At 38.6% G+C, this 144179-nt stretch overlaps 1 protein-coding gene and 1 long non-coding RNA gene across 6 annotated transcripts; one reads left to right on the top strand and one right to left on the bottom strand.

The window, feature by feature from the left end:
- Positions 1 to 29282: 29282 nt before the first annotated feature.
- On the bottom strand, positions 29283 to 37597 carry LOC140656991 (uncharacterized). Its single transcript, XR_012044185.1, has 3 exons — positions 37460 to 37597; positions 36157 to 36250; positions 29283 to 29373 (listed from the first exon to the last, which is right to left on the bottom strand). It is a non-coding gene; the product is annotated as an uncharacterized lncRNA (long non-coding RNA).
- ADAMTS18 (ADAM metallopeptidase with thrombospondin type 1 motif 18) lies at positions 37191 to 117308 on the top strand. 5 transcript variants are annotated; one of them, XM_072873381.1, is made up of 24 exons: positions 37191 to 37527; positions 37684 to 37762; positions 39637 to 39953; positions 66081 to 66363; positions 69575 to 69721; positions 70087 to 70286; positions 71031 to 71114; positions 71982 to 72141; positions 72768 to 72873; positions 76233 to 76370; positions 77842 to 77995; positions 79025 to 79120; positions 80064 to 80212; positions 85858 to 86030; positions 88016 to 88146; positions 88283 to 88406; positions 89642 to 89886; positions 100511 to 100652; positions 101997 to 102123; positions 106687 to 106891; positions 109224 to 109415; positions 109792 to 110004; positions 111439 to 111586; positions 115313 to 117308. In XM_072873381.1, the coding sequence occupies exons 1-24, from the start codon at positions 37426 to 37428 to the stop codon at positions 115426 to 115428; spliced, it is 3831 nt and encodes a 1276-aa protein (XP_072729482.1). In that variant the 5' UTR covers positions 37191 to 37425; the 3' UTR covers positions 115429 to 117308. The 5 variants fall into 5 exon arrangements, with proteins under 5 accessions (XP_072729482.1, XP_072729483.1, XP_072729484.1 ...); XM_072873382.1 differs by having other exon boundaries at positions 37191 to 37531; XM_072873383.1 differs by lacking the exon at positions 69575 to 69721.
- Positions 117309 to 144179: the final 26871 nt, after the last annotated feature.

The following is a 144179-nucleotide window of genomic DNA, read 5'->3' as shown; positions in this document are numbered from 1 at the left end:
CACCATTTACCTAATGTGCTACCTCCCGATTAATATAATTCCCATCTGCCATGCCTATACCTGTTTGTTTCTCCAGGGAATCAAAGGAAGCCACTGAAAAGCTAGAACAAGCACTGTAATTGTCCCACTTGCCTTTCACAATCTCCTAGTTTTCATAGGTCATTACCTGTGAATATCTTTCACAGATATTTTGGTACATCTCTTATCTTTATATGATGGAAATATGGGGTATTGAAATTCCTTCCCAGACACTTCACTACTAGTGTCCATTGTTGTTGGACTTTACCAGTTCCAAAGAAGGAAAACCAAAAAAGCTCACATTACCTGTGTAGTCCAGAAACAACACAAACTTAGACACTTTTGTGACCAGGACCCCAGCCAATTCCTCCAAGTAAGCCATAAGGAAGGATATCATCATCATCATCAACATCATCATGCTCTACCCAAGAACACACCATCTGTTTCCTCAGATTCATACTCTGTAATCTAATGATCAAGATCAATGTACATTATAATTTTGCTATAGCGTCTGAACAGCTGAGTGAGTGACATAATGCATTCCTGCCAAACCCCTTTCCTGATGTTGGACCATTTTGTTTTGTAGTACCTTTTATTATCTTGACTGCTGTTTTCTGCTTATGATAGGGAATTGACAAAGTCAATTCACTAAAGAAATATTAGGAAAGTCCAGTTCCAACAGACTGGCAAGCTGCATTAAAGTTGTATAAAGCCGTTTTTTACTCAGTAGCTAAAGAGCAGTATTACTTGCTGGGTAAAGTTTGTACTTTTTCATTGATTGCTCTGCCAGAGAATGGTGCTGTTGTGTTTCATAACTGGAGCTCTGCAAATAGTATAAACTTCATTTTGTGAAAATGTACACAAACAGTAGTTTTTTCCATAGTCCATTCCTCTCAAAATGTTCCTGCAATCATCTTTCATCTACCCACTTGTTTCAACCCAGTGCCCCTCTCATCTATCACACTCAGCATAAGCTGTGTGTCCTGATGGGTCTTTCCAAACTGTTGCCCCTCTATTTCTGAAGGCTCACCAGTGATGTGACACCAGTGCCCATCTTATGTATACCTTCACACACTCCTTCTTTAGGTATTTGTTAAACTTTAAACACCTTTGTGCTGTCCCTTGGGATTCTTCTTCCCCATGGGAGGAGCATCGCAAAAACTTCCCATGGCAGGTTGGAAGCAGAGAACTTCACAATCTCCTAATAGTATGGAATCTACCTTATTACCTGATGCTGCTGTACAGTGACCAGTGCAGACAGCGTCGTTCTGTACCTCCCGTGCTAAACTACTGCTTTGTTCATATGTTGTCGCTCCGTGGGAGTCAGAGGCTAGAAGGATGTTAAGGCCTGCCATGGTTATGCCTTGCAACCTCCCCGTAAACCCTATGATTTAAGCCAGCTACTTGATCAAAAAGAAATGCAATTCTTGAACTTTCTCTCTTCTACCTGACCATCCTTGTTCATAATTCAGGCTAGAAGCACTGGTTGACGGCAAACTGTTCAGACCATACAGGCATATTTTCTTTCCTCAGCTCAGGTGAAACACTCTGAAACCACCTGAAGTCAGTAGCACAGAAGCCATAGTGCAAACCTTTGGGTTGCACAGGAGTCTAATGGCTGTTTACAGAAACAGAGAGTGTCTCCAAGATCTGTATAATTTCAGATCAGAACTGCTTTTATTAGTAAGTGCTGGATTGCCAGACAAAAAAAAGGTGATTCACTTGGATGGTGGGGAGAACTACAGCTCTCCTGTAATGAATTCATTATTAACACAGCAAGAGACAGAACCAGGCAGTTTCAAATTCACAAATCATCTGTCTTTTTACTAATATCTGTGGTTTTTGGCACCCCAAGAGCAGGCCCCGTTCCCCTGGAGAGACTCTTTCATAATGCTCAATAATGCATCTGTTATTATGAGAAGGATGTTGAGAGTTTTGAACACAGCAGCTCAGCTGAAGCAGCTGTTGCTTCAGAAACAGCAAAAGCAGAAAAAAGGACATTTAAAATTTTTAAATATATGCTCCCATGTGGTCTATTTCTCAGCCCAAAAAGGGGCCTTTGCATTGCAGCTGCCACCTGTCTGCAATGGGGGAAGCTTTATAAAGGGTTTTCCTGGAGCTGCACTTGGCTGCCCGTTTCAGGCCACAGCCAAAGCCAACTGTTAAAAACCATTGTAAAGAGTGAATTCAGCTATTCCTCCCTGCTTAGATTTCTCATGACCCTGATCTTCCACAGGGGCTGGCAGTTAGAGTGAGTGACATGGTAAATCTTGGCCAGTGAAAAGCCTAGCAATCTGCAGACACAAATATAATCACCTGGCTGATGATAGGTATTTTGATTCAAAGTGCCACAGGAAACAGCAATTACGATTTCACAGAAAAATGAAGTGTTGGTAACCACAGCAGAGGTCTGTATATCAGCCAGGTAATGGTCCTCACCCTGCGAAGGGAACTGTTGTAGGCTTCCACCAGTTTTCTCACAGGGTGAGAAGGTCCACCTGATTGAATATGATAGCAACACTGAGGCTAGTTAACAAGTTTCTTGAAAGGATGCCAGGAGAGAATCCTATGGATAAGCTGTGTATAACTTTCAAAGACTGTACTTTATTGTATACAACCTAACTGCCATATTATATGCCTACCCCTGCTTTTTCTGAATGGCAGATATTTACTCTAGTTTGGATTCTGCCTCCCCCTTCAACCCACTTTCTCATATTAAGTAACACTACAGTCCTTAGTGAATACAGCTAACTCAGCTGTGACTTTTAAGGAGCAGTGAAAATCAGTTCTGTAGGAAGTCTTGTTTTTAAAGCTGTTTCATATAAGATTTTATATCTAACTTCTTTAAGTATGGAGTGGAAAAACTGAACCATAATTCATGCAGTAGTTCCCTTTCTCTGTGTTTTGAAAGTGTAAATCAAAGGTAAGATTTATACAAATAAAAACCAGCAAGTGCCCGTTAACACAGAGAGTGTTGGAATTCTGGATTTGCCACACTGATGTGCAGAGGCCAATGGGAGTCATATATATTTTAATGCATTTCTAGCCATTTCTAGAATTCAAGAGCAAGTATCCTGTCCCTATTGCATATTATTTTGTTTATCTTCCTTGACTTCTCCAATTAACACACATGGCCATGCTTGAAGTTATGGCTTTTACAGACCCATGTGGCTTTATACTGACACAAATTGCAGCTCAAAAGAAAAGTAAGGGAAAGGAAAATTTATAGTTCAGCCCAATACTGTATGCCAGAATCTAAAAACAGTTTAAGACAGCTTCTTAAATAATCATACTTTAAACAGCACACTCAAGTTCTTAGGCCAGAAATGTTAGGCATTTTTGTACTTCCCCAAACTCTGTGGAAATAAATTAGTTTTTAAAAAAGAATCAGGCAATTATTGGACAATTTTCATTCAGTCTCAGAGCTGCCAGTTCTCACGATATTGGGATTTTTAAAAATAATTCCAGCTCCTAGAGCATGAATTACAATAAATTCCTAGTTCTTATTTTATTTTTTAAAGGTAACTTCCTTCTCCTTCTAACTGTGGGAAGAAAAAAGTAAATGTGAACCCTTAAGGCTAAAAAAGTTGAAAGCAAATTTCATAGTACTATTCTAAAACTATGATGGTTAAAGTTAACTCCTTCATTTTGGGGACCGAACTCATGATGCTACACCTGTGCCAATACTGCTGTCTAATTTAAGATAATAGGTACTCTTCTGGAATCAACACTGCTAAATAGAATACTGTAATATTCATGTTGTATACACAGGTAATACCCAAACTTAAGTGTTTTTACTGCAGATTCTAATGACATATATGAGAAGAAAATTGAACCTATATAATACTTTATGAACTACATATTATTTCTTGTGATTGCCCTCAAAATAGCATTTTTAAAAATCATCTAAACAGGTCAGATAATTCTTGTTCCAGAACATAAATTACAAGAAAAAAATATCTATGATGGTTTAAGACCTACTGCCCATTGAAAGGGTTTGAGTTATATTTCTGGTCAAACATCCTGTGTCAGTACAAACAAATTGTACAGCATTAAAGTACATACATCCAGTTTTTGTATCTCAGATGAGATAAAGGAGTATAATTATATTAGCAGTAGGAATCATAGAGAGACCTAGTGTACATTATTTCACTACCATTAATAGTTTACATTAGGTAAGCAAATTTTGGGCATTATTAACTACCAAAAAAATGTATTAGCTGTGAAAGAAATGTATATTTGGAATTTTTCTGGAGTCAGTGGAGTTGCACAGGCTGCATTCCAGGCAGATTGGTAGCATCTAGTTTCCAGAACAAATTGATGTCTGAAAGATCATGTAGATAGCTGATAACCAGGTGTATCATTTGGTTATATTCATGCTTAGGTGTGTCACAACCACACTGACATTGCAGAAAAGTGTTGGAGAGAGTTTATTTTAATAATGCAGAGAAAAATAATCCAAGGTTTGGGGCCAGTTCTTGAGCACTGGTGGTAGGATTGCTCTTTGTGTGTTCTGTCTCTGGCATAGAGTTAGGTGATGTGTTTCTCTGCACAGCTCCTTGCTCCTATTGCAGACTAACCACCTGCTCATTGGTGGACACAGGAGAAGCCAGCTGGCTGCTGGGGCAGTGCATGCTGTCTGAATAGCTAATCCCAATCTTTTCTGAACAAAATGTTATGGGCCAGGTGGAAGTATGTCTATGACTTGTCTATGACTGGCTTGTGAAACAGCTGGAATTGCTACACTATTTTCTTTTTACTGACGTACCATATATTAACTATCTCATTTTGTCAGGAAGTAGACTGTACTTGTGATACTACAAAAACATGAAGAAGCAGTAAAGCATGAAGTACAAATCTGTGCATAGGAGAATTAGGTTATTCTGCAAAACTGAAACACTGACTGATAGTGACTGATGGCAATGTTGGTACACCAATTTCTTAACTTACACAGTCCTTGACATGGAGAAGATAGTGGGGATAAGTAAGATCCCATAATTGCTGGGGAAGTGTTGAAATTTTCAGCTGTTTATTCTTCTTTATTAGTCTCAACTCTTTCCACTGTTGGATAATCCACTGTTTCTTTTTCTTCCTAATCGCTTCTAATATTAATCTATGTTAATACCATGTATTTATGTATCTGAAACATGGATTCTAAGGTGTTCTGTAGCTCTGGCTCTCCACTTCCTCTGCTTGTCATTATATTTATTTTTACACATGTGTATGTATACATATATATACATACAGACAGACATATAAATATGAATACATAAATATGTAAGTCTGTATATATATGTATGTATAAATATGTATGTATGTATGTATGTATGCATTTAATTGCTGTGTGGTTAAGTCAAAAGTACCTGGATACATACTTATATAGTTTTTGCCTTTTGTGTACACATCTTTCTTTAAAAAGGGAATATATTGAGACCAATATTTGTGTATGCACAAACACTAAGAATTGCACAAAATGAGGTAGCATCATTTTAAAAATAAACTGTAGAAAAGTCAGTCTGCTGCCCTAAATATTTTCGTATAACATATAAATATATTTGTGTAAAAAATTAATTTTCCATTGCTGCAGAGATTTATGCATAGGCTTAAGTCAGTACACTGTGGATAATCTCATTATGATCAGTGGATTGCTACTAGGATTTAGTTAAATATGAACCTAAGTCTTTGGAGAATTAGGTATATATATTAATTAAATTATAAAGAACAGACATTTATTTGGATGGTTGTGCATCACACTGAGAACTTTGATCACACTGTGGCAAACAACTTTGATCCTTTTTCTATGTGGCATTTAAATCCATTGGAAAATGGCCTTATAGTCAAAACCCTGATGTAACTCTAATGTATTGTATAATTGTTCATTTTAGTTAAAACTGAGGGTTGGGAGGGTTGTTTTGTTTTGCTTTTTGCCTAAAGGGTTGTCTAGGACTTAATCAGACTTGCTGGTTTATTTCCATATCAAAGTTAAGTAGTAAATATTTTCTTAACAGATGTCTGCATCAAAAACTTCCATTTGGATACCAGCCCTCAATACAAAGTCTTATTACAGAATAAGAACAGCTCCTGTACTGCAATTATAATTTTCATTGTTCTCAGACAGGAACCCACCAGTGCCCCACTTACGAATGTTCTTACATATTTCCTCCAAGGAATAATTGCAAAACAATCAGAGCACATCTAGATGGGGCTCAGAGTTGAAAACTTATAAATCACTCTTGTTAACAGTTTCCATCAGTGGTTGATTTATGATATGGCCTAGTGCTATAATGACACAGGGATCATAATTTGTAATCATCCATACAGTAGAACTGAGACTCAACATTATGGAAAAGCAAAAAAGCACTTTCAAATGAGTTGATTAAATGTGCTGAAGGAGAATATACATAGACGATCCCTCAAATATTGCAGAATAGGGTTTTACAAGCCAACATGTGGAAGAACTGTTTGTGTTCCAGTAAAAACTGAAGATGAGGTTAAAATTAAGTTACAAATTATTAATAGTTTTGGTTTTACAGTGGTCATTTTGGTAATGAGTACAGGATCTAGCAGAACTGTGATACTCTTGGATAGTTTATTTTACTCATTTACAGCCTTACTACACTATTGCATATACAATACACTGGAGTACAGCAGTGGTTTTAGGAGGCTATCTAAACTAGGCTTCCAGATTAATTCCTTTTTAGAAGTGTTTTTCCTCTCTTAAAACAAACATATAGAGCAAAGCAGCATCCCCTGAAGAGAAGAAAAACCATGGAGTCAGTCACTTCAGTTGGAGACTACAATGGCCAGTTAAGTAATTTATTTCATGCTCCTGAATAGAAGCTGATTTCATTCTCTGTGAATGGAGATTGATTCAATATAATTATCCTCTCTAGAGCTTTAAATAAACCAGCTTTAAATATTTTAAATGATGTGGCTTTTATCACTTCCTTTGGACAATATTTTCATTGTCTAATAGATCTCACTCTGAATTTTCTTCTGATATCCTGCCTAAATTACTTAACCACATATCATTCTCTCTTATTCTACTTAGTTAAAATTCCTTATAACAAGCCCTGTCAATTACTGTTGCCAGGAGCTGCTGCTTCAAATGTTTCAGGAGAGATCATATAGCTAAAATCTTTCATCAAAGAAGGCATTCTCATAGGTATTAAAGCATTTGGCATTAAAAAATGTATATATTTCACAGATCATCTCAGTTTCTAAGCCTATAAAATAATCCTTAATTCAATTATAAGGACCCTATCATTTATAATTGATGCAAAATTGAAGATCAATGTAATGATAAGGAAGATATGCTCCTCTGGTAGCACTGTGGATTGGGATGGCCAGTGGGAAAACCTGCTGGGTATTGAAGCATTTGTCACCACATGCCATGATTTGTCTACAAGCACTGTTCATCTCCTGCAGCTGTGGGCAGAAACAGGTCTCTGTTTTGGCAGTCATCAAGATTCATGATTGCTCTGTCTGATGGCCGTGGGATGTTAGAAAAGCAATCCTGCTTTCTTGATGAAAAGGGTGAATGAGCCAGCAAGCCTGACTGATGGAGAAAGGAGGGAGCTAGGAAACTGCAGGGTTAGATTCAGGCACTTTCCAAGCATTAGGGTCTTGACTGCATTGGCCAGGTTAAGACTTGGGAATATCAGATACAAGTGCAGAGAAGAAAACGCTGATGACAGCTCATTGAAAATGGTTACACTAGCTTTTACACTGGAGTAATCATGTTCAGGTTTGCTGATTAACTTACAGCTGCTTGACCAAAAACCCCGATGTGCATATTCACCCTTATTATGCCCATGCCATTGATAGATCTCTTCTTACATGGGCTCTCATTAGACAGACCACATTCTGAATCCCTTTAACTTAAACAACCATATAATTTGCATTTTTGTCAAGTTCAGTTTACAGTAAATGTTGGAATCTCCTCATTCTCTTGAATCTTTACCTTGTGCATCTTACCATGCTATAAGGGAGTTGGCCTAATATTTTGCTTCTGTTCTCAGCAAGGAAGATACTGTGCAGCCCCAACCTGGGTGCCAGTCAGAAAGTTGTATAAGACAGAGTAAGCAGGTGTTGCTCACTTGCATTAGATCTTCAAGTTTACTCCCCTGTAAATCCTTACTGCCACATGGCTTACAGCGTTATTCCTGTTGAAGGGTTTGTTTTGCTGAAACCCTACATGCAAAGCAATATGTTGGCATGTACAGATGCAGTGAATGTAGTAAATGTTGGGCAATGTAGCAGGACTTTTTTGGTGCTATATGTTTGGCAGAACTAATGACTGTAGTATCCAGGCAGACCCTCAAGTTAGGTCTGCTCCCAGCTAAACTAATCTTTCTTATCTCATGCTTCAGCAGTTGTGGGTTGACTGCGAGAGATGCATTTAGAAGCTTGTCACATAATCATATGGGATGGTAAAAGAATTCCTGACATACTTTCCTTCCCATGGGATGGCAAGATCTGCAGTAGAAAACGTTTTCAAGTGGGTTTCAGCCATGCTTTCTACAAACTCTTCTTTTAAGGCTTCCTGCAAAGAAAAAGAAAAAAAAATTGTCCAAATGCAAGATGATTTTTATTTCTGTCCTCTCTCAAACTAGTAGGATATTTGCAAAGGAGAGATGTAAATTACCTGAGATAAACACGAGTTTTAAGACTAAGTCCTGCCAGGTGCTGTCCTGCCAAGTGCTGAAGTGATGAAAGGTGCACATAGCAGAACCATGAGTGTGGTCTATGAAAAGAATCTAATTTGAGACATTCTCTATAGATATAGAACATGCTGAACTAAATCGCTCAGCTACATGTTTATAAGCAGAGTTGCATTTATTCCTTTCTTTTATTCTGCTCTGACAATTCCTGTAATGCCTTACTATTGAATACTTCCTTGTGAATACTTTACTGCTAAACAAAATCAGTTGCACATCCTGTTCAAGAGATTATCTTGAGGGCATGTGGCTAAAATGGTTAAATTACTCAGTTTAGAAATTACTGATTTTCCAAGGATTGAGCAGTTACATAGTGTCGTAGGACAGGAGACATATGGCTGATGAGATTACGTGAGGAAATACACTTTTAGTACAATGTTTAAGGAGCCAAGACAGTGGAGCAGCCCATTTATTTCTGGACAATTTCACCAACTCACTCATCAATAAGAATTAGTTCATGTCCACCCTTTTTCAATCCATTAAACATAATAGATATAAGAATGTAAATAGCCCCAAATAACACGAAATAATAAAAATAATATTTTGAAGATACTTGCTAGCTGCTGAGAAAATAAGAGAGCACACTAATAGTTCAAGGAGTACTTTTTGCTGCTACTGCAGACAGGCCTTTTCACATCCCAACCTTACATTCCCATTGATAAAATGAGCTCTCTCTTTTTATAGTATGTACCACTGCTGCAAGTCATATGATTTCTGTGTCACATGTCCCTTGAAACTCAAATTCCTTCATTTTCAAGCCTCACATCTATTTTCTGAGTCTTACAGTATTTGAACTAAACTGCTGAATTAGTGTTTGCTTTGAAAAAAGCTTTTGTAATAGCGTGAACGAAGAGTCTTCAGTGTTAAAAGAATAACAGAAAGTGTAACAGATTGTATTTCTACCTTCCATAGCAGGCAAAACTGTGAAGTTCAAAAGTCAGAGGACAGAGAGAGCTCCACGTATTGTCTTTTAAAAAAGAACCTGATTATCTTGTGTTTTTCTCATGGTGGCTTTAACAGCTGGGGTTGGCAGAGGCATAAGAATGGGGATTGCATACCTTACAGTACCGGCACTTTGTTACATTTCTTCACTGGGGAGGTGCTAGTATAACAGTATTATTTTAACCATAGCAGCTACACATGGAAGCTTGGCTGATGCCAGAATACTGTGAAGTGTAAAAACGGGTCAAAGTACTTCTCTTCCATTATCTATATTCCCAGGGTGGAGGCGAAGAGGAGAGCATAAACAAATGAACATTTGTGCTCAGCAATATAGAGTTAGCGTAGTCTCAGAGAAGACAATGAGAGGCAGAGAAGGAGTCTGACCACATGCTGTGCTGCTGTCCTAACCAACAGTCAAGGCAGCTGGGGCAGGGAATACACAAAGCCTCTTTCTTAAATTGTTTGAGGTCTTTTTCATTGTAATACACCCCAATAAGCTGTCCTAGACCTTGTGCTACTGTCCAACAGAATAGACTAACTCTGTATTAGCTATTCAAACCAGATAGCCAGAGTAAGCAGTTTAGAATAGAAAAAAGACTGCTAAAAGAAACATCAAAATGATACAGTCCTCATGCAAAATACGCTGACTTTGTGGGCCAAGTGTAAGATCCTGTAACAATAAATAGAACACACAACAGAATTGTAAATAACTGACTGAAAGGACAAAGCTGACTACAAATAAAATCACAACAATAAAAGGGAGACTACTATAATTCTTCCTCCTGGCTTTTTTTCCACCTACTCTGCCACATGGAAGGAAAATTAATGTATGCACGCCCTCTACGTTGCTCCAGCACTGCACTTCCATACACAAAGCAGCTGAAATGCAGATCGTATATATTTTACTTCTGCTGGCAGCTTCTCACATCCCATCAAAGGCTAATAGGCATTTTGGATGCTTCACCTCATTTGTTATCTTCCTGATGGCATTATCATTCCAGTCAGAAAGGCAGTGAATTCAGCCACCTCTGAGATCACCCATCACTTACAACCATGCTAGCAGGGAAAGCACATCCAGAATTATGGTCCCCCTGCAAGTTCTTCCTCCTGTTGCTGTCACCACAGCCATATACACTTCTAGAGACTGTGTGTACCATATTTTTGTTTAAAGAGTTAAATGAAAATTCACAGGCAGCTATTTTTCTTTCCCAGTCCTTGCTGTAAGGGTGGCCTTAGTACACTGGGAAGGGAAGTGCTCACCCTGTTATTTTACATGCTGCGCACACAGTCTGTGTTAAGTAGGCTTCAGCTGACAGCATGAAAACACTTGGATTTACACATCACTAATGCTCCACTACAGTATATGGGCCTCTTCCTCTGATAGCTTCTGCAGAACAGTGCCCTGGAAGAGCACAATATGACCACTCACAGACTAAAGCTGCCCACTGGAGGTTTGCCATGCCAAGCTTCAGGCTGTTCTTTTTCAGCACTGGCATCCATCCTAACTGCGCAACAGGCTTTAAAATAGTGTAGAAATTGATACCAGTCTTCCTAAGATGCCATACCCATGAGATTATTTATTAAAAGATTTATATCTTGTTAATGATCTCAGAACCACCCACAGGTTGTTTTGCTTCAGAATCTGTACTTGTAAATTGATGATTAGGAAGTAACACAAGGGATTTGTTCCAGTGAAGCACTTTAATTAATACAGGAATTTCAGGGGAAGACACTCTTATCTCTGTCTCCTTAAGGGGAGAGTGAATCTTCATCCCAACATCAGTAAACTTGAAAACATAAGCACTCTTTGGTCCCTATGTATTATTTTTGCAAGTGTAGGTAGTCCAGGTAGTTTGTTACTGGAATTTTGTGCTCCTTGTCCTCAAAGGTGGAGGTCAGCCTCAAAGATTTGGATAAAATAGAACTCAAGGGCAAAAAAAGTGTCTAAGCAAAGAAAAACGTTTGTGAGAGTGAGACTCTATAGTGGACCAGCTAGGTGTCATGCTGCTTTTACATGGTACACTCACTGTGGGGAAGGGAACTGTTAATTATGTCTCGAGGCTTATTAGAGAAGACTAGGAGATCACTGCTCTGCAGATCTTGCTGTAAGATAACAACATGATCATTAGGCACCCTTCACAGCCTAAAACAGCAAGGAGGGGTACAGCAAGTAGGCAAATTCAGGTCAAAGAAGTCAATGATACAAGCAAAGTCCTAGATCAATGGAGACTAATAAAAGATCATTCTCTGGTGAGCTAAAGGGGACTCCTGTGCATTTTGCATGGTAGACATTTATGAGAAATTAATCTCCTTGGGTGCTGCAGTGAATTTTATTACTGAGGCTATAGCTGGACCTCGCCACAGGTATGTGACATAGCATGCTGTAAGGCCATGTTTTTCCAAACTATTCAGATTAAGAACCTGGCAGGATCACACAAGGACTGCCTTTGAAGACTTTGGCAAGGCAGTAAATGTGTGCCGAATGCTCTTCCCAGATATAAATCTAATGAGAACTGTACCTATCTTCAGGTGCTTAGTTTACACAGACTAAAATAAGCTTTTAGCCCTGAGAAGTTGCTAAATAACTGACAGCTCAAAGAGATCTCTGAGGAGACATGTCATGGCTACAGTAAAAGGGACAGAGGATTCAAGTATAAAGACAAATCAGTGCTTGTGTAGTGAAATATGTGTCTGGTGAACTATAGGTTTGGCAGACACTTCTATGTAGTTAGTAAAAGTAAGTGATTTAAACCAAGGTTTTGGAGGTGGTAATGCTGTGTTCCTCATTTTCTGGGGATCCAACATGAGACATCTAAGCTAATGTTTCTGGTTTGCAGATGTGGCAAGATCTCTATTGCATTGACATCTGTTCTGAGTGGAAATGTGCTATACATTGTAATTGCTTTAAAAAGTCAAGCCCTATGCTTCTTAAACCAGGCAACCAAAACAAGATAGCACATTTGGCAATTATGGAAGACTCATGAGTCTGATGAGGTGCAGCAGGGAATGCAGGAGGGGAAGAAAATAAAATACTCGATAGCAGTGGTAAGCATTGCCTGTTCCTGTACATATGGCTGTACATGAGGCATATGGCTGTATAATGAGAGTCTGTACCATAATACATATATGCATGCATGCCAAATTAAGACTGCATAGGCAATTGCAGAGGAAACCTTAATTCTGGTACTTCCTGGTTGTTGAATACTTACTTCACGAGCTTAATGTCCTTTGTATATAGGTTTTGGGAGACTTGACATCATTAATTTGCACTGCAGAACTCCCTGAAGGTAGGAGCTTGTTACATTAGGCACTGTGCAAACCTATAAAAAGGGATGGTCCCAGACGAAAGAGTTTATAATTTAAATATAACAAAGTACAGGATGAGTGGATATAAAAAGCATGTGAGAAGTACTGAAAGAAAAATATGTCTCTAAGATATATTACAGTGATCTCTCCTGTCCCATATCAAACCTAAAATGCAGCAATCAATTAATAGTGGTAGAAGGTGTTCATACATTGTTCAGCCCCAGTTTTGTACTGACAATGAACAAGTTAAAGATCCTTTAATCATCAGAAGACAACATCCCTTTCTACAGTCATATTTTCTTTAATAAAAACTATTTGTATCATATTAAAAAAAACAAATCACCTCCTACTAGTTCACTGGAAGCAGGCAGTAACGTACCATAGGGTGCCTACTACAGGAGGGCTCTGAGCCTGGAGCCACCCGAAAATTCAACAGAACTGTCCTACTAACAGCTTTGAAATCAAAGATTCTTGAGACCTTCTTAAATTTCCCTATGAAATCCTGTCGTGCTTTTCCTGACCAACCAAAACAACAAAGTACAAGTCCGTACAAGTCAAAGAGCTGCAGGAAAACCTGGTGCAAATTGAAAAACAAAAATTCCAATGTTGGTGGGCTTCAGAGCTGGACTATTGTGAACTCTGTGAAAATCTAACAAAGCAACCCCCTAACGTTCATATAGGACGTGTAAACAGACAGCCAAGTCTGCAGCAATTGGACTGGGTTTCTTCTGTGGGGCGGTTATTGCTTTAGCCAGACCACATGCACGACAAAGTAAAACATACCTTTGTCTTTCCTCGGCCTTACTTCTTTCAGAATTAAGTGCAATGTGAAGCTCAGCTTCGGGGAGGTGATGGACAGAACTACATGCAGGCTGCTTTCTCATGCATATTCACCTTTGTTAGCAACAGAGGAAGTAAAAATTCATAAAGATTTGTATTAATCCTTTTTCCCTAATCCTTCTCACCCCAGCTTTATGTCTCTTCAGCAAAAGGTCAGTCTTTTAAAGCATGATTTAAAATGTGCACCTGTAAAAAGAGAAGAGCAAAACCACACAGATCCTGGATGTTAAAAATATACTCATCTGTAAACCATGCATTCCTCTTGTGTCAAATATATACTTCCTTGCTGTGGTCTGGTTATCTTGTACTGTTTTGTGAGGTATCTTTACATGGAAAGAGCTGTTATAAATGACACCTCAGAGGAACAAATGAAGGAACTAAGATCCTGATCACGTTCTACAAGACAACTAATGAGATGGAGCCTTAATGAAGATCCTTAAAAAGAGAGCCATACTTAAAGGGTATGGCTTGGGAGGGGGCAGGTTGAATATCTCCAGATTCTCATGGATCTACTGGAGGAGATCCACATGCTTTGCTGCTGCTTCCCTGATGGCACAGAATAACTGAGGCCTCATGCAATATTCTCCTGCTACTCTCAAAACTCCACTTTTAAGCAGTTCCGCAGTCTCGTGCCATTCTGAAGAAAAGTCCTGTTTTAATAACTATTTATTTAATAAATAAATATTATGCTTATAAATATTTATTTAATAGCATAATAGCATCTCATGGTGACCTGTGAAAGCTCAGGCCTGCAGCAGACTTGCCACAAGGCACAGGTTAGACAATTTGTACACTGTAAACATTAGAAAACTTAGTACACTTAGAAATTAGTACACTTACTTAGTAAACTTAGTACACTTAGTAAACTTAGAAATTAGTACACTGTGAACATGAAAATGGAGGTACGTTAAGGAAGGGTGTTACACTGCTTTCTTTCACCATCTTCCTCTGTAGGAACGTTCCCTTATGCTGAAAGCCCTGGTTGTTCCGTAAGATAAAACAGCTGGCAAATGTGTGTGGAAAAGTAACACACTGCTACTGAAGCTTCTGCAAACACTGGAGATGGGGGAAGTAGACCTCCCCCTGCACCTCTGTCTGGCATAGGCAGGAGATCAGTAAAGACAAAGTTGTTGCTTGCAGGCAAGCTGTGTTGCAGTGAACCAACCTGTATGCTTTGTACTAAGATTCATTAGGTTTACTGACATTGTGTAATATTCTTAGTGTGGCAGTAAAACACTCCAGTTTTCCAACTTTGCATCCACTGAGGCTTTTAAAAATCCTGTGAATTTATCTCTAGTCATTTACAGGGACATTTTATGGAGGAAGAGACATCATTATAGATTTCTTTACCTCAAACAACAGGGAAGCAGGGTACCCACTGGCAAAAAACAAAGCCAGAAACAAGAGAAAAATTCTCTAGGGGACCAGGAAAATATAGTTCTGCCTAGAGATAATATTTTTTCTTTAAAGCTTTTATTGTCTAGATTTTCCGACTGAGGCTTCTGCTGTGTGAGAATGGGCTGTGTATTGTGTATGTTTGGTTTTTTGCTGTTGTTTTCCCAGGGATGTTTGGCGTCCTAAAGGAATATACAAACTACAGATGGTGCCCAAAGCAAGGAAATGTGGAATGTAGCTTGCAGTGCGACACAAATGGAGCGCCTGAAAACCTCCTTGTCTGCTCGTTCAGGCCAGGGGAGCAATGCAGAGTAGAAAGACTCTTTGCTCCTATTATGTTATATCAAACTGTTTGCTGAAAGACTGTTCATTTTCCTTTTCTTTCTCTCCGTCGCCCACCCAAAAAATCTAAACAGTTAAAAGCCCAGTTTGAGTAGTGGAATGTGTGGTACATTCTTGTCCTGCCTGATGGGACAATGTCTGTGCCATGGGGGATTGCTGAGGTAATTTTTTATTGACCCTGAGTAATTCTGGGAGCTTATTGTATAAAATTCCAGTGAACTGTATTGTGTCAAAACTATGCTTAATTTAATATCTAATTTAATTAACTTTTGTATTCCCTGTGCTGAAGAATGAACGTGGAAAGACACCTCCCAGGTTATAGCCAATGCATTTCGTGTGTTACACTTGCTCTCCAGTGGCTTAAGCTCTTTTTAAATTATTATTGTGCATTTGGATTTAAGAGTTTTTACATACAATTAGAGCTCACTTTTAAGCAGCAAAAGCAAATTAAAAAAAAATAGTGGTTTCTCATATTGTTAAAGAAAATTAAGAGTTACTGTATCATCTTGGGGATTTTTTTATTTTTGACTTTTTTTTTACTTTGGCTTTCATTTGTCAAAAAAAAGTGTATCGTCTAAATGAAGACATCATAATTCTAGTAAATAAAGAGGGACTAGTTCTTGCGTCTGCAATCCCATAGTGAGGCACCTACCATCTCTTCTGTGCTAAGTTCATTTACACTATGGCTGCAACAAAACAAACAAACAAACAAACAGCTGATTGGAACATAAATGCCTTATCTTGTAAAAAATATTGAGATTGTGTAGAAAGAAACACTTTGGATCAAGATGGAAACAGGCTGTTAATTATTTTGAAGAAACTAAATTCTGAAAAATACATTGAGTTTTCTCTAAAAGTTGTTTCAAAATTTTAAATAAAATCAAATCTTTCTAAGGTGAGGCATATCCAAATGGAACATTCAGACACTTTCAAACTCAATTGTTTCTATTTCATTAAAGAATTTGTTGGAATGGACAAAATAGTCACCTAGGTGTCATCACAAACCCTCTTTCAGAACCCTTCGTCCTAAAACCATGTAGCCTATACCATTACGTAAGATGCCAGCTTATTTTTTCTTCATCAGCTGCAGGGGCCGTGGGTCATGGCTAAAAAAGGTTGAACAGGGCATGTGATGTGATCCAAGCATAAATATTTTTTAAAATCTATATATTAAACTTTAGAAAAATTTGAAGCTGTATAATATTGCTTGTATATGATTTAACACCTATGTGATAGCAATGCAATGAAAGAGGAACCGAGTGATTTAAATGCAGTCAGAACGTGAGGTTGCTGATGTAGCAATGACATTCACATATCTTGAAGATGTACAACTTCTGGAATACAAGTAATCAAATTTGCTAGATAATTTAATTCAGATGTTTTGTGGTTACTGGAAAACAAACGAAGACCACAAACTGAGAGAGAGGCCTAAATATCCTCTAATGATTTATTAGGAAAACTTTCAGCCTACATAAGTGGTCCTATAAAATTGACTTAATAACTGAGATACGGAACACAGTAAAACCAGACATTTTTGTCTTAGAGTTCAGTGTAACCATATCCTACAGCAACATTCTGAAAACTCAAGCAGATGTTCTTTAAATAAATTGTTTCATGAAACATGCTGCTCTTTTCTTTTGAGAGGAAATGTCCTTTTGGTTGGGCTGTAACGGAGATACTTTACTGACTTCAATGGATGTCAGAAAGAAAACTATAACCATATTGATTAAAGCAGACATTTTTAGTTCAAAAGCAATAATAATAAGAGATCTGAAGACCTTAGTGAGATGAAAATTTATTCCTTCGTAAAGCTCCATAGCTTGCAGTAACTGCAAGAACAGTAAAATGTTTGTTCTTTCTTCGGGGCGATGCGATGCACTGATCCCAAACCACGTCAGCATGCCATGACACCCAGCTGCAAGGTGGGTCAGAGAAACACTGGAGTGCATGCTCTGAGTGTTCCTCCCGTTGCTAACACGGAGTGGGTTCTCTGGCAGACAGTTCTATAGACTTGTTTTGGTACCACAGATGGAAAGAGGGAGACTTGATTCTCTGAATATTAGCAGGGTACCAGGTTACAGCAAGGGAATATGTATGAGCCTAATCTAACAAGTGTGTGAGTAAATGGAAAAGACCCCTGCTGATTTCAGTGGCCTCTGGTAATTTACTAAAGGATCAATGACCTTTAAAACTGAGTAAAGGCAACAGAAGTCTGTGGCCTGGGTGAAGGGAATAATGTAATATTGACAACAGTTCCCTTAGTAAGGCAGCTTTTCTTTCCATGCCAGTTAAGGACAACTCTATTTTACAGTAAGAACTTCAGGAATAAACTGTTAAAATATTTTATATGCTTGTAGGTTGCAACAATAGATCCACTCAACACCATTCCTTGCCTCCAGTGTTTTTTGGAAATTCTTTGTGGGCAGGTGAATTTCAGGCCACATCAGCCAGCTGGGTAGGAAGTCAATTTTCAAAAGCCTTTTTTCTTTTTTTACTCAAAAAAGTGAAATTTTCAAAACCTTGTATGCAAAACCTGAAGCTGCAAAGTAGCCTGGGCAAAGCTCTTGGAGTTTAATGGGGATTTTGATTTAAGAAATTAATCAGCTCTGCAGATCCTTAAAGATTGTAGCATGCTGAGATGAACAACTAATTATTTAAGCAACCGCATCTCTCTCAACTGATTTGTTTGCTACCCTAATGTTCAACTCTCTTGAGAAAGACTCTTCTGTGACATGTCCTTTGGGAATGGACTGTCTTCTGGGTATATGCACATGGCAGTATTGTGATCATACAGTGGAAGAGATGGTAATATTAATCCGTATTAGTAAAGGATCCTCCGCTAGGCTGGAAATATGGGCAATACTCAATTTACTCATCAAAAGATGACATTCACAGTTATTATTAAGCAGACCATAAATATGAATAATTCGGTGTCAGGTTCTCTGTAAAACAGAGGTGATATTTATCACTAAGAAAACTCATTGTGTTGATCTGTGTAAGAAAGTGACAGATAGAGCTATGTTATCAGAAATTTATTTTCCCTGTACAATAACAGTAACTTAATTAGTACTTCAAACATACAGGACTACATATCTCTTTTCAGTATGTGCTACTGTGTATAATAGCTATCTGCACATGTCCCCAGATACACCTCTATATCCTCTTCACATATTAATCCTTTAAGTTGGAGTCTGTGTGGCAAGCACCAGCGTAACAGCCCTATAAGAGGGACAGTGCATTATTTTGGCCTGGCAGAGAAAAGGTATTCATGGCACCAGCAATCAGCAGTGTGGTTGGACTGGAGAGGAGACCACACATAGGGTGTGTGAACACACAGATTAATTGGCCTTAAAATACTGTGTATGGGGCACAAAGAGGCTGTGGTTAAAATTCCCAGTGTGTTGGTTCACATAATGTCTCTGAGTGGGAACATGTGGCTGTAGTGTTCAAGAAGTTTTGCCTGCACATTCTTTTTATTATTCTGGTGTATAATCTCCAGTTTGCTTATGCTTGATATGATTTCCCTCTATATCTCTAGTTGGAGTGAATAAGCTAAAACTCTTTGCCATTTAGCAAAATAACAGTGATTTATTTATTGTCATTCATTTCTGCCTCAGGGATACTCTATAATTGATAACTGATAGGTTTACTTTTCAGCTCTAGGAAACCTGTTCAGTGATGTCTCTGAGCCACACGTCTGTGATGTAGGAGCATAAACATGGCATGAATATAAAAATAGAGAATTTCACTGGAAACAACTGTTATCGTAGGTGTAAAATGATGTAAGTAAATTGCCATCAGGCACTAAGACAAAGCTGCTGGACATATGGCAAGAATCAAGCATCTATCAAACTCTGAATTCTTATAATGAAGGCACTTCATAAAAGTATTGGTATTTGTTTTTTACTTGAGAGATGAATAGAAATTACTTGCTTGAGTTCATCAGCAATGCTTGTTATAAATGATGTACCAAACACCTGCATCTGTGCTCATTTTTGTAGTCATATATATTTTAGTGGAGCTATTCATAAATGGGGCCTTTTCTAGAAGAAAAAAATTCCACAGAGCTTTTTTTTTTTTAAAGTAGATGCAGTAATTCAAGTGAAGAGAATTTCAAAGACACCCCCAATTCTTGTATGTAATATGATTGATAAATGGTAAATTTGTATTTGATCTTTTGAAAACAACTTATGAGAAGTTCAGAAAGCTCAGAAGTCCCTGAAATTCTTTCCTCTAGAAACAATTCAGACTGTTTGGGGGAGTAGTTTATTTAATCATCAGCATCAGACATCTCTTTTATGTGTTTGGCAAATTTTTACCATTTTTTTTTCATTTTGATTTGATTAATTAGACCACAATGAAGACATTGGAATAAAATGGACTGGTTACTTCTTCCTTTGTTTGAAAAATAAACATTTGGTTTGAGATCACATTTTTCCACTTGAGTGCATGAGAATATACTTTCATGGGGCTTGATTTTTGAAGATTTATTTGCAAAATGTCAAACGTTTCTGTTTAGCTTTATTTGCAGTTATGAGTTCTTTTTTATTAATCTATATTATTTGAACCATGTTCATATTCTTTGGAATATACTGTTTAGCAACTTTCAACTACTGAGCCCTCTGTTAATAGGACGATGAGAAACTTGTCAAATTCATGAGGAAAAAAGAAAGAAAAAACATACCAATTTTTTCCCAGCAATTTTAGATCTTTCCACCTCATGACACACAGCTTGTACAATCATTAAAGAGTTCTGTGACATAACCACGTGAAATTATGAAATTATATGGGGTGAGAGTATTACAAAGTGATGACAGCTGATTCCTAATTTCGTCATTCATTATATTTCTTGTCTTTATGAACAGCTTGAGATAAGCTGATTTTTGTGGTTGGTATATTCATAGTTAACATGTTGCTATATTTCTTGACACATATGTACTCTGCAAAACATTTTAACCAGTGGAACGGCCTGTCTGAACGAAATAAAATAAGGATAATTTAGGACATGCTGAACCCGTGTAGAAATCCCCCTTCCCCCTCTTCTGCATCTGCATGAGGAATGAGCCATGAGTCAAACCAGGAAAACAAGTTTGACAATGCTCCATTTGCAGGCCCACTGAATAAAATGGCGAAAGATGGAGTGAAATAAGGAGAAAACCCAGCTACAAACAAAAGTTTAAACTGTTTACCTGTTTGGCTAGTCTGTGAGTCAGGCTAATTTAACACTGTGATTTAAAAAGCCAGAGAGGAAGAAAAGGAAAAGCCTCACCAGTGTCCTTTGACATGACATTTGCACTGCACATTGAAGTAACAACTTTAGTATTTGTTGGTAATCAAAGTAAGGGATAGTTCTCCAAAGGGTCATTTCAAAATGCTATCTGCTTGCTAGATTACACCTTATTATTGAATGATAACCTATGATCAAATACTGAAATAACAGTTGAGAATGGGCCTGAAGTCAGTTCTCCATTGTTAGTGTGTTCTTCTATTTTAAGATTTTTTATGTATTTTGTGGTATGTAGCAAGTGTTTCCACATTAACATTTAAATACTTAACTTTCTGTCTCTGTAGTTTAATCTTATTCTTATATCCTTCAGCCTTTCATGACATTACAGTTATCTGATAAATGCACAGTTCTCTATTTCCTTTGATGTAGTGAATTATTATACAGTATGAACTAGATTATCCATAGATTATCTTCCATGCAACACAAATCATGAGATTCTCGAGAGCCTGGGCACACACTCTACATCAAGCTGCAAGGTCTAGTTTAGTACTTGCTCCAAGATTATGGAAGTGAATTTTCCTTGGCTGGTTTTAGGAAGCATCTCTAGCCACAGGCACCTGAAGGCAGCATATGAGCTAGAATCTTCACAACAAGCATTTAATTTGTTTTCTCTGGAGAGTGTTTTTATCATCTAAAAGCAAAAATTGTCCCTGCTCTATGAATAGTCAGTCAGTACTAAAAGGAAGTTCCAAATTCCAAAATTTTGCTTTTTAGGTCCAAGATTTGATGCTTATTATCAACTTTAGTGATGGTAAGGAGAAGGTAATGTCCCAAGTTGCTTGAAATCGTGTGGTCATTTAAGGATATTACCTTTCATCTAAAAAAAGAAGTTTCCATCTTGTAGTTGTAAAAGGAAGGCTAAAGTCTACGAAAAAGTAAAGCAAATAACCTGTGCAGAACTGACTTCTGCTTCATAAACCCTCATGCAAACATGAGTACATAACATTTTAATGACTTGTACATTTCTCTCATGATTTTTAAGACAGCTCTCATACATCTGATCTGATGTGAAATGCTAGAGTTAGGACTGGAATGGTGCCTTGGCCTTCTCTGCATTCTGGTAACATGGATATCTGGATTGTGAGAGGTGGTCTAAATTTGTTATTAAGTAGCCCCAGGATTAAATACAAGTGAAACATACTTGCATCTATACTCAAGACTACAAAATCCAAACAGTGTGAAAATTAATGTTTTCTAAAACATCTCAAAAACAAATATTCTATAATAAAGGAACAAAAAAAAAGGGGAAGATATTTTATCAGCCAGAAGTCTAAATGAAGAGGGGTTTTGTCTGAAGATTTATGAACCCTGTAATTCTGCATGTGGCTCCTGTTACTTGTTTCCTCATAGGGCATCATCAAACTCTGTGATATTCACAGGGGTTGCAGTGAAAATAGTTTTGCAGCAAATAGCAATACCTCCACTGCACTCTTCAGTCTCCTGTTTGGGGAAAATATTCTGTCTGCATTGTGCATAATTGTTCAGGTTTCTTTAATGGATACCTCCAGTGGACTGATCTTCTGTTCTTGTGCTGGACAAGTGTTTAGAAGCTTATGGTCCATGTCCCGTTCCTAATAACTTTTTCCACTCCACAGAGAGTCGGATGGTGCCCTTAGGAAATGTGTGATTCAGTCATTCCAATTCTCTTTTAATTATTAATTTCTGCTCTTCATTTATATTTCATTGAACTGCAGAAAATCTCCAGTCATCACAGTGCCACTTCCATCTCTTAACAGCCTGAAATATTTATTAAACTCATTAAGCTCCAGTCTCAGTAGCTAATTACAACAAACGTATGTTTATGGAAACAAATCTAGCCATGAAGATTAAATTTAAATGAGTGCTAAAAACTCCTTGCGTTTGGAGATTTTTGTTTTTCCTCTTTTTAATTTGTCATGCTGATTTGTAAAGCTTCCTAGTTATTCTGGTAACATTAGCACTGTTGATAATAACAGACACTGTTTGTCTTGGAGAAGTGCCAGTATTCTAAGTATATATCTAATTTGTCCAGACAGTTTTAAAGTCTCTTGAATTTAAATTATAAGTTTAACCTGAAGAGTTACAACAGCTAATTACAGATTAAAATTTGGAATGAGAATTTTTTAAACAAAATGAACTACCAGAATTCTTTGAAGTTAAGGGCACTGAACAAATTCTACCCCTTTTGTATAATGAATGTCACCAACTCATGTATTCAAGCAGGGCTCTCAGAGGATTGAGTATGTGGACTTGATGCTATTTAAAGGTTTCAAAAGACCTTGTGTAGCTGATTTTGAGGCCACTGCTAGACCTAAACCTGTGCGTGTATATTTACTGGGGTAGAAGAGCACTTTGCCATTGCTGCAGGCTGTTCTGGAATGCTGCCCAAGTTAGACCTCCTCCGAAACATCCTCTGGAGGACCATCTTCCTCTCCAGGAACTATAGATAGGCTCCTGGGATGAGCTCTTTAGGCTGTGATAGGTGGCATTCTAGAGTAGTCTTCAATCTGTCACTGTCTTCCACAACAAAATCCTCAGTAACATATTTTTTCAGCAAAGTCTTCCAGTGAAGATAGAAAAGTGTGTTTAGGCTGCCATAGCAAAAGTGTTAGCTACTTAAAACCTAACTCTTACTCGCTAAGAGTAATTGCCTTCATTTCTACTTACGAGCCTTTCTGGAAGCTGTCCCCAGAAGTATCCATGTACCTAGACAGTGACTCCCCAAGAACCATTGTTCACTCCCCAAGAACCAATTCTACATACATAGGCTGTACAAAGCTTTCTGTGAGAGCACTCTCCTCTCTCCTTCAACAGCAAGGGAGCAAGCTCTTTCCCTCAAGAAATTCTGGCCATAGGATTTTCTGGGTATTACAGTTTGTTTATGGGTATAGACAATATGAGACATCCGGATTGGATTAAAAAGCCTCTTGGATTGCTTTATATTCCCTAGACAAAATTTGCTATTGATGCACATTGCTCCAGTTCTGTTAATTTGTTACACTCTGAGCTGGCCTGAAATTCTGTCTAGCAACAGGTTTCAGCAAAACATGACTTCAGTCGAGCTATACTGGTTCACACCAGCAGAGACTTTTGGGAGAATCTGGCCTCTTGTTCACGGAAAGGAGCCTGTGAAGTCTCACTGATGCTTTTTAGTAAACTGATACCCAGTTTTACTACAAATATGTTTGCTGTGAAGTGGTGTGAAATTCAGAGCACTGTGTAAGAATTGTCAGTTATGTGGATTAACAGAACACGATTCAGGAAGATTCTCTTCTGAATGAGAAAGGTAGTGTAGGAATTTTTTGTCTTTTACAGACTTTCACTTCAGTTTCAGTGGAGGGAAGGATCTGGAGCATGTACAAAACTGAGCCCATCATGACTTGGTAATGATGGGACTATAATGCCACACTTCAATTCAGTGATATAATGCTTTGCATTACAGAATTTCCACATTTCAGAGTTATATAGCAGCACGAAAAATCTAAAAAGCTTAGCTATCAAAGATAGCAGCACATCTAAGAAAAAAAGGCATAAAGAAATAAAAGTTATATGCTGAAAGAGTAGTTTTAAATAGCATCTTCCAGCTTGAGAGTCAGAAGGTGGAAGCCAGAGATTCTTAAAAAGACAAAAGGCCTCCCACATAATCACCCTTGCAATGGAAATATTCATTGATTTTTTTAACACAGCTGTTTCATTCTTGATTGATATGTCCATGACTTTGTCTTCTACTTTTTGTGTAAATGGAGTTCAGTATATGCCCAGGAAGGAGCTACAGAAGAGTGTGTAACCTGAGGACGGGTGTGCAAGGCTCGCTGCTGACATCTGCTGGATGGAATTTCGGGTTTACTGGCGAAGGGAATTTGTCTTGACTTGCTTCTTGGCTGCAGTGGAGCCAGGATATAAAATGTTATGGTGGCATAGAACAGAAGAATTCCTTTACGCACATACTAGGTCTAGCATATCCTTTGGATGTGCACAGCAAGTTCCACCATTTCTGCACTGGCTGCTTTTCAGGCTAGAGCATGCAGAGGGACTGATGTGAAAGTCACCATATAAGTGTGTCTGGGTTTGTGATTGCCTGAATCCTGCCCTTTGAATTTAGAAAAATTGCTTAGCATTATTTTCATACTGTTTTAAAAAATATTTGTGTGTATGCTTTGAGTTAGGTTACTTAGACAGATAAGCTTGGAAGTGAACATGGAGTGTCCCTCTGGCATTGTATGCTGTAATGAGACAGATTTTAGGAAAAAGTAGCCCTTTTTTTTTTTTCTTATCCAAAGAAATAGGAGTCAGATAAGATATCATAGGTTGATAGCCATCAGTGTACGTTGCCAAATAAAATCAGATTTTGTCTTAAAGTGTTTCTGTAACTGCCAGTCAATAAGTATGTGCAGAACTTGGGTCATGGTACAATGACATTAGACAGGGTTCAGAGAAGTAGGCATACCGACAGTGTAGCTTTTTGACATGCGGTTGTTCAGCCACACTAAAGCAGCATGTTGCACTAACCATTCCAAATCCAGTTATTTCCTCTGGTATACTAAAATATTAATGGTACATTGCTGAGTGTAGAATTACTTCATCATTTGACTTTCCAGTTTTATAGTCCAAGGCAGGGAATGAGTGGATGTACAGCAAGTGTACGTTCTGGAGTTCCAAACATTTCAGTCACTGAATATGAAGGACTGTCTTTCCCCATCTGAGGACTGCAGAGCCTGTTCAAACTACAAATACATTGAAGTACATTTCCAAAAGTACTTTGAATCCTTAAAATCTATGGTTATGGTCAAGACTATTAGTGCATATGAATCAAACACATCTATTAGGCTGGGAAAAAAATGGCTTATTGGATATTTAATGTTTCAAGGAGTATCTCTCCCTCTTGAACACCAGCACTTATTTCTGTCCCTCTTTAGACAAGAGTGGACAATGACATATTTTTCTAATCTCTGTCCACTGAGCACTCAGGGCAATAAAATTGAATTCTCCATTTCGGATTCAGTTCCTTTTTTTTTTGACCTGATACAAATGATACCTTCAGATGTTTTTATAATGATACCGTTAAGCATACCAGATGAAATTTGTACTTATGCAGTTTACCTAGGACTGCATCTGACTTTTTGCAGGTATGTCCTCTTTTTTTACCTAGATATTTTTTCCAGGAAAAATTGAGGGTTTGTGATGCCTGTTTAGCACTCCGATGAGCTGATCAAGGCCATCTGCAGACATATCTATTGCATATGGTCAGATCTACTCTACAGTATACGAACAATGGATCCCATGCATTCGGGATGCATGGGATCTAATGTGTGTGCACTGAATAGGTGATCTGTGTGAGCACAGTAAATCCAGTTCGCTCTGAACTTACTGTATGTGTATAAATCAAGGACGCATCCCAGACACATTAGTCTCACTGCATTTCATTTCGTCTGGGAAAACCTGGACAGAAATATGGTAGCCCTAACCTTCCCACATTCCACACTCCACACACACACATAATAGGTTCATATCTTGAACCCTTAGTCTCTCTTGGGCTTTCCATTATTGTTGATACAACACATAAATCTCAGGTTAAGTGTTCTCCTGACTTTGCAGTTATTTGTGATTTTCCTACAGGCCCAACAGTCTTTAAATCCTTCTTTGTCTCTTATTAGACTTTTAGGTGGGAAATAACAGATGTCCCTTGATTTAACTCTGAGGATGATTCAGTAGAAATCTCTTCTCTTTGTAATGCCCCGCTATCTGACAAACCACTCCAAGTGATTTTTGCAGACATGGGCATTGTTCTCTTTGTTTAATGTTCTCTCTTTTTTTCTTAGCAAAGTTGCTTTGGTATTTATTAATTGAGAGCTGTAAGTAACTCAGTTAATCTAACACTTGATCAGCAATTTCAAATCAACATTTGAGAGGGAACATGCCCTAAGGCAGTTGTTATTTATTCTGGTCAGGTAATTCCTTTCTGGGCTGTTTAAACAGCAACATGTTTTCTGTTGGTGAGGCTACCCAACTTAGGAAAGGAGTTTGCAGAAGTCTGCCTTTCTGTTTCTTTAAAAGTTTAGCTAAGTAGACTGCTTAGTGTGATAATGATAATCAAGTATTAAGATGGGCAGATAGCAGCATAATTAAGAATATGCAGCACTGCAATATAAAGTCCAGGCATCTGGTAAGGATTAGATTTGCTGGTTATACAAAATCATGAAGATACAAAACATTTTGACAGATCTGATAGGGAGAAGAAAGATGAATACATTACCGTTTAAGCTGCCCTTGTAGCACTGAGAAATCCTGTAGTGTTTTCCATTTAAAATATTTCAACATCAAAAGCTAAACATTTGGGTCTCAGGGAAAAGTTCTCATATTTACATGTATCACCCATTGCTAAATTCTCCCTTAAGTATTTTAAGTATTTTACTCCTCTGTGGAGGAAATATCGACTATTACTGCTCACATTTGGATTTTAGGAGATTTCTCCTTTCGGAGTTTTGGAGTATGAGTAAGTCTGACTTGGTATTCCAGAAAAGTCCAATAGTCATGAAGCTCCGTAGTAGAATTGCTTCTGGGCGGCTCATAAGGAAGAAGTTAGAATAAGTTATAATAATCTCGCTGAAATATGAAAGACTGAGCTATAATAAAAGCACTGTGATAATTCAGGGGCTAGCATATATAAGCAACATTTGTAGTTAATAAACAACCAAGCTTTAATCAGTGCAAGTAGATTGCTCCCTTTACACCTATAAAAAAGTGCTTTCGAAGTTAAGCAGCACAGGCATTTAGTGAGAACTCTGACATTGCAAAAGTTATACCTCATCATGTTTATCAACAAGGTAAAGCCATAACACAAGCCTCCGTTCTCCCTTGTCTTCCTCCTCCCAAGAACAACAACCTGCACACTACCAAAGCATTAAGCTCTATTTAGTGAATTGTTAGAGCAGGTTTTTCCTGGACCTAATAAGGCAAGTGTCTGCAGCTCCAGAATAAAGTGCAAAACTGAAGAAAGCTTTGAATTTCAAACATCTTTCAGTGAGGAATTAGTTTTAAAAGACACACAACAATAAGCCATGAAATAAGTCCAGACACCATAATTCAGGGATAGAATATGCTACGAAACTGGCAGGCATCCAGGCCACAGCCAGGTGCCTGTTTTGGATTAGATTCAAGTGGCCTTAGGCCACCTACAGAGCTTTCAGGTAAAATCTGGAAGCCGCTCACCTCAATATGCCCTACCTTACTTCTATTTCAGGTACTTGTGAAGGATTCCCAGATGGCTGGCCCTCATCCAAAACAATATGCTTTCAGATCGCATTGTCTCTATACTGTGATGAGGCAGGTTTCAGAAAAAATGTATCTGGAAAATGGAGACTTAATAAACTGCCCATTTTCCTCAGTTTGCAATGAGAAAATTTTACTCATGAGAACAGCATTTCTGTCTTGCTGCTCTTGACACCCTTAGTGTGTGATTGCAAATGAGCCAGACACAAGTGTATATATATAATAGAAGGGACACAAAAGGTAGTTCCTGAAAAAAAAAAATCTTGCAGCTTAGACTGTTATAGGTCATAAAAAATAAAAGTACTTTGTCAATCTAATTCATATTTTACTTGACACATTTTTTTCTTTACTTTTAATTCCATTTTATTCTGGATCATGAAAATAAGCCAAGGTAACTCCAGTTGTGGACTTTAGTGTGTAGACTTCTGACTGCAAATAATTTTTGCTTGACTGTGGCTAAGTCCTAGACATACGATGCCTTCCATAGTCCTCTGAAAGATCCTGTGCATGTCCCAGTACACATCATGCAGTGTGCGACTCCAGTTTCATACTGTGAGGGCAGCAGGCAGTGCTAGCTGGCCTGGCAGAGCTGGAGTCAGCGCATTTCTTCCTGCTAGATGCAACTCGGTAAAATTATCCTGTGAGCATGGGTAAAAAATAATCAGGTTACTCTCAAATAGACTAATCAGTTTCAGTTTCTAGTTATGAAGCTTTAGCACAATGTTGCAGTGTCTGCGTTGCCAAGAAGGTTTAAATCTCATTTAAATTCAAGCTAAAAAAACCCAGCTCTCATTAAAAGTAAAATGATTGAAAAGGCCATGAAATCACTTTTATTAATGTTACACTCTTAAAGAGTTCATCCATGGAGCAAAACAACAGCACTTTCACGGTATTTGGTACTTCTTAAAGGAGAGGAAGGGAAGGATTTTTATTATAAGGCATCTGCCAGCAAACATGAACATACCTAGCATTAGGCTTGTGTTTAAGAGTTTGCTGAGTAAAACTTCAACCTGCATTACTCCAATTTTTGTGAATATTCTATCCTACATTTCTCTTATTGTAATATGCCTAAAAATCACTTCTTCTTTAACTCTCCCAGCAAGCTTTACATTCTTGCTCCACTAGAGCGCTTGTCTTAATATGCAAGTTCAGAATTGCCACCATAAAGTTCCAACTCTACCTTTATTGAATTCAGCTGAAGAGGGGCTGTTAATTTCAATGTTACAGGCGACAGCCTAAAATGATTTCATTCCTTTTTCTTCCCAACATCCAGCTCTATTGAAAATAGACAAAAATCACACACTTTCCACTCAGTACACACACACAGTAAGATATTATTAAATGTTGTCACAGCAACCAGTGCAATACTGGGTTTGTAAAACAACTGTTTGACTCCTCAACATGCTGAAATCACTTTGGAAATCAACACCACAGTCAGGGAATAGTTTTGTTTGCAAATTAGGAATGCAAAGAAAGCTGTGGTAAATTAAAAACTGTAAGCTGAGCTCTTGGGATAGGGACCAATTTTCTGTTCTGCGTGTGTTCAGCACCTAGCTCAAGGGGTCCTGTACAACTACTGCTACCATATTCTTCATCTATTATCATCATCTTTTGGCAAGAAAAATAGTGGTAAAAATATCCTTCTTTGCAGAAAATAAAAGGTAAGTCATGAAGTCCTTGTTTTCCTGGTGAAAGAGTATAAAGCAAGTTAAATATTTAGAGTTAATACCCTTATACAAAGCTGTGAAGTGAGTGCTCACTGCCATTGTGGTGCAAAGTAGCCTACAAGAAATGAGAATCTGGTCCTCAAAAAACACAGCTTTCCAATGTCTAACACAAACCCCACTCTTGTTATGGTACAAGAGTTTGAAGTCTTTCAGTACACAGCAAATAGAATATCTATGCAGATTTATTAGACAACGCCTTCTTTGTATAGTATTGCATGGTGCTGTAAGCCCTTTCTTATAGAAGCAAATATGGAACAGCTCCATAATTCTGTGGGAGACATTTTCCTGTTTGTTTGCCAAGCTGTAGTTAAAATTCCCACTGAAGAGTCCATTTTGAGTAAGAAAGAGATGAAGGTGGTGGGTCTGGGCAGACAGCTACAAAGAGAAGATGAACACACACTGAATCCGAAGTAAAAGCACCTAATTTTCATAGGAAATGGGCTGATTCTTAATTGAAAATGGTAAAACAAAGTATTTGTGGGTACACTGCAACTGTTACGCAGAAGGGACTGAAAAGGTTCCTGAACTTCTTTGCAATCTATGTTCCCAGCAAGAAGGCTGAAGTAACAAAGGCTCATTGATGTGAAAAGGGGGGGGAAGTTTTTAATAGAGGAATCCCAGGAGCCAGCCAAAGAAGCATTATCTTGTATTAAAAAAATCTGCAAATAATGAAATTCAGAGGAGAGAGAAGCCAATTTTCTTCTTTGCTTGGCCCATGAAATTAGTAGCAAATAAAAGAAGAAACACATGTAAAAAGGAATGGAGACTAAATCTTCCCAGCAACATTCTTCTCAGGGTATATTGTTCAAAAGAGTACGGGGATTCATGTTCAGAAATGCTGAGCAGGTTCAGTTCCTCTTGATCTCAACTGGAGCTGTTAATTCTTGGTACTTTGGAAAATTAAGTCCCCAGAGTGTACTTGAAATTTTCATCCCAGAACTCAGACTCCCACCCTGAAACTAACTGGATACCAGAAGGAAAATTGTCATCAGAGATCTTATCTTACAAAGCAACGTAAACTGATGCTAGCACTTGTGGGAACAAGTCACATCAGCGAAAGTTACCTTTCCAGTCCAGAAATAAAATTAAAAAGCAAGATAATATGTCAGACTTGGATGAGATGAAGCAGCACTACTGGGAGCAGGGGAGAAAAAAAACAACTTTTAGCCTCTATTGGATGCAACAAGTATGTTTTGTTTACAGAGGTGAAAAGAAGAACCAATAAGAAATGAATGAGGTACCATTTCATCCCAGTGCCATTTGTTTTGGGGGTGGAGTAACCTCATACATTCCTATCATGGAAGACAGAGGTTGAAACTTCCATATGGATTTTCTTTTTTGGCCTGGTTTATCCTTTTCTGGGGCGCAGATGCTGGCTGACTGTAACAGAGACTGGGCTTTCCTTCCTGCACGTGATGCCAAAGTATGTCTGAAACCAATACTAGTGTCTTAGAAGTAATTTGCAGGGGTTTTAAATATGTCTTTGTGACTCCGTAGGCTACACAGCCTTCCGGGTGTAGTGCAAATCGGTATTTATAAAAAGCATTTTCAAAGTGGATCTTTGAACCTGCTGGACTGCACGGTTTCTCCTGTGCCATTTTTGAACCATTGTATAAATACAAATTTTGGCACGTGCACAACAGTATAAACTGCATAATTGTTTTTATTAGAGTTCTGTGAGTTTGGAGGTACCTGTGCCTTAATTACACTTGGCAAGTTTCCAGGAAAACTCTTCTAAAATGTAGTGCTTGCAAAGCCTTAGTCGGGCCACCCACAATGACAGCTTTTATTTTTCTTCTATTAGTGATGGACATTTTCATTTAATTTTGGTCTGGGTGTGTGACAGAGCCCCCATGTACTGAGCTGCAGCTTCCCCCTGTTCACTTTTCAGCCACAGAGTGCGTCGGGACACTGTGGCAGCAACTTGTGACATTTGGATCCAAGCCAAATGAATGCTCTTTGCAGAGTTTTTAGGTTTTCTTTCTTGCTTCCTTGGTCTCCCCTCCCCCTTTTAAAAATTGCTGGTGACACTAGAAATGCAAGTCAGTTAACCTCTTCTAAAATCTAAGCATTAGCCTACAGCACTGACTGCAAGAGAAATGCAGAACATTGCTCTGTGAAGTTTCTATATGTCAGCCATAAGCACCCAGCACGGAGGTGGTTTTAGTTCTGCTCCTGAGCCCAAATCTCTTGTGTAGCAGGATGGAGCAAGTACAATGGTAACAAGTCAGCAGGATAGCTGGAACTTCATACTCCATGCCAGAAAGTAGGATGTCCAGCTAGCACAAATAAATGTGTAGAACTAATCAAATTAGGATGGACATGCTGTGAAATACAGAGAAATGCATGTAAGCAGAAAATTGTGTTTAATATTTGTAATCAAAAGCATTTATTTGGGACTATAACAGCCCAGTACTACATGCAAATTGGGTGAGGAAAAAATGTAAACATTGTTTCTTTGATTTCGTTGGGAGTTAGGGTACAGCAGGAATGCTGGATCAAGCTCCTTTTCCAGTGGCTGTGATTAAAAAGCTATGTGAAATTAATTTAGGGGCTTATTGACAGAAAATATTACTGTAAATGGTGGTGAAAACCTATTCCACAGAGATTACTCTTTATTGCATGGAGTTTGGCAGAATTTATAGGATGCAAACTGAAAACTGTGGGTTTAGAGACTATTTGAGGAAATAACTTCAGTCCTAACACCACGTTTTGAGGCTTCTGCAGAAAGCAGAATTTAATACAGAAACTGGTGAGACAGTGGAATTTTATTCTGTGAACTTTCAGGCCCTTAAGGAACAGGAATTAATGGAGGAACCACACTAAGTCAACCAGTAGATGTTTTTGTTACTTATACAGTTTCCATGTCAGCTGAAATATAGTTACCCATAAACAGAATAACCAGTGACATGGTATAGCCCATGCTATGTGTCACTGAAGAATGCAATTAGCCATCATGCAAAAGCAACTTCATTACAGTAGCTCATATTATAAACTGAACACTGGTTAGAAATGCAGAAATATGCTTTTGGGAACACACTAGACTAGCATTTTCCATTCCTGAGACTACTGTAGTCAGCTTCAGATTTCACAGAAGTAAACAGAGAAGTCCTCATAGTTTCTTTTTATGAGAGTAGCCTTTTAAAATTTGGGGATGGGGGGAAAGGATACGGTGTAGGAGTGGATCTGCTGTTAGCAGGCTTTACAATACTGTCTAGTACTTTATAAACCTACTCTGTGGAAGTAAAGCAAGTGCTAAGGCTGTTCCAGCTGGAGGGGAAGCTGACCAGTGTCCTCAGACCATCAGTCCGTTAGGATGTGTCATGTTCCAGCTGTGCCCCCGTACCATACGTGAGGTGTTCCCTGTGTGTGGCAGGGAGGTAGGCCACAAACTCCCTTTGTTTACAAACTCCTTTCTGCACAAGGGATCTTTCTGGCAGGAAGGATACAGTAGATTATCCTTTCAGGTTCTGTAACTCAGCCAGATAGAGGAGCTATGATCATTTATGCCAGCTGAAAGGGTTTGGCCTCTTGCTAAACTGTATGGTATTGAGTGGGTTTAGATAACATACAAATAGCCATGAAAATGTAATTTGATACCAGATGACTACATCCCTGCAACTACGCTTAATCTATATGAACCCCTCCACAAGTTCTTTTTTGAGTTGCTCATATTTTGTTCAACTAGAGGTTTTGTCCTGCTACAACTGAGTAACAGTTGCTGAACTCTTTAGACAAATTAATATAAATTCACAAAATGCCTTGAGATTATCGAATGAATAATACAATGGGAAAGAAAAGCCTCCTTAGCAGTTGCGTTATGTACGGAGCATAACCAACTTTGGAGTATAATTTCACTTTGGAGCCTCTTCAACTTGGGACAAAGATGAACTTGATGGGTTTTGAAAACTACCAGCTCATTCTAAAGAGGGTAATTTTCATTTGTAAAGGGGTTTCCATGAAGTCTTCTCCGCAAGGAGTTTCACCCAGCATGTGGTTAATCACCACTCACTTAATTCACATAAATGAAGGCAAAGGGCTTCTGTGCTTCACAAGAGTGAAACGTCTTCCTGAGGATGAACACAAAGAGAGCATAAAGACTGAGCTGGAAGAATCCTATGGAGTGCTTACATGTATCCTCAATAATAAGTATGTCATTTGGTAAGAAATAGTCACAGAAATGGTCAAGTAGGAATGGACAGTTGCAGAAACTGAATGCTGAGCTAGCAAAAAACATATCTGCTCCGGTTCTACTATGTGTACTCACTCAATATGATGTGACTACCTGATTAAAACAAGCCCTCACTGCACCATTTTCCCATTGTAAGTACTCTGCTTCCAGTTATCTAATCATATATGATTTAAATATGGTTTAAATTATTCACATTAATTTCTAATACAAATATATCTGGAAAAATAATCTAGGATAACAGAGGAAGAGGTGACAGCTATCAGACAACAGACTTCATTGAATCATTCACTCATCTCAGTGGTCATGAATGTCTCACACGATAAAGAATTTGCTCTAAGAAAGACGGCAAAACAAGCACGATGGCATTTTAATTCAGGGCATATTTCTTCTGTGTGCCTGTCAGTCATGTTACCGATAATGTGAATTCTGTGTGGGGCTAGACTCTATCACGATGGCCATGACACCATATTTCTTGGGGAAAAAGTCTACAGAAATTAATGAGAAAAAAGGGATTCAGAATTAGAAAGAATAGAGTTATTAAAAATAATAATCCATTTTCTCTGATAAGCTAGCAAGTGGAAGCAAGAACATCCAACATCTTTGCATCTAGACATCAAGACAATGGACACTTTGCATGCAGGTGTGATCTGTCTAGAGCGGGTGGGTGAGAAGCCCTGGTGAAACTCAGGCTATGCTCTTGCGAGCCTCAGTGTGGTGATGAAAGTGCAGCAGTAACTCACTGCTGGTATAGAGTAGTAAACCCCTACTTTCCCTTGCAGATACAAGAGAAATCCTGACTTCCTGAGTTGTGGCACATAGATGATCTCTTTACGCTGGAGATCCCTCCCCAAGAAGGGTGTTATTATCTGTAGTGCAATGCTGCTTAAGGGTGACGAGCTTCTACTGAGTGCCCACACTTTCTTGTATTCACTGGTAATGGAGGAGTTTCTCATATAGGTGGAACACAATTACAACAGGTGGATACAAACAAGTAGGGGAAGAAAAAGATGAACTGAAAACATGACAAAACTGATCAGCATAAAAAAGTGATAGCACCATCCAACCTGACAGCTTAAGGAGAATGGAGAATAGTCCAATAACAGATGTAGTGTGGTAATGATTATCTCTGGAGGAATATATGCTTCCTGGTCATCTGAGGTGGGAATTGCTAGGGAGTGGGGGGAGGCAAAAACCCCTCTGACTGCATTGTTTACTACACTGCTGACTGTGGAGCTTTATTTCTCTAATGTTTTGCATGGTAACTATGTTTGCACATGGTAACGAGCTGCCTGCAGGATTCTCTGATGTTTATGACCATCACTGCTGGGATCTTGATTGACTCGGGGAGCAAAGTGTGATGTTGTCTGAGCATGTTAACTGATCAATGTTGCTGCCTACAGGCCAAGAAAGGTTGGGGTCCCCTGCCTAATGCCAACCCAAATTTGGACGCATGTCATTTATAGTCATGCAAAGAAAGCAGTGTCACTTTTTTTTCTTCTTCTTTGATCATACTCAGAAACTATAAATCCCCAGGGTGAAATCTTAACTCCACAGAAATCAAGAGCAAAACTCCCTTCAGTGGTGCTAGGTTTATGGTGAAAGTTGTCTTTTTCTTTCTTAAACAATTCTTGTAATTGCTAGAGAACTGTATTTATTTCCCTCCCTCACAGCAAATAAAATGTCAGTCTTCACAGTCCGGTAGTCTACTGAAAACAGTCATGTCTGTCCGTTCAGGGTGTTGAGGGCCGATAATAAAATTACAGCCCAATAATTTTACATTTTTCTCCTATTATCTGCAATGCACAGCATGTTTTATATGTTCTGCTCCACTGGGACCGTCGTAAGCCTGTAGCCAGCTATTTCGTTTGAATATACTCAGTGGGAGGTGACAGGTGCACTAATACAAAAAGATCTTGAAACTTTATCATAATACATTCAGCAAGGTGATAGTGTAAAACCCGCTGGGAAATAGAGAGAGGTGAAGGAGAAATTCCACACCTGGGAACTTATTTAATGTTTAAAGACAGAAAATGCTTTAGAAGGGAAAATATCTCTGATCTGTCTAATCCACTGCCCCAAACTAGTTACCACGAAACCCCCGGTGAAGGAGGTAGATAGAGGAGATGACCTCCAGCTCACCTCGGCTTCCATTGTGCTCTCCAGCTTGTGTGCCAACTGGAGCAGCGAGGCACCTTAAATTGACACAGCTACCGTTTATTTTCATGCCGTGACCCTAGGACAAGGGAGATGTTGAGTGAGATTGGACTGAGACACATACTGGAGAACTCTCTAGCACAAAAGGGAGATCATGAGGTGAGGGACACGTCTCCAAGTGCAGCCAAAAACATCAGAAACAAGTTCCGTATTGATTTCCAGCCTGGACCAGTCCCATTCACTTCAATACTTCAGTTTCCTTTCAGATTATTTCGATCTTTGATCCTTTACTTAAGTTTTCTGTAGAAGGGAAAGTGTAACCTAATAGCATAGACTAGCTTAGCCGAGCCCAGGACCTGGTGCTGCATTTGGCTCGATACATGTAAGCCACTGTGTGAAAGTCAGCTTCTTTATGGACATCAGTGGTCAATATTCAGTAACTGGTGTTGGCTGTCACAGCTGCATTTTCTTCCCAGGCACCCTAATCTTTGTTTGATTGGTTTGTTTGTTTGTTTTCGCATGAAGCTACCTTTAAACATAATAGAGAATAACAGCATATTCTCTCCAAGTGAGCGGTGCTTTGGAAGCTGGAGGGCTGATACTGGACTCCACTCCTTCTACCCCTTCTCCCAGCATCAGCCCGAAAACTCCGGTCCTTTTGATCAAGCCCTGTGGGTCGGCCCCCCAGTTTTGCACCCCTCCTACCCCAGCGGAGGTCCCCCCGACCTCTTTGCAGACGGCCACAGGTGTGCCAGCACTGGCGCTGCCCGTGCTCAGCCCAGCCGCTTCCTGCCTTCCCGCTTCCCCCGAGGTGGGGGGGGGCGCAAGCCACCCCCTTTCCCAGGTGCCTCCCCGCCTGCGCCCGCGAGTCCCGGCCCGGCCCCGGCCGCGGCCCCGGCCCCGGCCCGGCCCCGCCGCCTCCCCATTGGTCCCGCCCGCCCGCCCGCTCCGCGCCGCGTCGCCCCCCGGGCGGCGGCCGCGCCGAGACGCGGCGCCGGAGGCAGCGCTGCCCCGCGGCGGCGGCGGCGGCGGCGGCGGCGGCGGCTTAAAGCGTGCGCGCCGGCGGCGGCGGCGAGGGCGCGCTCACCTGGGCGCCGCTCCATGGGCTCCGCCGCCGCGCACGGCGGGGGCGCGGCGCTGCGAGCCGGCCGCCGGAGCTGCTGCGGGGCAGAGCCCAGGTGACCATGCGGGCGATCCGGGCTGGCCCGCCGCACGCTTCGGGGAGCAGGTAGCACACCAGGTGCACGGCGGAACATGGACTGTCTCCTGCTTGTCGTCTGGACTTTACCTGTTGCGATTCTCAGCGGCAGCTCCATGCAATTCCCGACTCTCCCGTGGCTTGGAAGCACTGTAAAGGCAGGTCGAGAGCACTTTCTTTTGCAGTCGCCTAGTGTACTTTCATACCAGGTTACTGCACAGTTTCTGGTGCCTTGTCTTTCTGCCTTCCCTTGTCAAGTAAATCTCGCCCAATACTCCTGTTCTCTCTTTTTTTTTTTTTTCTTTCTCTTGCAGACCCTTCAGCTGTGCTGCCTCTGTTGCATGTCTCATGCAGCAACTTTAACCAGTGACAGCATCAGTGAATTGAATCATGGTTTGTATAGCTCTTTCTGTGTCTGTGTATATGAACATTTGCATGGATGATTTTTTTGGTGGACTGAGCATTTAAAGGGAAGAAGCCACAGTGTTGGGGGAGCATAAAGTGAAAGCAAGCTGACTGCTGTAAAATAGCTAAGCATGGGCAGAGATTAATTTGTTAAGCCCTGTGTGCAAAAGCTAAAAGGAAGGATATGTAACAGCAAAGCAAATGAATGAGATGGTAAATACATCCACGTTTACATGTGCGATTAGAAAGATGAATGTGTATGTAGCCACGACAACAAAACCTCATGTGTCTGTGATGGAAGCAATGAGACAAAAGTAATGAAAAGATTTGGGTGGGAGAGGGGAAGAAGCTGTGCAATGCAGGCTAAGGGAAAACAAACTTGGAGAGAAAGGATTCATGTGAGTGAGAGCTCAGGAGCTGTTTGTTCCCAGGTTGCAGAGACTAACACTTAGATGCTGATGACTTTGGGAAGTTTGAAGTGCAGTATATGCTTTTTATTGGGTGTGAGTGGAAACAAAGTACAATAGAGAACGACACCAGGGTGCAGAAAGGAAAACCCTCTTGCACCCTATCGTCTGCTCACTGGGGGATTCCCTCTCTCCAGCAGCTGCTTGCATTTTTTGGCCACCAGCCTGCTTAGCGTCCTCAACTTCTGCCGTTGATTAACACCACTCGAGGAAAGTGAAAGTTCTTGATGTATTGTTTCCACTGTCTAAGGAAAAACAACCTATCACTGGTTGTGTTTTCAGCTTACTGTGTGTCCAATAAAGTCTATTCAGGCAAAGAGATTGATAGTTTTTGCAACATCTGTTACAGCACAAGAAGGAGGGGGTTTTCTTCTTTATTAACAGTGTTATTTCAATTTAGGAAGAGAAATTAATTGTTTTACTCTCAAATGCATTGACATCTTCAAGTATTCACAGAGAAATACAGCTCAAAAATGAAATGGGCTTGGGAAGCAGTTTATTCAGTATAATTACTCATGTAAGCAGGAATAGGTGCAAAGGTCCTAGTTCAGCAAACAGCTAAAATTCAGACCTAGCTTCCAGGATACAGGTAATCCCTGTATGGCTGGATCAACAGCAATGGTAATGTACTTCAGGCCAGGCACCTGCTTATGCAGCTAGCTGAATCATGGCCTCTATTTTTTCCTTTCTTAGGTGGATGTGAGTAGATCTTGGTCTTCTCCTCACACATAGTTTTGTAATATTTCACATATTTTATCCAAAACAATAAACTTCTTTGACATGCAATTAGCAATGGCTGACTAAAGGTTATTAGGTAGGATGTAATCGCTTTCTGCTGAAGGTCAGTTACGATTTGAAACCCAGTCTAATCGAGTCACTACAAAGAGATGAGGTCTCACTCAGTTAAGGCATTAATAAATTAATCCTTTAATCCATTTGAACAAGTGGTACAGTTCTACAAAGTCTCAGTCATGGTTACCCCCACAGTGATACAATATTTGCTGCATTCTTAGGGAAACAAAAAAACCCTCAAACCAGAGCAGCCTTCACATTTGACAGCAATTAATACAGGGGGAGGGGAAAATCTACAGATCTGCTGGTGATGACAAATGTCTTCAGAAGAGCGATTGTGGGAATGTTCACAGCTATGCTAGTTAGTCTGTACCTCTCAGTGGGGCAGAAAGGAAACAAACACTGTTTGAGAGCCTGTGTGACTTACAGGGGTGAATTTATGCAGTCAAGCCTATACACACACAGCCTGCAGAGCTTTCAGGCCGTTCCCTAAATGAGGGAATGCTTCCTGCCATAGTGAAAGCCTGATGCTTACCATGTTAGAATGACACTTACCTTATTCGTTGGATACAAAAGCTGATGGCTAACTTTTTATCGTTACAGATTATGTATTTGTGACACCTGTCAAAGTGGATTCCAGTGGATCATACATTTCACATGATGTTTTGCACAGTACTAGGAGAAAGAGATCAACTCAGAGTTCAAAGAGTTCCTTGCACTACAAATTTTCAGCATTTGGACAGGAACTTCACTTAGAACTTAAACCTTCGACCATTTTAAGCAACAGTTTTATTGTCCAGGTACTCGGGAAAAATGGAGTCTCAAATTCTCAGGAACATGAAATTGAGCAGTGTTTCTACCAGGGATTTATAAGGAATGATAGCACCTCTTCGGTAGCAATATCTACATGTGTAGGCTTGGTAAGTGTTTATTTAAGACAAATCAGCATTAAAAGTATTTTCATATGTGGAATAGTAGCTGAAGGTGTGTAATTCATATAATACTTAGGATACCATATGCCATTTGGTGATTTTCCTAATACCACTAGTTGCTATTGCATTTAACAGAAGAGCTTTAGTTATAGCCAATGAACTGCAACACACCCTTTTTTTTTTTTGATCAGAGTCTTTCAGGAGAAAAACAGAAGACTGGCTGGTAGTCCTAGTAATTATCCCATAGCAATTTTCTTTGTTATAGTTTGTGATAGTTTATAAATTTTTGCTTGTTCTTAAGTAAATGCTCTTCCTGCCTTTGTGAACTACTATGAATAAAGAAAAAAATCAATGCATAAGCTTGTAAGAAAAAAAATATTGTACCTAGGTTTGTCAACTGCTTTAAGAAAGGGTGAATTTCCTAGCTCTGCAGGAGTTATGAACCAATTTCCCTTTGTTTTCTTTGACAATTCCAGCCCTATTTGGGTTTATAAGTCTTCATTAGTTGACCTCTTATGAATATGTTAAATATTATCATTGCATATTTTCCATTTATGGCTGTCATCCAAGTTCATGAAAAATTATTACTCAAAAATGATTTTTTCAAAATAAGTTTGACAGTGCTCATTGCCTGCAGAGAAGTCTTTACTGATGTAATTCAGAAGAATCATCTACAGAATTAATAGTTATTGATGTTTTTTAGGCTTAAGCCCTTGCACTTGCAAAGCAATCTTCTATGGATGCAGATGAAAGCAGTGACATTTAATAGTGTTAGGTATATGAAGCTATCTGTATGCTTTGTGGTTGACTAAGGTCCAGAGGATATGTTGGGTCACTCTCTAGAAATCTGTTTTGCAAAGGTACTTGTCCAGAAGGGCTATTAAACTGTGTGACAGGACCAAAAAAGGAGCACTTGAGACACCCAGTGTTTCCTTCGAAATAGTGATCAGTGACTTGAGAAGAGGGTGGCTCATTAGAAAGGGCTGTTGAATACTGATAACTGGTTGAAGTAGGCTGGATTCTATTTTGAATGCTCTACTTTTTTTCTCAGCAAGTTAGAGGAATTAGTATCTTATAGTTCATTTGAACAGTTGCAAATGTGACTTTGAAGCAGGTCCCAGGAACTGGAATGAAGCTTTCATTTTTTAAGTTGTGTTTGTAGTGCTGAACTGTTAACATTAGATGTGCTTAGTTGTTCCTGTGGAAGCTTCATTTTCACAACTGCTAGCTTTTACCATATTTATTCAGAAAAATACTGTTTTCCCTTATTGCAGTGTTTGTCTTTTTCTCTAAGAGAAGCGCTCTACCTCCACACAACAGTTACAGTTTGGGTGATCTCCCCTGTTTGGTCACGTTTTGTTTTTTAACATGCTTTATGAGCTAAGTGAAGCTGGGCTTGTCAAGTCTTGTCTGGAGAAGGAAGGTTCAAGTCTGCCTCAGGTCACAGAGAAACAGAATGTGGTGATCTTAACTGAGACTGAAATGGATCTTTTACCACTGTCTCGACATAGAGATTGTTATGACTGGTAAGCTTCACTTAAAAAAGATGGAGAAACTGATCAAAAGAGAATAAATATTGTGGCATGAACAAATTTATTATGACAGAACCTTTTTCAGTACCTAGATTATCACCAATTAGAATCTCTCTCTTTCTTTAATCAATTCTAAGGTTCAATAGATTTCACCTTAAATTGTTATTTTAAACTGGTAAATGAAGTAAACCTTTACTTATAATAATCTCCTGCAGGGTAGGTATCACAAATAAAGTATAACTGTTCCTTTCTCCCTATCCATTTATTAATTTCAGTGCACCTAATGAATCCCAGGCAAATTATCAACAGGATTATTAGTCTTTCAGTTTGTAAGGCTGCCTTCTTAAAAATGTGTCGTCAGCTGTCTGTAATGACAACGACGTCATTTTTTACCATGATCCAAATTCAGTAATCATATGTTAAGTCTGGACGCTATGCTCTGATCAAGAGAACCTTGTGAATAGCTTCTATATCCTCTTTGCACCAACTACTTTTGTCACTTGGTTGCCCTTCTTTCCTATTTGCTTTGTTCACTGCAATTAAACCAAAAGTGGTGTTTCTTCTATATGGTTGGTAGCACTAATCTTTCCATTGTTCCTTTCATTAGCAATAGCTTCTCTACAATAAAACTTCAGTGACCCATTCTTTCAAGCCTGGAACACCACAATGTGATTTGGAAGCAATTGCATTTCAATAGACTACAGGGACTCTTTGATCTAATTTTTTGGATGACCTAGAGTATTCAGTCATTCAGCTGTCTGTTATCTGCCATTGCCTGCAGAGTAGACTTTTGAGAGAATCTATATGAAATGGTTTGTTAGCCAGGATGACCTTAACTTAACACTGGAAAGGAGCAAGAATTTGTTGCTTTGGTATAGATCTATTAAGAGATGTGTGTATCTTACTTTTTAATAGCTTAGTTCACAGTAAGGCCCCACATTTTTATGCTGATTGGTTGATTTGAGACTAAATGTTTACATCAGTCAACGCAATTTTCTTGATGTGTCAGAAGGCAAAACTGGATCTATGCTCTTTATCTGAATAAGTACTCTAATACATTAAGTTAGCATTTTAGGAGAATGTGTACAAGTTTACTATGAGTACTGTCTCTTGCCTTTTCATCATCAAAGTGTTTAGGTGCTTTGATGTTCAACAGGAAACTTGCTTTCTTCTGTCCTCTGCGCTTTCCTCCTTCAGTCAGCATCCTTTACTTGCTGGAGCATCTGTTATGCAGCAAGAAAGCTGTGGTTTTATTTTTTTTCTTTTTAAATGAAATTAACTTGTATGCAAGAAATCTTGTTTACATCTTCCTAAGTGTGTGTTTCACCACCAGGCATTGAGTAGCAGCATCATACTTAGCGATAAGAGTATGACAGATTTATTAAAATGCAGGCTTATCAGTTGCACATCACACAGATTTGCTTAGTCATTTAATCAAAAATGCTCAAAAGTTGGATGTACTTTGTACATCTTCAGAAAAATGTGTTCTGGACTATCTGTGGAGAATATGATACATTCCCTCCAAAGAAAAGAAGTTGCAATAAATTTTTTCATTTTCATGTATTTTTAATACATTCTCACTCTCAGGGGTGTTTTTTTTAACTCTTACAACTTTGGGTCAATGAGTTCATTTATGTTAGTAAATACAAAACTAGTTTCTCTCTTTGGCATCATCTTAATGTGGCCCGAATAGAAATTAATGCAAAATTCTCAACTCCTTTCTCCACTGATATTCATTATTACTTTTAATAAAACTCTTCTGTTAATCCAGCATGACTTCTTGGAGTTTCCTTCAATCCCTTGTGCTCTCCCAGTTGATATATCCAGGCCACTGGTTTGTCTTGCTGCTTCATCCTCTGTTTATGTTCTCCAATTCAAGCTGTTCGTTCTTCCCAAATTCAATTTTTTTCCCAACTCCTGACTTGAGCTAATTCTTAGTTATTCTAATTATATGTTTTTATTACTATTATTATTGAGTAATATATTATTACTTATAATTGCCTTTAGCTATCTAATTGGGAGGCAGACTATGCCAAATCCACAGAATGCAGGGGTTTTTCAGTTTTTCTGAAGGAGATGGTGCTGGCCACTGTTAGAATAAGAAATTGGTTTTTAGGACTTACTCAGTGGGGCTGTACCTGTATTCCTACCTCATTCCTCTTGCCTCATCCACGTTGTGCTATCTTGTCTGCGTTAAAAACAGATGTCTGTTGTAGGTTCACCATCTCTAACTCCTCTTTTATGATGATGTTGTCTCTAAAAGCCTTACTACTGTCTTCTGAGTCTGTGTATAAACTGTGTGTTGTTTGTCTCTCTTTACATGCTAGTTTTTGTCTCCTTTCTGTCTCCTTATGTGCTGCTTATGTTAGGTCTATGTATACATAATCTCTTGTATAAAGTGAGTTGTTTGCAGTCACACAGTAAATCAGGGCAGCATACAAGTGAACCCCAGAGTTGTCAGTAGTCCAGTTGTGTTCTAGAGACATTCTTAAAAGTAATTTATAACTGTGCATTTAGGAGCAGAAGCCACATTCCCCTTGTGGACAAGAACTCTCTCTTACAAAGTCAAACAAGTTTACACTACAGTCCAATACACAACATAGAAAATAGTGAACATAATGAATGAGTAGTCTATTATATAGCATTTGTGGGGGTGTTGCTGCTATTTTAAAGGAACTCTTCTGCCATTACATCACAGAGGAGACAGGCATGTGTATTTTGGGTCAGAGAGAAAATCAGTACAGTTCAGTGGAACAGTTCAGGTCCTTTAAAAATATATGATACACAGTTTTATTATTCAGGCCAAATTCAGCCCTAAGCAAACGCACTAGCATGGAGGCCTGAGAGGCTGCACCTGCTTACACTAGAGGTGAATGTGGGCCATTCTCTCCCTTTTATTTATGTACCTCAGCGAGAAGAGCGGAGTCAGCTTCATCAGCTGTAGCTAGTGCTCTCCTTTGTTTTTGGTAAGATGTGATTGAATCTTTCATTATAAGGGGCCTCTTTCTCATGTCTCAAGTTCTGTTATGTTTGTTAGTGTCTAGTCAAGGGAAGAGAAAGAGGAGGGAAGGATGAATCATGTTACACTCACTGAGCTGTCAGAGGAGTCTACAACTGGAGAAAGGGTTAGATGTAGCACTGAGAGATAAACAGGAGATGTATTAATTCAATGGAAGTTGTGTGTGCATGTCTGAGGGCAGGACTTTGCTCAAAGTATCAAAGAAGCCACAAAATTAAAGCTTCTTAATGCAGTCTGGCCACCTAAGAGGCAGGCAGGCAAAGCAACTCATGTACCCATTCTTTGTAGTCGTTTAATTGCACCCTGTATGAGCATTATTTAAGTTCTTGCTAACAACAGCCTCTTATTCCTAGAGCTCACCCTTTAAGTCCAATTAAATATGTTGAGACAAATCCCAAGGTTCTTATGCAGACAAACTCCCATCAAAATCAGTGAGCCAGACTGCTGGTAAAAGTACAAAATAATTGCTGTTCTCAATGAGGTTCCTTTAGAAACCTACAGCTGTAAAAATAGGACAAAATTTGGCCCAGTGGGACCTTGAAGAGAAACTAAGTACAGAACTGGTGATTTGACTCATTCTCAAAAGTATTTTTAGTCCATTCACAAGTCAACATACAAATCCTACACTTTCTGCCATTATACCAGCACAACATGAACACCATCTGGCATATGAGTTCTTTGACTTTCTTTATATTCACACACCATTATATCTCCATCCTTTATAAAACACAAACTGTATTTTACAGGATCATCATTTTGTCCACTGTTTTGATGGACATTTTTCCATTATTCACTCCATAATATGGTAAAGATGAAAATAAGAAAAATCTTTACAGGAAAATGAGGTGACAATGGGAAAAAGCCATATTCTCAAAGATATTTTAAATTGTACTAGACAAATACAAGACACTGTTGCTGGTCTCAGCCTTGAATTGACTGCTGATAGGGAATGAATTGTGTGATTAGATTATTGATTGCCCTTCTCCATATCTGTCTGATAAGCTTTCCGTTTAACTCTGGCTTTAGCTCTGCAAGACAAAGACAGTGTTATCCCAGGCATTTTGACCCTACTGATTCCTGATGGGTAAGAAATGGAATTAAAGAGGGTTAATGATGGAGAAATAATCTGCTTCCTCTGGGCAGGAAAAGTAATAGAGGTTGCATTTCTTCCAGGTTTTATATTAAAGAACCTGGAACCCTTGAACATACATAGAGGAAATACTGTGTCACTGGGAGCACTTTGGCTCCATCAGCCTGACCACAGTGGGCTGTGGATGTGGAACAGCTCGCAAGAGTGCCCACAGGAGCTGGTCCTCTCAGTCATTTTCGCCTGCTCCATTATTGCTCAGCTGGCAGTAAGAGCATGGAAATTGTTCATCATTGTATTTCAGACCAAACTTCAGGCTGTTGTGAGCACCGCTGCTTGCACCCTTAAAGCAGTTCCAGAAACAGGGAACCATCCATTTGGACACAGACAGGCAGTTCATCCTGGCCGTTCTTGTTAAGTAGCGGTCTTATCATAACTTCTAAAGGAATTAGTAGACTCTATCTATACTGGAAACATCAGCATTTTTCTTGCTGTAGCAAAGTCTTTCCACAAAGCTTAGTTCCCACACTTTCCCTAGTCCATTAGAGAGAAGCTTATAGTCAAATGCCCTCATAAGGGTCAGGAGAGGATGACCTGTCTGCACAGACTTGACCTCTTCATAACAGGATGTCTTTGATGTAAATGAGGATTTTTATTTTAAGCGCCACTATTTTCACTTGGACCATACCATCTCTGCTGCCGAGATGCAACACATTCTCTTCTGCACAGCTGCAAACTGCTGAACATCTAAAATATTTCTCTTTTTAGAGGCAGATTCTAATAACTAATAGCAGCTTTCAGTCACTAATAATTAACCTAAGCAAGGTTTTATTTCTGTCTTTTTCCCCTTCTTCCTCCACTTCAGAAGTGTTTGAGGAAGATACCAGGTTTGCAGACCTGGAGTGTAAAGGCTTTTTTTACCCAAAACACAATGACAGTCTGTGAAATGGTAGTTCAAGTCCAACCCAGGCAGCCCACTCCTGGAGCTCTGTACCTGATGCTAGCAGTAGAGTGAGTGGAAAACACAGGAGTATTTTGGTTGTGCCCTGGTCCTGCCGCAGAGTCCACTTAATTTGAGCAAACAGTGGTATCAAAACTGTTCTTGAACACTTTTTTTCCCAAACTTACTCCCTCCTTAGCCTCTCTGCAAAACCAGTGCCCCGATTATGATGACAGCTTTGTGATTTGCACGCTTGTACTCAGTTGAGAAATTGACTTTGATTCAATGTAGGCTGCCCAGTCATAACCGGTCTGGATGGTCACTGGGAGTTTGTTACCGGCTCCAGAAGTCCCTCAGTCTTTTGACACCTACAGTTTTTGTTTGTCACAGTTATGTTTAAGTCTGCAAGATATTTAAGACAATGTTTTCTACTTTGCAACTTTTTAGGGAAGGGTTTGTGTTTCTGATGCACGGCACGTCCCATCATCTTTGAAAGAGGTGGTAGTTTGATCACTGGGACTTCTGCCCAGTACTGCAAACAGTGAGAGAAGGACAGAGGTCTAAAGATTGGTTTTGTTGTCTATGGTTTTGAAATTTGCTGTCCATGGATGGGGGCAAGATAAAAGCTGGGGCCATGCTAGACAAAGGCTTCCAGAGCTGTGATGCCAATAATACATTGGTCAATTCTTTAAGACAATTTCAGAGCTATTTGCATCTGATTTCATTCTCTCCTGAGCATGAGTAATGTTGCTGACTTACAGATTTACAGCTCTCTAGTGATTTTCTAGAAAATACCTGCTTTCTCTTTTTGGAAGTTGCAGTGTCCAGTGATAACCTGACAGCAGCCCCATTAAAGTCAGCAGCCTCAGCAGTCGTCAGAAATGTTCCCTCTGACTTGACTCCTGACCATATACAGAAGCTGTTAGCTCTGTGTGCCTCATTTTGTAATGATCTTCTCTCAGTGAGCTGGCAGGAGAGGGGTTAAACTTAGTTATCTCTGCAGTGAGAGCTACCAGTGGACCTACAGTGAGTTATATTAGCTGAAGCTCAGACTTCAGTATCTTTTTTCTAAAACCACTCATTTTGTGTTAGGAAGGCTCTGACTAGCCCTTAAATGGTATCTGAATTGAACTTTAATGGATAATTACATTACAAACAAGGTTTTCCTCTGTCTTTTTGATCATGTCACTGGGAGCAGAAATGTTGGTTCTTTCTTGCCTTTTCGTATTCCTTTTTAATCCCAATTCTGTTGCTGCAGGTCTACCATAAATTACAGTATGCTAAAGGAATTTCCTATTGATTTGCTCTGACAGTGATTTGACCAGCTATGTGGATAGCTGATGGAAGCAGAACTTATCTTTGGTTCAGACAGTAGAGCATTGACTAAAGCTTCGAGGTAAACATTTACAGAAGAAACCTGGAATCATAATGCCTTGCAGCTCAGCACAATTTACAAACATGTATTAATTAAGCTTCAGTACTGGCTTTACTGTGTGTTAGACGAGAACAGCATCCTGGCTCATAATAGGTTGACATCAGTAACCTTTTATTGTTTATCATGCTCGGAAGTCACTAAGAATGAGGGTGAAGAAATGTCAAATAATCAGGTCATATGCAAGTGAATGAGTCTTGATGTTTGAAGCTCAGTACCGTGGGAACCATTATTGCCCAGAGTAATTTCTGGAACATGCAAGTTAATTTCATTTTTACAATGTTAGTTCAGAAGCTAGGGAAATCTACAAACAAGTTGTACAATCAGATGAAAATCCTTTTCCTGAATCTCATATGTGGCTGCCCAGCTAGTTCCTGCCAAAAAATAGTAAAAGAAAAAAGTTTGGTGACAAAGATAATAGGTCTTGAAGTTATTCTTACTGGAATAACAAGGCCCAGCACAAACCTGCTTAATAGAAGAGGAAGCTGAGGCAATAAAGTGATATTTACTTGCACAGACAATAGGGCGTTGCCTTTTCACTCTTCTGTGGCATTAGCATTTCTAGCTGCCCCACTATGTACACAGCACACTCATGGCTTTATTCTTTGAGGACTGGATTCTTGCTGTTCACAGTGGGATCTCTTGAATGCTTGTGCCTGCCTGCCTAATATATGTTAATTGAAGGACTTTTGTGTCTCAACATCTTTATTAATATTAATGGAATGAGATTTTTAATGGACCTATACAAAATATGCTTGACCTAGCTTGAGCCCTCACTTTTGTTTTTATACTCTGCAGCACAGTGTGGCTTCCAACTAATTTAAGAATGTAATATTATATTCTGTGGCAGAATACACAAACTAATGAAACATGGATTACTCTTCAGATCTGCGGTTTCTTTTCCATGAGATATAAAATTTATATAACACCAGAATATAATTTTTTTTAAAATCATGAAATTAAAAACAGATTTGCTTTTTCTTCATGCAAATTATTGTACTTCAGTGAAAAGAGTGAGCATTTAAAAATAATTCTATCTTGAGCAGGCTTGTCTTATGCCACACACTCATTCTTTTTTTAGGAAGAAGTCATCAAAACAGTAAGTCTTTAAAATTAGGCTAGACTAAGCCTCAAGAAATATTTCAAGTTAATACTGTAATTAAAGTATAAGCTGGTCATGGTAAGGGGTAAGTATAAATGCTGTAACACACTGTTGGAGAAGAAAGTTTAAACTTTTCTAAAAATGTGACGACCCAGTTTCATTTCTTGTTAACACTTGACAGTTATGCTATTTGTTTTGGTAGATGCAAGTATAAATTAAAGATTAAAACACCGATCTTGGGCTAGGGCCGAGATTAATTTTTTGCAGCCCACTGTGATGGTTACAGTATGGACAAGAAAAATGCTTCTGTCACTTTTGCACTTTTTTGCTACTTTTTCTGACAAAGGATCATTCCTTATAGTCCGTTCTCGTTACATTGTTTGCAATAGATGTCTGTGAAATCACTGTAGAGACCACCCTACCACAACAGTATCTCCAGCCTCCTTTTTTTTTTTTTCTGTTTGCTGGCTTCTCTTCATACTAGAAGTCATGCTGAAGGCCATATGGATATATTTTGCACTCCCAACATCACGTACTGATGGCCAGATTGTTATCCTGCCTCTAGCAGCAAAAGCTTGAGCAAAGGGGTGGAAAAAGGACAATTTCCCAGCTGAGACACAAGTGAGCAGCTAATGTCTACTAACTCCTGCAGCACAATATCTTCCACTCTCATTGACAGGTATTTGCTGGTTTATGGGCTTCATCTAAAGCTTGTAGTGAGTAAACAGTTTTATGCTGACTGCTTTGGATCAGAACATGGCACCAGGAGCGTTCTCTTTTCTTCCTCCCTACATCATCTTGGCCCGTGAGTCAAGAGGCACATCATTTCTTTGGGAAACATTACTACAATTACTATTTGGTTTAGAAAGACATTTTGCAAATGGGAAGTACCACTGGCTCATCAAGAAAGTAAAGAATGTCCCTTTCTACTGGCAGACCCCAAAACACATCTTGTAAATAATCCAAGGTGGTGCTGTATAATCAGATTTCACTGAATCAGAAGAGAGATGGAGGAAAATGGCCTACTTGAAGGGCAAAGAAACCCATCTGCAGACTGACCCTATGCTGTTCTTATGGAACACTTGGAGTGAAATGAGGCAGGAGTTCAGGCAGTTTCCCAGAGAACCAGACGCTTCTACTGCTGCTAGAAAACACACTGAAGTGCTTGGCATCTGGTGCCTGCAGCTGCCAGATACGTTTCAGTGTACTAATGCCAACTGTTTTCATTCTGCTATGCTGCCAGAGTATTATGACAATGAAGGAGTCAAGGAAGCACAATGGCCACCAAAAAATATGAAGTCAGGAGTAAATGTAAAGAGGTTACTTGGCCTAATCCCAATCAAGTCCTGATAAAGTCAAGCCTGGCATTGTGAGTAAAAGAGGAAAATAGCTTTTCAGGCTTGTTTCCCTTGTTAGACAGGAGATGGACTTCACAGTTTTTGATCTACAAAAATGTGCAAGGATATTATCACTTGTCATCCTGGGAACACCTGTAGGAGGCAAGACCTCATTCATCTTCTGCTCTTGGTAGGAGAGCCGAATAATTGCAGAGAAGAGAACATGCAGAAATAGTTAATTGATTCCTCTGATTCCTGTGATTCCTCTGCCTGCCAGAGAGTCCTGGGTGGTCATTTTAACTGCCTGAGGCACAGAGAATCCTGTGGGTCTCACTTAATGAAGATCATGCATGAACCCAGGTACATGGGAGGGAGCCATGACAGAACAGCATACAGTTGGTGCCATGTGTCACTGAACATCAGGCTAATGGTATGGTGACAAAGGCTTGTTTTCTCCATCAGCCTGTGTGACAGATGAAATACCAATGACAGGACAATTTGGACCAGAAGCCGAATCAGAAAGAGAAGCTGATAGATTACCATAGACAGTGGAAGCTGGGATCAAAAATGTGCCAGACTTTGGTCTTGGCCTATGAATATTGCACCGGTTCTATTTACAGCTTCTCAGCTTTTGGGTTATGGTGCCATGAGAAGTTTGTTTTTGTTGTAATTTTCCAAGCATTTCTTGAAAACTAGCTTTCTGGTGCGCAGAATAGCACCACAACACTAAATTAGTTGGAAATAGCTTAGGGCTGAGTGAATAGTATATTTTTTTTGTTGTGGCTGTTCACATGATTTATTTAATCATTTTAAAGATTACAGTTTGGGAAAGTCAGGAACACGCTCTAATGTGAGAAACAAACCAGAAGGAAATGTTATTCAGCCAGAATGAAGGTCTGTCTTCTGCAAACCAGCATTTGTGCATAGCAAAGGTCACTCTACCTCCACAGCCCTACTTCTGTGTTAGGTTTAACAGAAGACATGGAACATTTCCCCATGGGGCTATGTTTTCTGCTCACCATCAGCCTGCTCTGAATGGTGCCCATGTGCTCCAAAATACCTTCATGGATATGCCACACGCCCTTAATGACAGCTTGGCCTCTGGACCCGACTTTTTGCATTTTACTTGCCAGTAAAAAGGAAGAGAAATGTATATATACATACATATCTATACCAGTGCACTGAATTGGTTCCAATCCTTTAATCTTGATTTTACAAAGGATAGTGCAACTCAGTGTCCATTGTCTGTGAAATGTTAATATACCTGCATTTCCATGAAGTTGCACAAGGCAATGCTTTTTACAGCTGTTTTCTCTTCTGACATTTAATAACTATATTATGTGCTAGCAAAACAGCAATTATTATTTAAATCAACACCTTCGTGTTTCTTCCAGGAAGGAACTTAAATTTTAAAGAGAAGGTTGATGTGATTTGTCTCTGATTTTTGTAGTAAGTGGATGGATGTAGGGTTATTGCAAAAAATGATAATGTAGAGGATATATATCAGTATTGCATGACATATCATTATTTGTTAAAATATGTTAAAGGAATAAGTCACTATAAGTCTGTAAATTATCTTATAACATTTATTTACTGTTGAAAAAAGATCAGATTTATTTTAGATTGCTGAAATTTGTGAGAATTGGTAATAGTATAAATAATTTGAAAAAATATGAAAGTTCCGTGTCCTGTTCTAGTCCTTTCGAGGAGTTCAGTGGAGGTTTATAAAGAGGAGCCTAGGACAGGGGTGATCAAATGTGGAATCTTGGGCTGAAACTATTCCAACAGGATGGGGAGTGTAGTTTGAACCCTCTCTTATCTTACCAGCATTCTTGTGCATGCTAGCTCTCCACAGCAAAATGTTTGATTGATTCATAGCAACTGATGGGCAGTTTAAAATTACAAAGCTTTCAATTTCCTTGTTCCTGACAGATAAAGAGGGTGGGCATTTCCTGATTATATGGTATACATTCAAAATATTTAAGTTCCCCATGGTGCTATTTGTGACTAATTTACTTCCATAGCACATTAACACTGCTGGTTTTATGCTGTGGGAGGAGTGTATAGTGTAACATGCTGTGAAGAGAGGAAATGTTTCACAACAAGAGGTCCTTCTGGCTTTTCCTCTGTTTATGTTACCACCTGGAAAGAAGAAAAGGTGGAGTAAATGACTGATGATCCAGATGGATTGCATGAACAGTCACATCTTTTGTCATGACATATTAAGCTGGACAAATTCACACTGAGAAGTGGCAGGATTGCACTTTAACTCCTCAAAGCACATATAATCTTATGTAGGAAAATGTGTAGGCACAAATAGGGCTTGACTGCTTTCATGTCAGTAGTCTTTTGGCAGGCAGTGCCGCTTTAGTGGCCACTGAACAGCCAGATTATTTTGGAGAAAAGTCAGGGATACACTAGTGTGAGGGACAGGGGCTTGAGGACAGGCTGTAGCAGAGAAGTTAGAATCTGAGAATGATAAATCAGTGGCTGTGCAAGCGATACAGAGCTTCAGAGAGACTCAGAATGGGAGGACCACATTTTTCACTTTCCATGTTCACTTCCTAATTCTTGCCTATGAAAATAGACATTATCTCTTGTTTATGGGAGTTGATGTGCTTTGACGCGCTACTTACTTGACTCATGCAGCACTTCTCAGCACACCAAGTGTATCCTGATTTCTAAGTAAGGGCTCAAGATATAACAGCAGCTAAGTGGTGCAGCACTTCTCTCTAGTTATGCCTGTAGTCCACAGAGAGTGGCCGCTGGCTGCGGTGTGGCATGGTGTGAACTCAGGTGTTGTGTTCCAGTGGTGTCAGGATGGAACAGAGAGCACATCCAGGCCCTGGGACTAGGAACTACATAAGAGATTGAAGTGTCTGTAACTCTCACACACTTCCTTGATGTCCCAGAGCCTCTGTGACCCTTACAGCACATTCCTCTTCTTGGAGCTTTTTCTTAACCTATGCTTAACCTGACCTTTGCTTAACCTACTGTTCAGTAGATTCATTGCAGAAAGAAGGTCAGGCTGCTTAGGAAATTTTGCCTCCTAAATCTTCTGCTGATTTTTTTTTACCATCCTTTTATAACTTTGCAGCATGCTGAGCTGTCAACAAATTCCATATAATTGTATCTCCCTTGATTTAATGCATTTTTATTTCAATAAGAAGGCCTACAGTGTTTAAAATAGTGTCAATATCTGTGGCAATAGATTTTGAGATTTCTTGGACCAATTTAATATAAAGAATATCTCATAGAAGAAGAAGAAGTTGCTTTCAGGCACAACCTTTCCTTTGTCACTTTATCTTTCCTATTTCCTGAGATCTGAGAGATCATCACAGGGTTACTTAGATCTTTGGTTCTCCACAGGCTATACTCTGAGATCCTAATACGTAAGGTAGTGCACTGAAAACACTCTACAAATGCTTTCATGAAGACATGCTATTACCTTGCTTGAAAATCATAGCAAATGGTGCTTGCTGACACAGGAATCAAAGGCCTCCCTTCTTGGATCAGTTTTGGTGAGACTCTGTAGAAATGGAAACCTTTATGTCTTTTCCTCAGCTGCTTCTTTGTCCTCTGTTCTCATTTCTGATTCTCAGATGTGCATAATAGAACTGATTTCTCAATGAAAAGACATAAGTAAAATGCTCCCATACCATCTTTCATACTTTTCTTAAGACTCATCCTTGCTAAACAGTCACATAATCCACAGGCTTATAGTAAAGTCTGCTTATGGTAAAATCAGTGTAACCTTTCATGACCAGTTTAGTTCTGCAGGCCTATTCAGTAAGCACAAGTCAAACATGGATCTGAATACCTCGGAACTATTGTGTTAACGCTCCAAATACTGGTTTAGACTTCTATGTTGTACTCTGACCCTGTCAGCAGACAGGATGTCAGGAGATGTAAATTGATGTATTGGGTTGAAGAATGGATTTACCTCACTTCATGCTGGAAATCTAGACAAATATCAAGGTAGTATTACTGTTTCCATTTTAAGAAGACAGTTATGGCATGATGTTTTATTTCATACCAAACCAGGACCTCTTTGTGGCAGTTTTTGCATGTGATCACAGTTATTTCTACTACAGAGATTTCTGTAGTTAGAAAATCATACTGAAAATTATTTCTAATCACACTTTCATTTATAATAGTATTAAAAAATGTTCTAGTCTGGGACAAATCCACCCAGGTTTCCTGCTTTTAATTTCAGTACAGTTATACCAGCAGAGCAGTTACAGCATGCTCACCTTTCTGCTTCATTCCCTTAAAAGAGAAACATAGGCTAGTTTTGAAGCAGGACAGGGATTAGTGATTGGTAGCATTTGGCCACAAGTAGGAAAACAAAGAATCTTTGGACCCATGGTATACTTGGCAATAGAATATTGTGAAGGCAGGTTTTATGGCTGTAAATGGTGCCTACAAGTATGAGGCTTTGTCATGATATGGAATATATTTGTAAGTTACTACATTTATCTTAGCAAATAACTCACTTCTTATTCAAATGCCTATTGTAAACTAAGATCTGGATGCTAAGGATGTTTGTATGGCTATCTAAATGTTACATGGAGTTGCCATTGTACAGGTTTCTTAATGTTGTGAAAAACTGAGAAAATGGTGAGGTCTTATTTTAAGTCAGTGGATCTTTGGGATGCTGCTGCCCTGTATTTCAGGTTTAATAGTATGAATTGCACTCAAGGTTTTACTGATTCGCCATTTCTTGGAAAAAAATGTGATTCACACACATCTAGGCTGCTGTCCTGTTTCAGAGAGGTGATTACAGCAAAAGAAGGGAAAATGAAATTTAGTCTTTCCTGCTCCTCCTTTCACAGTGATGCTCAGTAATCACACTGTCTCTGTAGGCATATGTAAAGTAGAAAGCATTATAGCAAGGGAATTCCTAGTTACGAGCAAACCTATCAACCTTCTCAGACTCCCCTGAATGTGACTGCATATTTCTGGGTCACTTACCATGCAGCATTATTGTTCCTGTGAGTGGGGTCACATGGCAGAAGCCCATCCAGCGATGTGACGAGGGACAGATCATGGGCAGAGCCATGTTTGAGGAATGTGTCTTTGAACAGGGCACTTGCCAGCACAGAGCCCTGCTTGGTGGCACATACCTAGCTATGCTGTGACCTTCTGTGCTTAACGCAACCGGTCACTGGATGATGGCTCAAGCTACTGAGTGACATCCTGAAGGCTGGGGCTGCAGCTTGTAGTGAGGGAGATGGAGGCATTTTAATAGAAAAACCCAGCTGGGGTCAAATGTGAGCCTTCACAAGTCTCTCTTGAGCATTTACTGGGTTGATTACAAAACCCTGCCTATAAAACTGAGAAATAAGGAACAGAGAAGCTGAATTGCTGAAGAACTGGGAGTTTAATCCAGATAACCCAGGCGCCAGCCTGACATTCTCACTCTTGAGCCATCTTTGCTTCTTGTTTTCCATTCCCTTAATGGCCTAAGCTCTTTTGTTCCCCTCCCTTTCTCCTTCCCACATAGACATTTCAACATATGTATATGTCTGTGTATGTGGAATATCAGCAAAGCTGATACTTTGCTCCCTGCAGAGTTCCTTGTGACCACTCTCTCATGTAACTAATCCATAGCAATGTATACTCCAACAAGGAAAATTAAAAGGTTGGGAACCACTGACCTAACTTCTTAGTAAGCAGTACAGCTGGCAATCAGATGTAACCCGAGCTCCTCGTTATTGGAGCTGCCTAAGCTATTCATAGCAAAGTAAAATTGCTATGGGAATTGAGCTGAATTTATTTTGTTTGAATGCAAATTATCTCAGGTCAGACAGGCTCAGATCTTCTGCCCCCTCAAATTCATTTGCATCAGCTCTGCCAGGCTGAAGCTTTTATCTGGAGGATCTTTGCTGGGGAAAAGTGGGTATGGGTAGTGAACCGCCAATGTCTAGAGCATTTGCTTTGGGGCTTTGATGCAGTCAGTGTAAGTCACTCTGAAGCCAAGACCTCTGAACAGCGTGAAGGGTCTACCATCAGCTAGCCCTATGTGGTGTCTAAGTGTATTGGGTAAGTGTCTCTCTCTACTGGCTGCAACTTCAACAGGGTATCTTGTAAGGGAGAGGGAATCTTTCAGGCTTGTCTGCCACTCTCACTCATGATATGAAATGTTATTCTGAAAGGTCCAGCTTTCAGAAAAGTCCCATCATTACAGGAAAAGCTGTGTTTTCACTAAAAAACCCCCAAGTTTGATTCTAGTACACATGATCATAAAGGGTAAAAAAAACTCTTAAAAACTCAGTTGCAAATGCTTCAAGAAATCAGAAAGAAAATAAAACACCAAAGCCCTTCGGCATTATTTTTAAAAAATCTCATAATTTATAGTGTTGTTTCCTGCAAGGCCTGATTCATGACTTTGAATGTTTGGAGTTGCATGTCTGATAGGGAGGAATGTTCCTGATCGGAAACACTCAAGCAAGCATCTGTTAATGCAAAGTACCTACAGAAAAGAATTTCCAAGTACTGATTTTAGTTATCTATCATCAGTTCTTTTTTTAAGCTGTTCATTTTCTGTGTCCCTGTGCCCTAATCTTATTGTTTTTGCCTTTATCACAACTATAGGAGCAGAAGATTCATTAAGAAAGCATGCAGTTTCCCTAGAATATTAGTACATCTGAATTCCATCCACATAAAATCGATTAGCTGTACACAAAGGAGGAGGAGAATCTTGCCAGAACATTTTCATTGCACCTAATCCTTCGAGCAGCATGAATAATTCATAGCAAACCATCCTTAGGGTGAAATTCTGCCCTGTCCAAAGGCCTGTTAAAGATCTAGGCATCTTGAAGTCACATTTCAGAGATTTAAGAGGAGCATAAATGGTGCTTTTATTTCGTGCTGTTACACAGAATGAGAGGACAGGGAGGGCTGCATTTTCTACGCTTCAAAAATTCCAAAAGGTAAACCTCCTTTCACACTTTAAGGATTCTCTTAAACTGTGCACTCAGTTACATGGGATGCTAGATTAGGGGACTAACTAAACTACCTTCTGAAGTCAGTTGTTCTGTTATTCTTGATGTACCATAAGTAACTAATCAACTGTAAGACAGCACATGACAAATAGTGGGCTCTTTTTAGGAAAAGGGAAGCATAAATGCATTCATAAAACAATCCTGCTGTTTCCTGTTTGCTTTGTGATAGATTTCTGAACTGTCATAACTAATAAAATATCTAGATTTTATCTTACTGTTGCAGGAATTTGCTTAAACAGCCATACCCATGTGCTTGTACAGCTACAAAGCCTGAATTTGAGCTGTTGGCTTTAGCTAATTGCTTTCCAGAGCTATTATAGCAAGCCAAAGAGCCATACTGATAGAATCATTAATGAAGTGATCTTGAGTGCAACTTGGTAAACCTTTGGCACTTAACTTAAATATTATTAGTGTATAGTTAGTGTCATAATGCTGTAGTTTACATTAGTATTTTTCTTCTGTTCATTTATCATGCCTACTTCTGTTTTTAAAAAAAAAACAAACAAAAAACCATGAGAAATGAGGGAGCTCACGTACTGACAAGCAAGAATTTAATCTGTGGCAAAGCAATCAAATTTGTGTTAGTTATAGAATATCTCATTACCCTGCAATAAATACCAATTTAATACATTTAAATACCAATGTGACTGGTTCAATTACCTTAAGTGGAGGAACAAATAAGAATATTTCCTTATTTGCCATATGTTGACAGAGGATTGCATGAAGATGTTTTAAACAAGTTCAGTCAACTGCAGAAATACAAAGGCGCTATTCAGAGATAACACTGTCTTTGTTCATATAGGAATAATTAAAGACATGCAATTTTGTTACCTTGTTTTAATAATTGCTGAATGTTCTGCATAGCACTTCTTTTGAGCAACCAAACAAAGTAGTCTTTCATGACTAACTGAGACTGGCAATTTAAACATCGTACTCTCCTTCTGGTAGATCCTCAGATAATAAAATGCTATATTGTTAAGAACTCTTAACATTTTACATTTGCAAGAAATCTATATTATGTTAGAAAACAGAATAAATTGACTTATTTTGTGAGTCAGAATCTAAAGGAAAATGTGATCTGCTGCACAATTCTCAAGTCAGAACAGGCAACCAGTGATTCTAATGCTTCTTTCACAATAAAAATATTTTAGTGTGTATAAAGGTCATTAACTTAACCTAAACATTTGCTGTGGTACAGAGCCAGATATTCCAATCTGGTGAAAATCAGTAAAGGTCTGCTGAGGTTATTCTCATCAGCCAAGGACCTAGTCCAATAAAACATTACATTTGTACTTCCCTGACTCTGGGGTAGTTGTCAGTAACTGCCCATGTACAGACTTGATACTTTTCTGAAGGATGGGTGAATTTGTTTGGCAAACATAAAAGCTAGGGAAAAGTTTAGTTAACTTAAATCCTCTCTTTCATTTAGTGTGTTCACATGCCTTTGTGCTGCCTGGTTTGGGATAGGATCAAAAATGAACATGCTCTGAGTTTTACTCGTGGGATTTCTGACTTCAATAATACATGTGTATTATTGGAAACCTCATGAGAGTCCATTCTCACTAGTTTCCCAGAACATTTTCTTTCCCAAATTGGTATAAACGCACTCTGGAAATGCTTGCAGAGACAATATTCAGCTCAATGGGAGCTCCTGGGTGCTTAACACTCTTTAAAAGTCATTTGTTTAACAACTTGTGTATGGATTTAGGGTCCAGACTTTTCACTTTTTGTTGGAGAATCATGGATCATGTCCCTGTCACTGTGTCTCAGAAGCTTGTTTAATTTACCCAGTGCTTCAGTAACATGGGCGCATCTGTGCGAAGTGCCCTTCTGAGGGGGACAGAAACAGCATATGAAGGGAAAATACGCCTCAGCTCTGTCAGCTGCTGCTGTCCCCTTTGCGGTTACCACCCAGAAAAGGGGCTGTAGGTCATAGCAGAGAAGGAATGAACTTCTTTAATTACCATGATTTACTGCCATTGGTTTGGCTGTTTGCTTGTGATGCCTCCTGAAGGTAAAGATATCTTTCACCTCAGCAACGCTTTCTGCAATTCGGCTCCTCCTTTCTGCTTTGCCAGATATGTTGCTTGTCATTTCACATCTTAATTTGCTCATTTTGATTATATTTTCCAGAGCATTGACATTTTGACCTTAACCTGAGAGGTGCTCAATAACCCATCTCTCAAAAACTCAGTTAGTGATATCGGGTATCTACAATTCCAGGTCAGGCTGTACTATACTGCTGGCTATAATTCTTGGACATAGTTTTGCTTATGACTGTATTAAGGGTGTAGTCTCGCGTATTTTTCAGACTACCAACTTAACCCATCCCAAGAGGTGAGTCTACTTTATTACACATTCTCCAGAGAAACGATAATTTATTTAGACTGCTTACATGATGCAGGATTGCTTTGAACAGCCTTGTACTAGTATTGGTTGAATATGCTTGCTTTGGAGGAAAGAGGAATCCATAAGATGAATGTTTGCAAACTTAACAGGACTTTATTCTTCCTGGGATTCCTTGGCATATAGTTTTCTCCCGTTCTCAAGGCTTGACCCAAACCCCATTCTAAACAGCTGTCACTTTTCGCACTGTCTTGACAGGATTTTGTATCAGGCATATACCCCTGTGCTGGTATATGCACAGGGGACTGCCATCTCCACATGGGTTTCTCTGAGTATGCATTTGAAACGGATCTGAAATCACTGTCACTGTTCTCCAAGCTGCTTGCCATGAACTAGATGTTACAGAATGCCATGCAGACACATGAATGTTATGCTGTGCTTGAGCTAATAACCTGGTCTCTTAGCAGCTACATTGCTTCTAGTTTGAGCTGGCTTGCCACCAGCTGCCTTGGAGCATGTGCAGAGTGAATGGAGGGCTGATCACAAATGTGAAGATCATTTCTATACTTCGTGAAGGGACTACCATTATCCGCTTATAAAACCTGAGGGAAAGGCCTCATCTCCCCATCAGTCAGTGGTGGAATCTGAGCAGAGGTACAGGAGTTATGGAGAGACCTCTCCCTTCTTCGAGCACACGATGTAGTGTGTTGATATTTGAAAACTGACATCTGCCCAATTCTAGAGGCCAGTGTGGGCCCAAAGGTCCTTCTGGCTGTTGTCAGGCAGCTCTAAGTTGTGTGAATAGCTTCATGTTTTCTGGACCTCCATCGTACCCTCTTTCTGCTTCTCAGATGCTCATTATTTCAGTGTGGGAAACAGTCTGGCAGACAAAACTCACAGGTGGGACATCTGAGCTAGGTAGGGTAGTCTCTCCTTCAGTAAGGGAATTCTTTGGTGGCAGAGATAGGTCTTTTGTGTTTCCTTTGTGGTGCCAAAGTGCCAGAGACTTAGCAGCACATCAGAGCAGAAAACAAGAGTTTGACTTTGATTAAAATGAACTGTAGCTAAGATAATTTCATGAGTTTTCACTGCAAAGTGAATGAGAAAAGACTCCAATATGCTGTGATATGAGATGGTCCCAACAACATTGTGATGTGAATACTAGATATATAGGTGTCTTTGACCTCAGATAATTTTAAATAACCAGCAACCATAGTTCTTAGGTCATCTGTTCTTCTCATTCTTTTTATTTCAAGGAAGTTCTTAATTTACATTTTTATTTGTTTTAAGTAGAACTAAAAACTGTACTTTATGTCTCTGTACTTTACGTGCTGTAACTCTTGTTAAGATGTGTTTGAATCAATGATTTGTGGTTTTTAGGAGCTGGACAGTTGGGAAATAACACAACAGAAGTCTTGGATCAATGTCCACTGAAGTCTGTGGAAACTTTTATGCCAATTTCAGTTGGCCTTTTGTCAAGTCTTTTAAAACTTTGCATGAATATTTTGAACTATTTTAATGGGTGTGAAACTACATTTAACTCTTCCTTTTGAGAGATTTCTCATCTTGAGTACATGCACACCCATCTAATGGTATAGACTTCACTGATTTCTTCAGCCATTTTTTTAGCTGCTCTCAGTTTAGACACAGTGGTTTTTTAACACCTAATTTTATATAAATGCTCATAACACTGAATATAGCATTCTGGATATAAGTAGTTTTCCTTAGACAATACATGCAAGCTTTTTAGCACTTTAGTTGAGATAACTCCTGTCTTCGTACAAACTGTAATTTAACTTTGCATCAGTCAGTATTAAGCAGTTATGTTTAGCAGAGACATTGCAGTTCATTTATTCGTATGTTTTAATTCTCAGTTTCATTTCATTATGCTTCTTACCTCATTATTTGCATCTGGTTTATGAAACTCCTGTAACTTTAATATGCATATGGCCAAGCTGTTGCCTTTAATTTAATTAGCATGTAATGAAAATGCCTTGTATGCAAACAGAGAACCCACAACCATGAGGCTCTTCCAGTTTAGAGCAAGGGTTTGTCTACTATCTCAGAACTTAGCTTTGTTAAATTATAGGCAAGAAATATAAATTCTGAAAATCCTTCACTCACTGTCACTGCTGTGTTTTTTATGAAGGGTCTGTTTTTTGGAGATGCTGAAACCTCAAAATGAATTAGGTTTACAGGCTGGTAAGCTGCCAAAGGCTTCACTCAGAGTCTAAGAACACAGGGGGAGACAAATGGGAGCAGCCTTTGTGCTGTTCCAGTAAAAGGCCAATGAGACCTGTTAGAAACAGCTATGTTAGCGTGTGACTCTCAAAACCGTTCCATGTGGGTCTAAAAACAGTGGAAGATTTACCTGGTTTTGTATAGCTAAGATGAACTTTCAGTGGCTTAAAAAATTCTCCTTATTTTTCAGTTTATAATCTGACTTCAATTAAAAAAAATCTTGAAGCAGATATTTTATTATCATTTCCCTTGTCCAAATTTCATTTTGAGATTCTTCTTCCTTTTGAAACACACCAAGAAAACAGAGCAAGTGCCTTACCTTGGTGATAACACCCTGATACTGAGGAATTTCACAAAGACGTATTGGATCTGAAAATTCCTTTAGCCCAGAGCTAAGCAAACATTTCATAAGAAATAATAAGTGGGAGGAATGTTGCCTTCTCATCTCTTCTCGACTTTTCTGCAAACAAACTGCAAGTTCCTCTAATTTACTGATTCAGAATTATTTGCTAACCACACAGATCAACGTATGTCTTTCCGTTTACTTTCCAATGACATGGAATATCCCTTACAGAAGGATAGCAAATATGTTTTGTGAGGGAAGAACAAGAGAACAGCAAATTCCAACTGAGCACTCTCTTGGGTTTTTCTTCCCACCATTTTCTCACAATTACTGCTATTATTAGTGATAGCCACAGTGGGGGAGAGAGGGAATAGACAGGAGTCCCTGGTCTTTTTCATGCTGTGTTGTCTAGACTTAGTAAGAATGTTAGATTTTGTCATCCTGCTTCCTCTCATGGTGTTGTAATTGCAGAGAATCTGAAATAAAAATGGAGTTTTCACCTATCTGACCCTCTCCTTGTTGGGTCCCAAACCCATCAAAGTTAATGGAAAGATAGCATTGAGTTCTGATTCAAGGAAAATCACATGTATACTTAAAGCTATGCTGGCAATGGGAAACCTAATGCATAAATTTCCAGGACAGTTTTGACAGTATTTGTTCATCTACTGAAGTATTTGAGCTGGATAAACATATTGCATCTAACTCACAATTAGAGAGATGTTTCATGTATTTGTAGAAAAAATTCCCAGAAACACTTTAACACTTATGCTGCCCAGGAGTACAGACTAGCCAAAATCTGGCCTTCAAGAAACTGGAATTCCTTGGCCATGTAACGTTAGAAAAGATGATTCTGTGCTAGTATCCTGCCTCTGTGCTCTGGCATTTCTCAGTTGGCATATTTTCCAGGCAACGTGACCATAGCCATAGGCCACTTTGCTTTACCTAAGGCTAAAATTCAAGAACCCGCAAGAAAAGTATCTGGCAGTTATTGCCCAATTGCGCCCTTTGCAGCGATCCAGAGGACTGCATCTCTGTCAGAAGCCAGGTCAGCATTCTCAGCATTACTTTGGAATTACCAAAGAGATTATTTTAATATGAATCCTTGAAACCATCCCATACCTGGAAGAAATGGAAAGTGGTCTGTGATTGAATGAGTGTCCAGACTGCTCTATGGCACTTCCCTTTTCTTCTTGACAACTTCATAAAACTAGATTTTATCAAAAAAGAAGCCATCTTTCATTCACACAACATTTTTCAATTTGGAGGATGTGTCTGATGTAAAACCCAAAGGAAAGAAGTCTTATTGGAGATTTAGGGTCATTTCTTCCAGAAAAAAAGTGAATACATTTGTAAGGCACTCAGTCAGCTACAGCCTATGTAAAGGTGCAGCAATATACATACAGTACAGGACCCAGAATTCAGTTCACTCCCCCCCCCCAAATTCTCAATCTACCATTATAATGTTAAATATAGAAATTACATTTGGGGCTGAAACTTGGTACATCAGGGACAGTTTCTTACAGGAAAATGTAGAAACCCCTTTGTTCCATATGGTTTGAATCATTTACAAAATGAATCCTACAGGAATAATTTCAGATGTGGAAACCTTTAAAATGGGGAAATAAAAACCAGATTCACTAAATTTCTGTTTTCCAGCTGAAAAAAAATCATTTAGCAGTGCCCAGTTATCAGTGCACTCTAGTAGATAAAGATTGCCTCTCAAAACCACTTTTAAATTGTGTGATGACACACATCATAAGGATTAAAATATTAGTCTTCTTCCCTACAGGAAAGTACTTTGTCATGACCAAATGTGATCTGACATTTGCAATATGCCAACTTATTGCAGTGAGCAGGCAAGTTAAATTCTTGTCAATTATTTAAAGCCTGTCTCTTATTGACAGAGGCAATTTTAACCTTCATTTAGAATGTTAAGTAGATGTAGGCTGAGATACGTAATTATGAATTCATGCTGAAGAAAGGAGAGGGGGCAAATTGTTAATCTGAATATCATCTATGTTTGTTTTAATATTATTTTTCAGGAGGCAATTAGACCCTCCCAGTTCATAATATGGAATCTCTTCTATTGTCAAAATTAAGATCACAGTATGATTTTATGAGTGCTATTATTAGGCCCCCATGAAAGATGCTTATATCAGGGAGTACTGTGGAGATACCTTTGATTTGGAAAGACAGAAGTGAATTTCCATGAAAAGGCCATAATGTATGACTATAGACTGTTGAGGACCTGTATATCTCTGATAAATCTTTTCAGCTGGAATAGACTTAAAGTCAATTTTAGCATTAGCTTAGTAAATAGTTAAAGCTGTGAAGATTTCATATGTAACTTTCCATTTTCACTTGCTTTTCATTTTCTGTTGAGTTTTCCTCGTGGGAAACAGTTCTGAAAGTGCAGAAAATTCCACAAATCCTGAAGAAATACAATGCTTACGTTAGGCATTCAAGCTGCTCTCCTTCTGATACCCTTGGCATTCTGGTCCCAGGAGGTTAGGCTAAAGAAAAGCATCCATTTCAGAAGGGAATAGGTGATACATGTCTCATATGTGCATTTTCAAAGAATACTTTTTGAGGTAGGAGGTGGAATCATGATCTGGGAGGACTTAAGATGTCAGGCAAGATGGTTTGCAATTGACATTTGTTTGTCTGCACATAGTTTTCTGAAGCATAAGAGATATGTAGTCCTCGTGGGATGTCAATTTTGGCAGGAGGGTGTTGGCACATGATGGAGCCTCGCTGATCCAAAACAAAAATCTGTATCTAGTATTACGTATATAATGTAATAGAATTACCTGATGAAACTTCTTCTTGGTTTTTGACTTGGTAAAAAGGAGTGTTTATTACAACATGTTTTACAAAACCAAGAAATGAAATAAAATCATAACTGATTAATGAGCTGCATGGAAATACTTCCTCAGTGCCACCCACATTTCCCTGGCCCTGATCCTGGAAACACTTCATCACATGTGCAGTTTTATGCACAGATACTATGTGAAAAATACAGTGTAGTTTTCCCATACTTACTTCTGTCTTTCAGGGATCCAAGAAGGAAAACGATCAGATACTTGCTTTCACTGATCAGTTTTCTCTTGTAGGAGGGCATAAATTTTAAATTGCCTTTATCATGATTAAATTGTGGGGAGCTGATTACTGAATGATAGAACTAAAATGTTCAGATGCTTCAGCTTTGTGCTGCTGTACCATAATGTGCTTACGTTTCTACTTAGAGTAACTATAAGTCTGGTATTCCCATCTGGTAATACCTTGTTCTGAAAAAAACCTGTATCTTAATTCAAATATTTTGTTTTACTAATGTATGCATTTATTAGAACTTGCATTTTCCAAAAGCATTTTCTTTTTATGTGAAACTGTATATCCTATACACAAACACATACAAACAAATCTATACTGTGAAGAATGGATTAATATTGCATATGAAATTATTCATGGTACTGTGTGAAGGTGCTACGCTGCCAGTCCCACAACATTCTTGTTTTGTGTGTTACCAAATGTGAAACCTGGTCATTTCCAAAGTGAAACTATGCATACTTTAATTGGGAAGACTATCTAGATATATCTTGAGTAAATCTAATTTAGAAGAGCACATTTCAATCTGTCTGGGCTTTGAAGGGAGATCACTTTAAGAGCTAGCATGTTCCAGCTGTGAACCTTGACAGTCTTTTCTCTAATTTGTGGTGTTTCTTTTTTTAGTCAGGTTTGATAAGGACACGGAAGATCGAGTTCCTTATATCTCCATTACCTCAGCAGCTAGCACAGGAGCACAACTACACATCACCTGCTGGACACCATCCTCATGTATTATATAAACGAACTGCAGAAGAGAAGGTGCACCGGTACACAGTAGAGTCCAATCCCAAATACTTTTCTTTTGGTCATCACAGAATTCACACTTCCCACAAGTATCATGCTCAAGTGAATGGTTACCACCATGGAAGGTTTCAAAAGCAACATTTTTGTGGACGTCGCAAGAAATGTATGTAAGGAAACTTTCTCTCCTTGTTTGAGATAGTGGCCCTTAGAGACTGTGTGGTGATTCTGAGGTGTGGTTCATAGTCACCTTTGTGATGGAGACATAATATTTTTAAAGTATACATTTCTAAAATGAAATATGAGAAACTTGATTATTCCTTTAAATTGATGTCATCATCTGTTTTATTAAGCCATCAGAACCACTGGTTAGTTTTCTTATTCTCTACCTAGATTAAAAGACCCCTTGCCTGATTTTTTTGACATTGACATAGTTTTCACTAAGCAATTCTGGTTTAGATTGCTGCTTTTGCACAGTGATGGATGCCAAGTCCCTGAACTGCTCTCTGTTAGTTTGGGGATATATAACTAATTAGGCTTGAAGATGGAGAAAAAGTCTTCCAAATCATTAATTTCTGAGAGGACAGAGAATAAGTCTTTCAGAACTCACCATTTGATAATGAAATTTTCAGCAACTGAGATTTTCAAAAAGAACCTCCCATGTAAATTGTTTAAATAAGATTTTGGAGCCACCTCTTTAAAAACATACTGGAATATATTATCCTGCCAAGGTCTTTTCTGAGTCCTTCATTAGGCCCTCAAATTGCAGAACATTTTAGAGCCCCCTTGGACCCTATATCTGTACTTACAGCATTCAGTTGATTCTTTTTGAAAGTTGAGCTGCTTCTGAGCTGAGTTTCTTAATGAGGGTCTCCAGGACTGCACACAGAATTGAAAGCATTGTCTCAGTCCAGTTATATTCCTCCAACTTCCAACTAGAGTTCTGAGAAAATGAGCAGGTTTCTTTTCCAAAAGGTGTGTAAGGAAGAGAAAAACAAATAGAAGGGAAGGAATGAGGAAGGAGGTAGTGGAAAAGGTGGCTGTCTGAGACTGAGGCCTATTTGAGGCCTGAAAACTGCTTATTAAAAATTGACTGCTTCTTCAGAAATACTTCTCCCTGGATTTGAAAGCTAGACCTCAAATGCCAGATGCACAAGCCTATGATTCAACCTGTAAACATTTGCATTCTTATGCAGTTCAAAACTACGTCATTACATACTCCCTTTCCCTCCTGTCTGGTTTTCCTGCTGCCTGCTTCAGAGCAGAGGGTAATGGTGCTAAGTTAGCTCATCTGCTCTACAGTGTTTTATTTTATTTGCATTGTCCACTGTGGTCTTGCGCCTTATTTACTGAACCCCCTGTGACTGCTTGTCCAAATTCAGAATTATTCATGCCCTCTTGAGCTTTTACACGGTGCTTATTCCTATAATAAATGAGTGCATTTTGAACAGTGTATTTTCATAACCTCTTGGGATGTGAGAAGATACTATCATTATTCCTGTCTTATAAATGGGACTCACAGACACAGGAGAGGTCAAAAATAACCATTGCTTCGGGGTACCAGATCGATAAACTGAGTTTTTCTTTAAAATACTTATCAAAATATATGCTCCTGTAATTGTATATGTGTATCTGTATATTCAATAATTTCAGTTACAACTATGAGTTCTTAGCTGCATATTGAAGCTGGGTTTATGTTACATGAAGAACATGCAATTAGCATCCAACTGTGATGAGTTTAGTATAAGTGATTTACCTATCATTGCTTAGGAACTTGGTGTCAGACGCACTGTTAGAATCTGATTAAGCAAGATTGCATTTAATTACCTTAACCATGAAACTCTTTCTTTTCACATCCTGCAGTCTTTCACTTCATGCAGTACATACCTGTAACCTCCTGAGAGAAAGGAAGGAGGAGTTCTAAAAAATAACAACCTATTTCCATACCCAGCCTTGGTTAATCTGTAGAACAAGTCGATCTCGTGTTCACTGAATGAATGCAGTCCTACAGATAAAATCATGTGTGATCGTTTAATTGAGTAGGGGCAAATATAGGATGTAGAAGAAAAACATATCACTCTGGTAACAGCAACACTCCTTCTATGAGTACTTGGGGCTTTTTTCTTCTTCTTCCTTTCTTCTTTTTTTTTCTTTTTTATACATTGTTTTTCTGGCCTTTTCTGAGATCTGGAGTCCTATCAGTTTGAAATTTTCAGCAACCAGTCTGGTCACCTGGAATAGAAAATTTCAGCTTGAATGAACAAAGACATTAAGAATGCAGTCTTACCGAAGGCAGTCCTTTGCTATTAGCACTGCCTAGTCAAGGTTAGTTCATCCTAACCTAAGAATGAATCCAAGCTTGCTGAATAGTAAGAGGGAAGAGCACACTGCCACTTTTAGTGTCATAAAAGTAGCTTGTCCCACTCAACATCTTTTAAAATTTCATATGCTGGCAATTTGTAAGCACTAGAGAAGACAGTTAATCATCTTTCAAACTCTTCTTCACAATCTAAATGTTTTTAGATCATGAGAATTGACTGGACTGTAGTTAGTAAATCATGCCTGAAATACTGCTGCTTCTTAGGTTTTATTAGCAGCAGTGAAGTTAATTCAAGAGCAAAACTCCACTGCTCATGGATTTATGAGGCAAATGCCTTGAAGTTGTATTGCCTTCAAAATAGTAGATGGAAACTGATGTGCCTTGAACTAAACGCATCACTCTTGGGTGAGGCATGTCTTCATGTTTTGATGTGCTTCCAGAACAGAAAAGTTCTTGAGCTTGTAAAGGACAATTGTTTATAATGAGTGATACATTTTAAAATCTTACGAGCGCAGTCACTTGCAATGTTAAATATATCTCAGAGTGACTTAGTTCTTGAAAGCAGACCACTGTTGTGCTTTCTGTGGTATTGATTTCCCAGTTTGGCATGGAAGGAAGTAGCGTCTGTTTTAGCTCTGTCATTGGAATAACTTTCTGATGAGGCACAGGCAGGATTTTTTTAATTACCTGAGGCTCCCTCACTTGTGTCCCGTTACATCCTGTGTCAAAAAAATTCCTATTGTTATCCAAATAGTATGTTAAAGTGGCCTTCGAGTTAATTCTTGATGCAAACGCAGTGTAGGTTTATGCAAAAGAAGCTATGAATAACAGGAGCATTATAGGATGTAGGATATAGATTTCTTTTCACATTTTCTGGCTCTCTGAAGAAATGGAGTAGAGACCATTCTCTAACCATGCCATTGACCATGCTACACAAGCACAGAGGGAAGAAGTGCACCCTGGCATTGGGGTGTGTGGGCTGGATGTGTATATCCTGTTTTCAAGCCCTCCTTGCTGTTGCCTGACATTTCCCTATACTAAATAAATATGTTCCCAGCAGGAATAATCTCAGTGGCAAATTCGCATAGAAGGCTAATGTCAATCGCAATAGCAGGCTGGCAGGAATCTTACTTGTGGTGTGTGTCTGCTTTCTGTACTGACGGTGGACATCTGTTGTGGAAAGGAGTTTTTTACCAACTACTATGTAAGTAGCACATGCCAAACACCTCAGGAAGTTATCAAAAGGAAGGAAAAATGTAGATATTCTGTTAAAAATTCTGTGTGTATTTTTTGCCACAGATGCTACCATTTTATTAGATTAATTCCTTATTTTAAACTGCTTATTGCATACGAATGTGGTTCTCCCATTTCCTTCTCTCCCTGTAGCCATCCTTCCCTCAGGAATGAATCAGGTCTTTTTTAATAAATATACAAGAACTTAGCCATAAGTATTAAATCACATGCTGTAAAAATAATCTAAGGCTCTAAACCTGTGATACTTCATTTTCTGATGAAACTCTTCATGGGTGATCTGAACCCTTTCCAAAGCTGAGCTTTATTTCCTTTTAGATGCACCTAAGCCACCCACAGAAGAGACATACATTCGCTCAGATGAATATGGGACTTCTGCAAGGTTCAAAAGATCATCTGCTAAAATTCAGAAAAATGGAAGTCTAAATGTTGAAACCCTTGTTGTGGCAGATAAAAAAATGTTGGAGAAACATGGCAAGGAAAACGTAACAACGTACATCTTAACAGTTATGAATATGGTACGATGTGGTGTAACTGAAGGATGTTTTCCCTGTGGAATATTGTTATGTCAGAGTAGGATCTTTCCTTAGACAAATAGTGATACCAAAAAGAGCAGGGGAACCTTACACAAGCCTTTCTTCAAGCCTTATCTAATGTATTACTTATGTTAAAAAGCTCTTGAAAAATACACCCCTAGATTATCACAGCTCTGGCAACAGTACTGTAAGGTAAAAAAAATTAAATTGGAAAATATTTAAAATATTAAATTTTAAAATACTTCTTGTGTAGTACAAAAAAGGCGGGTACTCTGAAATTGAAACTTTCATTTCTTTTAGTATCATGAACCTTAGTATGTTTTGGCTGATGTCTCTCCTTGAAACAAAAATTTATTTGAGAAAGCCCAAATTTATTTTGAGAAAGATAGTATAATTGAACTAGAAATATGTTTTCCTTTGTGGCTTTGCTTTGTAGTTTGGTACTACAAAACCTGAACTTTGAACTTGATTACACTTGATGCAGGAGACCAAGGACAGAACAAGGCGCATTGCAATCAATAGAAGGTTTTCAAGTTTTTTGAATAAGTGTAGTGGTGTGGGGCATAATTCTTCTGCGTTAAGCTCTTTTGGATTAATCCTACAAGGCATATAACTCCATTAATTTGTATTGAAAATTGAAGCCCAATGCAATAACTCAATACATATGTTTAGTCTATTAAAAAAAAATACATGTAGATGATATTTCCTTTTCAATAATTGTTGCAGGTCTCTAGTCTGTTTAAAGATGGAACAATAGGAAGTGATATAAACATTATCGTTGTGAGCCTTCTTCTTTTGGAACAAGAGCCTGTAAGTTGTGTCAGAATTTTGTGTGGTATACGTAATTTGCTACTGCTCACAGGGAGCAGCGGGTGTTCCCATGTTATGTGCATGAACTTTCATTAGAGGTTTCTTAAGACATAAATCATGAGAAGATTAAAATCACAATAACCTCCAAAATCACACTTTCTGCATTTTACTGCTTCTCGGTTTTTGATACTAAAATCTTCATTTCATATAAATGTTCTTTAGAAACATTGAAATGCTTCCAGTAAGACAAAACTTAACAATTTCCAGCATTTTCTTGAAGAGTAATGGCTGGAATGAGAAATCTACTTAAGAAGTATTTAAATAAATAAAAAGATTTTGAACCGGGCTTTCCAAGATGTGATGATCAGAAGGGGGAAGGAGTGAAAAGTCCCAAACTGAAGATAGCATGTAACAAAAGGTGGGAGTGGAGCCAATTCTTTTGTCAAGGGTGCTGAGACAAAAGAAGACAAAATCTCTTTTGATGAAAAGAAATTTGTGATGGGTTGATCTACTTGGATAATACTTTTCCTCCACAGAAATCTCCAAACATTTTAATCACAAGGTTGAAAATGGTTTGGTGTTCAGCTTTATCAGGAACCAAATATATTTGTACACTGTAATTCCAACCACTGACTTTGAAAATATCTGTGTGTCTGGGGAGAGATGCAGTTTTATTTTACAATTGCAATAGATTAACTCATCAGCTGAATCGCTCATCACAGACAGTTAACATGGGAATACATAAGTTTATGTAGAACAAATATGAAAAAATAATTCCCTTTTCCCTAACCAACTCTTATTCTTTCAATTACCTTTCTCAAGTACTGATGGAAGCATTTTATTTCTGTGTCTGTGAAATATCTACAGGGTGGATTACTGATTAACCACCATGCAGACCAGTCACTGAACAGCTTTTGTCAATGGCAATCTGCTCTGGTCGGGAAGAATGGAAAGCGCCATGACCATGCCATCTTGCTTACAGGTTTTGATATCTGCTCTTGGAAAAATGAGCCCTGTGATACTTTAGGTATGATATGAAAACACATTCTGAGAAACTTGTGGGTGTCAACAGCAGCATCTTGATTGATAGAGACTGAAATGTTTTAAAATAAAAAAGTCCATTTTTGCACACAATGTTAGCCTTCTTGAAGAGGAAACAACAGTATTATATTTACATATTTGTCTCTGACGTACCTAGAAGAAAAAGAGTATTACTGGTTTCATTGCCGCAGAAAAAATGGCAAAATAAGCTCTCTGAAGACATCCTTTCAAATTGTCACCTGTTCAAGGAATATTTTTGATTTTGAGAATATTTCTGAGCCACTCTGATAATTTTTTTTGGTTTTGTTACTACTTGCCCTTTTTGAATGGGATTCCTCCCTAATTTGGGAGCAGTAAAGGCACGAGGCGGGGAAGGAATAATCTTTACAAGTAAAGTGTATTTTGGGAGGTTAGGTTTGAATTATACCTCTTATACAGGAGTCCCTTCATTGTCAAATAAAAGTCTGCTGTAATTCTTTCATGATAAACCTAATGAAGTAGACAACCATCTTCATGCACCACAATAGACTGGCTTATTAGGACCATTGCAGATGATATATGTATTTGGAATTCTGTAGAGGAACAAGCTATTCTACTGCTTCCTTCCTTCAGGATTTGCACCTATCAGTGGCATGTGCAGCAAATATCGTAGTTGCACCATTAATGAAGATACAGGCCTTGGACTGGCTTTTACAATTGCCCATGAATCTGGACACAAGTAAGTTTCATGAGTCTTACATGCTCCTTCTATAAATAAGTGAATGGAAACATAGCACCAGTTAATATAAATCAGTTAAATATGGATCATTTACAGAGAGCTATATAATTATTAGATTATATAGAGCATCCAGTTAATGCATTGGCCTTATTAAATATAATCTCTTCAACAATCATAAAAATAACCACTGTCGGATTTTGATCAATTTTGCTGCCATAGGTGGAGAGACCTTATTCTGATACAGGTACCTCACAACTGTTTCTAATTTGATGGGAAGCTATAGGCAGTTTTAGGCCAAACAGAGTCAAGACTCTTCACTCAGAGGTGTTTCCTTTACCATGAAATGGTGAATCAGCTGCCCAGGGTGCTTTCCTTTTATTTTTATTTTTTGACATTTTATATATTCCAGGTGATAACCAGAACAAATCGTAAAAGCTGACAATATTAATCTACAAGCTTCCCACACTGCTACCATGTTCTGGTAGACAAATTGCTTCTAGTATCAGTGTGGTTGCTCCAAAAAGAGAAAGAACACTGCAGCTTACAGTGTGGAGAAGTGATCTCTCTGAGTCTCTTAGAGGTCCCTTTCCCAGAAGACCTGGTGCTCCTCCCAGAGGAGCCATTCATTCCATTCAACCTATCCTTCTTTGTTCTCTCTACCTATCAGTGCATGATTTGGCTAGAAACAATCTTTGTGATGGTTTCTGCCTTTCTGTATCTATATCCATTGGATTTCCATTTGATTTCTATGGTAATAGAAACTGCTGTCTCTAAGATCCTAAGAACCTGCTGTCTCTCAAACAAAATCAGTAATAATCTATAGAGCTTCAGCTGTTCTCTGAATTGTCGAATTAAATCTGAAGATGATTAGGTTTTTCTCTCCTGTTTTTGTCCCAAATAATTTTGAGTTACTTTTTCACAACTTTTTGCATGGTTTTGACTTTCAGTTTTAACATAGCTCAAGCTGGAGTCTGTCTAACCACTGGCAATATAGAAGCATAGTTTCTTTATGTGGTACAAACCTGAAATCAAGGGTCAGATGAAACATGGGCATAGGATCTTTATTTTGTGCAGCAACATTCCTGCACAGAATATCTTTGAAAAGCAGTGATACTGTATTCTGCTGTTTGGTCAAGGCATGAATCCTTCCGATTCTGCATGACTGAATCAGGACTATTTAGTTTTCATTGTACAAATATGGTCTACAGTATATACTATGACCTAATGTCTACATGAGTGACCCTTTCACAGGTTTCTGTACATCTGAAGGGAAACAAGGTATTAAAGAATAATCCAGCTACCAGTGAAGCCCATGGGAATTGTGCCAACACTTTCAATAGGACCAAATATGTAAAATATATATTGTTTGATCGTCCTGTCACACTAATGCAATTTCACTGACCTCAGTACATTTTTAATGCCCTTCAATCAGTGTTAGGAGAGAATCAGGCCCATAGCTTATTTTTCAAGAATTATCCCCTTTAGTCTCTTAATGTCCTTCCTTCCTGTTTATTTTCTTACTTGCTTTGAGAGATTATGCTTGGAAATTTTTTAATGTTGTTTTTTTCCTTTTTCACCACTGCCTTTGATTCTCATATTATTCAGCCTTTCTTTGGTACAGTTCCATACTGCTGTCTAATAAAATGCATCTTGTCTCCTGGAAAAAATCTGCCCCAGATACAAAATGTCTTTATTATCATTTTCTCGTGTCCATGCTCCTGAGACTACCTAGTATGTGATGTAAGACAACAGAATTTGGTCTCTGTGATACAGAGATTCCTGGAAGAAAAAAAACCTGTGACAGCTATGGAGGTGCTGAGGTCCGCTGTGAATATATTAACCTAAGGTTTTCATAGTAGGACAATATTGTATACTGATAGATCACACTCTGTGATCCACTGAGTAGCTTCAGTTGTTACACATTTTTATGGTTTTCTTTAAGTAGTTTGTGTTTTTACCTGAAAGCTTAACAATTCCTTGGGGAGTTCAGAGCCCATTGTGTCAGTGGGTATATAAACTGTGGATTCTTTGGCTGCAATGCATGTGAACAAAGTTAGTATTTTATAAAGGATTCTAAAATACTGGCTCAGTTGGGACTTTTTTTGTCCATTTATAGAAAGAGCCATATATTTCAGCAAGTTTGGAGCCTCAGCTGGTGGCAACAGATGCAGTAACTCTGATGAGCCTGCAATGATTTATAACAGTAGAGGATTGAGTCCAGTAAATTACATATTCCCTGCACGTGCACAGATTACATTCATAAAGTCGCCAACGTACTACAATGTTGAAGTAACATTATGAAATTTCTATTCAAAACACATTGAAATTCATATATGTCCTATACAGTGAGTAAATATAAAACAGTGAAAGGAAAAAACCTGAAAATTAGCTTTATTATAACCATAAGCTCCACATAATTTATCATTTTTAATGTTGTTTTTATTATTGCTTGTTATTCTTTATATTATCCTAACACCTCTCCTAGTGAAAGGAGGGCCTCATGATGCTGCAGACTGAGCAAAGCACCCAATAAGAGGCAGTATTCCCACTAAAGAGGTTACAGTCTAGACAAAGTAAGTGACAGTGTATAACAAAGGTGAGGAAAAGAAAATGATTTGCCTGAGATAATATAGCAAGTTAGTGGCCAAAATTAAAAAAAGAATCATATTTTATTCCTACTTTGTATTCTATTCATTCAATCCCACTTCTTTTGCTACAGATTGAATGCAACTATGTAGTTCTTCCCTCCTATTAGGAGGACAGTTATGTTATATTCTTACAGCTGTGTAACACTGATATTTCCCTGGAATCTGATCTCCACACCATTGATGTTAACAGGCATTGTCACTAGTCAAAGAAAGGCTCAGACTGCATGCATGTTTTAAGCTGATAGAGTTATAGGCAAGTACAAGTGTGACTGAACATAAGATCCACTACTACCATCCATCTCACCACAAAACATTTCTCCTTCAGGAAAGAGAAATGGTTAAACTGTAAAACTTCTGACACAGTCTGCAGCTCTGGTACTTATGTGCCAGTGTCTTGCCATTAGCTCACATTGCAGAGCTCCTGTGCATCACCAGTATGGGTCTTGCTTGAAACTTGACTAACTTTTTCTCATCAGACAAATGCATAATGACAATAAAATTTGAATGCTATTAATTGGAGCTTGTTTCATACTAATAGTCATTTGTATGGTGCATATGTTTTCATCCCTTTGGATTGAAAGGGACGAATTCCACATTCCCTGTGGAGTTCAAGCACAGAACTGTTACCCAGAAAGTGTTTCTTCTGCCCCAGATTGTGTCTTGCTTCTGATTAATCTAGATTTTCACTCTCACGCCTGGTTCTCTTTTCAGCTTTGGTATGATTCATGATGGAGAAGGAAATCCTTGTAGAAAAGCTGAGGGTAATATTATGTCTCCCACACTCACAGGAAACAATGGAGTGTTTTCTTGGTCTGTATGCAGCAGGCAGTATCTCAACAAATTTCTCAGGTAGGTCAGATGTAAATCTGAGCTGGTGCCAGGGAATGTATCTTTAGTAACTGCGCTTGAACTCTTGAACAGACATAAAAATTACTTAAGTGTGAAATTCACCTCTTTTAAAATGTGCTCAAACCCATGTACTATTTGAGCCCACACACTTGGACTTATGAAGCATATAGGTGGTATGGCAATATAAGTGTTTTTGTCCTGCCTCGTTTCAAAAGAATGAATTTCACCCTCTGTGAATATCCTGCAGTAATGACTGGCATATCATTCTTCCTCAGGCATTCCTGTCAGCAGCTAGGTTTATTAGAGAATTAGTAGGAAGTGAACACAAAAGAGAGCAGACGCAGTGGTACCAAAGTCATTACAAAATGTAAATTAACATTAGTGGCCTTTCTCACTGGAGTTTCTCTCTTGATCTAGCTCATGTCATGAGTAAGAACATTTTACATTTTTCATATACTGTTTCTGGGGGGAAAAAAAGGAGAAAGAGAAAGATGCCAATTATTTCTCCAGCATGTTGGCATTACTCAGTGATGCTTTTAAAGGAACTGTTCTTCAGTCTATGTTTAATGTCATCAGAATTGCAGTTCTTTCCTGTACAACTTTCCCTTTATTTTGTTTGTCTTACATGGGTAGACTATACATGATTAGTAAAAAAATGTGTAAGCGGTACTAAGACCCAGATCAATACAGGCATTTTAGATGTTAATAACTTAGAGTGAGAATCAAGCACCTACATAGTTCTGTGGATCTGATCCTTGAATTCCAAGTTAGTATCTTAGAGTAGCAGCCAGGAAAGGTGACAGAGTTCTGGTCATTTTTTTCTGCTGCAATGATGCAACATATTCTGAGTACACAAGAAAATTGCGAACTAAAAAGTCACGTAAGCCCTCTGACATGCAATATGGTCTAAGAGACTTACACTTGGAAGCTAAATCCAGCACAGAGTGACCTTCTGTATACATGGGTTCTCAAGCATATACAAAGGGAAAAAAGTAGACCCTAGGGTACCTTTGGTCTTAAGCTGGGCACAGCTGACCCAAAGCACACAAGCTGCAGCAGCTTTCTGTCGTCAATCCACACAAAGCAAATGCTGAAAAGAGACAGTGTGCCTGTTGATTCTGTTGATTCCTGATTTGGGGAATCCATTTAAGGGAAAGAAGCAGACTAGATCACCTTGCTCTTGGTTACACAGGAATAAAGGGAGGAAGAGAATTTGACATCATTCTTTCTTGTTGTCACAACAGTCCCAAAGCCTGGAAATTCCTGCTTCCTTAAAACTTTGCAGGTCAGGCTACCAACAAGATGTCAAGATCTTTTGGCTCCTGCAAGCAGATATTCTCATTTCAGTGCATACCTCTAAAGCTAGTTAAAGGTACTGTATACCATATTATGTGTTTTTGCTGGTCTGTAGCAAATTAAAATATTTTGATATAAAGATCATAGTCATGACTAATATACATTCTCATTATAGTACAGCTCAAGCTGCCTGCCTGATTGATGAACCTAAGCAAACAGGACAGTATAAATACCCTGACAAACTGCCAGGGCAGATCTATGATGCTGATACCCAGTGCAAATGGCAATTTGGAATGAAAGCAAAACTGTGCAACCTCAGCTTTGTAAAGGTACCTATTGATATACTTTTGAAAAGTTAAAATTACATTAGAGAACTGCAGTACACTAAGTAAGTACAAGTAATACAGTGTTCTTCAGAGGCCTGGGCTATTTCTCTACCTTATCTTGCTTGCAATTTGCTTTGAAGGTACTGGCCTTTTTTGAGGAATATCACGATCCCAGGGGAGTTTCAGAAGGAAATGTGTTCTTTCCAGGAGTCATAAGGAGTACAGTTGAATACATAAGACTCATGAGTCCTTGCCTACTAAGGGAAATTAGCAGGCAGTAGAGTTTTGATCAAAATTTGCAGGGGTGTGGGGTAAGAAGGACTAAGTTTCTTGTGGTTTGTTTTACTCATGCATTGACAGCAAAGTCTGGAAAAGATCTGTACGGTTATTTTAGAACAATAAAAACGTAACATACTCTTGACTTTGTGATGAAGGATTAATTTAGATTAACCTGTTATTATAGTGACTGCTACACTCTTTGCTGATCTCTTCAGAAAAGACATTTTATTAAATAATCTGGAGTGCTCATTCTGAAAAGAAGCATTGTCATTTCTTTTACTGCTGTTATTATCCTGGAGTATTTTGATTTATTTTATACTAACCACATTTATCAGGTGATTGCAGCTGTGTTTCTTCTACAGCTAATAAACAAAGAAGAGAGAGTGAACAGCACTGTGAAGAGACTATGTTTCCAGATATCTCCTGTGTTTTAGAAAATCTAGTCTCTTCCCAGTATTATAGTCACTTGATGAAATTTTAGCCTTGAACTTTTTAACACAGTTTTTGTTCTATTACAGTCTCACACTCAAAATAGTTCTAAAAAATATATAGTGAAATGGTGCATAAACAGAAGGCAATATACAGGATATGGCTGTGCTATGAATCTTAAACCCTGGATTTTCTAAATTCAGAAAAGGTTTTATTTATACAGCTTTTAAGGTAGCAAAGGCATGTATCATTTGTTACTCTTTCTAAACACCAGGAAATAATGGGAATTATGAGTACTATAGTGACTACTTTTTTTCTTTTCAGGATATATGCAAATCTCTCTGGTGTCACAAAGTGGGTCATAGGTGTGAGACAAAGTTCATGCCAGCAGCGGAAGGAACAACTTGTGGTGTAAGTATGGTAAGTTGTTTTACATACAGCACGATGTCATTCTAACTTGTTCTTAGACTGTATTGGATCAAATACCAGCTCCTGTCAAAACCAGTTTTATCCAGGTCCCTCCAGGTTTGCTATCATGGACTTCCAGAATGCTCTGTAGAAGATTGCGTTGTGATACATAGTCAGGACTGGTCCTCACAGTGAAACCTATTTGATGGTAGGGAGTGATGCCTCTCCCATTGAGCTATGGAATAAGATATATCTGGCAAATCTAAATCAGTAAGAAAATGCATTAATTATAACAGAATTTAGATCAAGGCTTCAAATTCCACTCTGGTATAAACATTCCTTAAACCATAATATTTTCTGTACAGGCTAAGGCCATCATGTGTATTATCATCAGTGATCACTACTAAAAGAGCATAATTTACACTCTTCTATAGCTACCCAAAATATTTTATTTTGCTGTAATATTTCTTCCAGTAGAATATTGTTTTGATTTTCAAGTTACTGACAAATGTTCTATTTCGCTTTTTCTCTTTGTGCAGTATTTCATACTTGAATGATAAAAAGGAGAAATTTTAGCAGAGTTTTAGCAGGCTATTTTTAAATTACATGGGAAGTTTTGAGGTTCTGAGAGCACAGGACCATATATTAACGTGTAGTTTTTTGGGAAGAGTAAAAAAGATATTTTCCAAGAGAACAGTTTTGAAAATTTGTACCTCAGAGATCTTCAACTCAGAACGTGGACAAATTTTAGGACATTACTTACCTATACCATTGTATGGGTCAATGTCCTACTTCAGTGTCCTTGTCCTACTGTGAACTATCTCATTGAGTTCAATGGGTGACCTCATGTTTACTAGGGTTAAGCACTGGAGCTTTTAAATGTGGATTTTTTCTTTTTTGCATCTACTAGGTACCTCTAACTCTGATGGGATATTTTTTGGCATTCTTTTGGCAGTGGTGTCGAAGAGGACAGTGTGTCAAATACGGTGATCATGGACCCAAGCCTGTAAATGGCCAATGGTCTGCCTGGTCCGAGTGGTCAGAGTGTACTCGCACTTGTGGAGGTGGGGTCACATATCAAGAAAGACACTGCAATAATCCAAAGTAAGACATAGATATGAAAGGTATTATTTTTATACTAACTATTTAAGTTTTTAGAACAAAAAAAGAACCAAGAGTCCATTTCTGTAGGGAAATAGTAAATGTGAAAATGTTTCTAAGACCTTTATTTCATGTCCAGTATGACCAGTCAGTAGCTGAAGGACAGAAATATGTCCTGGTACGAGAAAGTAGTGGCTGTCTGAAGACTGCTAGAGTACCAGAACATCTACAGCCCAACTTTCTCAATTTATTTTGTGACACTAGAGTTTATCAAATACCTGCAGGAGTAACGAAACACCACACAGACATATTCACACCTAATAATTTAAGAGCAAGGGAAAAAGGTCTTAAAAGCTATTAAGACTTCTGATGAGATTTTGCTATCTAGGATAATAAACAAAAAATGTTTAAAGTCAGTATCAAAATGGTTGTGGACAGATGTCTTTGTATGTCTGCCATGTTCTTTTCATTCTTTTATGTTTCACAGGTCAGAATAAAGTTGCTGAACACTAGAATTGTATGCTAACACATGAAACATTTCTGGTATTTTCCTCTAGTGAATATCTTATCACTGTAAATACTACTATTCCTTACAATACTATTTCAAAGTAGAGGTAAAGTGTTATCTGACCAGCATCTTTCCCAAGTACTCAATTCACTGCAATTTACAAGAAAAAAGGATTTCACTGTTTTATTTCATACACAACTTCAGCAGGCATAGACACATGTATTCTTCATTGCACACAATAAAAACAGCATTTAAACTGCAGTAATAAAAAACAGAGAAAATATGACATGGTTAAATGAGGCTGTAAAGAAGCCTCACACCTACTATACAGTGCTGCAGTAATAATATCCACGCTTCATATACTATGTTATAGGAAAATGTGAGTTAGTTAAAATAGTCTTTATTACCCTCACTCAGTCAAGCCAATTTTTGCAGATCCATAGCAGAGCATTTTCTCAACCTTTTCTGTTGTTTCTCAGTGTATTTTGATAAATGAAATTACTTGGATAGTTTCCTTTATTAAACTGTTTAGCAAGAGAATGCAGGGTCTCAATTACATGTTATACATATATTTTGCTCTTCCTACTTAGGTCCCTGTTTTGCCTGCTAAATTTGTATGTATGACATTGTTCTTTGCATTTATTCATAAGTCTTTCCTTGCTCTCCCTGTGTGACAGAAGAATGTCCAGTAATTGAAATGTTTCAGTTTAGTGCACTATTATAACTGATAATGATTTCAATATTATAACTGATAATGATTTCAAATGGTCTTCAAACAGAAGCTCTTTAACATTATGGGTGTCTGTTACTGTAGCATTACGTATTTCAAACTTCCATTCAGAGTGATCTGTCTGTTCTAATTAAAGTAAGACTTGATGCAAGACTTCATGTAACCAAGTAAGACTTGATACCAGAACTGGATCATGTTTATACTAAATTTAATGTTATTATATTAGTGATAATTCAGTTAGAGCAAAGAGAAGATACTATAAATCTCTCTCAGAGTTAGAGTGATGAAATGACAGGACTATAAATAAGCCATCCACACAACAGTGTACGAATATCCAGGTAGCTGTATTTCCCATCACAGCACTTTTGTATAAATGTGGAATCATTAGAAAAATGATACTATCCATTTTCAACGTTACACCACATGGAACGATTTATAACCTAGTCACTGTTCATTGTTCACCTCTATAACTACACATAAACAAAGAATAATGATTCCTTTCTTTTTGAACTTCTGAAATACATTTCAGATGTTTATATATTTTGGTACATATATGTATATTATTTCATATGTAATATATTTATTTCACTTTTCCTAATCCAGATTTGTGTAGGAGCTAATGTTTATTTTGTTCAAAAGCTTGATAGATGATTTTGGATAGCAAAATTTTGAGAATGACAAAGAATAACATGTATTTCTGTAAGAGATTAGGGCAAGGGATGTGGATCTCTGAAGAACTGACTGCACTCTAAACTGAGGTTTTTAAATAAGTAGTCCATTTTTCAAAGCAACTGACTTCTTATGAACATTGAGGGAGATTTCTAGGTTTCCAGTGATTTTAAAGGTGACACATCTTACTAGGAGCTTAAAGACAGGTGAAGAACACAAATTCAGGCTGCTGCTTATGAAAATCTCGCTACCTGTGTTTGTATGTTCAATTCTCCTCTTGCAAATAATATCCAAACCAGTTCAATTCCCTTCCTCTTGACAATTTTAAGACAGACCTTGTGACCACACCCAAACAGCTCTGGGTATGGCTTCTGAATAACCACCTGAGTTATGTACGAATTCATACTAACAAACACCTCTGGAGGTCATCTGTAGAACACAGAACTATGCAGATTTGCTAAAATCATTACGTTTCTGTAAATTGCCACAGTGTAATTTCATGGATCTGGTTTTCATACATCACAACATTTTACAATTGAGGTACTTTTCCAAGACAGAAATAGATTACATAATTTAATAGTTTAGCTGGGAAAGAACCTGAAGAGTGCCCCAGAGATTTAAATTAATACCTAAATCATATCTGTGGGACTGCATCCTACCCACTTCACAATACTGCATTGTTCAGTAAGAGTGGAATGGAGTTTTAGGCATGTATGCAATCAAAAGACTAAATCAAAATTGCTTGAACACGTCTTTTTAACCTTTTGTGTACAATATGTGTAACAGTGATTACAGACAATGCAGCTGTAAACTCATGCAAAGTAATGACACCATTTAAAATACTAATCAAAAATGAATACTGTGAAAGACCTTGTAGACCTTTCAAATTACTGCAGAATAAAATAGTCTAGCTTTGTGATACTATGATAATATGGTCATAATATGAGCAGAAATGCTCTCACTTGAATTTAAATGATTACAAAACACGAAAAAATAGGAGTCCAGAATTTCAGAGTCTAATTCCCTTTGTAATGCATAAAATACTTTCCTTGATCAGATTAATTCCAGGATTTCTCACTCTGTGTTGCACTGCAGTGAATATCCATTTTATTTTCATTGTTCATGAAGTCTATTCTTAAAAGGGTACTGCAGAATTAATTTAAGCTACTCTTGTAGCATTTTAATATTTGAGTCTTATATGAAATGGAGTATTTACATCTTTGCGCTTATACTCCTTTTACAAATCATTCTTTGGAGACTGTTTTTTTGCTGGCTTTTCTCACCAAATTTCTCCCTTTTCCAATTATCTTCAGCAAGGCCTCAGCTCTAACAGCATCTATTCATGCGGGTATCTTTACCTATACATGCCAATGCTGGGGAGGTACACAGATGGATGAAAAGTTTAGGCTATATCTATATTAGGAGCACTATAGAAATATTGGAATACCCTCTGTACAAAGCATTCCATTGTAAGCACAGTTATATTAACAGAGCTTCTGTAGGCAGTCAAACCAAAATCTACGGGTGGTATAAACGTCACCAATAAAAGCATGATTTTGTCAGTGTAGATAATAGTCTTTTCTCAGAAATTTGGTTTTGTAGATCTACATCTAGTGTCCTGTGAGTTACTTAACTCTTACTGACATCTTGTTGGTAAAAACTGAAGGTGGGGATGTTTCCGTAATTCTCTGGCCAACATTTTCAGTAATGGGAGTGTACTGTAATATTAAAATGCTGTAACAGAGCTGGGAAACAGAATGCCTCTTTCAGTGCTCCCTTAGTTTGGTGGAATTTTATACCATCCTCAAATGCAAGACTGTGGCTAGAAATCACCATCTAGCCATAAATAATTCTATTATATTGCTTGTTTGGTGGCATTTACTTGGAAGGAGGTTGCTTCTTTTCCTTACACTAAAGCAGGTTTGTTCTCTGGGGCTGAAGGAGGTTAAAAGTTATACATGTGCTGAAGCTGTAAAGCAAGTCCGTAGAGAATTGAGTAAGGACCCAACGGTTTAGCTGCCTTAACTCAAGCTCTCACCAATTGCACAAAGCCAACATAAATACTCCCTGACTTCACTGATGTTACATATCCTCCCTGTCCTTCACAGACTGAATTGCCACCAACTAGGACAGAATATTTGACTTCGTTTTAAGACCTTTGCCGTTATACCCAGTGTCAGGGTAGCTAGTAGGTGACCTTGAGAAAAGTCACTGGAAGTTGGTTTTTTTTCCACAACACATTTTGCTGGTGCTTTAACCCAATTTTAAATAGAATAGCAGGTGGGTTTCCACCTCTTCCTTTGAAAGACTGTTTTGTAGCCCAGAATTCTGGAAAAGCCAGATATTACGTACATTCAAAGCTGATTCAAAACATAAAAACCAAGCCCCAGCTTGGTTAGAGGTTTAGACATATGAGAGTTAAAATTTGTAATAAAGCAAACAGAAAAAACACCTGGATTTTCTCATCTATGTTGCACCAAGCTGTCTCCATATTACTCCAGTTAAATGCATGTCAAGAGAAGTTGCGTGGAATACTTGATATGGGGAATAGTTATAATGTAGTGTTTAGGCATTTAAACAAACAACTCAAATTATACTTGTTGCAACTGTATCTTTTATACTATTATTATTAATTATCATTGTTAGTTAATATATTATTATTATTCAGTATCTTTTATATTATTCCAATTTTTTCCCTTAATATGTGTGTAACATGGGCAAGCTGTCCACTGAAAATCATAGCTTGTCTTCCAAGTATGTATGTTCCCTAATTTTTAAAAATCATTATATAAATGTATGCACGTGCAGCATTGTTACATTCCTTTTCACTTGATGCAAGAAATTGTATAATAAGACAAACAGTTCTTAGAATTTGGTGTTTTGAAGATTTGGCTCGGTGCTTGCAGATGTATATCTGAGCATTGTGAAACTGCAAAAATAACATCAGTGAATTCCTATGTAGATCCATATGGAAGACAAAAGTGAGTGAATACATTTCTCAGCAGCTTGGGAGACCTCTCAGTCACTTTAATAAGAGCAAGTCTTACATGTTACATTGTTTTACAGTCATGTGCATAGACCAAATAGTTAAAAACTATTATTCTGATAATATGAGATACTAGCAAAGTAATAGAATATACTCTTTTCATTCTGGCCAAAATTAAGGGAAATGCCCAGGTAAGGTTTGCTGAAGTGGATGTGACATGTTTAAAGTTCTCCATGAATTCCAGCATTTTCCTAAAGCAGGACAACTGTGCACAGTCCTTGTTTCCTTTGACTGTTTAAAAGCACATTTTTTCAAAATGATTTACAAAACAAATGAACAACTAAATGTAATTATTCATTCTGTTTATGTTTGATCAGTGTTATGTTATCCTTTATTAACTTGTATTGTGATAGGTAATTCTTTGCACATGTTCATTCCTGGGTTACAGCAGAGTAAAAATAGCTATATAACAAAATTGAAACCAGCCAATACAGAATAGCCCTATAAATTGAAATTAGTGAAAACATGACTCACCTCTAGATGGTTGCATCTTTGCTGAGCTTACAGTGATCCAAGTAGATAATTCATGGCAACTGCTTTGCTTGGTTTTAGGAACTATGAAAATTAGTGGCCCATATAAGAAATACTCATCTCCTAAGACAATATGTCCTCTCATTTTCTCTGTTAATGGACAAGTAACATGCCAATCACACAAAAAGTAGGTTTTGCAAAAGAATTTTTTTTCTTCTTTTTAGGCCCCAGTATGGCGGAAAATTCTGCCAAGGTTCCAGTCGTATTTATCAACTTTGTAATAATCAGCCATGTCCAGCAAATAGTTTGGACTTCCGTGCCCAGCAGTGTGCAGAATACAACAGCAAACCTTTCCGGGGATGGTACTACAAATGGAAGCCATATACTAAAGTGGAAGGTAATTATGCCACAGCTCTGATGGACAAAGGCAATTGCAGGAAGCGAGCTGTAAGCTGTAATTCATCCATATTCTTTGGGCAAATATCACCCTGATGTAAGCAAATAGAAATTCAGTTGGCTTATTGGAGATGTGTTTGCTTTCTAGCACAGTTGAATCCGGCCTCCTGTGTGATACTGCCTGTATGAACATGCAGAATTGATTTTGGTTTGTGAATTTAAATCGTTGTCCTTAGCATGACTCCCTGGCTGTTGCTACCCCTCTCTTTCACTTTATATTACGTATCTGTTAGTGTAAAAACAAAACAAAACAATTTCCATGGATTTTTCAGCATGGGAAATGTGAGCTCCCACAATAACACTATCAGAATCTTCCTTCCTTTGGAATGTTCTCAGATTTCGAAACGTAACAATAAATCAACCTTTTGACTTTTCTGCTGGTATAGTCCCATGAGAATTGGAAAAATAAACAATGTACTGGCATACATTTTTTAAAGTCATCTTTTACTAAGAGATCTTTATAAAGTTCAAGTCTCGATAACTATTTCTTGTCTTTTGTACGAGCAAAGTTTATTTTTACTTTATGCATCTCAATTTTGCAAATATTTTGAATCAGTATTCATTTTTATCAGATACAACACATATTTTCTGCAGTTTGAAAGCACAGTTTGTAGCTGCAATTGCTACTACTTGAATAAAAGTGGCTGGATTATGTCACATTGTAGCTGCTTCATTTAGTACCTGTACAAATTTGCTTTTTTTGATAATAAGTGTATAATTATATATATATATACACACACATACACATACATGTAACTTTCATTCATAACCTGCTTATATTTTCTTCAAAAGACTTTGCAGACGTTTTCGTGGGTGTTTAGAAACCTATGTCCTACCAGCCATTGTGAACAGAGAAAAGAGGAAATATGGTCTCACAGCATGTAACAACGGATGTTGTATAACAGGGAGAATAATGCATCTTGTTTAACAGAAATTAAGGTAGCCTACATTGGTTTTAAAGGTAGGGGCTGCATTTAGTAAAAGAAATAGGAGCTTAAAATTAGGGACAAAGGGCATAATTTTCAAAAGCAAGACATCCCCAAGTGACTTTGAACTTGAAAATGCCTGTCCTTACTCTCTTAGCTGCTTTTCAAAATCTCCCCCAAGATCTACTTTTATAGTCCTGAAAACATGATCTGCTTTTCAAAATTGCTAAAGATGCCTTGCCTCTATAGAAGTACTATTGAAAATCCAGCTGCTTATTTAAGAATAAAAGGATATTATTTTGAATCCAATTTCATGTTCTTCAAAATTTTCTTATGCTTTTTTATTTGTTGCACTTACTATTTGTATTAAAATTGTGTATGTCACCAATTGTGACAATATTTACAACTGCATGACTGTTTTTGTCTATGTAGAATGAATCAGCCCTTCATGAGCATAACATACCATCCGTATATAAGAAGAAATTTGATTGACAATGGTTGGGATTTTTTAGAGGAAAAGCACTCTTGTTAGGGGAAAATCTGGCCCCAGTCCTAGTTCTCAGCTGAACTGATCATTTGTGCCATCTTATGTCTTTTTCAAATTTTAACTAAAAATTAAATACAATTCTTACAATCTCCTATTTCTCTTAATAAAAAATGAAATTTGAAACTGTGGACCAGTGGAACTGAAATCAGGGCCTCATCAGCAGAGCTAATGCAATGTGCATGTTTTCGCACTGGTTTTGAATTCTTAATTCTATGTGTGGACAGTCAAACCCACATATTCTTTTAAAATAGCATAATATAAGCTACTGTATTTGGCTATATTTCTGCCCATCTTGGGGTCCTAATATGTCACCACACACAATTAATCCTTGTAGCTCGTCATCTAGGACGCAGGAAGAAACGATAGCAGGGTGCTTTTCTTCTTTTTTTAAAATTGTGCTGCAGGTCTGCTAATACTTTCTTGTCTTGTTTTTTGGGTTTCCCCCCCCCCCAGAGGAAGATAGATGTAAATTGTACTGCACAGCTGAAGACTTTGACTTCTTCTTTGCAATGTCCAGCAAAGTGAAGGATGGAACCCTGTGTTCTCCAAATAACTACGACGTTTGCATTGATGGAATATGTGAAGTAAGATAAAATTAAGTTTCTTACAATCCTAATGTTTATTTTTTTTAAGTGGGCAATTGACTCCTTTATGGAAAATGCAGCTGTTTCTTCAAATTCCCTTGTGTCTGAGTCCTTCACTTGTGCCTTTTGGTTGCAGCAAGTAGGGTGTGATCATGGACTTGGTTCCAAAGCTGTATTGGATGCTTGTGGAGTTTGTAAAGGAGATAATTCAACGTGCAAGTTCTTTAAAGGCCAATACTTGATCCAGCACAAAGCTAATGGTAAGGAAAGCTGTTCCACATGATCATCAACTCATTGCTCTGCTGTATCCCCATGTAATATATATGACTCCTTGCTCATTAGGGCAGTGGCTAAAAGTCCAGATGTGAACTGAAAATCACAGGGAGAGTGAGAGAAGAGTTCATATTTCTCCTGTTTCTTGGTAACAAGAAAGCTATGAGCATAAGTCTTGGTTAGTTAATTTGCAAGCATTCCTCTTGTTTCTTAAGCCACATTTTCCCTTTACGTGTGAATTTCCTCTTAAAAGAGATTTTAGGATTCGGGCAAGTGAAAAAATAGCTGTCAACAACTCTGACTGGAATGGGACTGTAGAAGATATACAAAGCGATACACAGCATAATGCCAAACATGACAGTATTTCCATGGCCATTTTCAAATTAAGTTGACTGGAAGCTGTCCAGCTGATTCAATGGATGATCCAGTCACTGGGAGGTGGACTTGTCTTTAGTGGACTATCACAGGCTTCTTGTGAAATAATCTCACTATGCCTCAGTTTCTCAGGCATAAAATGCAGATAATATTTCTTTACCCACGGGGGTATTTTGAGGATCCATTTACTGTTGATCATAAGACATGTCAATACTACAGTAATATAGGCCAGGAAATTGTTTAGGATATAGTAATACAGAGATACAGTGCTAGAAAAATTAGAATCTAAATGGAATGCTCTGCGACATTAGCTGTGTGCAGTGCGTGTTGGAGATTGTCAGTGGTGTCTCATCTGACTGTAGAATGAGTGAGATTTCTACATGCTCAGAGTGCAATGGGTTACAGCAGGGAGATCCAGTGGTATGCAGGGCTTCGTGAAAGCTCTCTGCATCCCAGTGCATCTCACCTCAAAAACCTTGTCCATGATGGAAGTAGTACCTTCCAACTACTGTAAGGAACTGCAGGGGAAACATGGTAAAACAATTACAGTGAAACCACCATTAGTCTGTTCTGCATTTTTCTAAGGTGAACTTGCTTTTTCTTGTCTTTAATCACAAAGAAAAATTCCAGGAATTGAAATACCTCTGAGTTACTCTGATTACAGGCTGCATAGGGGGGTTAAAAACAGAACTGGTTTCTCCTTGTGAAAACAGAGTAACTTTGGTGGATCAGAACAGCTGTCTTCAATATCTTTTAAACTGCAAAAATTTCAAATTGGCTCAGAAATGATAAGCCATCTCTATCTGTATGACAACTGCAAAATGGTTGCTTACTTCTTTCATTTCAGACTACTATGCTGTGGTCACTATTCCAGCAGGAGCACGCAGTATACAGCTCCACGAAATGCAAATCTCCACCAGCTACCTTGCAGTGCGCAACCTCAATAAAAAGTATTATCTAACAGGAGACTGGACAATCGACTGGCCAGGAAAGTTCTCTTTTGCTGGAACAGTTTTTGATTATCAACGGTCTTTTAACCATCCAGAGAGTCTATATGCAGCAGGACCGACTAATGAGACGCTGGTCTTTGAAGTAAGCTTTCTTCTGTTTATTCTTCCCTTGATGTCTATTACAGAATTAGTAACGACAGCTTTAGCTCTGCACTGTAGCTCTCAGCAAGATTAAAGAATGGCGTTGAGTCACGATAATATTCAGACTTAATTGTGTGGTCATGCTAGATTGAAAGGCCTTTCACCAGTTTATCAAGGTCTGAAGTTTAGTAAACTGTCACAAATTCAGTGAAAAGGAAGGTGCATAAACCACACCATATAGCATTAGTTCTCAGTTGCTGCACAATGGTGATAGAGATTATAAACGCATCCCATAGATGGTATACAATAAAATTCAGTGATGTAAAAATGAAATCTAACACTATGGCAAGGCTTAATGGTAACAGTTTCAAATAATGCTTCTGAAACTGCAGGCACATGTAGCCATTTTTACATCTACCTTGGGACACAGATGATAAAAGTACCACACAGAGGCTCCTGTGTAATTTCTGTTGATTCAGTTTTATTGGTGATAGCATCTAGAATAATGAATTTTATATATGTTTATCTCCCAGTCAAATTTGTATCACCTACTCTGTCTGCCGGATGTCCTGTGTGGAAACTATATTTAGTAGAAAGTAAATTTGGTACTTATATGGTTTGTTCCAGTGTTACAGTTTTGAAATTGGCCACTAATAGTTCTGTTCTAAGAAAAATCTCTTTCTGCATTAGCTTACTTTACTAGATTTTCTTTTAAAATGCATCAGAACATCTGAGGGTCAATTTCTGACTAAATCGCCAAAGGCTTTACCCTGTTAGCTACATTAGTTTGCCAGCTTTGTCAGAAAGCCCTAGCAAATCCTTGGCTTTGTAACTCATCTGTTATGTCTGTTTCGATGAATCCTTCCCTGTGAAAAGGAAGGAGCCCTCCCCAGAAGGGATTCAATTCCTTCCCACAACTTCCAGCAATACTCTGGTCAGCTATCAAGCGCATCGCTTTCTCTGGCATGCACTTGGGGAGCATGAAAGCGAGTGCTGTACCCGTTCTCTGAGGCAGCAATCTGTGGTTCTTCGCCCCATCATATAACACTGTAACTGAAAACTGCTTTCTGCAGAAGTTTAGCAGGAGCGGTTAGCTGAGAACTCTGCATCCTGTCTCCCTTATGCAGCTTTGTTCTGTTAAACTAAGAAACACAATAAGTATAGACTGTGACATGAAATATATTCTTCAAGGATTATTTAAACTTTCACAACTATTCAGTAAAGTTTTTATCTGGAATACTGAAGACCCTACTGCTATTCATACTGATTGAGTAATGTACTTAAAGGTATCTTTAAGAACCACTGAAGTTCATGGACCATGAACACATGTTAAAGTACTTCAGGATGAACACATGTTTTAGAATGGACAGTTTGACGTGGGCTAAGGGCGTGTATTTTCACAAGTTACTGTGACAATTTGCAATGCCTTTTTAAAACATTTTTTCTCAGTTGAAGAATTTTCATTATGGGTACATATGCTAATAGGGATGCTTTAGTCCAAGGAAGAGTTTGGTCTACAAGTTACAGACGTGCTTCCCTGTCTGCAAACCTCCTCCAAAATAGCCTTACACCAAAGAAACAAGCACACTTATAAATACTATGAAATGTTAAGCTGAACTCTCAGGAATCTTATTTGTCATAATACAAAGTAGATTGAACTGTATTATTATAGAGCTAAAGTATGAATAATAAATTGCCTGCAAGATGACTGACTTGGCTGCATATCATGCACACACTTTGCAGAATAATGATTAAAGAAAAAAATTTTAATGCCAAATAACACTTCTATTTTCATCCTATCAAATTATGCTAAACAGTTTTATTAAGATTTAACATTTAACTGGAGGCTATTGCTCCTATGAGAGCTTATTTAAACTTCCCTTGTATTTTTATTGAAATACCTACACCACTAGCATTGGTAACTAGGGATTCTTACGACTGAAAATGTTACAGTTACGTATTCCCCAATTATATATCTCTATGAGCTGTAGTTAAGATTTTTTTTCCTTTCAATAATTTAAGCAACATTCAAGAAGCTGAATTCTGAAAAAAAATGCAAAACTGTGTGTTTAGAGATCTGCATTATTTATGATTTTCCAATAACTCTAAGCAGCAAAAATGCCAATGAAAACTAAAGAAATATGCTTTTATGAGAAAACACACATATTGCTGAAGATCTGTTTGCAGCAGTAATAATGAAACAAATCCTACTTCAACTATAAGTATCAGAAACTGATAGAAGGCTGAAAAAAAGGTATGTTTAAGGGTACTACATTGTAGCTTTGTTTTTATTTTTCTCTCATCTGTAATTTTCAAAGAAGCACACAGAAAAAAGTCCTGTCAGCAATTTTTTATCGAATTAAGTTGATTTTCAGTAAGATAAGGCTTCCCAGGGTTTGGACCTCAACTTCTTCCTGTAATGTTTAGATATTTTTTTCTTCATTTTTTAATTAGGTTGTATTCAAAAGAAATTTAATACTTATTTTCTAGATTAGTTTTTTTCCAGAAGAATTCAGTGCAAGCCCTTGTAAAAACACACACTGCAGGCATTGAGAAATTGAATAAATTGCATGCATAAATACAGGAAATTTTATTATTCAGGTGAGCAGAAAATACAAGGTTTTGTAGGTGTATTTATTGCTGTTCCACTATGATCTGACAGACAGATTAACACAGCTTGTGCCTGTTTAATTTTGTAGTCATAGTTTTGCTAGACATTTGTGTGGTGACTCAAACAGTCCAGGTTTTCGACTGTGTTTCTGAATGCAAATCAGCCTGCACGTATCCAGAAAGTTCAGGTTACGCACGTCCTCTGAGCAACGTTCACAGGAGAGAATGGGACCAGTGCTCTCCAGGTATGGGTCCAGACAGGTCTGGCAAGTCTGTGCTCAAGGCAATCGCTTCCTTTGAAATGCAGTCATTCTCCAAAATATTTTCTTGAAAGAAACATCTGAAGCATGTATTAAGAGAGAAGGAGGAAACCCAAATAAGAAAAAAAATCTTAAAATTCCCTATTGTCTTGCATATCACAAGTTCAGCCTTGCAGTTCTACAAAATGTTTTATATTTATATCTTATTGTACAGTTTGCATCTATTTTTCTATCAGGTTTTTCAATAGTTCAGCTGAGCATGTATCATTTAATCAGACTTTGCAGTCCTAAACACTATTCAAAAATGGGTAACAGAGAAAAAGAAGACTGATAAAGTGCTTATTTACCCTGGAATTTCACAAAAAAATAAATATACACATATATATTTACATATCTTATATGTATGTAATTATGGGAACGAGTCATACCAAAGAAGACAAAGGGCAGTGAATCTACAATTTAACTAGGTTGTGGGAGAAAAAATACAAACTATAGTGGCCAAATATTTTCTGAGGAGGAGGAGAACATTGTGAGATGAATATGGAATTAAATGTGTAGGACTAGTATTTTCTGAGCACAACTATTGGAAGTGTAAATGCATGATGAGATTTTAGAATTCATCAGAACCCTTTCTGGATTGTTCAAGAATTAACTTCAGAGATGGAGGGCAGGCAAAAACCAGTAAACCAGTGCCCTTCAGAATTTGTGTATCTGTATCCTTCTGAAGTTAGTATTATTGATACTTTGGTGATTGTGGGTTTGTAGAAACAAACAAAAGCTGAAATGAAAAATATTCATGGGTTCAGAAGGCAGTTCCACAAATGGTCAGATTCAGGTTAGATGAAATAACAGACAATGGTCAAAGGGGTAGAAATATGATAGTTAAATGATAATCTAGCATCAGAAATTAATACCAGGTTTTTAAAATATCGTTTCTGTAGCATAATTTTCTCATCTTAAATGGAAACATGCTGGAATTTTTTTTTAATGTAGTTGAATATGTTCAGCTCATTTATCTGTCATTTGGTCATAGGTAATCTAAGGTCAGCACTTTCAATTTAAAGACCTTGTCAGTGTTTTTCTGCTAACTGAAAAATATTGAACTTGAGGAGAAACAAACAGAAAATTCATCATTCATTTATCTAGCTTTGCAAATAAGGGCTGCCAGTGGGCACCAGTAACTGCTGAAAATACTTTCCAGAAGAGGCTAGCAGGGCACAAGGGACATTGCCATCACAGGGCTCTATCAATACAGAACTCTCCTGAGGTTCGCTCATGACATCCATTTGTTGAAATAGTAGTCACCCTCCATGACTGACTCAAATTACGTGAAAGATTCTGAAAAGGCAAAAGAAACTGAACTGTTATGTGGGCATGAAAAGTATTGCATGACCGGGATTGATAAACTAACTTAAAAACATGAGAGTTTAATAATTTGGTTTTCCATTCTATCAATAAACGGATGAAGAACTGACTGATTTGAGAAGTCAAATACGATTTGAGAAAGCGCTGTAAAGTTTTTCAGGACGAGAGAGGATCAGTATCCTCACTGAAGTTTACCTCAAACTTGGTGAAATATTGAATCAAGAAATTGTGAAATCTTTGTGAAAAAAGATAGTTTATTTTGACAGCAGTAAGTAACAGATGGAAAGGATACTTTGCAAAGAGGCAGACATTCACGGGAAGAGAAGGTGAATGGAGCTTCAAGGCAGGAATATGTCTAATTAAAACCAGTAAATCACTTCCTCTTTATCAATAGGGGGAAAAAAGAGAAAGGAGGCCAGGTGGAATGACTTTACTGGTGATCTAGCTGCCACTGGGAGAAAGCCAAGTTGCAGTTATAAAGCATTACATTTATTATTAGCTACTAGATGATAAATTTGTTCTGATTTCCCCTAAAGAGAAAGTAAGCTAAAGAGAGCTAAGATGTGCTTATAAGATACAGATGTTGATTCAATACCATGGATAAAAGGGTTCTCCTTTAGTGAGGAGAGATTAGCTGGACAGTATCCCTGAAGGTTGTACATTTAGCATGTGAACAGTAAAAAAATGAAGACACAATAACAACAGAAGATAAATTTGAAACAGCTGAAGTAGAAATGAGATCATACAGGACCTTTCAAGGATACTCTTTTTTTTTTTTTAATGACCTTAGTGGACTTTCTTGAAAAACAATAGTTTGTCATAAGCTTTTAGTTAAGATTGTGTTTAAAGTGACTTTAGAAATACTGAAGAGATAAAACCCCTTTTGTTTTAAGGTTTGGCTTAAGTAACCAATGGGTAATTCTTCCTTTACTGGTGCTTTCCAAACAGGTGTTCTCTCACTTTCCTTTGAAGCTCCTGCTTTTAGCCACTGTCAAGGATCCCATCCAATAACTGCCCATTCAAGACAACGGTCCTGTTTTAAGACTTGTTTGAAACAGTCTTCCACCAGCATCATGTGCTGCATGCTTAGATTTATCCTACTGAAACCAGAGTAGATTCATAAATGGAATTAATCTTGATTGAACAGAGAAATAAGAATTGGGCTTAGGATGTTGGATGTTATAATATTTATTAAACAGCATGTAGATTCACAGTGGATGAAAACTGCAGATCTCGCAAGCATAACACAGCCAGGCACTAGTCTTCCACACAGACAAACTTCTTCGTCTGTCCTTACTGCTGTAATTGACAGCTCACCGCAGATAGCTTGATTCTGTTACATCCACCTAAAGAAATTATCAAAGACTTACAAAGCATGGGAGTGACCCAGGAAATGTAGGTGCAATTTGAAGACTCAGATCAAAGCTACCGTGTATGCTGGGATTCAAAGTTTGGGCTCATGCCCATTTTGTAAATTCTGCACATGCAGAATGAGTAAAGATGAAAATACATGAAGCACATATGGGTAAACAGTAGCTATTCCTTTACCTGGCATTTTCTCTATGCTCACCTTCACTCTGTAAGTGATTTGTAAATGTCTATTAGTCCTTCACAGAGATAGAGTCTTTTTTTTCAGCTTGTTACATGCCAGGCATTAGTATGCTTTCCTATACATTGGGCAGAATATTGTGGAAGAAAGAAGAGTTTACCTTGTGTAAATTAAACTCTTTTAATTCACTGTGTTGCAAGTAACTTCACATACACATCTTACAATAAAAAACACCTGAAAAGCACAGAGTCAATCATAACAAAGCAATGTTGATAGGCTCGTCAAAAATTTGACCTGCAAAATAGAGTATTGTATTGGAAACTTAGGATAGCCATAGGGAAAAAAAAGATCTCAAACAAAGGAGCAGATGCACAGCTAGTTTAGAAAATTTATTGGTTTAGCTTTGAAATCAAAATTAGCAGCAAAAGGAAAAGGTTCTTTACTCAGGAGAATTCAATTTATCCATTGTTTTAACATTTTGTGCCCTAAGCGAAAGCCACAGTTCTTTTTCTTCAGAATAGATCTGGCAGATTCCAGCCGTAGAGTCTGTGGTTTTCGAACTCAAGAAGCTGTAAATTTTATAACTCTGCGCCCTGCGGTCAGAGCTGCTGAGTGTTGTGTCTGAAGTCAGGTGGTTGGTGTGTTAAAGGTAGACATTAAACAGTTCTATTGAGGAACTGGAAATGTTTAAGGAGGTTGTTTGCCAGCTGTAAATTTGGGAGCAAATGCCAGTTGGCTGAAAAGATGCTGGAATGCATCCAGTTAAGTAGACTAGCACTGGAGGTCTTTCCAAATTTGTAGGTCTGATAACTTGGCTGTATATGCAGGCTTCAGTTATTGGATTGTTAAGGAAGGGCTTTATAATGAATGTTTGAAAATACGATAGAAAACTTTTTACATGCTCATTACTTTGGCAAAATCGCAACTTTGCAATAGTATTGCATTCCTGATGAAAACTTGGTTGAACATTATACATTGTATACTATTTTTCAGCTGAGTGCCAGGGACTTTAAAGTATATGGTTTTGTGCCCTGCAGTATTTTGTCTCCAATACTTTTCCAGAGTTTGATTTTGCCCTTTTTCTACATAGCTGGGATGATACAGGAGGGAAGAGACCTGACTGTGATGCAGCTCTTGCTTTGTAAACATTCCCTCTTGTAGTCTGCTGGGTAGGAAGGGGCTCCAGCTTTGGCTGCTGGCCAGGAAACGGAGAGGAAGTTCACTTCATTTGCCTGCCGTAATTGTGTCTACTTTCCAATGCGTGAGAAGGGGGTGTAGCCCAAGGTCTTAAAATGTGTATGGCCCAGCTTGCCTGTTGTGCAGGATTTACCCCACAGGCACTCACTCAGCTGGAGGCTGTGAGTTTCTTACATCATTGTGTGGTTCTTCTCTGAAGTGATAGATACTAACATGTCTTGTCCTAACTCGTCTGAGATCATTTCCTCTTCATTCCCTCCACTCTGTTGAAGCACCAGGAGAATATTGCTCTAACGGGAGTATAACTGGTTGCCACTTTTACCTTCTCATCCTCCCTCTTTCGTGTTCTGAATTCTGTTGTTCAGGATGCATTCGTTCTGTTTCTTGCCTCCACTATCACAACGTAAAGAGCACTTTCAGAAGACAAGTGTTCAGTCTAATACTTCAAGATATTTTTATTAGAAAAGTTTTAAGCTTTACTGTTCTCTTGGCCACTGACATAGCACAGTTTTATGACAGTTGTCAGAATCAAACGAGACGAGGGCTAACCCTTACACAAGGTCTTGAGGTATGGACAAAACCTCCTCCTCTTTTGACACATGACTTACTTAAAGGCCAGATAGAATTTCTGCCTCTGCACTTGAAGGAACACAGAGCACCTCCTGAAACGGGAGAAAGTACATCCTCATAGGACCATGAAAGAGGAAATCTGACTTTGACTGTTCATACATTAGCCAGATCTTTTCCACAACAAGAAGAAAATAAAGCTACTCTCTGAAATTGTTTCTGGCTGCCTAAGATGCTGAGATCTGTGCTAATACCTTGGACTCATAGGCCCTTCCAATGAGTAAAAGCAAATTAAAGCATTTTGAGGTCTGGTCTGCAAGAAAAATCAGGAAAGGAATTGTTTTAATTTAGTAATAGTTTTCCAGGGCTCAATTCTTATTAGGGTTAACGCACCCTATTTTCTTCTGAAGCACATGTTCTGAAACTTTATACATTAGATATTTGTCTCAATTTGTCCTTAAGAGGAGGACAGTAGAGTGAACACATATTATTGCAACCTGTTTTTTCTAGAAACTCTAATGCCCATGGACTTGAGGTTCCAGATTCAAAGTGACTGTGGAAAAGCTGTTTTAACAGAGTTGGACTTTTTGCTATCAGCAGTCGGACAGCCTTCTAAAAATAAAAATTTCTATAGAAGACATATTTTCCTTCATCTGAAGGGGCTGTTAAATCTTATAAAACATTTACATCAGATAGTGATGAATAGCCAAGGAAAAAAGAAAGGTCCTGAAAAAAGTTACACTGGTAACGGTTTCAATAGAGCATAGCAAATAGGGCACAGAACCACACATTGATGAATGAGTATAAAGTAAAATATGGAAACTTTGTAATATGCTCATTAGCAAGCACCATGTGCTGTGAGCACTGAACGCGGTAGAGGCTTCCTGGAAAGACAGTATGAGATCCAGAGATTCAGAGTGCATCTGTGCAGGGCAGCGTGAGTTGCACAGCAGTCTCAATTCTAATGTTTCCTAATTTCAGAGTGTTTGATTTTAATCCTGTTCTTGTAAAATAGTTGTGATATATACATATATGACTCACCCCCAAAGCAGATATAGTAATATTATTTCTATCAGGAATATTCAGTAAAAAGAGAGGTCAGTAATCAATCTCAGATCTATTTCTTCCGTAATCTCACAGGTATTCTAAGGTGTTCTTGAATTAAGCTTGGATGGGTGAGATGAAAACTTTCACATGAAATACTTTAATTTACCGGTGCTTGGAAGATCTTCTAATCTGAATCTTCCAATGAGAAGGCACGTACTCTCCAATACTTTTGGAAGTATTTTGCCTTTTACAGTCCTAATTGCTATATTCTCAGTTTGGATCATTATTAAGGTTCACTGACTGAAATAAAATCTTTGGCTACTAAGAATGGAAAATATAGCACCCGTTTTTCTTTCTTCTAGAAAAGTAAACAGTATGCAGTCCAGATCCTTCATGTGTTCAACATTATTGAGCTGGAGGTCATGCAAATTTGGTCTGAATTTTCATTGTCATGGGTAATTTCTGTTTTCCAATAGGCACATTTTCAGAATACTTTAAAACCCTTGGCTACATTTCAAAATGTTATTATATTTCTTGGTCTCAAATGACATAAATGCAAGTTTGTTGCTATTTTATGAAACCAGTCTATACAGAGATCAGTTCTACCTACATGGATTGCTTAAGCACTCAGGTTAGACATCATGTGAACGTAACTGAAATTTTATTAATATTTTGAATGGTAATCATTAACATAGACTGAAATTGTACTTGAAATGCTAGTGCTTATCAAAAAGCATATTTAGGAACTGAGGTTAACTGCACCTGCTCTTTACATTACTATGACCAGATCCATATTTGTGAAGAATTAAAACTTAGTAGTGCTCTGTAACTGTAAACTCTTGCACTTTTTCTATTAAGTATGAATATAAATGCATTTTGCTGCCAAAAATAGTTTCTAAAATAAATGTTGTTAAATAGAAATTTCTCCACAAATTTAGGTATGTGTCAGATGTTCATGCATCTTGCATTGATTATAATTCAGACTTGAAATTAATACAGTGAATTTTAGAAAGTTGCCTACATGAAAACTGCAATATAATTCACCACTAAAATAGTACACCCGCGAGAGCTAGGCTCCCTGAGTTAAATGACAAAGATTGTTATTGTAGTCAGTAATCACACTTTCTATAAATTTTCTAATACATTATGCTAAAATAATGAATAAAAGATTTTTCTAATCTTTTTTCCCTTGGAGACGCGCAGGGATGGGTCCTCTCCTGGCCTGAAGCTTTATCAGCTTCAATCATCATGAGAAAAATACCAGCTGAGGGTCTTCCAAACAAAATTTATCACCAGTCCACATAGAAAAACGTTTTTACAAGCAGGAAAAAAAAAAAAATTTATACCCTCAGCATCAGGAACTGAGGAAGCCATCTCTAGCCACCTCTTTTCCCAGTCCCCACACAGCTATACTACTGCTTTGCTCAAGCTTCTTTCAGTAAAGCATTTGAGTCCTGCTTACTTAATGGGCAAAGGCTTCTTCATTCATAGAAGGCATTGTGGAAGGATCAGCTAGCCTGGACTTTGCTTACTAAAAGAGAAGAAATTTCTCCCATGCCCAAAGGCAAACTCCAGCACCTGCCAGTGAGCCCCCAGTGAACGCAGGGACCCACTTGTTAAGGGCCAGTTGGAGGGGCAGAGCACTGAGAGCTGGGGCAGGGGCAGTGACTAATACTGCATTGCCAAAAGTCGTTGGATGATATTTCACATTTGAAGGCATTTCTGCTTCACCAATCCAGTCAAATGCCTTTTCATTTAAAGAAGCGTTATGCTGAACCATGTATTTCTGCACTCTTCTGTTATATGCCCTGCAGGTGTAGTCCAAGCAAACGCTTTGCTATTTAGGAATTACTTTGATGGCTTTTAGTGTATTGAAAAATTAGGTCTACTGAAAATTCTTTCACAAACATGGTGTGTATTATGTGTGTATCATGTTTAGTTCATCTTCCTTCAGAATGACACAATCCTTTTCTTTTTTTTTTTACCTCCTTCCCCTTTTTTTTAAACAAACCCCAAATACCCCTCTATAGATCCTGTTACAAGGCAAAAATCCTGGGATTGCTTGGGAATATACATTTTCCAAAACCAACAATGAAAACAAGACTTCTGTCAAAAAACATAGCTACTCCTGGGTGATGGTGCAGTCAGAGTGCTCAGCTACTTGTGGTGGTGGTAGGTAACTTTCCAATTGCCAGTCCTCTTCTTTTTCATTTTTTTAAAGCATCTCAGACATTTCAGCTGCCTTTAATTTTGCAACGTGTATCAATACATACAGGGGGTTACACTGAACACCTGGTCCTTATTTTTGATCTGACAACTTAAAACATAGATGAAGTACATTCATACTTCCTTTATAGTAACAAAAAAAATCATGCCAGTCTCAATTCATGTCACTTGCACCCTGATCTTCTCACTGTTTAATTACAAATATTTGAGTTCTGCCAGGTCAAAGTCTGAAATTCTGTATAAGCTAAGAATTTCTTGTTACCATATTCCTCTAGGTATTTGCTTTGCGCAGACCATCTGTTTGTTTGTCTAAATCCTGGATGTTCTGTCAGTGAAAGTAATTCTGGGATGTAATGAAAGCAGAAAACTGGCATGTGGGAAGTCCTGCAAAAAGAATTGAGAATTAAAATTTTAGTGGCCCTTAAATTGGAACTGGGTCATATAAATAAGACCATATGATGCAGTTGTCTTTAATACCAAAGAATAAGACTGGGTGACCAAGGAAATGCCGTGTTATGCTCCTGTATTGGCAAAAAAGTCCAGGGGAAATTCAGGAATATCTTGCTAGTGTGTTGTCAGACTTCACAGCGTCTCAGTAGACTGTTTATGGAAGAAAGACCCACCAGGAGCACTGCAGACATAAAATATGACAACTGTATTTTTCTTGCTTCCCTTTAAAACAAATGAAGGTTGCAGCATGGATATCAAGAAGATGGAAACAGCCGTGTTTCCAAATTTGACTTGCTGTGCCCAATGAACCATGTGTGAGGTGAATGATACATCTCAATTAAAATATAGATCTATAAAATCACTTCATCTCTTAAGGCATTTGTAGTCTTCTCTGTAATCTGTCCTGATGTTGACACTAGATAGAGTTTAGGTACAGGAACCTGCAGAATTCTGAAGTCTGTAATGATATTCTGTAAAAAGTTGCAAAATGTTTTGTTGCGGTTTGCAAATGCATGAGGAGACCTCTAAGCAAGCACTGCTAGTTTCTGCAGGGAATTAGGATTTGAAGAATTACTAATTTTTGCTGGGGGAAGATTCTGCAAATATGCTGTTTATAACTAAAATGTTTCATCTGACTTCAACAGTACCTGTGTTACAGAGAAGGAAATTAATGTTAAACACATGTTGCCAAATTAAATCCTATTTTATTTAGTTCAAGTCAGTGGAATTGTACCAAGGATGAGCTTGGACTTGTTTAGTTAAAATTCTTCCCTACTACTTTTTCTCTTATATTTTGAGTAAATCTTTACTTTACTATATTTTTTTCTAATACTTCCATAGGACACATTACAGCGAAAGCAATTTGTTTAGAAGATCATCGTACACGAGTTAATTCCTCCTTTTGTGGCCCAAGGACGAAGCCTTTAACTGAAACAAAACTATGCAATACTAATCCCTGCCCAGCATAGTAAGTTCTCTTTATTTTTGTACCTTTTTGCTGTGCCTTATGACTGAGTTTGCCACGAAAGAAGTCCTCTCCGATAGGCACACAGAATTGTATAGCCTGCTAGATGAACCCACTTTTATTCTGTAACATAAAACAGTAATTGTTTAAAAATGTTAGTTGTGTAGGCTTCTGCCCAATGATAATAATAGAGGCGGTATTTCTAATGTTGCTAAGCAAGACCTCCTGAGGATTGCTTGCAGCTCTGTCACCATGCTGGGGTTAGCTATGTGACACTGAGTAAATCTAAGTTACTTAGAGGCCTGTTCTGCCACCTTTACTCACCTTGAATCAATAAGACCATTTCCTGAGTAAAGTGCTACTCCCTGTGTGGAAGCTTGGCCCCATGACTCAGATTCCACATATTAGATTAGGTTAAAAGAATCTTGTGAAGTGTAATTAGTGATTTTTGGACAAAATGCCCCACAGAGATTTATGATACCAAGAAGAGGACTACCTAAACCAAATAAATCGTCAGCAATGTTCCTGATGTCCACAAAAATAAATATGAAGACGTTGCCTATGTGAACACTCTTATTTTCCAAAAGACATAAGAAAGGTGAGATGCAAAGGAAGACATTGACATATAGATAAGCATTTGGAATCCAGCTGGTCTAAATCAATAGAGGTCCTTTAAAAACAAGGGAGTTACACTGATTTATAGTAGCTGTAGGAGGGGTCCTTTAGAAAAAAGCATGTTGTGTGCTCACATAATTAAACACAGTATTATGTGGCTTAGAATATAAATGGGTAGATTTAAGGACACATTGGCCATCTTTCCTCTGCTGTTTTTTTCACTTTTGGACTCCTGACTTTGCAACCTCAGCATTATTTTAATTTTATACTAAAAATCAGGAAAGCTGTACTATGTTGGACAAGACATTTTGACTTCCAGGACAGGAGATTTTCTAAAGCGATATGTTGAAAAAATTAAGAGTGTTTCAGTGGGAAATAAAGACAGTTGAAGATGCATTGAAGCACACAGGCAGCAGAAGGCGGAAATGGAGGAAAGGAGAAATGGAGGAAAGCTGTAGACCTGGTGTCATCTACTGGTTTTACTCTGCGGTGATAAAAGCAATGGGCAGTAAAAGCAATTGGCTAAGCCCGCTCCCATACTTCATAAAATAGCACATTTAATGAAATTTAATAGGAAGCATTCCTCATCTCCCCCAGTCCAGAAGAGGATGATGGGGCAAAGCAAAAAGATGTATTTGTTCTGCAGTGGCTTTGTTTTTATTTAAAAATCCATAGTTTGCAATATGTTGAACATACTAAAAAATAGTCCCGTAATAGTTTGGAATTTCCTGCAAAATTTAAAGATTACAGCAGAGAACACAAAATCCAAATGGCAAATTATACACTATGACCACAAAACGATAGAGATAAGGTTTAAATAATGGTAACATGTTACATGAGAGCCCCATGTTCCTGCTTCAGCAGTTTCTTTAGATTGCATTTAGCCACATGATTGTCTCAATACCAATTTTAAGCAATCTTTGTAGCCAAACACAATCTTTTCATATGCAACTTATCTTCTGCCAGAACTATTTTTATCCAATAAACTCAGTATCATGTACACAGAAATGTATTGTCTATGGAGGTCCCAGGAGACTTTTTAAGCTGTTTATGCTTACCTTCATTTTGATGTGGCATTGTTATGCTATAAAGCTTCACCAAAATCATATTCATTTCTATTGACAACACACAAAATTTCCCTTTCTGTTAACCAGAGATCCTGATGTATTTTGAACACCCACTGGTATACCTATCACTGAAAATGCTGAATATCCATTTTGACATGCAGTGCAATGTTTTCTTGCTGAAATTGCTCTGATATTCTTAGATTTACTACTTTAAAACACAATTAATGACTTGAACTCTAAAAAGAGTACAAAAAGAAAAACCATAAAAGCCCCAAGCCACCTCTAGGGAAAACAATTCAACTCACTAATTAATTAGTTTTAAAATCCTTAGGATATATTAATGTATGGAGGATCTACATGTAGGACCATGTCTTAAGTTAACAGATTGCCATTCAGCTGAGTGAAACTATGCCAGAATATCTCTGCTGAGCAATCTGCCCAGAATATCACGGCATGTAGTATTTCCCATAAAACCGAGACCGCCAACATCAAAAAATGTAGTATTAATAAATACCACGGAGGAAACGAAGAATGCTTAATAGCCAGCAAATAAAGCAAAAACAAATATGGTAGGCATAATAGGCAAGAGAAGGAGGTGAATAACAGATGAGATACAAGCGTGTCAGTTTTGTGACATAAAAGTGGCTCCAGACTTACAAAGGTCAATAAGGAATAATTACTGCATAAGAACAAAGACTTATTAGTCTGAGTAGGAACAAACTACTGTCCAACAGTAAGAACACAGAAAGGCATCGGTACTGCACACTGTTGTTGTTGGATTTCAGAGCTGCCAAATCTGGTCATAATTATTTAGTTATTTGAGCTAATGAAAGATACTCTTGGATCACAGCCCAGATAATCTTGGAAAATGGTAGTTTACTAGAGGACATTAAAATAGGTTTATTGCCCTCTCCTCTGTGAAGAGGGGAACTTTCTGGGCAGTTATGGTGAATAAACTCTTAAAATGAACACTTTTGGTTGCTCTACCAAACACCGTTGTCAGAAACATCAAGGCAAACTAATTAACAGCTGTAAAATGGATTAAAACTATAATTTTTTTCCAGAAGTTTGTATTGCAATAGTCCAAATATTTATAAATCAGACAAAAAGGAAACTTCTGACGTGTTCTGGAATTACATAACTACTGACTTTTCACATTAATATTTCTTTGTCCTTAAATTAGTGCTTTTTATATTTCCCACTACTTTTGGCAGTTACTGAAGTTACTAGACCGAGAGTTGGGATCTCTTCTATTCCCAAAGGGATTTTTCCAAAATAGGCTTTTTATACATCATTTACAGATTAAAATTAGCTTTGTTTTCAGGCAGATGTGAACAGACAGGCAAATGGGATGCTGTTCATCTTTCACACAGTAAGAAAAGAAAGTTAAAAAAGCTTTCTTGTCATTAAAAGTGTATGTAAGCAGCTATTCCAGTGGTCACAGGACTGATGCTGTGAGAAACCATGGAAGTAGGATAGGCCAAGCAGTCGGATTTGAGACGAGAACCTTTTCTGTGGTATAAATTATTAAAAATTTGTAAAACTGCTGTTTTAAAATCTTTAGTTTAATTTTGGTGCTGGGTCTTTGAATAAGAATTCTCAACTTGAGTAATCATTTAGTCATTCATAATTTCCTTTGCTTCTTCACTTCTGTTTTCCTATTTAGCTGTTATTTATGGTCTTATGTTGTAAGCCTTTGAGGACAAAGACACGTGGTTGTATGTTTGCAAAGTGTTCCACAAAGGCTGGGGACCCACTCAGTGCTTCAATAATAGAAATACCGAGCAGCTATTGACATTTCAAAACTGAACTTATCCTAAGCAATTGGCAATAATTCTTCAGACTTTGTGTAACTTCAGTGACATGATGCGTAACTGAAGCGTGCCTGTGACTGGAGTATAGATTTGCCCAACAGCTTTTGCTGGTTAAATTTCCTCTGTTTTATTTAGATTCTACATCATCTGTCTGCCAAATGTATTAGTCTGAGGACATTTAAATCCTCCAGACACTAATGACAGGACTGCTGATTTTAGCAAGCAAGTTCTTTTTTGTCAATAGAGGCTAGTAAGGTTTGACATAAATACCACTGGACAGCACCATGCCAACGTTTGTTGCCCTGTGTGAGTGTATCTATGCACAAATGCATTGGGAGGTACATGCTCAGATAAATTGGCCCTGTTCTTTCCCTGCCATGCCGGCTTTTCCCTTATATCAGCTTAGGTGAATCCTCCTCCTCTGCCCTGTCTTCTGAGAGACATGTAAACAAGAAAAAATGTACAACAAAGGGCAGAAATTGCCAATAATCGAATCTTATCGATTTACAGAACTCTCTCCATCTATCTGGCTTCTTCCTTTGGCCTCGGGTCTGTTAGTCTGTTTGGAGGTCTCTTCAGCACCTAAAGTGACAAAAATGATCATCCTGCCATTTTTTTAGAAAATATTTTTCTTTTCCTCTTTTAGAGAGATTTTTTCCAATTAAAAGCATAGATGCGGTTAAAAAGGAATGGTGATTTGTTAGCCAGACCCTTAGATCTTCTAGATACTCCACCAGCCTCAATGACAGCCTCTCTTTCAGACCCTGTGGAATTCCAGATTCCAGGTCAGATTCATAGGCAAGTTGGTTCTGGTAGATAAGAATTGTAAATAAGTAATACTAGTTTTTCTAGTTGTGTGACTTAAATTTCATCCCTAGCAAAATGTTCCATGCTTTGAAGATAGATTGTGTAACTAAGGCTTTTTGATTGCTTGAACAGATATCAGTACATCAGGAGGGTAGGCCAAGCAGAATCCCTGAATAATTCATGTTTGATAGGTAGCTCATATGTATTGATTTTATAAAGCTAATTGGACTCCTGTGTTTCTAACATACATTTTCTCCTTTAAGCTGGTCAACAGGCGAATGGAGCGCATGCAGCAAATCTTGTGGAGGAGGGCAACAAAGTCGTCTCATTCAGTGTGTCCAGAAAAGGGCTTTCCAAAGAGAAGAGGTAGTGGCCCATTCCCTGTGTCCTGTCAGCACCCCTACACAGCTGCAGATGTGCAACAGTCAGGACTGCCCACCTGAATGGAGCACTGGCCTATGGTCTCAGGTAATCTGGAGGAAAAACTTACATTTTTGTCTGCTGGCACAATGAAAATATTGCCAAAAACTCTGCTCAGAAAGAATAATAGTGCAAACTTTGTGAAGATCAGTATTTTGCAAGTGGCGCTATTCATGAAGATAGTAAGTAAACTATGTATATATTTTAACTAGCCTTCCTAAGTGCTCGGACAGGAGGGCTTGCCAGAAGTGGACATTTTTGGTACATACAAACAGATGGATAATTTTTTCTGGTTTCATAACTTAAGGCTCTGTGAATTCTTCAAAGCCATTAATCCCCCTCTGAGATTACTTCCCACAGCAATATTAACTTTTCTCAAAGATGACAGGCAGTCAAGGAATGAAGAAGTATTTGAGGTTAGAGTTGCGTATTAATGCACACACATATGTGAATTGTGGGTTGATAAATTTGTGATTTACACGTTCACTAATCACTTCTGTACTTTTGCCTTTGTTAGAGTAACTATTCTACTGCAAGTAGAGTACTGCTGCAGTTAATTGCCATGAGGGGCATAAGGCCCCTGGGCAGATTCCTGTATGTACACACCCTGCTTCACAAGCCTGCAAACTGCCTGACATTAAACCAGCCTGAGTTAAAAAACACACACACACGCTTATACAAAACTCGTCTCTGTTCTACTGTTGCTGCTGGTATGAACTGTTAATGTAAGGATAAATGAAGTACTGGGAAATCTGGGATTTAAGAGAGAGCTGACAGTACACTTATATCAAAAGGAGCTGCATTATTTTTATTTTTCCATCTTCATTTAGTGAGATCCAAGGTGGATTTAAATTTACTGAAACATCTATTACTTCTGTGTACACTTCTTGGTACTGTTACTCTTTAGGTGTTCAAGAACATCTTGACCTAAGCATCCCAGCTGAGAAGTACAGGCTGCCTCTCCAGGACAGTGCCCTGTAATGTACTATGACAGATGAGTAACTACTCAATAGTCGGTCGTAACAGAGTTTTAACACTCAAAAAGAAAATTTTTTTCCAGTGTATGTGAAGGAAACCTTAGTGTGGCACGAGATTGTAAAAACCACGTATGATGATTAGATACTTAAAAAGGAAGAACAAACACATTCACACTTTCAAACTTTCCTTCCTCTAAAATAAATAAATAAATAAATAAATAATCCATTTTCCTCCTCTTTAGGAGGTGTGAAAATCCCAAGTTGGGATTTTCAAATAAGCCTGTGAAAATTAAGTCCATAAGTCCTGCAGAAATGTAGCGAACGGGCCTATTGAACAAGTTAGTGAAGATTTTAAGATTCAGCTGAAAGATGTTATATCACAGGCTCAAAGGAGTTAAAAGGAAAAAAATGCAAAATACCCAGCCTCTCTACACAAATCAGAGTAATTTTAAATGAAAGGAGTTTTTTGTTTGTTTGGGGGAAAGATTAAAACCATAGATTTTCAGCATTTTCAGGTATTCCTGTTGCATCCTCAGTACAACTCTGCTTTCATGAAATCTTTTCAAAGCATTTGTGATTTAATATGGATAGTCATAGTGCAGGATTCTGCCTTGGAATGTGCCCCTTAATTATTAGTAAAAAGAACAATTAGAAGAGGATGCAACAAGGTAGAAAGCAACAAGGTAGAAATGTGGCAGCATTATTTCAGGGCCATTTATTTCTTCATTTTGTCAGAAATGGCTCGTTTGCATGTTTTGTTGTATGCTAAGGCAAATAAAGCTGTAGAATGTCTTTTCAACTGAACCACAGTTCAGCACTGCATATTTATTCACTGGTGACTTGTCCTAAGCTGCAGTTGTAATCTTGGCAATTAAAATATCTTTGGTCAAACTTCGTAACCATTGTCTGTATCAGATTCTGTCTTGTAGGGAGATTCACTTGGTGAAGGAGTTATGTATAGATTCCCTGGGTAGTTTTCCCTGCCTCTATCTCATCCCTCTAGGCCAAGGTGAGGACAAAATAACAAATAGCTGAGAACATCTTGCCGTGGGAGATTTTGAGATGGGAGGCTAGGACCAGCTTTCAACTATGCTGTCCAGGGAAAAAAGCATTTTGCTCGCAAGTCCAACTTTCCTCATCTACGGAAGAGAGAGATTACTTATCTGTCCTACATGAGGGCTGTAAGAGTTCATAGTTTACATTAAGAAAGCACTTAGAACAATGTTTTAGAAGTGACATACAGATGTTACTGTTACTTATTTACTAATAGAATTTCAAGTTTACTTATATTATAATGGCAGCTACACAGCACATTAGTCATGGTTTCTATGCTCTGCTGTAAAATACAAATAATGCCAATTTTCATTTCCTCTAGTTTAAATGAATATTTCTTTCCATCACAGTGCTCCAAGACTTGTGGGAGAGGTGTTAAGAAACGGGATGTCTACTGCAAAAGTACCGGTTCTCCCAAGGTTAAAATCTTGCCTGACAGTATGTGCGGCAGCGACCATAAACCTGAATCCCAGCAGACCTGTGTGCTAGGACGCTGCCCCAAAAATGACCGACTCCAGTGGGTGATTTCTTCCTGGAGTGAGGTAAAGTGGTGCAGTTACATGGCTCACTGCCTTCCTTTGCTGCTCTTGGAAACGTTGACTCAGGGACACACACAAACCATGTGGGGGAGAGAAAGCTGAGCTGTCATATGAAAATCAGGTGTTCTAGGCAAGCTGCTATGAAAACACAGTTCTTTACATCCAGGTGTAGTTAGATATACCCTGATGTCTTTGTTTTCAGGACTTTCACTGACTTGGATTCATATTTCAGTTTACACATTACAGAACATGATCTTTGTGGTTTTAGTTATATAATGCTTTTGTAGTTTTGCATAATTTGGGGTCTCTTGCACATAGCACATTCTCCTTTATTGGAATGTGTTTCTGTAGATTTAAAAGGTATACTTTGCCTTTGCAGTGCTCAGCCTCCTGTGGCCCAGGTGTACGAAAGCGAGAACTAAAATGCAGTGAGAAAAGCATCCATGGGAAACTGATCACCTTTCCTCAGAGAAGATGTAGAAACATCAAGAAACCAAACACTGAGCTGGAAGAAGCTTGTAACAATGGAGCCTGTCCATCACAAACATTGTATAACGTGGTGTCTGGCTGGTATTCCTCACCCTGGCAGCAGGTAGGAATGGGAAACTTTCTCACCTCTCTCCCTGTCCCAGCTAGCACTCTTTCTCCAGCACTATTTCATGTCTTGGCTTTTACGGAGTTTACAAAAGGAATAAGTTTCTCTACACAGTAGCTCAAGTAGCATCCCCTAGTGCTCTTCACTACACAGTGTTAAATAACAAAACAACTGCAATGTGACTGCTGACTCTTGGACAGTGTATCCACTGTAATTAGAAGGTGAGGTTGCAGTGCTGGGCTTAGAGAGCACCAAACCTAGAAAAGCCGTGGTATCATATGGCACAGAATGGATGCTAGCTGGAGTGGCACAAGCACCTGGGGGGCGTAAAATGATGAAGCCCACACCACTGTGACTTTAGGGCAATGTGAGTCCAAGCTACCTAGATTGAAGCTAGCTCCAGTCTTACATTGTGCCGTAGTCAAATGTCCGATTGTATAGAGGAGATATCTCCAGTACTAACAGTCCACAGGTGTCTCCTGCACGTAGCCATTCCCTAAAGAAGGTCACTCCACTCAGCCACTGAAACATGATGCAGCTGGTCCACATCCATCATGTGCTTTGGTGCAGCTCATTTCTTTGTCCTGAAACTGAAGAATGTCACCTAAAAATGTTATTCATGCTCGAGAGGCACTACATTCCACGCTTATTTTCCAACGCTTTCTTCTCAGTCTTCTTCGAACTGCACTGTGGTTGAACTATTACATATCTATATGCACAATGTATTTGAGCATCAGCACAGATTGCCTGGAATTCCCTAAATGCTATGATTAATTATGGGATCAGTCTGTATTTGTTTCTACATTCTTGCAAACAAGCTTCTGTATTTCTGGAACTTATCTACTTTATGAGTCACATATCAATGAGACACACACTCATTTAATAACATTTACATGAAACAATGTATGCCTGACAATTGTAATCAGAAGAAAATGATCACATTTATCTTAAAGACAACTTTTCATGAAACACATACAAGTAAAAGGCTTATTCATTTTAAAATACTTCATAGATCTTCCTGCAAACACATAGTGTTTTTCCCCAGATACTGCCATAATTATGGTTCCAATGGGAGTTTTATCTCTGTTCAGACAGCAGGACTGGACCCAGAGGCTCAGAGTTCAAAAGAAATCAGTGCAGACAATCAGGAACAGGTTTTCTAAAATGTTCAGTTTCTGTCTCGATGCCTAAGTAAGGAACCAAATTTTCAGCTAAGTCCTGAAATAACCAAACTTTCAGAAGGGAGAACAGATGCACACATCTTTGAAAAGTTGGTCCTGATGGGGATTGCTGAACAGCAACACATCCAATCCTGGCCTCTCTCTCTTTGAAAGTATCATCCAAAGCCCTTGAAAGTTACTCCTTGGCTTTCGTGGGCTCCCAGAGAGTCTCTATAATGAAAGACGGCTTTTACTTTTTTCCTCTCTACAGTGTACAGTAACATGTGGAGGGGGAGTGCAAACCCGGAGCGTACAGTGCCTGCGCCACGGAAGACCAGCTTCAGGGTGCTTGCCCCATCAGAAACCAGCAGTCCTGAGAGCCTGCAATACTAACTTCTGCCCAGTCCCTGTGAAAAGAGGTAAAACTCAGCTTACAGGCTGCAGCAGGGTTGGTTGCTTAGAACTCTATATCCAGCAAAAATCACCTTTTCCAGTTACACCCACTGAAGATTTGTATTGGGCATGTTCCTTCATAAATGATTTTTTCCCAGACTCGCCAGCTTTACAGTTACTTTCTGATACTACAGCATCTCTCTTCTCAAAGTGAACCCTCTTAAAGCAGACTTGAGAGTATAATTGAGACAGCAGATTTTAAAAACAGGGATATGTTAAAAAAAAAAAAAGTCAAAAAGTTATGCCGTTTGGTTCTGAGCTGCATCTTTATACTATCTTGTTGAATAAAACAGAAGCATCCTATGCTGGTTCTGCTTTATGATTAAAAATAGCAACTTTTGAACTAGGCAATAAGAACTTGGCATTTATTTTTAGTCTTTTGAAGTCTGCCCAAGCTTCAGATTGCACCCACATCTGGGAGTCCAAAAATGCTTTGTCTAGAATGTACTTTCTCTTCTTACTGCTTCTGATCAGTGTACGACGTGCAGTCAGGAACATGAAATTAAGCTCTGTCCCCACTTGTATGTCTACTGTATCCCTCTCCACCTCTTCAGTGTGTTTTGCAATTCTAGAGGAGCAGGAGGAGCAAGAGGTTTTGTGTCACTCTGAATGATGTAAGGGGAATTCCCTCAGAACCACCACAGAAAAAGAGAGGTGCATTAGCCCCATCCCAGATATTTGCTTACAAGCTGGTTACAGTTTGTGACTCCTTCTTAACAGCGGGAAAAAAGCTCATGGAGGTCCAGGTTTGTCCCATATAATGCTAGTTACCTAGGTATGCTAAAGCACTTTAAACATTAACTTTCAAAGTAGTGTACATTAACTGTCTTGTTACCATTTTAAAACTGGGAGCTGAAAGTAACCTCTATAAAACCTAGGCCGGATTGCAAGAGAAAGGTGGTAATAGCATTCGGAGGAAAGGTCAAGCTCTGGCCCTGCATCTTGTAAATTGACATTAGCCAACCACCCCCCTCACCTGTACCAATTCCTGGCATTCCCTGTGCACAGAGAGCCTGTAAAACCCAGTGATATCTTAACAGACCGCTCTACTGCATCAACTGAAGACATGCACAGTATCAAACTGATATATCAGGGGACCTGAATTCAAACAAGCTTATATAGATGAAATGGTCCTAAAAGGCATAAGTAAATAGTTCTGCTGTTTTTATAAGTAAATGTTCTTAACGCTTCAAATTAATTCCTAAAAAGTTCTGCTGTACTTTGGAGTTGCTGTATTGCATCCTTTTCTGTCACGATATAGCAAGCACTTTTCTTTCACTCCTGCCTTCCTCTGCTATATTTCATGTCTGGAGTAATGTCTGTTATTAATTTTGGCCTTGGCCTGTTTCTCTCTCTCCTCACATCTGCAGGAGCCCTTTCCCCTTTATTATAACTGGGTCGTCAGGCTCTAGAGATCAATTATCTCTTCACTGCTCTCTAACTTTCTGTCTAAACCAGCAAAAAGAGAGGGAACCAGCTGTGCTGGAATCACATTGAAGCAAATCAGTCTCTATTATCAGCCATGCAGCTCCAGCTCAGTGATCACAGTCAAGAAATTAATGTTTCAGGGAGAGTTTACACACTTTCCTAGACAAACTGGGTCATTTCCATCCCTCTGTTAGATGCAGTTACGGTCACCGTAACTCCTAGTAAATCCAACTGCTTAAAATGAGTGAAAATTTAAACAACATATAAATACTTGAGTAAATAGAAATAAGGAACTGACAGCCTGATCCACATCCATTGAAGTCTGTGGGACTCTTTGTGTTCATTCCAGTGGTCTTTGGATTAGGTCCCAAGAGTAAAGTTTTCAGCCGTACCTCTGTAATGTTAGCATTGCACTCCAATCTTCAAAAGGGACATAAAGATTTATTAACATTGCCTCCTCAGTGCTTATAAATTCTTTTAAACAGTAATTAATAATTTTTGAAAATTTACCCTTCCATGGCAGGAGAGCTTCTTCCTGACCTAATCAGAACAGCTTTCCTCACTTTGTGCTGTGCGTGTTTTTCATCTGTTGTCTGCTTTGGGTCCTCCCAGCGGCAAATGCTGTCTGGTGGACAGTAGATGAAGTAACGTGAAAGCTGGTGCTGAACTCCCAGTTTCATCCCTACTGCCACCCAATAAAAAATAGAAAGGCAGTGCTGTGGAGTGGGAAGGCTGCAGTTCAGTACTGAGCTTCCGAGTTCCTGGACAACTCTGTTCAAGGACAGTATTTTCTTTACATAACATTAGCATTTACAGACAAGCTTATGTTTTTAAAAACTGAGGAATAAAATGGCATCCTTTAAAAAATCATTATTATTAAATTATTTTCTTATTCATTTGAACAAATTTGAGGTGATAAAGGTATACAAAATCACCTTTACCATCATATAAAAGGGAATCAAAAAAGGCAAAGTGGTGACTAATCAAAAGAAGTTCCTATAGAGAGACGGAGATGACTCCTGGCCCACAGAATATGAAGAAGTTATCTGTGCTATGTGAGGGAGCATTTGTCTTCTGTGACTCAGCTTAGCTGACCTGAGAACACAGACAACGGTGGCTAGATTTTTCTTCACTGTCTCCTTGTAAATTCCTTTTATTGACCATGTAAACAGTAGTTCTGAGAGTCGAATGGAATCTTTTCCCATGCTCACAGGAGATTTCAGTTTAGCTATAAATTTTGCTAAACCTCATTTAAATGTCTTACTGCTCTCTCAGACATGGTGAATTTGTTTATAAATCATCCATATGAATCATCACTCTGGTCTTTTAAAGAAACATAAAGCATCGACTACAAAACTGTAGAAAGGAGCAGCTGTTTGCTCCTGAAAGGAGAGATGTTTTTAAAGCAACTGGGCTGTGTGTATAAACGATCTGTACGTAAATTTAAGTGAAATAAAATCTTAATTGAAAAATATGGTTTATTTGTATTTGTAATTAAAAGCTGGGCTTTTCAGAACTCAACATCATCAGCCTGTCTCTTTTCTCATTGCAGTTAATTAAGATTTCACCAACATGGCAGAGTTGAAGTCCTAAAAGCCTGATTCACGCCAGCTAACTAAAGTGTCTAAGAAGAGAGATTTCTTAGGCTCCCTGCATAGTCAAACAGAGAGAAATAAGTCCCTCTAGAAAGTGTTGGAACACAAACACATAGCAGAGCACTTTGTGCCCACGTGCACAGAGTAGGGTCCATGCATTCAGATTTCCATGCATTTTGTGTGTATGTGCACATACACTCAAAGCTGACACTGCTTTGAGGTGCAGGGAAACTCCATGTGATGTTGAAGGCAACGCGCAATCAGCATCAAGCATGGAGCAGGCTCATTTGTACAAGTACCTGGCTTTAGAACAACCTTTGTAATCAGAGATGAAAACACAGATGACTTTTTTGTCCTCTACAGTGGAACTTCCTCCTGTTTTCCTGAACTTCAAAGTGTGCTCTAAATGTTTTAATTCCTTTAGCCTCTGACCCTCCTTTTATATTAGCTCTATCTCTATCAAATTAACAAATTTGATCCCTTAACAAATTAAAAAAAGAAACTTGTATTTTTGAGATGAAAGCCAGTTCATGGTTCCTCTTCTTTGAATTGAGTCACCCATCGTGTTTTTAGTATTGCCAAATGCATACAAGTGTGCGGAATTATTGCCTGACTTGTAGACTTGCTAAAACACAGTCTTACCATATTGCTTGGATTTCTCTCCTTCAGATGATCCTTCTTGTGTGGATTTCTTCAGCTGGTGTCATCTGGTACCCCAGCATGGTGTCTGTAACCACAAATTTTATGGCAAGCAATGTTGTAAATCATGCACGAAGAAGAACTGATAGCAGCGTGTTATCTGAACCCTTCAGTGACAGGATTCTCTTCTTCAATTTATGTTGGCGTTAACTTTGCTTTGCGGCAAGACATGATGCCATATAAACCACTGATGGAAGAGACGTTTTTACTAAGGGAAAGTCTGAGGTACAGTAATGGTTGGATATATGTTGAAAAAGGAATGTTTCTTTCTTTTTTTTTCTTTATTTGCTGACCTCACTGAAGTACAGGGTACTACGGATCACTTGAACACTGAGACTCAAGGGGCAGTTCTTCTTTCTTTAAAAGTGTCATTTTGCACTGTCATATGTTATGAGGAAGAAATTAAGGCAAGGAAGCCTTTTCTGGCTAATTTACCAGAATGCAAAGCAAAAGAGATGGGAGCTCGAGGAGGAAGGTTTCCGCGTGGCAGCACGACAGATCCCACTATCAAAAGCATTTCCTGTCATATTTTTTTATGATACTATCGTCCCAGGGTAAGGAAGCTGTCCACTGCCACTTTCACAGAAAGACATTCAAATGGCTGTTGTTTGGAGAACGCAGCATCACACGTGTGACCACAAGAAGTAAATAGTGCACTACAAAGATATATGGTGCTTCTCTATTAGACTTGCTGCTGGAAAAGCAAGTTTTGCATCATGCTAACGTTTTTATTGTTTTGAAGAATTCATTTTCTGCTTTGTGTAGAAAATCAGAGGTGGTTAACTAGTAACTTGAAATGTATTCCTAGAAATATTCAGCATTAGAATATTTGGACTTTTAATATTGCTGTGTTACAAGTAAAATAGAATTTCATATTTCAACTAACTCAAGGAACTCAGATTTATTGAGCTCAATGGTTATGTTTTCAACTTTCTAAGCTCATTAGATATGTAATTTTAAAATTTAAACTTGATATTTTAAAGTAGTTTTTTTCAGAAGCTAGGTTGTTTGAATGCCAAGATACTAAAGAATGTCTTCCTTTTAATCTCAAGTCTGTCTGCAAATTTTGATTCATCCATTACCCAAAGGAAATAACAAGAATATTACAGTCCATTAACTCATGCTAAACTTCTCTAAATAGTTATTTATTCACACAGGCTATATGAAAAAAAATGAAAAAGATAAGTGGATGATTTACTCTAACCAAATAAAAGTCAATTCTATTTTTCTACATTCTCCTAATACTTTTACTTAGTTCAGAATCCACCAGCAAACAAAAGAAAGGTAAACAGAATTATATTTGTAATCACTCAGTATCAAGATGTTTGGTGACACTATCTATCAAATGGTACAATTTAAAAAGTTTCTGCCTTGAAAAAATACCCAACCTATTTGCCAAACCCATTCTGAGACAGAGCTGTGTTCTACTGTAATTTTCTGGGGAGTGCCTACAAGGGACATATTTATCTAATTCCACCCAATCCCACAACTTCGTTTGATGAATGTAGTTCAATTTTACTGTTTTTTTAAAGTATCGTTTCAGTGCAAGATTAGCTAGCTCAGCACTAATGCCAGACAGTGGTCACTTAAAATTAGCAGTTCCTTTTGCAACAATTTAAATTAAAAACATGTATTCTGTGATACTTTAAGAAATGATGATTGGAAACATATCTCAACCTACACTGCTCTGTCTTGATATTGGACATTGAGTAATTATAACCTTTTTTCTAGGAAAACTACAAGGGGTTTTTTGTTTTGTTTTTATAATTGTGTCCTTTTTATTATTTGATGTAAAATAATTAATTTATTAATGCATAGCTTTTCCTTTATATTTCTTTGCTCACTTCCTTAAGTGACAACTGAGGAAAGAAAATGGTAGTGTCACAAAGTATGAATTATGGTGTAAAAAAAAGCAAAAAATATAAGTGTAATATTTAATTATTTTATAAGCTTTGTAATAAAGTACTCTAACTGTTTCATTATATTTGGAATTGTAAAATTCATGAATAAAATATGGAGGTTATAAGTAAATATCAAGTAACGTAAGTGGTGTATGCATTCATTTGCATTTGTGTTGATTGTCCCATAGAATCTTTAAGTAAAACATTATTCTGTTTTTGCCTGCTACGTAATTGGCCAATGTCCGTGACTCTGAACCTACACCAGTTCTGTGGAGGGTTAGTGACAAAAGCTGCCCACAGGAAAAGCCTGTTCTTTGGGGCAGTGGAAATTTAGCCACCATAGCTGTGTGACCTCTGCCTAACCATGCCCCTACCATTCAGGTCTTGTATGGGTTAATATTGGCGGGAACCCTCGAAACAGTGGATTTGAGTGTTAACAAGCCATTATGATGAATGGGATGGAGGTCATTCCTTTCAGGCACTCAAAGTCAGGCGTATGTGCTAAGGTCATGTGAAACTTCTCTACTTTTGAAGGTCCCATTATACTGGCAAGCAAGGAATGCACGACCGCTTATTCAACAGAGTGAATATATTGTAGTTGTCTTTTAAGAGCAGAAGATGTTTCTCATTTGAATGACTACCCTACCATCGAAGCAGCTGGCTTAGATTGTGCCCATTTCAGGCACAAAACGGCAAGATGGACAAAACTTCATGGGTTTTATTTTCATAACAACACAAAAGCTAAAACACACAAAAATACAGTTGCACCCCCACCATGTGCAAGACAACACTGACCTATCGCTTCTCTCACCAAAGACAGTGGAAACTTGTGTATCACAGAACCAGCATGATTCTTCCCTGCATGCATTTATCTGCAAGGTGGTTTGCAAGATAAGACGCCTCATTCAACATAGCATTAGGTTTTACAGCCTCTCCCATCTGCCTGCGGGTACTTTGTTTTTTTTAAAACGGACTTGGCTAAGAAGTTTCCAAGCCAATCCCTAGTAGGGACCACATCGATTCACCGGATCATTTTATATATATATTCTCTAATATATATTTGCCACTTTTCCCTTCATTCACCATCACTCAGTTCTCTGACAACAGCAAGCTACGCAGAGTATTGTTGATAGGAAATACTGAGCATGCTTCTGACTTACAGTATAATCTAGTAAGCGATAATAAGCAATAGATCAGTCTGCTCCTGAAGGATTCCCAGCAAGCGCTCTCCTGAACATGATTTGGACTAGTGATTTAAGTAATTAATATGCCCACACAAGAATTCAGACTCTGAACTGCTTTGTGTTCTGGGCTAGAATTTTGGAATTAAAATGAACTGACGGTTGTCAGTGAATTACAGTGTTGGAGATGGATGTTGAAAGAGGAAATATTGCATAAAGATGTGCTATTGTGTGGTTGGATCAACCCCAAGTCCACAACTGTTTTACTGCTGAGCCCTTACAACGATATTTGGTATACAAAGCTTGGCAGTTTTCTAGAAGTATATTGCTGCAAGGCTCACTTTATAAAGCAGAATGGGGTCTTTTCACAAAGGGGTAGCTCCGTTTCCTGTAGTCAGATTTCATCACTCAGGTAAAGGATGCATCTGCCTAAAACTCAAACAGATATTTAATGAATGGCTTGATTGTGTAAATCAAACTCAACTATCTCGGATGCCCAGAAGACATGAAATGTTGGAGACAGATGAACGTTTCGCTGCATGTGGTTTTATGGTAACATGATCCACATCCCATATTTCCTTTATTTTTCAGCAAATCCTATTCAAAAGCATCAATAAAATAAATTAACATTATTATTTCTATTGTAATAGAAGTCCAACCCTACTGAGTCACTGGGATCCCATTGTGTACAACACTGTATACACAGGTCATGAAAGGCTTACAGTCCCGAGTGTACAGCAAGAAACAATAGGAAAAGAACATGTTAACAGTGAGCTCATTGTGATTAGGAGAAAAAGTGTTGCTCGTGGCTCGCTGTCTCTCTGGACACTGCAGAACACTTCAAAGGCAGCTCCATGCAGATAAGGTCTGAAAGAGCAATATTGAGGAACTTTATCTTGACTCTGTTTCGAAAGCAAACGCTGAGCGTTGCTGAGGTCTGAGAGGATAGCAGAGGGGAAAGGCAGTAGGGAAGCTGGGATACAGTGGAACAAATCAAAAATGAGGTGTGTTCAATGCTGAGTCCTAACCAAGATAGTGACTATCACGAGAGGAAAGCAATACATATGAATCATTCAAACTCTTAGCCTGGCAGTTATCAGGGACTACAGAGATGTGAGTTTTTGGCAAAGCAGTAAGTTTTCTTGCCATCAAAAAAAGTTCTGAAATAAGGAGATGCAGCTGCTAGAAATACCTTAAATTCCTCCCCAGCCAATATTGTATGAACATCAGCCAAATCAAGCTGACCTTCCTGTCTACTTCCTACACACTGTGCACCACTATCATAGATATTCTTCATCCCCTGCTCTTCAGAACAAATCCGGGTTCGGGCTGGGCTGGAACATGTCCTTCGATGTATATCACATTCCAAAGTTCTTCACCTTGCAGCTTGCAAATAACACTTGCTTCCCACAGGAACAGGCAATGACAGACTGGTAGTAGGGCCGTATTGATTCTCAGACTTGCACTGCAAATGGTACGGATGCGGGTTGCTATTTACAGCATTTGCATTGCATTGCCCATGGGAAGTCACTGCCTCTGCCCTAGGTAGAGGTAATATCAGAAGCGTGCTCTGGCCCGAAGAGCTTGCCTTCTAACAGCCAACACACACCAGGTAGGGCTAAGGGAAGTAGTGTACTCATTTTCCGTGCGAGATATGTTTCTTCTGGGGCAGAAACAGCCTGAATGTTCCAGCTGGGCTGAACTAGAGACAAAAACCTGCATTTCTCAATTCACAATGCAATGTAGTAACGTCAAAACCAGTTTTCCTCATGCTCCTTGAAGAAAACCATCTATCATGGAACCTATACTTCAAACTGCTAAATATTTTTTGTACTTTCTCTTCAGTAATAAGAAGTATTGAATCATGAACAAAATCAGTTTCAATTTCTGGATTCTGCCAATGGAGGCAGGAACCTTCAGCTAAGCCCTAACTTCCAGGCTTACTTTCTAAGCATTAAATCAAGCTATTGTCACCATACGTTTCAGCCTTAACCATCTTGTGTACCTACTGCAACTTAAGATAGACCTTTAGTATCCCTTAGGTGACTTGGGCTGCCAGACTTTAATTGATTGTGTTCTGTTGTGACAATGTTCACTAATCCTTTCATAGTAACATAGGAGACCTGACACAAAAGCTCATTCAAAAAGAATATGAAAGGGTTTATAATGGAAACGTTTACTCAGGAAGTGCCTACCTATGGGAAGCAAACAGATTTCAGAGAAAAGCATACGCAAGAACTCCTTCTTTGGGATCTTCACCTTCTGATATCACCATAATATCTGAATTAGGTCTGTCTAATAGGAGGCATTCTCCCCAAAGCACGAATCTCCTGCCAACACTCCTGTGCTTCCATGGAAATAATGGCCCTCTACTAGCTCTGTTTAGATTACAGTTGAAGAGATTCAGGGTATCTGCAGAATTCAAGAGCTGTTCTTCTACAAAATACTTAGTCCTATCGATAACGCCCTTTGTGACGTCTGTCATAGTGCTTTTAGTGTGGTCATGTATGGCAGGCATCCTGATTCCTCACCTCAGGCACTGCAGGACACTGCCATGACACCCAGGATTCCTGCAGGGCTCCAGCAGAAGGGGGCACCTGAACGCAGATGTGGCTACTGTTTCCTTCCATAAGGAAAGATGAGAGAAAATGCCATTGATGTTTTCCCTGGATGCAGTTATGACTCGTCTCGCAGGAAAAGCCATTCTGGTGCAATGTGTTCCCCAGAGCACTAGAACTCACATTTCCACATTGTATAAACTCACATTTCCACATTGTATATTCATCGTAACTGTTGAGCAAGTCAAAAGTAATTGAGGTCTCTATTCCCTCAAAATGCACCACCAAAAAATGATTTTTATAAGCTACTAAACAAAATATTTTGTGGCTTTCATTTCTGGGGGCTGTTGATAGCTGAAATATAGCTTTTGATTGAAAAAGACAGAATATGTCTTTCTATGTATATTTTTAATATCCAAACAGATCAGCTCACTGATTTTTTTTCCCCAAATTATATAAATAGATAAACCCTGCAGAAAGTGCTCATAGATTATTCATTGTATATGATATGTCACTATTTATCCACAGGAGCTGAATAAGAAGTTTCAATATACAAATCATTATTTCACCCTCCACTAAAAGATACCCTACTTCCAAGTCCATTAAAGGAATTTTAACTTTGAAAGAATTTACTTTAACTGTACCGCACCCTCCATTGATAGATAATATTTTAACTGGATCAGAATGTTCCATTTCTAGCCAGAGATATTGCCTGTCAGCAGAAAGCTCATCAGCTCAGACTTTGTAAAAATACACTGCAAATGCCAAGTTGCCCAGAACTACCATGACTTACTCATTCTTGTCTTTGCTGGTGTGTGGGGAAAAGTCAACCAGCACAGACAATAACAGGCTGTAAACACAGCTCTCTCCAATTAAATATAGTGTATACTTCTTCAAACTCTATCATTTACCACAATTTAATTTTGAGGTTTTTGGTGTCCACTTCCAAAATACTAGTTGCAAAACCAAAATTGTGTATAAACAAACTGGAACATCTAATTTGAAAAGCATTCAGCTATTGAGTGAGACTGTCAGATGGTATATGGGCTACTGTGATATACACCTACCATATTACATGTTCTGAACTTGAATTGGCGTTGTGTCTTGTGGCCAGTTAACATCTAATGCTGACTTATTTTTTTGTTTCTCAATTGCAATGGAACTTGTCATGAAAATCGTGAACTTGCTATAAGCTTATTGTTCAGCTAAGCATACAGCTTGCTCAAGTGTCAGAAACAGTCTACTAATCTCTAGCTAAGCTAGACTTATGTTACATTAGCCACATTGATTCAAGAGCGTACCAGTGCAACTCTCAGGTAGCTGATATAAAACACTTAACTCACTAAGACACATGTAACATCTGGCACACTCATCAGCCATTTTATTTATTCCTTAGCACAGTGATTCTACTCTAGAGCTTACACATTTTTGAGAATCCTGCTCAGTTTCACCCGTCATATTGCTGTTTGTAAGGCAGAGCTAAAGCCTCCCTGCCGTGGTGCAGTGTTGCAGGTTGGTTGTGAGCACTGGTGAAAAAACTTCATCTGGGCTAAGGAGCTGAGAAGCCAGTAGTCCACAGAACTGCTTCTATAACAGGTGAGGGGCGATGCCAGAGCTATAAATTAAAGTTTGGGATTACAGGGCTTCTGAGCTTTGACCTGTTGCGATCAACAACAGCGAGGTTGAAGGGAGGCCAGACTGACTTGTGTTTGCTGCACAGTATTTGCATTGCATTGAACTTGACCCACTCTTCAGTGTTTCTGCTGGTCTTCAGTAGGGACCAAGAATGGGTTTTTCATCTTGAAGCATAACTTGGAAACACAAAATAGAAGGGAATCTGTCTTCTGACTGACAAAAAGCAGAGACGGGATACTGTACAGGATTTGCCGATAATCTCTTGTTCTCGGTTGAGTGATTTGCTCACTCTTTTTTTACACCCAGTGCTAAATCTGTGCTCAACAAGGAGGATTTTTTCTCACCCAGTTAAGATCATACGGACATTTCCAAATACATTCCTAGTATTATTGCACATATTTTAACCTCTTCTACAATCTTCCTGTGAATTACAGGTTTTGAGTCTTTGACCTTTTCTATCAAGTCTGCTGTAAGGTGGTAGATAGTGTTTTTGCAACTTCTTGTACTTGCACTGGGGAAGGAAGGGGGGAAGGGGAACAGAACAGCAGATGCTCTTTTGGTTCTTTCTGGCCCCTACCCCTATGACATAGCAGCCTGTTGTGGTCAGAGACTGGATTTGATAAAACAAGTGATCACTTTCAGCCCTTTAACCACCTCTCTCTAGCTCACTATATCCACTATCCCCTGTTTGATTAGTTTGGTTAAATGGTTAATTTTATTTAGGGCAGGCACAACTCACACCTCATGTCTGCAGGAAGGCAAGCGCAATGGGGCCCTCGTGTTGACTGGTGCTGATAACAGCACTGATCTGCTGAGAGATCGTGACTTAAAGGGAGATTAAAGCTCTTACTCTTCTCTTAGGTCAGAGTAGAGATTCCTCTAACAAGGCCAATTTTAGAATCTGTCACCCAAACTCTTCTTATCCACATATATACAATATATACTGTATAGTTCCTCCAGGCTGTTAATCTAGCTCTTTTTTTATATAAGGAACTTAATTAAGGTGGGAAAAAACCCCAAACTATTTCATATATGCTATGTCTTCTTATTCAGGAAACAGGCAGAGTAAAGTAGTTCCCCAGCTTCCTGGACTACACAACCACACTTTGCCAAGGGACAGAGTACTTCAAGAACTGGGTTATTCTTGGTGCTGGCTTTTGTAAATGCTCTTCTCTGAACTTCTCATTAACCTTCTGAACCTCATGCCTACTGGATGGATCCCAGCCAGCATCCTTCAACTACCAAAGGACTCTTTGAAAGGAGAGTTTACACCTCAGTTTCCAAATTGTGTTACCGTGGCATACTAACTGTATAGAAGAGGAAGGCAAACAGTGGATTTGCCTTTTTAAAAACAGCAGTCGATTAAAAAATAAAGTACCAATAATGTGAGAATCATGCAGTCCTGAAACCTTCAGACATTTTGGCACATAGCTCTGTCTCTCTCGGACAATTGCATCCCCTTTTTCACTGCTTCTCTCCTCCGTTCCAAAGCTCCCCCCCGAAGCCATTGGGGGTGGGGAGCAGAGTGGGTTGTGAAGTGTCTTGGGGTAATCCACTTTGACAGGGAACTATGCTGATTAAAAGTTATGGCTTTGGAACAGCAAAGCTCCCACTGCTGTCCACGTACAAGTTGCTGCTTTCTATTTAAACCTTAACAGTCACATCTAATCAAGAGAAAATAAGGACGTTTTTATGAATTCCATGAGAAAAATTCCCCTCAGGTGTAGGTTGCACGGTTTGATCAGCTCCAGTATCATGTTTTAGCGTTTCATATTAATCCCGCAGATTCTGAGCCAAGAATGTTAGCTTTCATACTCGCCTGACGGCCAGGCAAAAGCACTTTGGCAATTTGTTATTATTTCAGCTAAACTTGCAATATGCAAATTAAGATTTATGGCAAAAGAAGGCTTAAAACTATGCATTTATCTTCACGTGGAAAAGGTATCATGTAGTTGCAAGGTGCCAAAAAAGACCAGGGCTGGGCAGAGAACAAGCGAATTACAACTCCCAGAAGGCTCTGGAGAGTTGTACATCAGCATTTTGTGTCCTGATGACAGGAAACAAACTATTTCACAGTCTAAGATTTTCTGGAAGATATGGAGTTGACCCAGCCCTCAGACTAAGTATCTCATTTCAGTGTTTCCAACTGAAAATTGTTAAAAGTGTCAGGTAAATCTAGGTTTTTCACCAAGGCTAAACTGAAAGAAAAATTATTGTTTTATGGAATGTAAATATCCTGTTGAAAACACAGTGATGGGAAAAAACTGATTAAGTACAGATAACATTTATATTCCGTACTATTCTCCCATCCTCCCCCTTGTTTCTCCATGCATAAGCAATTAAGATCATTCCCAGCCGTGTGCTGATTCAGCTTTGCTGCAATCACATTAAGGCAAAGAGACAAGATACTACCCATTCCCTACTCATCTTTCTGGGGTACGAGAGAGTAACACAAACCATGTAAGAAGGATTCAGAGGTGCTCTAGAGAGATGCATTCCTGTGTGGTCTTATTCCCTGCTTTATATTCTGCAGCACTGAAGACAATAGGATGACACATGGACTGGAGATAGATCCATGCATACTTTCCTTCATAAGTCAGGCTTTCCAATGAAAAGCATTGGAAAACTGAGATGCATGCCCAAAGTTCAGCTCAGCCTGAGCCTTGGGGTCCAATTTTCGTCTCAATCAGAAATAATTTCCCTTAAGTTAAAGGATTCATAACCATACCAAAGCAGTGCGTTCAAGCCAAACTCAAGCCACATCTGGTAATAAGGACTTTAACAACAAGAAGGAGGTTAGGTGAACAGCACATATTTTTTTCTCAGTCTATCCCCTCACATACAAACACAATTTCCAGATTTTGGAAGCTGCTTTGCCTCACTCCTCCAGCTTACTGGAAGAACAAACTAGCCTTAGTTATGCACAGTCTACCTTACTCCCTGTTTTTACCTAACTCCTATGAGTACCGCACAGAATTTGAAAAACCGGTGTTGCGAGGAAGTCATTCGAGTGAGGCTTGGACTTAGTCGACATAAATACTTAATTCTGTCTTGGAGAATAAAAGTGGTTTAAGCAAAGGGATCTGGTGTCCAGTACGTGAGGCTGGGTTCCCTCAGGCCAGCCCTTGCAGCCGGTGCCTGGTACCTGCTGTGGCTGAGGAGAGGGTGCTCTCCAGTGTGAGATCAGGGAATGGCACGAAAGAGCTGTGTTTCAGCGAGTGAAAGAATAAGAGTGTTCTTAGACAGCCACCTAGTGAGTGCAGTGAGGAATCAAGAGCTGGAAGAAAATTCAGTGAGCTCTTACAGAGGCTGGAGTTACACTACAGATGCGGTGCTAAAACAGTGCTAAAATTAGCAATGCATTTTATAGGGTTTTTCGCCTCATAGTAAATGCAGTAGCAGAGCAGAAGGGCTCTTGAATTACTTAACAGTTGTGAGAGAAGATTCCTCATCACTTTACGATTCTAGAAATGAATGTTCAGGGGAGAGTTCACGTATTAAAAAAGATGTCTGAGGGTTAAGTGACTTTCAAAATTTTGTTCAGGGACAAGTATATGTGTATGTTTATATATATATTCACCTCACCTTTTTTTTACCTACCCATTTCTAAATCAAAACATTACTGTTGACTGAAAACCCTTATACCATGCAATATAAAAAAAGCGGCAAAGTCCAGAGGGAGAGATCCTTAGAACTGCCCCTGGGAATTCGCACAGACAGCCCGCTTCACCAGCATGTTTGTATTCTACCATTTCTGCTAACCTAAATTTGAATGCAGTTGTGAAAAGATTATGAAGTCTTTTGAGTAAGACAGGATGACCTACGAGCCCAGTTCATATCAGGAACAGCCCTTGCATTTACTGGTTGTGTGTGCTAAATTCTAGTTCTATGAAAGAAAAGAAAAAAAAAGCCCTCAACCATAAGGGTCCACAGAAAAACATTCAGGCATGATTTCCAAGTTTGCCTTTGCAAAGTTATTCCAGGGAGACCTCCGACAAAGTTACACACTTATGGTCTCATATCATCTGTGCTAGTGCTCTGGATGTTCACAGAGCCACAACATGCAACTTTATCCTCATGTTAGAAAGACGCAGAATGTGTGGAATTATAATGAAGCAGCCAGAGTTTGCACCTCATCAGCCCAGCGGTTACCTATTAACCACTGCTTGCTAAATTACTTTTTGCTATGAAGACCACTTGCGAGAAGAAAGCTCCCAGATGGTCTCTTTTTATAACTGTGATGATTGAAAAGAAAATGAAAAAAAAGATCAGCTGAAATAAAAAATTAAGACACTAGTGGAAAACCTTATCAAAACCATGGTTCTCCAAAGTTCATCTAATATTAATATGCCACAGAATAGCTGCAGGGGGGTGAGTAGGTCAAAGAAGAAACAATTAAACCCTGCTGATGATACTCTGTTTGGGATGCTGTAGAATTTCTACTTAGACATTTACTGCCTCCCAAAAATCAGATACAGAGAACTGCCAGAGCTGCAGATCATGTCAATCCTGAACCATTGCTGCAGCCTTGGACATACAGTTTCTTTGTTCTTACAGACTTGCAGTGTTTGTAATCCTCAAGTCCAACAATATAATAAATTACTAAAAATAGCTATGAATGCACTTTGAATTCCTCTCAGAAACATCAGCTCTACATACCTAATTAAATATCCTCGACACACAAAAAATAATTGCAAGGAAAAAGAAATCTCCCTCATGAGGGCCAGATGATTTTAATTAGGTCTCACTCAGAATCTTCCAAGCCTCACATGGCTCAGCTCACTACAAAACGCTCAGTCACACTGAGATTGCACGCTGTGCCCAGGCCTCTCCTTTCCCTTTCACACTGGTTGCTGCTCTTCTGTCCCAATTTCTCCCTGTTTCTTAAGAATTTACTGTCATGCAGCCCGCAGAGCTCCAGTTCTGAAACTCCCCAGACATGTGGGGCTGGTGCCATTTGCTGATTTCTTATTTTTTTATACCTCAGGAAGAGCTAGCCTGCACATATGGCAGGCTTCTGTGTAGAAGCTGAACATATGCAGAAAGGTTCCACACAAAATCTGTGGAGCAGGAGAAACAGTATTTATTTATTCCAGATAAGAGTTACAGCCACTTTATCCTCCCACAGACGCAAGCAGATCTGCTATGAGCCCAGCAACTGGAATACAAACTCAGATCTCACTGCCTTCCTTACAGGGCAAGAGGGGTTAAGCCCTGATGGCAGGTCACCAGACCCTGAAGGGTATCACCAGAGGGAGTGTGGGTACCACCACCACCAGAAGAGGTCCTGCCAAATTCACACTTTGCCATCTCCTTCCACAAACCTCAGTTTTCATCTCTTTTGTACCCAGGGAGGAATTTGTGCCGCGACGCTGTGGTGTTCTGTGACCATGCCGAGACATGTGAGATAAGCACTTTTCAGTGTCCCAGTTCCAACTCTGATATTTAAGGCTTTGGCATTAAAGAACTGGGCCATCTCTAAAGTAGTCTTCCACCTCCCCCTTTCCCAGCGATACTTATTAATAGGAAGTACTAAAATCTATACTCCATGAGAATTGGAATGATATGAATACCCAGTTTGCTCTAAGTAGATATTTACAAATGCTGGAATTATTTCATCCACTTCAGTATAACAGATATACTGTTGTCATAGTTAAAGTCCTGCAGTTCGTTCTTGTATGATGTCTCCTTTCCTGGTCCTGAGTATTTTTAAGCACAGGCTTTTGGTTTGATTTTTTTGTGTGTACTATGGGTTGAAACATATCCAGTATTAAGTGTCACAAGCCTCATCTTGGCCATGAAGGACTTTTGTTTACTACAATGCTTTATGTGTCATCTCAAGGGTTCATTCTAGATCTTGCAATGACTTTTGAATGTTTTTTGGTTGTTTTTAAATGCCAAATCAGACTCTGGCAAATTCTAACTTACAAGATTAAATTCCAGCTGTGGGAAAGACTTCCAACATGGAACATAGACCTTCCGAAACATCTCCACTGCAGTGTCCTCCACTTGGGGCCACCTACAAGTGCCCCCAAATTGCCACTGGTTTCCAGCGCTCCCCTGCTGCTGGAATTCAGCACTCGCAGGTGCTGCGCGTGACATTCTGGCCTGAACTTCTGCCAGCCACTTCTGCAGCCGCTGAGGTTTCCAGCTCTGCCGTTAGGAGTTCTATTCCTCCATGCTGGGTTTTTTGTTTTTTATCTTACTTCTAGTACTGCAACTTGTCCAGGAATTTTATCAAGAAATCTGCTTCCAGTTACCGTTCAGTTACACACACAAGCCTCTTTGAAGGGACAGTCTCCACAGTCTCCATGATTCCTCTGTGTGCTTCTCCAGTTTAGTAGATATCCACACAGATCTTATTAGCAAAATGTAGAAGCCTTTCTCTTCAATTATTAGAGCTTGAAGTAACAAAATTAGATTAAGCATCATATTTAATTTGGCCAAAGAGAGAAAGCTGCTCAGTGCTGTTGTATTAAGGTAGTATTATACTAGCAATTACAATTATAAAAGTACTCTAGCCTAAAGCAGTTTCTTTAGCTGTGAAGCCATGCCTATATTGAGCTTCCTACCTGCACATACAATTCTTGCTTTTATGCAGCTCACCTGAGGTGCAAGTAAAATTCATCCCTATCAGACTATGCAGCAGGTATTGCTTCTTAACACTTGAGAATGTAAAAAATATATTTCCTTTTTGTTAGACATGTAAAAGTTATAGTATATGCTTTTCTTTTAGGTAATACCTGTATGTCACTAATTTCTACATTATGTGGTTAAAATCTTTTCAGTGATGATCCCTAAAAGCAGTCCTTCAGAATACCCGAGTTCCCCTGGAGTAGTTTGACTGTGTGTTCCCATCATATGTCCAGAGGTCCCTTTCTGAGAGTATTTGACCTCTGTTCCTGCAAAGTGGATGAGTATTGCATGTTTATAGACATCTGCTATGGAGAAACGTCTCTCTTGTGAAGCCTGATTCAGATATTTTTTTTCCCCCCATAACCTTTTGGTCTGACACAACGTTGTAACCAGAATCACCCCATGAGATACTGATTAATAGCTATAAGACATTGCAGAATTTAAGCTTGTAGAAACAACGTGAACAACTTCTGAACCTACAGATAGGTTCAGGAATAGCCTGCAATTTTGTTCTAGGACTTCATTCATTTGAGAATTTCTTCAATACCGTTGCTCTGCCGTGTTAAGTGAAAAGTCTAGGCAGGAACTGAAAAGATCCAAGGAATTGAAAGCAGACCAACTTTCTGTGGCCCCTGGAAAAATATCAGACTTCTCATATGAATGACCATTAAGCTGCATCTACCTTTCTATGGTTTGAAAGTAAGGGCAGGACTTGACTGAGTATCTTTGTGATCATGGGTTTAACCTTTAATGATTCAGGGCAAAAATATCTCTCCAGGGTCTTCTAATTTAGAAAGAAATGCTACCATTCCCTCTGGTGAACTACCCCTGTAAATGGAAATTTGGTATCCAGCAAAGCCTCTGGAAAATACTCTTAAGTAGACTGGCAAAATTAGAACCATGAGTTCTCTTGCAGAGGAGAGCTTGGTGGATTTTTATTGCTTCCCAGATCTTTAGCTACAGAAACATTCCTTCTAAAACTTTGTAGGCCTTTCATAAAACAGAGTTTGGATTATTTTACTGTTTCTATCCCTGACTTACTTTTAAGTTTTCTTTTTAAGTTTTGAAAGCAGGCAAGAACATGAAATCACAGGTGAAGCTGGTGAGAACTTGAAGTATGGAACTCCTAAAAATTCACCTCTGATGTCAGAGTAAAGCCATTTTACAGGAGTAATATTGTACATCTACATAACCCTCGCAAGCCTATGAAATTAAACATGTACTGGAAATTATTTTACTATGCTTTTATTTTTTCAAATCTGACATGCTGACACAGAATATGGCAGAGTAACCCACAGTACTAGGAAAGCATATGTTTAGATCTCCAGTGTATTTTATGTGAAAGTTTGTGTTATCCTGTGAACATGAGATACACAAGAACAAATTTAACGACTAAAATTTGCTCAAGTTTTTTGACAAATTCAACTGAGCTGCAATCAACCAAACTAATGCAGTGTGTGCTTGCAAAAGATCCTCTGCAGACATGACTTGCCTGAGATTCTTTGCAGGTAGCAAAGTTTCAAAGTCATATCAAGAATCCAAGAAAAAATCCTACAGTTGCTGGATGACTTGCTTGCAAAAACTGATTTGTTCCATTTTAGTGAAAACAACCTCAGAGACACAAAGTTGTCATACTTTTTGTAAAACAGGAGAAACGTTGACCCATCTGAGAAACTAAGATATACCTACTGGTTTAATAACATTACATGGATTAACAGTATGCTTGCATTGATAATACCACAGGGCTCAGATGACAGAGCCAATAGAAACATGCTACTGAGGTTGAAGATAGCTTTTCTCTCTTGTCAGTGTTGCTCTATGCTGAGCCTATCTAGTTTTGGAGAAAGTCTCATATTTTGGATCTGAAAGACATAAAAAAACCCCCTCTCTGTTTTCACAGATTTAGGAGATTTAAATTCAGGCAGTCTGTGAAACTTCATAGAAGCAAAAACTTCCCACAGCTCATCTAGAACTTAAAAGAGGTGTTTGCTCATTCTATTTGATGTTTTACACTCTTCATGTGAGACAATTCCCTCCACTGATCTCCCCTAGTGGTCTTAATTTCAGAACAGAAGTGTTGTATCATAGAAGCTGACTGCGTGGTGAGATGGTAGAATAAGTTGTAGGGAAACTCTTATGTCATATGGGAAAACTTTGAAAGCAAGTTACAGGTGTTTAGATTACTACAAAATGAATGATAAATCCTTCCTTTATACACTTTTTGGACATTATTAGAAGAAATGCTGTAACAACCACCCCCAGAAGTGTGCTATTCTTGCTGTTCAGTATCAGTAAGACCTGAAAACTTTTAACCTTTTTTCCCCTTGTTCCTGTATCTACACATCAAGAGGGCTGTGGAACAAAACTGCAAAGAGGCTACCACTAACAGGCTCTGAAAACATGGGAAGAAAGAGCTTGGAGAGGTCCCCTGACTATGTGTCATCGCTAGGTAAGCATAAGAGAAATTGATCAAAGGTTGGTGCAAGATTTGGAAGAGAGCACATCATGCAATATGGGAAAGGTATGGAACAAGACAACTGTTCAGGCAGATCTGACTGGCTTGACCTGCTTGCTAGATTAAAATGTGTCCAGGTTAAGCCTGAACAGTATAAAGTCTACGTTACGCTGCTCAGAGCACACAGGAAGCGTTGGCTCCTTACAGCTACAGTTACAGGTCTGGAGAGGAGATGGCCTACTTATGGTCAGACAGAACTGGCGAGTCTTTGCTTAAGGGCATTGCTTCCTTCAAAGTACAGACCAGAAGTAGCTTTGGCTTAATTCAGACCATGGTAAAAATCATCAAGATGGTACACAGTGAAAACCTGGCATGAAGAATGGCACGATTCTTAATTTAATGGTACTAGTCATGACTTTATTTCTTTCTGTGTTTTCACTGTAGCTCTCCTCTCTAGCCTTCTGAAAGCACTGTATAGAAGCACATGGCAAAACAGCTGCACTGCTACAAGAAGCAAGATCCCTGCTTCCTTCCATGAGGAAAGTCTGTACATAAATATAGTTCAAATGTTTCCAGCAAGTTACAAAACTCAACAAGGAACCTCTTAACTCTACTTTTTCATGTTATACCTATCTATTTCTGAGCTACCTTTGCCAGTAGCATCCTCACTGAGTTGATAAAAATTGAAGCAAGCTTATTAGTTACACCTGTTTCTTGAATATACACCTCCAAAAAGATGTTTCATGAGAGTGCCTTTCATAGCATGTAACCAAGATTTCTAACTCCTACTTCACAAGCCTACTTCATTGAACCAGACACTAAACACAATGCATAAATCAGTAATTGCATGCATATTGTTTGCCTGAAGGTTTTGCACATATGTGGATCTACTCATATGCTTTAAGAAGAAATACTCCTGCAAGTAAAAACATGAATGTGTCCTTAAAATTGCCCTTCTGAAAATAGCTCAGCCTATTTGTAAGAATTCCTGCAACTTAGCACATGCTTCATCTTTAGCTCAGAGTGTTAGCCAAGTAATAATCAGCACTCAGCAAGAATTAGAAAGCCAGTTTGTCACAGTGAGGTCATGGGGAAGATTATTCCTGCTTTATGTCTCCATTTATAATAAATATTCCATAGCCTGTCATGGAAAGGATGTAGAACATATTTATACTTCCAACCTCCCTTTTCACATACAATTCATCAACTTGTTCTGGTAAATTCAATAGGAGACTATTCCCTTTTGTCATTTTTTACCTGCCTCCTGGCTCAGAAGAACCAATAATCTACCTTAGAGTGCAATGGAGATATTGTATATCTTTGAAAGTTAATGTCGTATAGATCTAGATTAGCAAAGGTATTCAGCTATTTCCTTTTAAGGTAGAACATAACTGTATAAATCTTCTCAGAGTCAAGTCAAACATATAACGCACTCACCTCATATTTAGGCTGCTTATGACCATCTGTTGAGATATCATGATTCAATTTCACAACTTCATCTTACTCCTATCCAAGTATTTATTGCCAGATAACTGTGGGGTTGGAAAAGCAGCCTACATGACAGTGTAATGGCTCTCTTTTCCTCTTTCATAAATACTTTAAGGAAAATCTAGTGCATTTCTCAGAACAGAAACATTCTCGTCTCTGAAAAAGGCAACAGCAAATGTGAGCAGTGTCTCATTATGTGGCAATGAGCTATTGGAATAACTTGTGGTAGTCATTAAAGAATTAGTCCTACCCTAAGGGAACTCATAAGAATGTCCTAGGTAGTGCAGTTATCTCTGCATCTGCACACAGAGGTGCCAAGGAAAAGGGTGATGGAGTTGGCTATTGCATAGCTTGATGGGAGTACTATATGAAAGCAATTTCTGCAGGTGGGATTGACTATGTTGAGGAAATCAGTAAGCCAATTACAGCATCTTAATAGTCAGGGAAGCCAGAGCAACTAGTCTAATCTATAATGGGTGGCTTCCAACATGACATCTCCCACACCCAGATGGTCAGAGTTCAGCAAACATTAGACACAATTTTCCTATGTCCTCAGATTCTCTATGGGAATATGGCAAAGGAGATGGTTGTGGTATTTTTGACACAGACTGGGAGACTTCTCATACCAGGAATTTCCCTTGAGAATATGTAGAGAACAGCACATGCCAACACCAATTTGCAACTTGGTGTTGCCAAGTTTGCAAAATGGGTTGAAGAAAAACTCAAAGTTCTTTTCCTTTTCACTCTGAACATCTTAGCAGCACTGTGGTGACCATGCGACTTTAAAAATAAATCAGGTTGAGGAAAGTATTATAATTCAGGTCCCAAACCACTGAAATGTTATAAAAAGGCAGGAAACAAAACAAGTCAGATAAGATTTCAACAGGATGGTATCTCAGAAAGGCTTATAGCACAAAATTGGCCAGCAAACAGAAAAAGCATTTATTTACAAGGCATGAAGATACATGTTGTATCTGTGTCCACTATAAACATATAATGAATATTTTAATGCATATGTTGAAGCAAATTGAGTACAGACAGCTATTTCTTTTTACAAAACATATGGGAATGATCATGATGGAATTACTTGTTTCAGAAATTCAGGCATGAAGTTTTGGGGAACTTCCAGTTGTACTCCAATAAAATAATTGCTTAGAGAAAAAGCAACAATTTTTTCTATGAAGAAAGTTTATAATCCTACATTTCTTAATCCTATACTTCTTACCCAAATGGCTTTCACTGAAGTCTACTGCATAAAGAAGTACTCTCAAGTGAGTGAAAAATAATAATGAAAAAATTAGTAATATATTTGAGCTTCACAAAGAAATAGATGTTTGTCTTGAGACGGTAAATGAGATGTTTGACTTGAGACAAACTTAAGAAATAACTTTCATATGAATTTTTTTTTTTCACAACAGTGTAGCAATTGCTGATAAGGTTGTGTGGCATATCATAGCTGAGCTGATTCTGCATTGATATTCAGTGCCTAGCAGCATTTAACTATTTACAAATAGAGCTAACAGAGGAAATCAGTGCACCTATCCTTAAGAGGAGAGAGGACAAGGATCCTGGAAATAGAGAGGAAGAAGGAATTTTTTTTTGCCCTATGGCTGAGAATCTGTTAAAACCTTATGTAACTTTGTGGAGTTTTTCAGCCAATTCACACAATTGTTATCTCAGGACAAGAAATCAGAGAAAGGATGAATGAATGAACGAACATTTAAAAAAGAACCATGCTGAGAACAAAGCAGTAACCACATCTAGGTGTTGAAAGGTGTCAGAATTTGTATTTTTAAGTCTTTAAAATTATCATCTTGCTCTGATGACCTGAAGGTAAGTACCCTTACCTCCTGCTCCTGATCTTTCTTCAAAACATACATCCCCTCTCAGCTGCAGATCTGACCTGGGTCACTTCCCATAGCCTCTCCTTAAAAGCTCCCGACATCAGCATCTGGCCATTAGCTCTGGCTCTCTAACTTTACAGTAGCCATATCTCATATTCCATGTCCAGGAACTGTTAGCATTGCATCATTCAGTTCACTGGACATTTCCATCATTAATCTAAGCAGGATTCTGTGACATTTTAGCGATTTTGTTTTGGGTCATTTTAGTCCTCTAACCTAAAGCTGCTGGTAATCCGAACAACAGACTTTGCATTCCAATATACACACATACACAGATTTTCAGGTTACATGTAAAATACTGGTGTTTATCTGAACAAAATATCAAGTGAACTTAAAAACACCAGGTTTTGTGAGTCTTTCTGAGGTTGCAGCACTTTACAACCATCAGCATGGTGTATAAAATAGCCAACAGTTAATACTGTTTAACCATCCTTTTCAACCAGCCACTTGCAGTTGAGAGTGTAGCATCAGCATCTCCATGCTCCAGCTGGGGAGACAGAGGCAAGACGTTTATGTCCCTTCTAAAGTAACACCTACCATTAGGATCAGATCTGCTTAGAATTCAGGAAAGTCACCTTAAAACCTGTATAGAATCCCACCTACCTTACTGAAGCCTTTCCTTTCCCATGCTAACAAAACCTAAAAGTATTTTGCTGAATAAATCTTAAAGAAAATAATAAAAAAGTATCAAGAGCCAAGCCAGCTGAAAAGTGAGAATAAGGATTAAGAACTTGCAAGGCAAAGATATGAGCACTGAAGAAAAAAAACCCTGAAGCACATGTCCTACATCGTAGGTAACATCTTCAGTTAAGATGGGCTACACAATAAACCTGTCATAAAAGCCTTCTGCAGACCCATGAACAACTATATTTAAAAAAAATCCTATAAAAACCACTGAACATAAACCCAATTCGGTATAGCTAAATACTATTTCTTCTTGAAGTAAGCTAAATGAGTGCAGTACTCAGTCAAATCTCTGGCACTTAACAGCACTCAGAGAAATACACAATGCAAACTTGGAAGCCAGGCAAAGACAGATGGAAATGAACAATAAATGAACGGGTGGCTAGACAGACAGAAAATATCTCACCCAACATTTTATCTTCCATCTGCTTCTCCTTGTAACTATACCTTTACACAATCAATTCAAGCCCCAGATTTCCCTTCCTGACACTGCAAATGGCACAAGGAGTGTTTATGACAGAGTGGAATGTGTTTAAACACAAAAAACAAACAACAAAATTAAAATCTGAAGGTAAGCATTTGAGAGCAGAAACTCTTGAGAAAGGTTTCTTTAAAATAAAACATTCTTGTTATTTCCTTTGTTTTTCCATATTGTTCTTTAATCTTCCTCCTAGAGGGGGGTCTGAACAACAGCAAGAGATAAGCAGAGAAGAGATGAAAGAAGGAAAGATGCAGCTTTGAAAAAGTAAAATCTGTTTCTTTTTGTCTAGCTCTCTAGTATCACCTGCAGCAATATGGAAAAGCAGTAGGAAACGTGCTGGGGTGGGAGGTTTGCTGCAAGCTTGTGTTACAAAGAGCGCATTTTTGCATGGCACAGAATACAGTCTTTTTCATCCTTCCCATCAGGTCTAATCATATTTGACACTTACAAGTTAACATATACCATGTTATTTCAAACATTGTAAATCATCTTTCATTTAAATTTACATTGCTCCTGTGGGGCAGAAGAGAGGACAAAAAACCCAAGTGGTCAAAAGCTAGGTAGTTACTGAACAAGTTTCCAAGCAGTGAAAAGTCAGTGGAATTCTTTAGTGTGTTTTATATAGGAGGACTGGCACCTGTGATGCTACGTACCATATCACTACAGATACCTCAAAGATACATGTGGTTAATATTTTCTCCTGTAATCAAATGTGCAGTGACAGTATGAGACCAAAACTTTTTCTTCCTCTGCACAGGAAGAAATACTTTGCTACCTAATTGTCCTGGTTTCAGCTGAGATAGAGTTAATTTTCTTTATAGTGGCTGGTATGGGGCTATGTTTTGGATTTGTGCTGAAAACAGTGTTGATAATACAGAGATGTTTTAGTTGTTGCTGCACTACTCAAGGACTTTTCAGCTTCCCATGCTCTGCCAGGTGCAGAAGAAGCTGGGAGGGGACACAGCCAGGACAGCTGACCCCAACTGGCCAAAGGGCTGTTCCATACCACATGACATCATGCTCAGTATAGAAAGCTGGGGAAGAAGAAGGAAGGGGGGGACATTCGGAGTGATGGTGTTTGCCTTCCCAAGTAACCACTATGCATGATGGAGCCCTGCTTTCCTGGAGATGGCTGAACACCTGCCTGCCCATGGGAAGGAGTGAAGGAATTCCTTGCTTTGCTTTGCTTGTGTGCGCGGCTTTTGCTTTCCCTATTAAACTGTCTTTATCTCAACCCTCGAGTTTCCTTACTTTTGCTCTTCCAACTCTCTCCCCCATCCCACTGGGGGGGAGTGAGCGAGCGGCTGCGTGGGGCTTAGTCGCCAGCTGGGGCTAAACCACGACAGTCCTTTTTGGCGCCCAACGTGGGGCTTGAAGGGTTTGAGATAATGACAGATTTGATTGGAATGTGCCAGATAGAATTTATAGCTGTTATTGCTGTTTAGCTATTAGTCAGCAGGCTTCTGTGCTTGCCATAGGCTTGCTTGCCTTACTGTATGTTAGAGTCTAGGGCTCGTTAGTGGCTGCTTTTTGCTTTCACTGCTTGCCGTGCTGCTGTACTGCTGATCGCCTTACTGTGCTGTGCCTGGGAACACTTTGATAACAGCAATGGCCTGGCACCTGGGCTGGCAGATGGCCAGGGCATCGCTGCTGTTTCTGTGCTGCTGCACTGGACAGGCTGGAACTCCGGTGTGAACTGGAGTTGAAGGGACTGTGACCTGTGGATGAATCCATGTGGGAGCAGGACACCCCGAAGCGTCTGTGCCCATGGATAAGCCCATGCCAGAGCAGGTACATCTTGAAACGTCTGTGGCCATGGTTATGCCTGTGCCACAGCAGGTATACCTCTGAAGGGATTGTGGCCCAAGGATAAGTCCACGCTGGATAAGGTGCACCTCGAAGCATCTGTGGCTGTGGATGAAGTCCATGCTGCAGCAGGTACACCTTGAAGCATCAGTGGCTGTGCATGAGGCCATGTAGGAGCAAGTTTACTTCTGAAGGTACCACATTCTGTCGATAAGTCCAAGCTGGAGCAGGGGCAAGGGGAGGACTTCATTGCAATGTTAAACCTGATGGTCTGGTCCAAAGGGACCAGGGGTGGAGATTGTAATGGAAATACCTTTACATTGTTGTATCCTGGGATTTGAGTTGCATGTTGTGGGAATTACTATAGCAGGAACCCCTTGTTGCTAGCCAGGCTAGGGGCAAGGGGAGGAGTTTGTTGCAATGTTAAACCCTATAACCTGGCCCAAAGGGACCAGGGGTGGAGATTGTAATGGATATACCTTTAAATTGTTGTAACCCATGATTTGAGTTGCATGTTATAGGAATTACTACAGCCGGAACCACCTGAACCAATGGAGGAGAAGCCTTACAAGAAGCAGTGCAAGTGCAGCAGTGACCGCACCTGAGCTGGCTTTGGTGCCCAATAACTCCAAGAAACACACCACTCTCCTGTCCTGAGTAACAACCACAAGAGATGAAGCCCAAAGTCATGGACTAAATGAACTCAGTGGACATTTTGTGGACATTTATGGACATTTTACAAATATTTTGTAGGGGTGGTCCATAGACTAAGGGAATGATATGTGCGTATTATATCAAAGGATGGGAAGGGTGATGGTGGGTAATGAGAATGTATTGGATAGTGTGAGACCTGAGCATGATGTAAATGGTATGGAATAAGGGGTGGATACTGTCCTGGTTTCAGCTGAGATAGAGTTAATTTTCTTTATAGTGGCTGGTATGGGGCTATGTTTTGGATTTGTGCTGGAAGGAGTCTTGATAATACAGAGATGTTTTAGTTGTTGCTGCACTAGTCAAGGACTTTTCAGCTTCCCATGCTCTGCCAGGTGCACAAGAAGCTGGGAGGGGACACAGCCAGGATAGTTGATCCAAACTGACCAAAGGGCTATTCCATACCACAAGACGTCATGCTCAGTATATAAAGCTGGGGAAGAAGAAGGAAGGGGGGACATTCGGAGTGATGGCGTTTGTCTTCCCAAGGAACCATTAGGTGTGATGGAGCCCTGCTTTCCTGGAGATGGCTGAACACCTGCCTGCCCATGGGAAGGAGTGAAGGAATTCCTTGCTTTGCTTCACTTGTGTGCGTGGCTCTTGCTTTACCTATTAAACTGTTTTTATCTCAACCCTCGAGTTTTCTTACTGTTACTCTTCCGATTCTCTCCCCCATCCCACTGGGGGGGAGTGAGCGAGCGGCTGCGTGGTGCTTAGTTGCCGGCTAGGGCTAAACCACAACACTAATATAAAGTTAGTTCTTCAAGCAATAAGTGATAAACAAAGCATACTTAGGGCTGAAGGTACATTTACAATGTAGCCCTAGATTATTTCTTCAGACAAAACAAAACAACCCCAACATGCTGGACTTTAGGAGTTCTGACTCACCATCTACATCATGCTGCATCTACTGTAACTATCATTTTCCATCCCCATTTACTAGAGTCACAGAGAGTACAATAAAACCATTTTCAACAGGATTAGCAAATTTAGAATCAATCAGTTTTATTGATGCAAAGGACAGAGGGATTTCTAGTAGCAAAAGAAAACATACAGCTCCACTTGAAGCTTCCACTCATTTAGATTTCTTACTTAAAAGCAGCAAAACACTTTGCCTTGTCCCTGGTGACCAACTCCTGATGAGAATGGGGTTGGCATGGAGCACTAAATCAGTGCAATGAAGGACACTATTCCCTGGCACTGATGTAGTGTGTTTTTATGGCAAAACCATATAGATTTCAGGACCATTCTGTAGTCAAGCATTTCAGAGTGCTGCAAAGACTTTGCAAGAGTTGCAGCACTGAATTTTATCAGTTGTGTCAGTTTGATTGGGTTGTATTCTAGCTTCAGAGATGCCAGCTATGTAGTAGTATTTTATTGCTTGTACCTCTGACAAAGACTGTATTATCTAGCTCTAGAAATGTACTTAGAGGGCTGTAAATAAAAAGCAAAATTTTGCAGGACTAAGATTCCAGGTTGTGAATGGCAAGAGGGCACATTCACACAATAGAACACTGGTAGCATTTTGTGGCCCCTAGTTAAGTGTTATTGCTATTTTAGCAATTGAATAATGATGGAGAAAGCTACAGCAACTTTGTGTTGGGTCACAAGGGAGATCAGTGTATAGGTTCAGAAAAAACCTCTGCATGTCCATCTCCCTGCATGTTAGTTCCCTATGTTAGGGAATGCTCTTTGTTGAGTAACTATAAAATACAGTCTTTTGATTAAATATCAAAATTAAGTACACAATAAAAAGACTAATTCTGCTGAGCAGAAACTTTGCATAATGCACATCATAGCACATATACAGCACAGAGATGGCGCTTCTGAAGATACGTACTTACCTGCATCTAATGCCTATCACTACCTTCTAGCACATGGCTTATTTTGCAGAATTGCTTATGTGTTCAGTATCGCAGATGACAATACCAACTCAGCTAATGGACAGTTGACTTCAGCTGACATAGCGGAGAGCTCCTCTGAGAGCAAGAGCTGCAGAGTCTGCATTTCTATGTTGTGTTGAACCTGGTCCAACATCCATTCCAGCTGATGGAAAGACTCCTGTTGACTTCAGCATGCATTATATTAGACCCTTGGTGCAGTTAGTTGCAGTGACAGTGTTTGAATGCTGAAGTTCTCGAACCCTTATGCTACATGGATATTTCACAACTTAAGGAACATGTATAAGACAGAGCTAGAGAAAGTTATTTTCCCTCCCTTTCAGTGCTCATTTTACAGTCTACCACAAAAAAATACCAGTTTCTCCAAGCCGCCGAGGAACCTCCCTTGCTTTTACATGCTTTTGTTCTTGGAAAAAAAATCAGACAAAAATATCAGCCGCATTGTCTCAATATCAAACCGCGACTTCAGAGCAATGATTGTCTTTTTCCAATATTTAGCAGTTCAGAAGTGGATTGTGTTGAGCGTTGAAAAGAATCAGCCATTTCATTTAGTGAATTAAAAAAATCCTAGTTAAAACCTTCCATTTCAGGCATGTCCCTATATCACAAAATGCCATGCACTGCCTTGATCATGGAACAAGAGAAGCGGTTCTCTCAAGAGACTCAGCTGAAAACTTCTCAAATATCACCTCATGCTCACTTTAAAACTTGCAAAATACTTTAAAACCAGTTTCAACAGTCTGGTTTCCTCCCCTCCCCCCCCGCTTCTAAAATTGCTATTGTTTCTAAAATCCGCACAATACATGTAGGAATGATGACTTTCGCAAATGTAGTTATCTGGTGTTTTGTCATACTATTACTGTGATTAAATACATTAGTTCTCAGCAGGAACACCTACTGACAAATAATCAGAAACTGAAAGTGCTTAGGAGAAAAGAGGCTGTATATGTAAACAGGATTTTCCTTGTCTTCCATTTTTTTTTATAGTCCTAAGTGCCTCCATAATATGAGATGTCACAACTAACATAAGAAATTTAAGTTACTTAATGATCTTACACTGTATTCTTTGTCCCTTCTAGCAGCCAACCCTTTGCCTTTATTGTTTGTCAGAACAATGCCTACACTTGGTGACAGGGCTGTGACCAAGGCTTACCAAGTTACAAGCCATTGAGATTTGAAATCAAGGTGAATTCTATTACTATAAGAACATGTTGTGTTTTGTTTTTTAAACTTAACATAAGATGGCATCATCAGGAGAATTACATATCCTGGAAGATTTTTTCAAGAGAATGAGGATTACAGGCTATCCATGGAAACAATCTACTTGAGGTATTTCCTAGAGATCCAACCACCGTCATAGTAAAATTTCAAAGTGTGAGGCAGATAAATATGGATGGCAACTGAGCTGCAAATTGACCTTGTAGGCTTGGGATAGATTTAGTCACTGCTGCCAAAAAAAATTTCAGGTACATCAGAGATTTGTGCCCAGGGGTCCTCTTCTTACCCAACTAACTTGTAATCACAACTGTCAGTTTCACAACATTTATATGACCCTGTGGAGTGTAATGCGAGTCAACCATCTGAATGTGAAATTTGTTAGACAACTGCAGCATGCTCAGTGGGAGCAGATTGTGAGACAACGGTGATGTATAAGAGAAGATGAAAGAACAGGTTAAAGGGTTCCTGCAGTGGTTTTGCAGGTTTGGGAATAGGTGTGCACATATTATGTGCCAATGTGCCTTCTCACACACCTCAAAAGAGATCATTTGGATGCTGTGAAAACTTCAGCAGTAACAGAACCTGACACCTATCTCTACCAGTATCAGGGTGTAACAATGATTAGACTACACTTTAATAAGTCTTGCCATTCCTAGTTTATCAAGGACATCAGGCTTTGAAAGCACAATTTGCTAGATTATAATTTTGCTGTAAGAGGTGTGAGCAGCCCTCCCCACACCACTCTACCCATTACCCACAGCACCTCTTAGCTTATGCCAATCACCCATCTGTAAATCATTCTAATTGTATAAAGGGCTTTTGAACACTACTAACTTGTGTCTAGTACAGGCAGGGTTGATTTATTACTCCTCCCCCACTTAAACTTGTTTTAGCTTTCAGCAGTCCAAAAGGAATCTATTGATACAGTCAAGGGCTTCATGTAAAGCTGAACCCTTAGGCAATGAGAGACTACTTGGCAGGCTCTCACTGAATTATTAGTTACATTTTTTTTTCATTTAAGTCTGATTTTACTTCCTACTTCTATTTTTCCCCATAATTTCTTATTGCTGAGGTGGGCACTTACAGAGGAAAGCAGTACTGCTATTAAAAGAATCAATACTTACATCGCACAATACTTACACTGCTTCATTCTGTTTTCATCCTGTGCCCTTCACCTCTGAGAAATAGTGATCAATTATGAAGATCTGTCAGGTTTGTTATTACAGGAGATCATTTATTCTGAGATCATGAGATCATAAAGCAAAGTCAGCAAGCCAAGAACATATCAAGTCAATTACAGTTTTAAAGCCTGCAGTTACAGCCTGTTAGAAATACAAGTAAATTCCTATATTCTAAACTCAGAACTTAAGAACAAAGGGACAATTCTCTTCAGCCTGACCACTAAAGAAATGTAAACAAAAATCACAACATACAGCTTGAAAATTTCTGAAAATTTTTTTCTAATAGTGTTTTTGCCTAAAGGCTTTCCCCAAAGGCCTCCCCTCCATCATAAAAACAGCCAACCAGAACAGCACTTATCAGATCCTTTTTATACTGGACCAAGAGACTTACTTAACTTTCCATAGCTGGCCCAGTTGAGGATCTCTGGGAATTACAATTAGGGCATGCAGCTGTGGTCTTCTCTTGCCTCTCTAAGAGAATGTCAACTTGAATTTGACAAAACTAGCAGATGCCCAAGTGCACTGTAAAAGGTAAAAAGAAAAGTAGCAAGTATGAGAGAATACAGCTTCCAGATCTCTAAGAACTTGTTATTAGTATGATTAAGCTCTAGTATTGTAACTGAATAGCTTGGACACTGTATCATTAAACTTGCAAATACATTCAGTTGCTGACTAACAAGACTTTAGTTGCATATGTGAGTATGCTCGATGCAGGCAAGGGTAAGGTCAAAGACAGATTTTGTTTCTTAAGGGTTTATGGTTTTGCTTTTCTTCACAAGATAAAAGACAAAGACAAGAGCAGAATTTCTTATAGTGATTTTCAACTAATGCTTTGAAGGGGAATTTCTGAATATTTAAACTTTTCCTCACAGTGGGAATTCTGATATTTGTAGCCACTGCCAAGGAAGGATCTTTTACTACTAAAGTGTTTGAAACTGAAAGTGAACATACTGCAGAGTCCAGGAGAGATGCCAGAACTGCGAGTTCTCTGCATAGCTACAGAACAGGTATAGTGCAAGTACAGCATGTTCAAGATATTTTCTATCCTCGGCAAACGTCTCATCCTAATTTGGAAAGGACTACGTTGAGAGTAAAAA

The sequence above is a fragment of the Ciconia boyciana genome, chromosome 9 (genome assembly GCF_034638445.1).
Source record: "Ciconia boyciana chromosome 9, ASM3463844v1, whole genome shotgun sequence".
NCBI lineage: Eukaryota > Metazoa > Chordata > Aves > Ciconiiformes > Ciconiidae > Ciconia > Ciconia boyciana.
The sequence above is the reverse complement of the archived record's forward strand: the minus strand, read 5'-3'. Positions and strand labels throughout refer to the sequence as shown.

Coding starts and splice junctions, on each gene's coding strand:
- ADAMTS18 (XM_072873381.1), top strand. CDS start 37,426: ATGGACTGTCTCCTGCTTGTCGTCTGGACTTTACCTGTTGCGATTCTC. Junction 109,416..109,791: donor TGATTTCTTCCTGGAGTGAG/GTAAAGTGGTGC, acceptor TTGCCTTTGCAG/TGCTCAGCCTCCTGTGGCCC. Junction 110,005..111,438: donor ATTCCTCACCCTGGCAGCAG/GTAGGAATGGGA, acceptor TCCTCTCTACAG/TGTACAGTAACATGTGGAGG.